Source organism: Trichoderma citrinoviride (assembly GCF_003025115.1).
Source record: "Trichoderma citrinoviride strain TUCIM 6016 unplaced genomic scaffold BBK36scaffold_2, whole genome shotgun sequence".
NCBI lineage: Eukaryota > Fungi > Ascomycota > Sordariomycetes > Hypocreales > Hypocreaceae > Trichoderma > Trichoderma citrinoviride.
The window spans coordinates 2,778,064-2,902,695 of record NW_020194710.1 but is presented as its reverse complement, the minus strand read 5'-3'; the positions used below and the strand labels follow the sequence as shown (position 1 = coordinate 2,902,695).

Here is a 124,632-nt window from a genome sequence, read left to right as displayed (position 1 = left end):
GCTATTATAATTATAACTTACTTTTTATTTATAAAAGGGTATAATATTACTATTATTATTAAGGCTGCTATTAATAATAATAATAATAATAATAATAATAATAATAATAATAATAATAATATTTAAAAAAGAAGAAGGTATTTATAAAGGAATTAAATTAAGCCTTTATAAAGCTTAAGTATAGCTTATAAAGTAAAAGTAAGTTAATAAAGCTATTATTATTAATTTATAGCTATTATCTTTAATAACTATTAATATAATATTTTATATTCTTTTAATAAAAGCATTATAAAAAGGTTATTTAAACTTAAAAAAAGCTTTAAAAAAAGCTTTTTAAAGCTATTAAAGCTATTTTTCTTTTATTCTAAAGTATAATACTAAGTATTTAAGCATTTAGCACTTAATAAAGCTTTTATAATAGCTTTATTAAAGTAAGAGGTATATTATAAAAAGCTTAAAATATAGTATATTATACTATTATAAGTATATTAAGTATTTATATTAAAAAGCACCTTTTTATTATAAAATAGCTAAGAATATATATTAAATTATAATATTAAAAGCTTAGCTAGATAAAAAGGAAAATAACTTCTTAAAGACTTATATATAAGGCTCTTATAGCTATTTTCTTATATAAAATTAAGGCATTTTAAAACCTTCTTTTTAAAGCTTAATTTAAGCTATTTAAGTATTATAATATTTTTATTTTTATTTATTATTATAAAAACTTATAATATAAAAGTCTTTTTTAAAAAAATAACTTTTTTTTTTTTAAATAAAGTAAAAGTTATAATAAAAATATTATAATTATAAAAAGATATTATAAAGTAAAAGTAATAATAATTAAAAAGTAAAGAAAAAAAATATTTTATAAAGTTAAAAAAAATTAAAAACTTTTTATATATATTAAAAAATATTTATAAAAAAGTTAATTAATAAGTAAATTAAATAAAGCTATATTTATTTATAATTTAAAATAAAAAATATAATATTATTACTTAAATAAATATAATATTAATAAATAAAAGTATTAAAATATTATTAAAAAAGAAAAGTAATTTATTATAAATCTTAATATAAAAAGCTTATAAATATTAAATAAGTTTAAGATAATTTTATTATTAAAAACTTATAGCTTTAGCTTAAAAAAATTATAGCTTTATAATATATTTATAAATATAAAAAAGTAAATAACTTATATTTTTATAAAAAGTTTAAAAATAATTATAATTAACTTTTAATTTTTATATTTAAAATTTCTTTTTATATTTAATATAAACTTATAAATTAATTAAGAGTATTACTAAGTAGTATATTTTTACTATTTAGGCAGTATTTAACTTAATATAGCTTAGTATAGGCCTATATACTTAGACTTATAAAAATATTACTTATTTTTAAAGATTTATAAAAAATTCTAGAAAAATATTATAAGTATAAAATTTAAATTTTTAGACTTATTATATAATAGAATTATATATTCTTTCTTAAAATTTTCTTTTAAGTTATTTATAAGCTTTAAAAACCTTAGTAAAGTTAAAAGTAAGTTTATAAGCTTAATAGTGCTTATATAAGCATACACTAATAAGAGTCTTATTATTTAAGTAATAAGCTATATAAATATATAAAAAGTTACTTAAAATTCTTACTAAATTATATAAAAAAACTTATATAAACTTTACTATAGTTTCTTTTCTAGTTTTTAACTAATATAAATAATAATAAAAATATTTAAAAAATAGTTTTTAGTTATTTAACTATTTAAATAGCTAATAATATTTTTTAGTTATTTTTAGCTATTTTTCTTTAAGTAGGTTTCTTAGTTTAAAAGTATAGTGTTTTAAAGGAATTTTTAAAGGTACTTAGAGTACTGCTTAAATAATAAAAACATACTGCCTAAATAGTAATACTCTTAATTAATATAATTAATATTATACTTTATTATAACTTTTTTATAATTTAAATTCTATTTACTTTTTAATATTACTCTTAAATACCTTTAATAAAAATAGCTATAAAAAAGCTTTAAAGCTTTTATATAATATTAAGATTTATAAAGAAAATTACTTATATTATAAAAAGTTATAAAGTATATATTTATAATTATATTAATTATATAAAACTTTTAAATAAATTAATATTTATTTAATTTTTAGCTATTTTATTTTATAATATTATTATAAACTTTATAATAAGACTTTTATAAATAAAAGCTAAAGATATAATATAGCTTAGCTTATTTAAAAAATACTTAAATACTTTTATAATTAATATTAATAAATACTTTAAGTTTTATTATTAATTATTAATAATATTTATTATATTATAAAAGATTATATAAAAGAATTATATTAAAAATTACTTTAAGTAAATTAAAATATTTTATAATATATTATTTTTAATTAAGACTTTAAATTTATATTTAACTTTTAATAAAGTTTATAAATAACTTATAATATAAAGCTATTAATATTAATTACTTAATATTTATAAATAAATAAACTCTTTAAGTAATATAATTAAATAATAAAAATTACTTTATATTTTTTTATATATAAATACTTAAAGAAATAGCTAAATACTTTAATTTTAGCTTAGTTTATATTAAATAAACTTATATATTATATTTATTAAATAGATATTAAATAAACTAGCTTTTAATTAATAAATAAGTAATAAGTATAAGTATTTAAATATTAATATTTTATTTTAAAATATTAATATTTTATAAAAAAAAGCTTAAATAAGTATTACTTTATTTTAAAATATTATAAAAAGCTAATATAATAAAAAGTATTAATTATTAAAGTTTATATTAAATAATTAAATATAATTAAAATTAAATAAAAGCTATTATATTTTAAATTTATAAAATATTAAATATTAAAAATATTAAGCTAAGCTATTTTAAATAATAAAATAAATAAATTATTTAACTTATAAATTAAAGTTAAATAAAACCTTAAATATATATTTAATTATTTTAATAATATACTTATAATTAATTAATATATTAAAAAACTAGCTAAGATTAACTAACTTAAATTTTTAAAAGCTTTTAAATTAAAAAAGTAATTATTTTAAGTTAATATAAATTCTTAATAATTATATTATATATTTTAAATATAATAAAATAAAAAAATAATACTTAATAATATAAAAAAATAGCCTAGCTATTATAATACTTAAATAAAAGTAAATATTATTTATATTTTAAAATTAATAAATAAAATAAATAAAATTAAATTAAATTAAAAAAATTAAATTAAAAAAATTAATTTAATAAAATTAATAAAATAAAAGCTTATTATTTTAATAATATATTTATTTAAAGCTAAAAGAAATTATTAAAATATATTAAAATTAATTTTAAAAAATAAATTTATAATTAGCTATTTATATATTTATAAATAAAATTTTAAAAACTTTTCTTATAAAATATTAAAAAAAGCTTAAAAAAACTTTAAGTAAAAATTAAAAAGTATTTTAATAAAAAAAGCTATTAACTTTTAAAAAAACCTTTAAAAAAAGGCTTTATAAATTACTTAATTTTTTATTAATAATAATTTATAATTACTTTATTATTTAAAATAATAAAATATAAAACTTTAATATAATATATAATTATAAATAAATAATTATTATAAGTAAATAAATTTATTATTATTATTTATTAATAATTAAATAATAATTATAAAAAAGTAAAGTATAAATATTAAAATAAATATATTACTTACTTTTAATATATTACTTAAATTATTCTTTAATTATATAGTTTTTTAATAGTTTTTTATTAATAAAGCTTATACTTAAGTATTTTAAAATAAAGTAATAATATAATAATAATTTTTTTTTAAAAACTTAATCTTTTATTAAACTTTTATAAAGCTATTTTATAAATAGCTATTTTATTTTATAAAAAAAATACCTTTATAATATTAAGATTTATAATTTTAAGAAAATATTATTAAATAATTAAAAAGTATAATAAATAACTTTAATAAGTAAAAGTATAATAATTTAATAAAGTTAAATTACTTTTATTAATATATATAAAAAATAAAGCTAAATTAAATAATTAATAAAATAAATAATAGAAAAACTATATATTATATATAAATAATTAGCTTATAATTTTATTAACTAGCTTTTTTATAACTTAAGTTATAATACTTTTAATATTACTTTTTAATTATATTTAAAATATTATACTTTATATTCTTAATATATTATTTTATAATTTTATTTTTAATAATTTATTATAATATTATTATTTTAAGCTTAAAAAAATAAATAATAAAGCTATTATATTTATTACTTAAAATATATATAGCTATTTTATAAATTAAATTAAAAAAAATTAAATTATTTTATATTATAATTATAAAATAACTTTTATTAATAAAAGTAATAATAATAATTTTTAAATAATTACTTTTTTTTATAATATAACTTAAATAACTTTAAATAAATAAATAAATAATTTATAAAAAATACCTTTAATATTATTAATATTATTTAATTTATTATTACTTTTTTATACTTTTTTATAAATAAACTTAACTTTAAGCTTATTTTTATTATTATAAATATATTAAAACTTATTAAAGTTTTATAATATTTTTTTTAACTTTATAATAAATACTTTTATTATTAAGTTTATAAAGTAGCTTTTAGCTAATAATACTTTAAGTATTTTTTTAATAAATATTTATTATTTTACTATAATAATACTTTTTTTTTTATATTATTTATTTTATTTTATATATTTATATTATAAATTATTAATATATTAACTTAACTTTTTAAAAAAAGTCTTAATATAATCTTAAATAATAATAAAAGTATTATAATAATATTAAGTTAATTAAGTTATAAAGTTTTATATATTATAATAAATATTTAAAAAATTATTAATAATTAATTTAAAATTATATTAGTTTTTTATATTAAATTTTAAGTATTATTTTTTTTTAAAAAAAATAGCTAAAATCTTTATTACTTTTTATAAAAATTATATTAATAATAATATTATTAAGTTTATAATTATTAATATTATAATATATTTAAGACTTTTTTTATAAGTTATTATTTATATTAATTTTTTAATTTTTATTATATATAATAATATTATTAATAAAGTATTTATTATTATTAAACTTTATATTCTAGTTTTTAATTATAAGTTTATTATATAAATAGTTATAAATATAATATAATTTAATATTAACTTAAATATTATTACTTTACTTTTTTATAATCTTAAGTCTTAATTAAATAAATAAGAAAAATATTAATTATTATTTTATTAAAGTTAATAAATTTAACTTTAATAAATTAATTAATTAAGATATTATTTATTATATTTAAATATTATTAATTAATAAAAGTTTAAAAAAAAGCTAATAGCTAATAATAAAAGTATTTATATTTATAATTTATAAGTTATTTTTACTTATATAAAAGTAAATATAAAAAAAAAAAAATATTAAAAAAGCCTTAATACTTATAAAAAGTAATATATAATTAAAAAATTCTTAAAATAATAAAAATATTATTAATTCTTTTTTTAAAAGAAAAGACTTATTATATATAATATTAAGTAATTATTAAGACTTTTTTAAAAAATTTTTTAAAAAAACCTTAAAGAATTTTCTTATTATTTCTTAGCCTTTTTTTTAATAATTTTATTAAGACTTTTTTTTAAATTTATATTTAGTTAAATAAAAGATTTTATTAAAATTTCTTTATATATAAAAAAAAAGTAAAAAAAATAAAAAAAATATTTTTTTTTATAATTACTTTTTATTAAGATTTTTATTAATAACTAGTTTAGCTATTATATAAAATTTTATATAATAACTAGCTTATATAATAACTAGTTTATTTTTTAAGAATTCTTATAGTTTTTATATATTAAAAAAAAATAAAAGCTATATTTTAAAAAAAAATTAAAAAAAATATTTTAATATTTTTTTTTAAAAGAAATAAAAAATATTTAACTTTTAATAAGAAATTAAAAAAAGAAAAGTATTATTTTTAAAAAAAATTAATTTAAAAAAAGAAATAACTTAATAACTTAATATTTAAGAAATATAATAAGTTAATATTAAAAATTAAGTAAAATATTATTATAAAGGTTTTTTTAAATATAAAAAGTTATAATTATATATAATAATTATAAATAAACTTATAACTTATATTAAACTTTTTAAATAAAATATTTTTATTAAGCTTTTTTATTATAAAAAAGCTATTTAAGAAAAAAAATAAAAAATTAAAAAATAATCTTATAGCTAATATAATAATAAGTTAAAATATATATTATATATTAAGATATATATAATAATACTATCCTTAGTATTAGCTTTCTTTTACTACCTCCCTTAATAAACTTTATAATTACTTTAGAATATATAGCATCCTCTAGCTTATTAACTCCCCTATCTCCCTAGCTCGATTTATAATATCCTCTGGTATTCCACTTAGGACAGCACATTGGCTCCCTAAACTTGTCGAGCTATAGCCTTCTACAAGCCTAAATAAGTAAGTGACTTTATCCTCCGGATTAATAGCATCCCAGTCAGTTCTCACGTCCATATGCGCCAATGTGAGGGTAGAATGGTGGTTCAGATAGCCATTGGCGAACACCTCATGGAAATGTGTGGCAGCCAAGATTCTTGGTGTCTGTGCCGCGGAGGAGAGGAAATAGTCCAGCATTGCTGTGAACATCCCAGCACCATCGTTGGCTGTTGTCCCATTCCCAAATTCATCCAACAAGACAAGGCTCCGTGCTGTAGAGTATTTCATGGCATGCGAGACGTCTTTTAGATCGTGTGCAAAGGTGCTTCCCGTACCGGACACACTTTCCCGTAACGAAATGCGTGTTAAGATTTTGTCGACGGTGCCGATCACAGCGGCATCAGCTGGCACAAAGCTCCCGATGTGTGCCAAGTAGACGATAATAGCCACTTGCTTGATGTAAACGCTCTTCCCGGATTGATTCGGCCCAGTCAAAACGAGTGCTTGAACGGTGCGTCCTGGTGTCACATTGCCGTCATCACCTATGTAACAATCATTCGGCACAAAGGACGGAGAGAGCAGCTCCTGTAGCGGATGCCTTCCGCCCTTGATGTGAAGGATGTTGGCAGTGGTCAGCTGCGGTGCTTTCCATCCATACTTTGCAGCCCCAATGGCAAGGGCCAGAAGTGCATCAAATTCCCCGCAGATGGCTGCAGTTGCTAGGAGGGCCTCCTCGTGGACTATAACATCCATAGCCAGCCTCTGCATCACCTCAACTTCCCTGTCTATAGATCGTTAGTATTGAACCCTGGACCCAGACTGTCGACGCCCGTCATACCGCTGATTTGAGAATAGATGTCTCCATACTGTTCATCAAGTTCTGTCATATGGCGATTCTTATAGTAGGCGGTTTCATTATCGGTGAATGATTTCTTCCATAGCCCGTCGCCTGCACATTCTTCGTCAAAACTGCTGCCGCCCTGCTGATAGCCTTGCTCGACAACCGTCAAGAAACCAAGCTGGGGAAGGAAAATGCATGATCGTATAGACTGGCGTGCCCATGCGGGCAAATCCTGGGCGACGTGGTTGGCGACCTCCGTCAAGAAGCTATTCAAACCGTCATACTGTCGCTTCAACCCATCCAGCTCGTCATCTATGCCAGGCCGTACTGAATAGCGCTGTTGGGACTTCGCTTGGTCAAAGTTGACCACCCTTTCAATCAAATCGCCCACCCGAGTTAAGACCAGAGGAGCAATCCCGTCAATAATCTGCAATAAAACATTAGCACGATTGCAGGAGACCTTGGACCTTACTTGCCTTGTTGACGATGCTGCTCTGATTTGCATCGGAGAAGGTCATTGCGAGTTCTCTTAGTTTTAGGGACTGAGAAGCAAATCTTTTCAGTGTACCCTATACACTGATGTTGAATGATCTGTGAGAAGACGGAGAGTTGATACCCTTATGAAGATGAGAGATTGTATGCTCTATGTTCCCCAATTTTCGCAAGACAGAGACGACACGTCTCGACTTCTCCTCGTTGCTGGGTTGAAGAAGCAGGGAGATGGTACGTTGTCGGTCCATGATGATATCGAGGTCTGACGTGGGCTGAAGGAACATGTGTCGTAGATGTGCTCGACCCTGGGGAGTGGAAGCCAATGGGTGAAGTAGGCCATATATAGAGAGATTCTCCTTTTCGGATGAGCTGTTTGAGTCAATACTCCAGGCTTGGCTATTTGGGTGTGACTCATGATTGATGATCTGAAGAGATAGCAGGGACTCCTCGCTAACGAAAACATGGTCCGCTAGGTTGAACATTGTGACGGACCTCACGTCGAAGATGTCCACTCCGCCGGAGCTGCTGGGAGAGGATGCGAGGGACCGACGTCGGTGTAGCTCTGTGAGAAGGGCACCAGCGCAGCTCAACTGCTCGTCTAAGTACTCGTTCAGGGACTCTCAAGGCACAAGTTGGCCACTTACAGAAGCGACGCTCTCCAGGTCGACCAACGAGCCGCAGCGGACAAGTTTCATGCACTGCGGCTCGCTGTGACCTGGCATGTGCAAAGCTTGGCCGTTGCTCCCTATGCATTGCTCCTCGGTGTTTGACGGGGATGCGGTTCGAAACGAGCAATCGCCGTTTGAACCAAGTGACGACAATTCCTCGCACGCAAACGTATGCGAGAAGTCAGAAGACGGCATCAGGCGAAAATGAAGGTCTGATACCCGAGCGGAGGTGAGTCAGAATGGCTAACTATGAGCGATGCGATGCGGACCGGGAAACGCTCACCGTGGGTGCTTCTCTCAACGTGCTTCTCCACGAAAGTTAGAATCGTTTCTGGAACTCGCCTTGACATCAAGATCGTGGTTGGCTGCGCGTAGTTGAGAAACTGTTCGGCCACATTCTCGTTCGCCATCGGTATGTCATTTGCGATTTTGAGCACCCCATCGGCGGTGGAGAAGATGCTGCACCCTATTGCTCTCTTCTCTTTTACGTCGATGGCGACGATGGACTCCACGACATCAGAAGACTCGCTCTCCCGATCACACGGGTCGTCTCCTGTAGCCTCCATCGTGGGGGTTTTCCATCTACAGCGACTGTGTAATGAGTGCAAAGTCACGGAGCGAGAGCAGCACGCAGCAATGACATGATGGACTGGGGAAAGGCAGGCGTGATGCCGCCTCCCTTCCCGTTTCCCACTTATCGATAGAATCAGTCATGCTGCTTTGGCAGGAGACTCGTGGAATGCTTTACCGTAGATGCGTATTAGGTAAGATATGATAATGGAACAAAACAGACGTTGCAGTGATTACCTAGGAACAGATACGTGCTTCAAATCCCTCGCCAGAATTTGCTGTTATCCCTGGCTGCTGAATACAAATAGACACCTAGAACTCCGTGGCAGCAACCGACATTGACGCTTATAGTGATGATACCATCTCATCTTCCTCCACCCGAATCGAGTGCTCGTCAGCCAACGCCTGCACAGAGGCGAGTGCCTGTTCCGGCGCGATTACAGCAAAACCTCTGTCAAAGAGAGTTAACAATTGGACTGCACTGGATCAGCTGGAAATGTACCTAATGATGGTGTAGACATGTGTGACTTTGCCACCGGCCTTGATGATGTTATCCTTAACTTGGTTGACTATTGCGTCGGGCGTAGATGCGTCGTCAAACCAAATGATTGCAGATTTCTTTTGATCAACGGCTGAAGCCAGTTGAAACAGGCTCAGAGCCGAGACGAACCACAGACTGCACCGCATACTGAGTGATTAGGGAGACGTAAAGAGGCAGAGGAGTGCGAGATGGTGGCAACGGTGACAGTTAGGGGCTTGGAGAGTGGTCCGCAACGTATCACTTCACATTCAGCAGTAGTATTAAGGACACGACTTATTACGTTAGGAAAATATATCTCATCCTAAAAGGGTAATATCTTATTATTAGTAGTTCTTAATATAGAAATATATATATATATATTTATATATCTTATAAATATAGTTTAAAACATATATATATATATATATATAATTATAATAATTAAGTTATTATTTTTTAATATATTTATTAATATTAATTAGAATTAAATTAGTTAGCTTCTTTAAATTTCTATACTTTCTTTTTAAAAGGCTTAATATAAATTATATTACTTATTAGATACTAGTCTATTAATGCAGCTAAAGCGATTAATATAGTATCAGTTCTCCATACAGGGAACGTAAACAAATCTATTTATAGGTACTCGCGAGACCCTTACTTCCCGAGTCCGTAACTGGCTTGTGACACTTCAAGCTGATGCTTGACCTTGGATTTGATGCTCCCAACTCCAACTCCATTGCTCCAACCACGTTCAAAGGTCGGCCACAGTGACCGCTCTCGGCCAATGCGTATCCTAACAACGCGATCGGCTGGCAGGCTCTGACCGTGATGTTGAGTCCTTACGGCCAATACGACGTCCATCGCATTGAACGCTACGAAGACTTGCGATAATGTCATCCGAATCGCCAAACGACCGTGCTGCGCACGCGCCGCCACCTCTCGGTTTACACAATGTCAATTCGCCTGATGAACGTCGCGACTCGAACCAAACCCGTGGGCTAGAATCCACAGCGAGGACGACCAGCGATACTGGACTGTCAACCTACTGGCAACCTTCATATATCTCGTCTTCTCATGATCGCATAAGCTTCGACTCACATATAGATCCTACAGCGCTGCAGGCGGCGCTCCCTCCTGATATTCCACCACCACTCGCGCAACCCTCGCACTTTGCTTCAGATTCCTATCTTTCGTTCGATGGAGGCCCACAGTATATTGAAGAGTCGGCGAACCCATATTACTCTGATTCTGATAGAGTTCCACTCACTGCTGGAGTTCAGCCGATATCCGGCTCTCATCCTGGAGATGACCACGGACTCCATGCACGAGACAGCTTCCAGACTGTTCGTGATCTTGACAGTACACCAATACGAGACCACGAAGGAAAGAACCTTGGGCACGGTTCCAATTCGGACTATTTGCCCAGTGGCCACCAGAGTTATGGGATGACGCTAGATCCCGGAGATTATCGCCTACCGCGATCGCCTTCTACGTCTGGAGCATTTCATCGTGCTGGTTCAATTGTGAGGGCTATGTCCCAGAGAGTTGTGAACCTCAGCGGAGAGTCAGACGTCGCGGACCAGAGGTCCTCACGCTATCGCTCCCGATCTCGCGACTCAGCAGATGAAAGATCAGCCAACCCGATAGCCTCGACGTATGGCAATGAGCCGTACTACTCCCAAACAGCCTCGTCTCGTGAGGAGAAGGCAGCTCAGAATGTCTTCCTGACCGCCGAAGTTCCGACTCGAACATCACCCTCCATTCGCTCAAAGCCGCCCAACCCCCTCAAAGGGAAGACGCTGGGTATATTCTCTCCAGAAAGCCGATTCAGGCTATGGATGTGTGACGTCCTGGTGAATCCATATACCGAGCCATTCATTTTGCTCCTGATCATCTCTCAAACTATTCTACTTGCTGTAGAATCCTGGCCAGACGTCTTCAGTCCTGGCAATGAGCGCCCGCAGCGATGGGGTAAGAAGGCGATAGATTGGACCATGCTCGGGCTCTTCATTGTATTTACCTTAGAGATTTTTGCCAGGATCGTGGTGTCTGGCTTCATATTGAATGCAGAGGAGTATAGTACTATTGATCGCAAAAGGGGCATCAGGGCAGCAATTGCAGATCGATACAAGACAATATTTCAGCCTCAACGACAGAGATCCGTGAAGAGAGTTCGTTCTACTCAGCCACAGGCCCCTGCCTTTGCCCGATCTTTCACAACCTTGATGATGCAGGGGCAGCACACTGGCCCAAAGACGGTTGAAGAGCAGCAGCGCTTGCAGTTGGCTCGACGAGCCTTTCTGCGCCATTCATTTAACCGCATGGACTTTGTCGCCGTCTTCTCTTTCTGGATCACCTTCATACTGGGTATCACTGGTTCCGAAACCCGACATCATTTCTATCTCTTCAAAATGCTCAGCTGTCTCCGCATCCTGAGATTGTTAGCCCTTACTCACGGCACTGCTGTAAGTCGTAGCCTCCCTGGCCCCCCCGACCTTCTAGGATGCCATACTTACGCGATATAGATTATTCTGAGGAGTTTAAAAAAGGCAGCGCCTCTCCTTGTCCGTGTAGCGTTTCTCATTGGCTTCTTCTGGCTCCTTTTTGCAATCATTGGCATGCAGAGCTTCAAATCGAGCTTCAGCCGACAGTGCGTATGGTTGGATCCTCTGGATCCCAACAATCTTACAGCCTCGTTCACCAACGATATGCAGTTCTGCGGCGGCTACTTGGATAATTCAACTGGTGCTACGCTACCTTGGGTTAAACTCGGTGCCTCTGGATCACTCGAGGACCTTGTCAAAGGAACTTCCGAAGGCAAGGGATACCTATGCCCCAGGGGATCGATATGTCTCCAGCAAGACAACCCGTACAATGGGACAGTCAACTTCGACAACATTCTGCATTCCCTCGAACTGGTCTTCGTAATCATGAGTGCCAACACATTCTCCGACCTCATGTACTACACTATGGCCTCTGACTACCCCCAAGCGGCTCTCTTTTTCGGTGCTGCAATCATGATTATGATGTTGTGGTTGACCAACCTTCTGATCGCCGTCATTACTTCATCATTCCAGGTCATCCGTGAAGAGAGCAAATCGAGTGCTTTCACGGTTGAGCCCGAGCCTTCCACACAGCCGCACACCGACACGCTGAAACGGAAAGCTTCAACAACACAAAACCTTTATAGGAAGACTTCATTGTTTTGGTTGCTCGTGGTTGCCTTTGCTTTGCTCAGTGAGGCTTGTCGGAGCGCAACCATGTCTTATTCTCGTGAAGAGTTCATCAACGCCGCCGAGATTGCTGCCACCATACTTTTGGATGTTGAAATCATCATTCGAATCGTAGCCTACTGGCATCGGTTTCATCGAAGCTGGCGGAACATCTTTGACTTGGCCCTGGCTATCATTACCTCTGCAATCTTAATACCGCCGATTCGCAATTCTCGAGTTTATGCGTGGCTCACAGTCTTTCAAGTCCTTCGGGCATACCGGGTTGTTTTGGCAATACCCGTGACGAGGAAGCTCATCCTTCTAGTGCTGGGAAGCGCGGCAGGTATCGGGAACCTCATGTTGTTCGTGTTTCTGATGACTTTCCTGGTAGCAATCCTAGCTGCCCAGCTCTTCAGGGGGCAGATACCTGTTTACGACGATGGCGAGCTCAATCGCATCTCATTCAATACAGTGTTCAACTCGTTCCTCGGCATGTATCAGATACTCTCCAGCGAGAACTGGACGAACATTCTGTACTCGGTCACATCGTACACTACGGCGATGAAGACGGCCTGGATTGGTGCCGTGTTTCTCATAGGATGGTTCATTTTGTCCTTTTTTATCCTGATCAACATGTTCATTGCCGTCATTCAGGAGAACTTCGACGTATCGGAGGATGAGAAACGTCTAGAGCAAGTCAAGGCCTTTCTCCAGCGAAAGGAACTTGGGCGTACTGCCAATAATCTTACGTTGTCGACCATCTTCAGCTTTGGGAAATCTCGCCGCCGTAAAGATCCACTGGACTATGGCCCAGGCATGATGGAAATGCTTCTCAAAGACACTGTGGTGCAGGAGTTCTTGGATGATGAAGTGGCCGACCCTCTCCGTCTTCATCCGGACCACAGAAGTCCACCTCACCGGAGTACGACAAACTTGATGGGCGACGGCAAGCCAGGATTCATAAAGAAAATTTGGGCACGGGTGAATAAGAGTGAACCGAACCCATTCTACTCGAATCTTCGCTTCGACGGTCCCAATGGCACGTTGGACCCTCGGCAGATGGCTCGGCAGGCAGTATCAGCAACGTCGGCCCGCCGCAAAGCTCAAAGAGATTACCTCGCCCGGCATCCTCGATACAACACCTCCTTGTATATATTCCCTCCCAGCAGTCGCATTCGGCGCTTTTGCCAAAGGCTTGTGGGCCCAGCCAGAGGCCTCGAGCGCTTCGACGGCGTCGAGCCCAATAAGATAGCCTGGTACTCGATATCAACCTTCATCTACGCATCGGTCTTCGCAATGGTTGTCATCGCCTGCGTCACGACGCCGCTCTACCAGAAAGAATATCGCGACCAGCATCCCTCCACGGTAACGCAATGGTACATTTGGACAGACATGGCCTTTGCCATAATCTTCACAGTTGAAGCAATAATCAAGATCATTGCCGATGGTCTCCTGTGGACGCCCAACGCATTTCTACGGAGCTCGTGGGGTATCATTGATGCTGTCGTGCTGATTACCCTGTGGATCAATGTTGTGACACTGCTCATTGATGACGGTGCCATCTCAAGAGCACTGGGTGCGTTCAAGGCGCTCAGGGCCCTTCGGCTACTGAACGTGAGCGACAGCGCGCGGGACACGTTTCACTCACTGATCATAGTTGGATGGTGGAAACTTCTAGGAGTAAGAAAGACGACAGCATGCTGAGTTGGTCTTTGCTGAACTCTGCTAATGATGTTACAGGCGGCGTTCGTATCCATATCCCTCCTCATCCCGTTCGCTATATACGGGCTTAATCTCTTCAATGGGCTGCTGGTGTCTTGCAACGACTCTGGCGACATTACTCTCCTATCCCAATGCTTCGGCGAATTCAACAGCACACCTTACTCTAGCGACTGGCCAATGTTGGCGCCGCGGGTGGCATCAAACCCATATTTCGGCTTTGATGATTTCGGCGCGTCGCTCTTCACCTTGTTCCAGATTGTCAGCCAAGAAGGATGGGTGGATGTTTCTTTCGCTGCTCAAGCAATTACTGGTCGCGGCATGCAGCCGCAGGATCTGGCAAACCAGGGGAACGCCATGTTTTTCGTTGTTTTCAACCTCTTGGCAACGGTCTTCATCCTTACGCTCTTTATCTCCGTCTTTATGAGAAATTACACAGAGCAAACCGGAGTTGCCTATCTTACAGCAGAGCAACGGTCATGGCTCGAGTTGCGAAAGCTCCTGCGCCATATCTCGCCGTCGAAAAGCTCGTATGATGATTCGGAAAACAAGTGGAAGAAGTGGTGCCATAAACGGGCCATTGAAAAAAGGGGCAAATGGTACCAAGCGGTCACTGTTGTGCTGGTCCTGCATCTTGTATTGCTGGTTGCTGAATTTAGCGATGAGCCGGACTGGTGGACAACGACTCGCGAATACATTTTCCTGCTCTTCACTCTGATATACATCAGCAACATCACGATTCGGATCATAGGCCTGGGCTGGACGCGTTTCCGACGAAGCTCTTGGGATCTGTACTCTCTGGTGGCTGTGTCAGGCGCCTTTACTGCGACCCTGGCGCTGCTCATCGCCGACACGAGAGCGGATACATATGTGCAGCTGCACAAGATATTCCTGGTTTCCATTGTCCTCTTGGTGATCCCGCGGAACGATGCGCTGGATCAGCTGTTCAAGACGGCCGCGGCCAGTCTGCCAGTGATCGGCAACCTCCTGGCCACCTGGTTTGTGTTTTTCCTCGTCTTTGCCATTGCAATGACGCAGACCTTCAGCCTGACCCGCTTTGGAGACAACGAGGGGAGCGACATCAACTTTCGAACAGTCCCCATGGCTCTGATCTTCTTGTTCAGGATGAGCCTGGGAGAAGGCTGGAACCAGATCATGGAAGACTACGCCGGCATCGAACCGCCCCTGTGCGTCGAAGCGGACAGTTTCTTTGACAGCGACTGCGGCAGCAAGCCATGGGCTAGATTCTTATTCATAGCGTGGAACATCGTCAGCATGTACATCTTTGTAAATCTGTTTGTTTCGTTGATCTACGAAAGCTTCAGCTACGTTTACCAACGCTCGTCCGGCATGGCGGTCGTTGACCGGGACGAGATTCGGAGATTCAAAGAGGCCTGGCGCAGCGTGGATCCGGCCGGCACTGGCTACATCAGCAAGGAAGCCTTCCCGCGCCTGCTTGGCGAGCTATCTGGCGTGTTCCAGATGCGGATCTACGAACCGGAGGATTCTGTACGGCAAATCCTGGAGGATGTGCGTGAGGACATCAGGGCTTCTCGCCATACCTCGATCGTCTCGACGGCTGCGCTCAACGATATTGACATCAACCGGTTGAACGAGAGGCTGAGCCACCTGGACATCAAAAAGATTCGCAAACGCCGTCAGCGATTCAACATCTTTTACGAGGAGGTTCTTGTAAGCGCCGATCCGGACAAGGGAATAGCTTTCACCGATGTTTTGATGATTCTGGCTCATTACAACATCATCAACGATAGCAAGAGCCTAAGGTAAAGCCCTCCATTGAGTTGCGACGAGTCGCTTGTGGTCAAGTCCATGTCCGCTAACAGAATACCAGACTGGAAGAATTCTTGCGGCGGCGAGCACGGCTACAACGGGTCGATGAAGGCATACGACGACGAATTGTGCAGGGTTTCTTCGACACACTGTAAGTAGCAGCATAACCCGCACCATTGGGCGAACGTGTCGGCGACGGTGAAACTGACCAGATGAACGTAGCTACTGGTCACGCAAGTTCAAAGCACACATGGAGAGAAAGCGAGCTTCTCGCATGATTACAATCCCACAGCTCAGGATCCCAGACATACTGGTCGAGGATGACGATGACGCTCTGTCCGCGCACGGTGAAGCAAAGACGTCTCCCCTCAGCACGGGTGCTGGCGTGGATGAACACAGAAAGTCAGCGTGGCCGCCAGAGACGATGGCTGATGGCATGGCGCAAAGCCACCCCCTGGGCTTCCCTCGGTCATCTCTCACAGCACAAGAAGAGAGCAGGGGAACCTCAACATTCAGCTTTGAACTCGAGACGCCAGATCTTCGGGAAACTATGGCTGCAGAGCTAGAGCGCCCCACGGACAACAGCAATCTAGACTCGGTTCAGGACATGCTGGACGGCTCAGTGTGGATAGACAGCATCCGCCGGAGCGCGACCTTGCGGGCTACGGATCGAAGCTCATATCGATATGACGACTTGCCCTAGTCTTGACGCGCCCTCTCCCTCATCGTGGGAAAGCGACTGAAGGGCTGGAGAATGTCGTTCAGCGTGAACGTACTAGTATTTACAGTTGTGTTTTGACTTTTGCTTAGCCTTTATATATCTAATATCATGACCCAAGTGTTGCCGAATCTTTTGCTTTTCCTTCTTCTTCCACCCTTTCTACAGCTCCCTCCTGCCAACCTTTAAAATTTTTCTCTTTATCCTCCCCTACGGCCCCCTTTTCTGTGCTATACTGATGAACACAGCTTACTCTCGCGTGTTGTGAATATCCAAGACCAGAATGTCGTGCGCGCCAACTCGGGTCAGTTCATCCATAACTAGGGCGATCTTCTTCTTTTCGACCATTGAGCTCACAGCAACCCAGCCGTCATCCAAGGATGTGATGGTGGGGGCGCGTTTTCCGGGAGTGATCTTTGTGGCCGCCGCGACACCGGATCGCTCGATGTTGTACTGACAGAGGACATATTTCTGGGCTGTGATGACACCACGTATCCGCGAGGCAATGAGATCTACCAGGTCGGGGTTTGACGGCGCCCGAGACTTGATGAGAACGGCCACTGACTCGACCACCGTGTCGATGGCTTTCAGTCCCGCAGCCCTCATGGTCTCTCCTGATTCTAAGAAAGGGGTTAGAAGGAGAAGACGAAAAGGAGAAGGAGGCCGGGGGTCGGTTGGGAGCTAGGTGAGAGGGCAGAGACTTACCAACAAGGTCCACGATGCCGTCGGCAACTCCCAACGCGCAGGCTGCCTCCACGCTACCGCTCAACTCGACAATTTTGGTCTGGAGCTTCTGCGGACGCGAAGAGTCGTTGGCGGCGCCATTGGCCTGCGCCTCCAGCTGGGCGAAAAAGTCGGCAGTCAGGCTCACGAAGCTCGTGCCGACTGTGCGGCCGATGAGGTCTGCGCTGCTGGCGTACTGGCCCTTTTCCGGAACCTGAACCTGGAGCTTACACGCGCCGAACCCGAGCTCCGTGATCATCTCGCAGCCCGAGCCCTGAGCGGGAGCGCCTCCGTCGGCAGCAGCAGCAGCGTTGACGGCTGCATCGTGCTCCTTGACTTGGTCCCAGCCTGTGATTCCGAGATCGACGCGGCCCTGGCCGACGAACGTGGGGATGTCGGCGGCGGGCAGGAAGATGAGGGCGATGGGGAGGTTCTTGACGAGGGCGATGTCGAGGCGGTTCTCTCTCCTAAACTGGATGTCTGCGCCTTCGAGAAGGTTCAAGGTCGCTTGGTTCAATCGGCCCTCTGCAACATGGAGTGAAATGGAACGCTGGTCAGCGACAGGCAAGCTTGACTTTCGGGAAACGCAATCGGGGACTGACTTTTGGGCACTGCAAAGAGCAAGCGTCCTTCGAGGCTAAGACGGAGGAGGGGGAGGAGGAAGTTAGCATAAGGTAGTCTCTTTCAACTTGGAAAGCTTTTTGCGACTCGGCCAACACGATGCCAATGGTTCAATTGGAGTTGATTGCCTTTGCCACTTACCTGTTGACAAGTTCCATTGTTGCGATGACGCCCACGGCAGCGAGCAAGAAACTATGTCGTCAATTGACACTTGTTTTTTTCTTATAGAGACAGCGGAGGGAATAAGGGAAAAGCAAAGAAGCAAGTGAGGCCCGACTATGATTTTCCTACTAAGCAAATGTGACGACGAGTCATAACCAGTGACGGACCCGATAGACAGTATGGACGCATGTACCTTTACACATGCCGGAGCGCTAAGAGATACCTTATGGACACGACCACAAAGCGGCCGGATTTTGATCTTCTGGAGCCCTCCGAAACCGGTTGCGGGCCTGCGATCTGAATGCCTGCCACTCACATCGACAAAGCCGACCACATGCCAATTCCGGGTTCACGGACTAAGATAAGATAACCGCGATAAGCGAGATACTACAGTACTTCGTACTACTACTACTACCTACCATACTACGACCCTACATACGTCAGGGCCTTGGACTGTGGTCTGTCTGCATCTGTCAGGGACCAACACACCCCGGACAATGGACCTGACATGTGCAAGTCCGAGTTGTAGCGCGTGTGACAAGCCGAGTGCTATATGTAGTGGTACATACTAGTAATAGGTGATCCTGGGCTTGCGGTGCTACTGAAAGGCAAAGAGAATCAAATGCGAGAATCAAACTTCAATTATTAAACATGATAATACTAACAAAGGGTTTCAATTATCTTAGTGTGTAACATTTATTACTTGTATAGCAATCAGTACTAAACCTATATACCAGGCAGACATACTTCGATGTATCGGCGCTTATAGCAGTATTTATATCGTGCCCCAAAGAAACATCGTGCCGTCTACTGTACCAGGCCAACGTCTTCGCGCAGGAGACGCCATTGAAGACAAGCAAGCGGGCGATTCCCAGGGCTTGGCCTGGGAATTGGCACACTCAGGTTCCTTTCGACAACAAAGGGCAAACAAAACAATGCCGGTACACCGGCCAACATCTTCTGCTGCTGCGCAGTGGGCTCTTCGCCATAACCATTCTACCATCCAATGCTCGGGAGAGAAAACAATAAGAAAGACATATGCGCTGCGACCAGCTCCGCTCTAGAAGACGAAAATGAACATCTCAATAATGCGCCGCGCTCTTCATGGTGCCATTGTACTCAATGTGAAAAGGGGGGGAAAGATCTTTCAAGTAAAATGTCTGGAGCCATAGCTGAGAGCTGGACAAGACTCTTCTTCTTCCTCTTCTTCTTTTCTTGCTTCTTTTTTTTTCCTGCTTCTTCTTCTAACCACCTCCATTAGCCTCCCCCAAAAGAACTCGATTGGGATTTAAAATGCAGGCCCTAGGCCGTTGCGCGACTGTCGTTTGCTGAAGCGGTTCCTTTTCGCCGGCGTCGGGTCCTCCAAGGGTGCTTGGCCTTTGCTCAAATGGCCACGAGAAGGTCGGTCGTTGGCTGAGAAGCCATCTGCGGTATTCCCTCTGCCGACCAGAGTGCTGGATGGTGTCGACACCGTTGAAGACATCTCGCCAAATGCGGCATCAGACGCCATGTTTTGCGATAATGCCAAATCTCTGGCCCTCTCTAGGCTCTCCACCCACTCTTCGGCAAACGCGAGATCGCCCCCCGAGCTGGACGCAGACTTGGTTTCTTCAAAAGTGAAATGCTGACCGCCCTGTAAAGTTGATGAGATTCAAGGTCAAGAAATCAAGCGATAGCGAAGAACTTACTGTGTCCAGACACCACACATATTGGCCTTTGGCATCCTGATGAGTTTTCCAGGTTGTGTCGGGAGCCAGCAGCGACAGCTCCTGTTTTGCCCTCTTTTCTTCGCCACCCGCTGGAGCCAGCAGGATGCGGCCGCTCGAGGTCACCATGACCAGTCGCTGGCGCTTCTTGGTTGTGCTTCCGCCAAAGAATCGAGCAAGCTTCCTATGGCCCTCATCAGACCCTTTCCCGTTGGATCCATTGGGTATTGGTGCGGAAAGGACCATCAGGTCGCCAAGCTTCAAGATGCGCTCGTTGTTTCTTGTGAGCACCGGAGACCATTCGATGTCCAGTTGTGTGGGAGGAGGCAGTTCGGTGATGAGGCGGGCGGGTCGGCTACCGCCGTTTGTCGGATTGCTGGGCGGGTTGTTTGGCGGCTGCGTTCGGGAATTGGTGCTGGGGCTTGTTGAGAAGTTGTTGAGCTGGATGATGTTTGGCTCTTGGGCCGGCGGGACATATGGTCGCAGCCTTGGAGCCTTTGACCTCCACAGGGGTCTTCCAAATGGCTGGCCGTTGAAGAACTCGTGGTTCTTGATATGCTCTATGGTGAGCCTCCTGGCCGGGTCGAGAACAAGGCATCGCTCCACCAGGTCGCGCGCCGCAGGGGGGAACCCTTGAGGGAATTCGTATTCCAAGTTGACGATTTTCTGAAAGGTCAAATACTCGCTTCCAGCCTTAAAAGGTGGCCGTCCAGCCAGCAGCTGATAGATAATACAGCCAAAAGCCCAAAGGTCACTAGCCTTGCAAGCATTCTTATGCGTGAGTAGCTCGGGGCTTACGTACTCGGCCGTGCCGACAAAGGATGCGGCGCGGCCGTCGTCCCCGTTCCTATTGTCCGCATCCAGCCCATCGGTATTGTCTGAGTTGGCCTCCGGGTTGGTTCGAGGGTCGGGGAGCAGTCTGGCGGTGCCGAAGTCTGTGATCTTGACGTGCATCTGATCATCGAGCAGTACGTTTTCTGGCTTCAGGTCACGGTGAATGACGCCGCGAGAGTGCATGTACTCGATGGCGTCGAGAATCTGTGCCCCGTAGTATCTCGTGCATTCAACATCGAAGGTGCCGGTCCGCTTCAGCACGCCGAGCAGCTCGCCGCCATTGCACAGATCAAGCACGTAGTAGAGGGACGTCTCATCCTGAAACGTATAGTAAAGGCGAACGATGCCAGGGTGCTCGGTCAAGCGATTCAAGGTGTTCTTTTCGATATTGACGTATTTGATCTTCTTCTCCTTGATGATGTGTCTCTTTTCTAATACCTTGATGGCGTACTCCTTTAGGGTCTGGCGGTCGGTCGCCAGGTATACTGTGCTGTACGAGCCCTCCCCGAGCACCCGTCCAAAGGCAAAGTCTCGCACTCCTTTTTTGATCTGTCGAACGACCGGACGGCCGCTTTTGTCGAGCTCGCGGCGTACGCCCACGGCAGCGCCGCGGTCTTTCCACTCCTCGCTCGTTGTCGGGACAGGAGCATCGCCCGCGAACGGCTGCGGTTTGGAAGATGAGGTAGGGTTCCCTTCTCGCTGAGATGCCTGTCGTGAAACCGAGGGCTGGGAGTGCTGGTAGGAGCGTGACGACCCCCTTGTGCTGGGTTCTCGGCCAAGGTATTGGGTCGCTGGGGCAGGTGACGCGAAGTCGGAGGCCGCAGCTGGTGCTTCGGATAGGTTCACCCGCAGGCCATCTGAGGAATGCAGCGTGCGTGGCGGTTGCGAAGCGTCTCTGGGGGCGTATGCTGCTGGGGGTGCCGGGCTTGCGTCGACATCGTCGGGCGGCGCAGAGGGCTTCGGGTCGTCGTGGAGAGCATCGGTGGAATCGTCTGGGTTCGCTATTCGCAGTCCTCCGAGAGCCTGAGAAAGACTCAGGTCCCCATTCATCTTGACGGTCAAGGAGCACGGGATGCTCCTTGGGGATGGGCGGGCGGACTCCCTATGAAACAGGGTGACGATAAACAACCAGAGTGAGCCGCAGCCAGCACGGGCAACCGTGTGCTAAGTCGTTTCTAGCTTGCTGCGTTCGTTAATGCAGTGGGTTCACCTCCCTTCATCTGAAGCAGAGGTACATGCTACCTCTAACTCCTTGTAGGAGAGATGAAGAGTATTAGGTAAGCAAGGCGTAGCGGACTTGGCTTCCGGAATAGTACCTCATATATACTAGTATGAAAGATAAATTATGATTTTTTTAACAAGAAACATTTTCTAATATTAATTTTTATTTTATTCTATTAAGATTATATATATATTTATTTATTTTTTTAATCTATCTATAGTTAAGCTAAATAGTATATAAGGTAGAAAATTTAGAACCTTGTTTTTATAAAAATACTTAGATAATCAAACTTCTTAGATCTTGAAAGAGACCTCAATAATTGCTTATTATCGACAAGTACCTACTCCGTATGTACCTCTACGTAGGCGCGTGGTACCTAAGCCCGGTGCTAGTCTCATGTGAGCGAGCCCCTCCTCAGGCTGGCAGCAGTTATTCCACCCCTAAAGTCCCCCCTGCTCTAATACTACATATTACCTACTACTACGACACCTTGCGCACGCTACGTGAGGAATCTCAACATTTACATGCGTCCCCCGCCATAGAAGCAGCCAACTTGTGCCTTTTGCGACCGAATCTCAAGACACTTGTTAGAATGAAAGATCCCTTCTTCATTCCGCCGATACCATGGCTCTCCGAGCTGGTGCAGCCGTGGTGTGACCGCTACAACCTTCCTACGCTGCCACGGCACATCCACGAAGTCCTCCTGTCCGCGCTCTTCTATTCGGTCATCTTCTGGCCCGTTTCGCCGATACTGTCGAGATTGCTGGCACCTCAGCACTACAATAAGCTATCTCGCAAGAGACGGCTGAACTGGGACGCCCACGTCGTGTCTTTCATCCAAAGCACATTGATCAATGTCATCGCCATCTGGGTCATGTTTGTGGATGAGGAAAGGAAGAATATGGACTGGGAAGAGAGGGTATGGGGCTATACTGGTGCCGCCGGCATGGTCCAGGCCTTGGCTGCTGGGTATTTCGTCTGGGATCTGTTTGTGACCAGCTTCAACCTCGACGTCTTTGGGCTGGGAACTCTGGCGCACGCCATCGCGGCTCTCCTAGTTTATACCCTTGGATTCGTACGTTGCTCCTTCAAGATGGTTGTGTGCTCATTCTTTTCCGAACCTTTTACTGACTTGTGCCCAGCGCCCCCTCGTCAACTATTACGGATGCGTCTTCATACTTTGGGAGCTTTCCACGCCTTTCCTCAACATTCACTGGTTCTTCGACAAGGTGAACATGACTGGGTCCCGCGCTCAGCTGTACAACGGCATCCTTCTGCTCTTCAGCTTCTTCTCTTGCCGGCTCATCTATGGCACCTTCCAGTCGTTTTGCGTGATGAGGGACATGTGGGCTGCCGTCAATGCTCACCCGACGAAAGCCTCAATTGCCCAGTCACCTGTCATGGAATTCGCGACGCAGGAATCCACCGTCCAGGCCTGGCTCGCCATCTCCTATGTCCTTTCGAACCTGACGCTCAACTCGCTCAACTTTTACTGGTTCATCATGATGATACGGGCTGTCCTCAAGCGCTTCACGCCCAACGAGAAGATCGCTCTCACCGAGGTTGAAGTGGACTTGTCGTCGGTTGCCACTGGCGTGTCTCTGGGCTCGGGGGTGGAGCGTCGGAAGCAGGACAAGTCTTGAAGTCGGGACATCTGATTTGGCTCGGTTTGCGCGTGGCTCTTCTGATTTTTGTCACTTGTAACGTTATGAGGGCGCTCTGTGTCATGCGGCGGCGGCGTGGTGCAGCGGTCAGGCGACCTAGTACTGGAAGGGCACGGGCATGATGCGCCATGCTATCAAATGCCGTTGGGCGCATCATGCCGGTGCAGTTTGTGGGGATATATTGTGTCGTCGTTGGATTTTTGTTCAATCATGTTTATGGAAATGTTTCACGACGGTTTTTCTTTCTTTTTTGGCTTGCATCGGGAGTGGCAGGATCAGCAGCATAACACATATATACACTAGACTAATAAACACAATATACTTGCACATCAAGTACATCTTTCTCACAAATACTCGGCGGGTTGACTAATGGCCGGGCCACTAGGCCTCCGCCTCTCTCTACGAGAGAGGCGGGAACCTAACTTGTATCCGTCGTCAATGCGTATCCCACTTTTTACACTTTAATAGACTATTTAGCTAGTTAATAAAATTAATAAAAATATAGAAAAAATATCTTAATAAGCTTTATATACTTAAATAACTATATAGAATTTTTTAGCTATTTTTATCTATTACTTAATTTTAAAATAAATCTTAAATAAAATATATAAAGTTTTTTCTCTTACTTTTACCCTATATATATAAAGAGAAATTATAGTATAAAAATCTAATTCTTTAAATAACTAGCTTAATAAAATTAAAAACTATATAGTATTATATATTTTCTAAAACTAGATTTTATAAAGAATTTAATTATATATATATTATTTTTATATATATCTTATATAATTTAATAATATATTTATAAACTTATTATAATACTAGTATATTATATAAGAAAAGAAATCTTATTAAAAGTAAAAATATTAATAAAATTCTATATAAAATCTAGTTTATAAAAATATATAATTTATATATATATATAAGCTTAATAAGCTTATAAATTAAGGATTTAAAATTTATTAATTTATAAATAATTATATAAGCTATATTATATAAGCTAAAATTTTAAAAATATTTTTTTATTATATAATATTATATAATATATTTAAAATATAATTTATAGCCTTTTATAATAGCTAGTTATTTAAATATAAATAAATAAACTTAAAGTATTCCTTTTTATATATAAAAGTCTGTTAAGGTAAAGGGAGATTATAGTGTAAAATTTAATAAAAAATTCTACCTTATTTTTTAAAAGAATTAATAAAAAAATAGAATAGTAAGATTATTTTTTAAAAATATTTTTAAAAAATAATTTAATAAGTTATCTACTATTAATGTTATTTTTAGGCTGATTACTAATTAGTTAGTAGAGTACTTTATTATTAAAGCTATGATAGTAGGATACGCATTAACGATAGATATGAATTAGGTTCCCGCCTCTCTCGTAGAGAGAGGTGGGGGCCTAGTCAGGGCCGCTTACTAGTCAACCCGCCGAGTATATCTATAAATTTATGATATCTATATATAGGCAAGAACAGATATTAATAGATGGAGTTGTGCAGGAGCGCCAAATCACAATCTAATACCTGATATACTTGATATCCCGCCCTGCTTAATTCGAAACAGCGTCTTACTCCTTCGTCCTCCCGCTGTCTTACCCTCGCCCCTCCGCTACGACTAAGCCGGGATGGTCGTATATAATCCAAGCGACGCGCTTGGGTTCCCACTAAAACACTTCCATCTCCGTCATCCATACTGTACGATACCCGTCGGGAGCAGCGCATCGCTATTCCGGGAATGGCCTAGGCAGGCCGCTAGAGCGCTGCATCCTTACCTGACTTGTCAGTCATGCTCCGTCGTCCGTGTCTTGTCACTTCTTCTGATCCCGATATCCACAGCTGTCTGCTGGAGCCGGTCGCCCATCCGCTCTGAGACGTCGCCGCAACCATGAACTCGGCCTACGGCTCCTCGGAGCTGCCCCGGCAGCTTCCTCTCGGAGGCCACGGAGCCCACGGGAGCCACGGCTCGATGCCGTCCCTCATCCCGCCCATCGTCAGCGCCAGCTCGGCCTCCAACTCGGCCTCGCTCGACCATCTCTACCATCACCAGCAGCCGCCGCCGCGTCTCCCGCTCGGCGCCGTCCCCCAGTCTCCGATCCAGAGCCAGCCTCCTCCACACCTGCATCCTCAGTCGCACCACTTCCAGCTTCACCCGGGCCACGGCCACCACCAGCAGCCGCACCACGAGCGCGAACACCATCTGCCTCCGCCAGTAGCCAGCTACAGCACACATTCACAACATCTCCAGCATGACCCGTTGCCGCTGCGGCTGGACTCGTCCCAGTCCGGCCATCCGGGTGCTGCTGAGCACAGGGAACACTCCCACCACGTGCTAGACGATTCATCTAGATCTCATGAGCCGTATCCGAGCATGGGTTCCGGTGCCTTGGTTCACTCTGAGTCGCAACAGACTGCGTCGGCGAACCTGCTTTTGCCCATCTCCAAGGTCGACGAGGCCACGGGTCGGAGGTACCAGTAAGTTTGCCGTAACGCGTTGGTTGCTCTTTGATGTGGAACGCAGCTGACCCAGCCTCGCAGCCTCGATGTTGTCCAGCAGCCTCGACGCGCCCGCATGTGCGGCTTCGGTGACAAGGTAACCATTGCTCTTCTGCGACGACGTCTTGTAGATCGCTCACATCTACATCTACACAGGATCGACGACCGATAACACCACCACCGTGCGTGCGACTTATCATCACCGACCTCGCTACCGGAAAGGAGATTGACTGCAAGTATGTGTGAATGCATCTGTTCGCTCCTGCATCTCCCCAAGAAGACAGCTAACCCATGTGCTTCAGTGACATTGACCATTCCATGTTTGTGCTCAACGTTGATCTCTGGAACGAGGACGGCACCCGCGAAGTCAATCTCGTCCGCTCCTCCACAAGCAGTAGCCCATCCGTCTCGTCCACAGTGACGTACCCATATGCATCGATTACTGTTGGAGAGAGCTCACATGCGCCGTATGGGCAAAGCGTCCCCCCCACGAGCCGTGACGCACCTTATGGCGTGTCACAGAATGCCAACTATGCTCCGGAATATCAGACTCAGCCTAGCTACTCTCAGTGTGAGTCCATCTCCAACGATGCCTATTGTTTTCTACAGATTGCTAATCATAGAGTCCGACAGCCTCTGCTGCCTACCCTCCGGGCGGCACATACGGTCCGCCACAACAGTATTTCCCACAGCATCAGGCATACCGCACAGAGACAGGCCCTCCTGCCGGAGTACAAACGTCCGTGGGAGGTTTCAGAGGATATATGCAGGACCAAAACGCCCTGACTAAGATGGCCGTCGTGGGCGGGCAGCCCCAGGGGATGTTCACCAGAAACCTCATTGGGAGTCTGGCCGCAAGCGCATTCCGCCTCACCGATACGTCGGAGCATCTGGGCATCTGGTTTGTCTTGCAAGACCTGAGTGTCCGAACCGAGGGACCATTCCGGTAAGCACCCCCCCTTTTTCCCCTCTCTGTCACGTCAGAGATTAGCTCTGCGCAAGTTGGAGGATGCTAATTTTGCCTGCACAGCTTGAGATTCTCCTTTGTCAACGTCGGCCCCGTTGCGGGACAGAATGGCGCCAAGGTCAACACGGGAAGGGCCCCGATATTGGCGTCGTGCTTCAGCGAGGTCTTTAATGTTTATTCAGCCAAGAAGTTCCCCGGAGTCTGCGAGAGCACGCCGCTCAGCAAGACGTTTGCGGCGCAGGGCATCAAGATTCCGATCCGCAAGGACGCGAACCTCAAAGGGGGAGACGGCGAGGACGATTACGGCGATTAGCACTCGCCTCTTGGCGACCAGCAAGGCTGTCGATTCAGTCCCTTTTGACTCCCGACAGTCTCGATAGCAATGCAAAATGCTCAAAAGGTGCTAAGGAGGGGTTTTCTTATACCAAGAAGAGCTTGGGATTTAATGGTGCAAGGCTTCGGATACCAGGATACGGGCATTGGGAATACACGCATGGATATTGACATAGGATTATTCATTACTTTGGCTTTGCTTTTGCTATTCTATTCGTTTTCTCCAGGGCCCGCATGCCGTACCGTGAACTAACCGCCGTCTACAGACCAAAACTATCGAGCAATGAAGCAGCGTCGGGTTCGTGAAACGTTGATGGCGGCGGTGCAGGGCGCTTGTCCTGCTCCCGCTCGTTCATGAATTTGGCGTGGAGCTCGGATGTATGCATATCGTTGACCACAAGCGAGCTTCGCCGTCTTAACAGCGTCAATGGGTTCATGTCGCCTCCAAGCTTAGTCTTCGTTTGCTGTTGGAATTCCCATGTTCGAACTGTCGATTTCATTCCTCTCGTTAGCCTCTCCTACCAAACCTTTATAACGAAACGCAGAATTGAAATCAAGATATGCATACCTAAACTCAGACCTAGGAGGTCACAGCCCATTCGATCGTAGAGCTTTGCGCTATGGAGGACAAACTCCCACTCCGCTTTCGGCGACACCTTGGACGCTCCTCGCAGCGTCTGTAGTGTTTGTTGTCGCAGCTGAGCATAGAGAACAACCAGGGCAGGATCGTCAGTCAAGAAAGACCGCGATTTAAGATCCGGCGAAGAAGGTGTCTCGAGGAGCGTGTATACAGGAGTCTTGATAGCAGCAGTATGTTAGCCCCTGGACCTCCTTTGCGAGCTTGATAGCAATCTTGAGGGATGATACTCACAACAAGCGCTCTTACTGCCATATCTTTTCTTCCCAGCATCCAGAATGCCCAAGAAGCGAGCCAGCGATTCCCCTCACGCGCTGCAACTGACAAGACCTCCTCCTGCAAGAGTTTCCGCAGCACAGGCCCGCCGTTGCCCTCATAGACGCGCGTGATGGCGATGGCCAGCTGAAGGTCCTTCAATTGCCGGAGACAGACCTCGACGGCACTGTCCAGTCGATCAGCTAACAGAAAGAAGGCGGCCGCATACTCTGTTGCTTGTTAGTGATCAACACGTCGTGAAAATCCTCGTGACTAAACTTACTGAACCGCCGCTTGCTCAACAGCGCATATGCATTCTTCAGGGCAGCTGTGCGCCATCTTGGCTCGTCGAAATCGTGAGCCAGGAATTTCTGAGTGTTAGCTTGTTCTTTGTCTCCCGCGGCCATTCGCCAGAGCCCCTGCAGTATCGTCTTCTTGCGAAGTGCTATGTAGAACAGGCTGCATTCCACTGGGCTCCGGTTTCCGTTCTTTGTGTATTCATTTCTTGCGACGGCCTCGAATTGCCGATGCTATACAATGTTAGCCCTTCGGCACTGCAAACGTTTTTCATATCACATACCAAATGATGCGTATCGGTGAGCCACATGAAAATTCCGCTTTCTCGAGCGTGCTCCCAGAGCAAAACGTTGTGGTTCTGGCGGGACACAAAATCCGAAAGGATATCTTGACTGTCCGAGTGGTATGCCCAGTTGATTTCTCGCCATGAGAGCTGTATCTCGTTGGTGCGGCCTTTCCGAAGCGCGTGCTGTCTGAAGAACAGCATAAACCGGGCTCCATTTTCATCGATGGAACGACGCTCTCGCTCTACCAGTGCTACGCACTCGATGATATCTGCCAATTGAATCTGCTCGTGGCCGGAGAGCTGGGGTATCCCCAACCGAGTGAGCTTTTCGTTGATCGAAGTGGCAACCTCCTCGTTGAAAACGTCGTCGTCCTCACTCTTGGAGGGTGCATCTAGATAACTCAGTCCGGTGTTGAATTTGTGACTGCTGTTTTCCTGCACATAGAATTAGTTCATGTATGCAAGAAGATATACCAACAGGATCATACCGCGGCCGGCTCATAGAACTCTTCCAAGTCGATACCAAGATAGTCGTCCACGGACTCTCCTGGGACAAGGAACTTCAAGGTTTTATGAAGTTCTACAAGAATTCTTCGCACGAGCTTGTTCCTTCCTGCGAGAATGCATTGACTGAGGAACTGAGGGTGGAACACGGGGAGAGGTCCGTTAAATCTCTGCACTGCCTCGAAGAGATCCCATGTCCCGTCTTGACGATGAGGCAGTCTGAGATCGGCAGTAGGCGACTCGTCCATGCCGACCCGTCGATCGTAGATGAATAACTGGTTACCCGCCCCAATAAGGAGATGGCCATGAGCGAGCCATGTTGAGTCTCCAATCGGATGGGGCGTCAGATCGCGGGTGATGATCTCACGGATTGGCGCCCAGGCTGCGCCCTTGTTCAAGTAGTCAAACCTCATTTGAGACAGCAGAAGGACGCGGTATTGGAATCCAACAGCAAGTATCGACTGAGCGTCAGGGGTCGAAGTCCAATCAAGGTCCTGGATAGCATCTTGTGACTCGTAGTCCTCGTCAAACTCTAGGCGAGAGCCGCCAACATCCCATATAGCAAGTCTCGACCTATTGGAACTTACTATCGCAGCCTTCTTGAGCATACTGCCGCTAACTAATGCCGGCTCTGAGAAGTTTGTGTCCGCGTGGCACGTCGATAGCCATCCCACGGTCTTGCGTCCCGGGTCGACACGCGCCGTCCAAAGCTCGATTCGACCGGTATGAGTACATGATATAGCGATATCCCGGGCAAAGATGTCGAGAAACTCGGATGATATGGGACCAGAGCCAGCGGGATCAACCGGGAGGACATACTTCAAGTCTTCGGCCAATTTGAGGTCAACCAGACAAAACTGCTCGATGTCCGCACCAAGGGTGCTCGTTGGCTCCTTGATGTAGTTCGGAAGACTGAGCTGCCAGACGATCCCGCGCCCCTTGGAGGTAATCATGGCGATATGCGCGGTTGTGTAGTGCACATGCTGCGGCTTGGGTAAGATGATGAGACAGAGGGGGTCGCCCGAAGCCTTGTAGGTCCTACGGGCAAGTACGGCACCCTTTGAGTGCCGACAATCCCAGAGCGATATGACGTTCTCTCTGAGGAAAACGACGAACCGCCCCTGGCGAAGAACACAAATACGATGGATGTGGCCGTTCTCGGGAATAGTGCTGCGACGATTGAAAGACAGCCAGGAGGATCCCGGCCGGGTCGTCAGCGCGTGATTCCACACGATAGTCTCGCCATCCTTTGTCCTCGACACAACTGCTCGGCCGCTAAAGTTGCGCACTATCTTCCTGATCGAGGCAGAGTGGCCGGTCCATATCGTGCGGAGCAGCAGCCGTTTGTCATTAGCCGTGGGATCGAACAGATCAGCGGCGCTGCATTCGAAAATCGCTATCCTACCATCAAAAACGTGCAGCAGGATCCGCAGCTGTCCGGTTTTCCGATTGCAGTACGTTTCCACTTCCAGATGGGCGAAGTCGTCCGAGGGCAGAAGGCTAGCAAAGTTCTCCAGTTCCGGCGATGTTGTCTGCGCAATGTTGAAAATCTGGCGCTCATCCGACGAGTTACTGCCCACGTTTTCCAGAGCCCAAGCAGTCAAAAACCCCGACCGGTTCATAGCGAGGCATATCTCTGGGCTCCTGTTTGCAATGGCTACCAGATGGTCCAGTGCTACATCGTCAGTGCTACTGTCATCTGCCATTCGCTGTTCTATGGCCCTCTCCACAGAAGCAGTGAAGTCTCGCCCGTCTATGAAGCAGACAAGCCACGGATCTGGCGGACAGACATTGTCTGGCATCGACTTGGCAACATCGATCTTTCCCCAGAGCTGCCACTTCCAACCGCTTGCCGTGTCTGTGGGAATCCACACACGTACGAAGCCATCCACGCAGCTGGTATACAAAACGTTGCCTGTTGCTTGCTCCACGTGAAACGGCTTGCGCCATCTGATGCTCGTAACAACATCTGGATGGCGGAGATACGCCAGATCGAATCGGACGTCATTGGCGCCATAGGTCAAGCGGCGCCAGACTTTTGGAAGGTGGTCGTGATGGGAGAGAGAGGCGATGTAGGCAGAGTCATACGACAGTACTGCTAGTTTGCTGGCGCAAGGGAGCTTCTTCTCCCATAGGTGTTCGAGATGCTCGCCTGTGGAGAATAGGGAGAGGCAACGGCCTGCAACTAGAAGCTCTTCTGAAGCGCCCCAAGACAAGGCTGGTATTATCTCGGTGTCATCGTGCGGTATGTCAAAGGCAAATTGGAGTGCCCACTGCTGATATGTTAGCCCAGTTTGCCATGCAGATATTGGTAGTGAGATGGTGCGACCTTCAAGACATCTTCCTGTGACCCTCCCGACGGCTTGTATATCCGGACCTGCGCTATCGTTGCCACGGCGATCTTGCCCGTCAACTCGTCGATGGCTATGGCCTGCAGCGGGTCCTCATTCTCGTCGTAGATTGTCTGGACGATCGTCTGCAGGCCGTCGAGGATGGTGAACGCATTTCCGGTAACGTATGCCTGGATGGTCCAACGGGGACCATGCGGTAAGCTTGTGCGCTATCAAGCAGCAGCTTCACGGGCGACTGCGGCAGTTGGCTCTCTTACATTGAGGTGCAGGTTATTCCAATAAGCAATAGCCAGACCTTGAAGTCTTGACTGCGGCTTACCCGGCAGGACGATGCTCATGCTACTGGGATGCGAGGATCCAGCAGGCTTGCGGAAAGTTGTCCAGATGTGAGCTCGAGGCGCGAGACAGCGATCAGCATGATAGACGGCGAGCGAATGTTGAGGGAGCGTGGACGAGCGTTGGCGAGTGCTGTGAGTGCCGCGAGTGTCGCGTCTTATATGCGAAGGTCGAGCGAGGGCAGAGGGCGTTGGGACAGGCCAGGCAGAGCATGGCGCATCGCTCGGATGGAAGCTCTGCTGCGTCTGAAGTCTAAGATGCGTCTTAAAAGCACCAGGCAGGTCGATCAGGTCTAGTAGCCGCCAGTAGTGGAAGTATAACCACACGCCTCGATTACGTGTTCAGACATCAGGCAAGCCTTATAGCTTATTTCGAATGAAAAGTTTAAGGCTGGTTTTATAAGCTCGTTCGCGACAAAATTGAACATTTCTTTCCTCTTCAATTTCAGTCTTCCTTTCATTCGTTTCCTTTCTTCCGTTCTCTCCAGTAAGGCTAAAGTACCCGAGGTCTACCTACTTCCTGGCAAGGTACAGCTTGAAGTAGCCGCGCTTCGGATCAAAGTATCGCATACCTCTGTCGACTCCACCAGCTCAGGCACACAACGGCGCACAAGCTTGCTTCCCCGGGTAAAGCTCAGAAGTATCCAGTACCCGTCCCGACCTGCCTGGTTCTCCGCGACTCTAGCTCGAAACGGCCACCGCACTGCGACGACAACTCGGACTTCCCTCATTATTAGTGCAGGTATCACCCGCGGACTTCCAGATAAACCCGGCGATGCCCTCAAGCTTCCGCTGAATGCTTCCATCGGTCCAACTTCCGCAGCAAACATAGAAGGGAAAGAAAATGTCCAGCCCGTCGCAGCTCTTCCTGCTCGCCGACCACATCAAGCTGTCGCTGCTTGAGTGGAAGCGAGCCAAAGCCCTCAATCCCGACGACGACTCTCTCAGCGGTGACATCTCGCGCTCCTTCGACCAGCTCCGGAATGGCATCGCCTCGCTGGACCAGGAAAGCGCCCGCCTTCAGCAGGCCGGCGATCAAGCGTTTGTCTCCCGCCCTTGAGCTTCCAAACACATGCGCAACTACTACTGGCAGGCGGTCGTCATCGGCTTTATGTACTAACTCTTGCATTCCAACCAGGGGCGCGCAAGCCATTGCTGAATCTCTCCCGGCGCTGCACAAGCAGTTTGACGAGTTAATATCTCAGTTTCATTCCCTCTCTGGCACCTCCGCCAACTCGCCCGATGCTGCAGCCGGCGAAGAGACGGACGACCTCGCATCCTCAGCCAACAGATCCGGCCGCAAGCCCAAGACGGTGCGGTTCAGCGAAACGCCCCGGTCGCCGACCCAGGAGCTCTTCGGCCGCTACCACGACGATCCGAATGCCTCGTCGGACTCGCTGGGATACAGCGACAATGCTGCCGGGATGTCAAATCAGCAGATATACGAATACCATAATCAGATTATGCAAGAGCAAGACGAGCATCTCGATCGCCTGGGAGAGTCCATCGGCCGGCAGCGGGAGCTCAGCATGCAGATTGGCGACGAGTTAGAAAGCCACATGGCCATCCTAGACGAAGTCGACCATGTTACGAGTCGCCACCAGAGCCGAGTCGATCGAGCCAAGAGGGCTCTGGGGAAAGTTGCAAAGGGCGCTTCGGAAAACAAGCAGATGTCCATCATCTTCATCCTCATCGTCATTCTGGTGCTATTGATTGCTATTCTAAAGTGACCTCACAGAAGACGTGTCACAGCTGGATTCTTTACATAAAAGCGGCGTTGGCGTTGGCGTTGGCGTTGAGGGATTCCTGAGCGCCGAATCGTTGCCATCTCTCGGGGTGGTTTTCTTTGTTATGGCGCACAAATGATAAGTATATAGATCGCTATGGTCACCAATTCCCCTTGTTTCTATCTAAACTCCTCCGCTTCTCTTTGGGTTATCACTTCAGCACAATTTGGCTTCCATGGGTAGATGCGCTCACTCATAGTACTATATAATTAGGTATGATTGTTGGTCTTGCAATCTAGAATTCTCACAATGACGCTGTTATGTGTTTTATTTGCGCAGTGGCTTGGAAGCCAATCAGCGAATCACATCCCCCTCGTTGTCGATACCCTCAAGGCTGTCGAGGATACCACTACCCCCTAACATGCCCTTCCCCCTTCCCAGGATCTTGCCTTCGTTGCACCAAATCTCGTGGAACTTGACGCTCCTGTCACTCGACGCTACGACAATGCAGCCCTCGCGATTCTTCTGATCGTGGTTCGCTCCCTTTGTCTTTGCCGGGCCACGGGGGAAAGAGATGGCATACAGCGCTCGAAGCTCTCCTTCCTAGGGAATTGCCGCCACTTGCTTGCATTCGGGCCAGCTGAAGATGGCGATCCGGTAAGGATGCTCCGGTTCTGTGTACCCAAAGGTAGCAGCAATCTCACGTCTCGTCGATGACCAGATGAGAGACGTCACCTGAGCTGAGACCGCTATTGTGGCCAAAGCTGCGCCTGAACTTGTATGGTAGAAGTGGATGCATTTGTCGTTGGACCTACCACCAGTTGCAACCAGTCCTTCACGCCACGGGCAGAAGGCGATGGCCTTGACTGCGGCTTTGTGTATCCAACGATGCTTCTCAGCCCCAGGGCCCAGTCTCCGAATCGCTGTGGACGATGGCCTTGCAGGTCGGGCGTCGGTTGCATCTTCCTAGTTGGTAGCGTCACCTTGCCTGGGCAGGCATCCCGGCGGCATCGAGCCTCGCGTTTGGTCGGCCAAGACCTCCTGGGTGCTTGCAGTGGCCAAATGCCATCCCGGCCAGTGCGGTTTGAGTTGGACAGACTCTTGCTTCTCGGCAAGCACGCTGTCTGCATCGAAGAGGCAGCACAAGTTATCATTTCCCCCGGTTGCGAAGAGTTTCCCGTTGGGCGACCATGACAAGCCACATATCTGCTGAGTGTGTAGTGAAACCTTGGCGATGAGATATATACTTCCCGGCCATGTGTCTCGTGTGACCTCCCAGCCCATGGGCCACTCGACCGCATAGTAGTACACCACGCCAGTATCATCGCCAATGATCAAGTCCTCAGTCTGCACGGTGATTCCTGGGTTGAATGGGTTTCTGGAGGGTCTCAGGGTCGTTATCGGGCGCCAACTCACGCAAGACACCGGAAAGGGCTGTTGCACCTGGAAGCGCGGAAGGCCGTCATAAGTAGACTTGAGCACCAACGTTCCGTCTGAACGTCCTATGGCTAGGATGCATTTCCCTCCTTGGACGGACGAGAAAGCAACCGACGTTAGCCACACATGGGACGCAGCAGATCCATGCATAGCCCGAGGCCCTGACCCCTTAGACCAGATGTACAAAACGTTTCCTAGGCCAACTGCAAGCTTCTGGCAGCTGGGCGAATATGCTAGAACAGAGCAGTAGAAATCATCGCGCAGATCGGGGGCATCGAGGACTCTTTTGAATGTCAGTTAGCTTGGTGAGTCATAGTTGTAAGTCAGAGAGAAGATTGAAATACCTGAAAGGAGCTGTAGGGAGAGAGCGCCTTGGCAATGCATTGCCATCGCCTGGAATGCCAAAAGATGAATCAATATTTGCTTCTCGCAGTGGGCATTGTGGATTGGCTTCATACCGAGGGGTGCACGTAGATCGTCGTCATCAGTACTCTGGGCCCATGAACCATGCTCCAGGTCTGCAAGCAAGGGCATTGCCCGAATCGGAGAATCAGGGGTTGTAGATCTGCTACAGGTAAACTCCAGTACGCGGCGAACACGGTCAATCTTGAGGGCAGATGCAACGCGGCCATGGTAGAATTGCAAGTCATCGCGGCGGCTGGGTCTCATCGTACCCACAGACATGGTAAAGAGGCGAGCCGGTGTCACGCCTCGAGGGTTTCGACGATGGTTGCGGTCCATCTCGGGTGTTCCGGGTGCCACACCGCCGACCATCCATACATTTCCCTGGCTGGGTTGTCTGGCGCCCGAGGGACTATTCGATGGTACCACGCTCCTCACTATAAGTACCAAATTAGCAAGTCGACGCTCTCAGCTGTGTGATCCCGTTTTCTGAAGGGGGAACAACCTTGGCTGCGAGCATGGCCAACTCGTGCCATGCGGGCATTGTCCGGCGCACGTGTTGGAGAGCGCTGAGGTGTTGAGTACGGAGCCGAAGAGGCCCCCTTTCTTCTCAATAGCTTCTCAGCAGGCGAGAGATCCTGGAGGGCCTTTGTAGTCTGGTACACCTGCTTGCTCGACTTGTCACTATCCCGTTGAGGCACAAATCTATCCGGGCTGCGTAGGCCCCCCGCATCGCATCTCTGCTGGGCGAGTGCCGTCTTTGCCCCATCTTTGCTGCCGGGCGAGAGGTTCAGCTGCTGCGGGCTCCACGCAACAATTGGTTGATAATCTGCCGGGCCCGGGCACGACTTCCGCTTCAACTTGGAGAGACGTGATGGCGCCTCCGTCTTTGGCCGTCCGGCTGACAACTCTAGGCCATGACGGTATCCATGGCCCCCAACGTGCGAAACAGGACTGGAATGGGCGTGGCGTGGTGAGTCTGTAGAGGAGCCGTCGAGTGAGCCATATCCAGAATCAGATCTAGGGAATAGGCAGGTGACATTTGCCGCGTTCCCGCCCTCATGCCGATCATAGGCGGGATTCTTCGTCGTCACGTACTCGAGGACCGTGGAAGAAGGCATGGCACAAATCAACCACTGTAAGCAGGCCCACTGGCCGCGACCCCCAGTCCTGCCCGGCTAAATCAGGTGAAGCCGACGTTGTATAGATGATACGGCCCAGGGGACGACGCATGGAACGAAAGATTGCGGTTCTGAGGGCCGGCCGAGATCCAGTTCATCGAATAACGGGATGTGTAACAATACAAGGCTGTGAAGTTCGGATCGCCCCAGCCGACCACTGGTCAGTTCAGCATCCTACGCGATACTGCGTAGACGGCACAAGATATCTCTGGTGGAGGTGGCTCATAGGAGAAGAGGAGAGGTTGCGGCCAATGAGGCAGAAACATGATGCCCCCCAAACAGATAGAGTTGACCGGACGGGCGCTCCTCTTGCCTTCCACGCCGGCCAATGTTGCATCACGTCTGCAGCTGCGTCTTCCGTCGTTGATTGCACCAGGGAGCGCTTGCCCATGATACTGGCGGTTCTGGTCACATAGTAGTAGGTAGGATATGAGGGGGAGATAGTAGTGTCCTTCTCGGAGGCTAGCTGGAGACGGAAGGTAAGTGCGTTCTGGTCAACGGTGATAGGGCGAGGAGATTGGTAGTAGATGACAGCCCGATAGAAGACGGGGATCAGGCGACGCGTCTGCTCTCATGGCGACTGCAAGCACTAAATGTCGCATATAGGGCCTACTTTATGTCGTTCATTGCTCTATACATAGGTAGGTAGACAAGCAGATGGCAGGTGGTGAGGTGGTTGCAGAGGTGGTTGCGAGCAAGCTGTCCATGTGGAGTGATAGCGACTTCAGGTTAGGTAAGTTACATAAGGGCAGTACGATATAACGCTCCCAGTTGCTCTACCTGCTTGCCAACGAGATAATCATCTCTCGTTCGACTGTACCTACGCTTTCTATTTGACTCCGATCAGTAATATTTCTGCAAGCTACCAGATAGAGAATGATGCCATGCTTACCTCGTTCCTACCTACCCAGACGGCGAGGATTATACCGCCTCCAAGCAGTAAGGTACTGGTTATCTCGTAGGAACGGTAGTTTCAATAATAAGCGCCGGGTTGGCAACCTCGATTGTAAATTAGATTAGACGTTACAGGGTTGCGCGAAGTGCTATTCGACCCCCCGCTTCACGGCTTGATTCACGGAGCAATGATTTTACCTTAATTACTAGGTTATTACTTGCCTGTAACTCGATGCTGATTCGTGCGGCCAGACTTTCAAGCTTATTCTCCGCCTGACACAGGAGAGGTCCGGCTAGCAAGCGACGACGATTCCCCATCAGGTAGGTCACAGCAGCAGATAGTCAGATCACGTTAGCGAATCTGTCTCTTTCGAGAAGCGCATGCTCCCGGTCCATATCGGCGTGTGACGGGGGAATGCCGGGCACTGGCTAGCGGTGTTTCATCTCATCTCACATACTGGGACCTACTGTATCTTCACGTTGCGGCACCTGTGCCCTATCACGACCATCGGATCTGTCCTGGGCATCGCGCCGTTGGGTCTTCAATCTGGATTTCTCACGATCGCCTCCATAGCAGGATTTCCAACATGATCGTGTTTGTGCGTGGATGTGCTCTCATACCTACCTTACCCATGGGTCGCTGTGTCATTTGATGGAGGTTAGTACTTGGGGCATGGAATGAAGGCACGGTCAGGTAGAGGCGGGTATCCAAGCCACACGCTCGAATGAAGACGTAACATCGGCACATGTTTGAAGAAAGAAACCCAGAGATGGATGTCCAAAGAGAAAACTGCTTTGGGCAGCAAAACGGGATGTCATGCTCCGCAGAGCAACCCCACGATGCGACTCTCCCATGATAGGACATGTATGCGCTTGCGTAGGAAGCGGTATATCCGCTTGTGCGAACCGCCATCGACGGGCACTTGAGCTCCTCGGAGGCCAAATCTACCTACTCCCACCTTCAGTATAAGCTTACCTACCTTATTGAAGCCTGGACCTGCTCGTACGAGTAAAGCTCAGTATGGCGTAGGTTGCGTCAGCTGGAGATGCAGGGGATAGACGTTCGTCTTCCCTTGGCCTCGGAGCCTTATCCAGGCAGGCCCGCAGTACCCCAGAATCTCCTTCCAGAAGCGGCAAAAAGTCCAACTGGCCTCGTCCTCCTCGGCGCGATACCAGTACAGCAGGTAAGGCGAGGGATTATCAGAGACATCGACTCTGGCCAGCTGCGGGCCCCCAAGGCTGATGATGGATCATGTATCACGCCCGCAGGCGCAAATGTCCAGCAGATAGCAGAGCCGCCCGAAATGCCACGTTGTAGGCGCATCACCCATCACGCCAATGACGACGACCTCTATCTCTATGTGTGTCTGCAGATATCGCTCCCGCCTTCGCGAGGCGTCATCAGATGCTGAAGGTGCAGAGGGGAGGGACCCTTCATGCGCCTAACTCGTCCGATCGATGAGACACTACCTTGGTATCTTGGGCACATGGCGGCCTTCCGCAATCTGTCCGTGCTTCTCAGGCCGGCCTCGCGTGCCTGGCAGTTCCACCCCTGATGGCGTTCAGCCCCCCGCGCAAGCCAAGCATCCCCGGTTCCCAGGAACCTATGCATATCAGAGGAACCGGGTTCTCACTACCACCATTCGCAACGTTGCTAGACTTGGCGAAGTATGCCTTCATTAGGTACTCCCTAACGACCCCGAGCCAATCACGGCTGCCCTCCGGCCACCTCGCTCTGGCTCATGCCCCGGATATGCTATGTACTGCTCTGGTCTGGAGAATCTGACGGTTGACGGCTGCTGGAAATTCGACCACGGGGACAGGGGTGGCATGCCTCCAGTGTCACGGGCTTGACGAGACTCCAGGGCATAACGTTGCCACCGATTCTCTCGAGTAATGCCATCTGCAAAGCATGGGTTTGCCAAGAGCATACAGGGGGGGGGGGGGGGGTAATGTGGAAGTGAGCCTCATGCTCTATAGAGAAGCTCAACTTCAAGTCGCTGCTGTCCATGGATATAAGTATGCCTGGCTTCCCTTTGATGCCCCAGACGAAAGATCATCCCGCAGTGGCATCAGTAAAAGACTCAAAGAGCAGCACAATCACCTTTGCATACAGTCTCTTGTACTACACGACAACCCAATTGCTTCGTCATGTTGAGCTTCCTCGGCAAGTCCGTGGCCCTGCTGGCTGCGCTGCAGGCTACTCTCATCTCTGCGAGCCCCCTGGCCACAAACCAACACTCCGTTGAGAAGAGAGCTAGTGGATCTGTGAATGCTGTCTACTTCACAAACTGGTGAGTGCACCACCCAAGCAGACGAAAAACCTCCAAAACAACTTCAGTTGCTGACTATCGGTGGTAAAAGGGGCATCTACGGACGCAACTTCCAGCCTGCGGATTTGGTGGCGTCGGATATCACCCATGTCATCTACTCGTTCATGAACCTCCAAGCGGACGGCACTGTGTAAGTTCAGCATCCTAGACTGAACAAGTCCTCTGCAATGCTCCGCAGTTACTGATGACCTTGCAGTGTCTCCAGTGATACCTACGCTGATGCTGAGAAGCATTATGCTGATGATTGTATGAACGCCCGAGCCCTTCACTGTCTGTTGATCCATGCCACGACTGTATGCTAACAAACTCATTAGCTTGGAATGACGTTGGCACCAACATCTACGGTTGCGCCAAGCAGCTGTTCAAGTTGAAGAAGGCCAACCGAAACCTCAAGGTTATGCTTTCCATCGGTGGCTGGACCTACTCCACCAACTTCGCCTCCGCAGCAAGCACGGATGCGAACCGAAAGAGATTCGCATCAACTGCCATTACATTCATGAAGGACTGGGGCTTCGACGGCATTGACATCGACTGGGAATACCCTGCCGACAGCACCCAAGCCTCCAACATGATTCTTCTGCTGAAGGAAATCCGATCTCAGCTCGACGCCTATGCCGCAGCACACGCCCCTGGCTACCACTTCCTTCTCTCCATCGCTGCCCCAGCCGGCGAGGTGAACTACTCAGTCCTGCGCCTGGCTGATCTCGGCCAAGTCCTCGACTATGTTAACCTCATGGCCTACGACTACGCCGGATCTTGGAGCAACGCCTCCGGGCACGACGCCAACCTGTATGCCAACCCGCAGAACCCCAACGCTACGCCCTTCAACACCGATGATGCTGTCAAGGCCTACATCAAGGGAGGTGTTCCTGCGAACAAGATCGTCCTTGGCATGCCCATCTATGGCCGATCCTTTGAGGCCACCTCTGGCATTGGCCAGCCTTACAGCGGAATCGGATCTGGAAGCTGGGAGAGCGGTGTCTGGGACTATAAGGCCCTCCCCAAGTCCGGCGCTACCGTCCAGTATGATGACGTTGCGAAGGCTTCCTACAGCTACGACCCGAGCACCAAGGAGCTCATCTCCTTCGACACCCCCGACATAATCAACACCAAGGTGTCCTACCTCAAGTCACTTGGCCTGGGCGGCAGCATGTTCTGGGAGGCCTCAGCCGACAAGAAGGGAGCTGACTCGTTGATTGGAACAAGCCACAAGGCTCTTGGATCCTTGGACTCGACTCAGAACCTGCTGAGCTACCCCGACTCCCAGTATGACAACCTCAGGAACGGACTCATCTGAACGATTTCTTTTTGATGGCTATGGCGGCACAGGGGATTTTGCAGGAGGGCGGCTCTGGTAGGAGCAATTCATCATCGTAGATAGTTACACATATATCACTGTACATAGGCACACACGTATATACAGGCGGGTAGGAGAAGACCTACTAACCTAGCTTAGTCGATTTAGTTGAGTTTAGAATAGCAATCACCATCTATATCTTTATTACCTTATGCTACGGTGGAATCTGTGATTGAACCCAAGAGGAGCGGCTTGGATAACTTGGCAGGATCGAGAAACGTAGACGTCGAAAGCTTGATATGTTTCCGACTGTACAGTCGAGGATTGTATGGATGGATTTGACTTGACTGTAATATACTTGAGGCTTCTTGTCTTGCCTGAGTTTGACGTTACTAACGCTGCGCCAGACAGACTGTGATGAAAGGGAATCCTTTGCAGCCCTCACACTGTTCGTTGCTCAATTGCCAATGCTATCAGCTGACTGTTTCCGAAATGAAAAAGCAAGCCTTTGATATCGCTCAGAGACTTCTGAACTATACCCCGGATTTGCTCGCTTCGTGCCTCATGACTTGCATGGCGATGGCTTCAAAATACAGGTACCTTAGGTACTCGTACCACTGCAGCGGCGATCCGGGTGCTGGGCCGGGGTACTTGGTACCTGTCCGTTTCCGTGGATGGCGGCAGTGCAGCTTGATTGGCGCTGGCACGTGATCGTATCGCCGCCCGTGTTTCGCGACGCGATATCGCTTTACATCAGCCAGAGCAAATGGCCATCATCCTGGCTCACGACTGCTAAGCATCGGTCCCATTGTCGCATTCCACCATGATGCAGCCACAGCAATATCGTGCTTATGCCCAGCAGGCGCCGCAACGGTCGCCGCATCCTCCAAACCAGCGGCGCGGAGGAATTGGTATGCTTTTCTCTCTCTAACTGACCATGGCCCGACACGATCGCATTTTGTCTAACTTCGCTCACAGGGCCCATGATGTCCTCTGGACCGCACCCTTCCGTCCCTCTGACACAGGCGCAGATTGCTCACCAGCAGCAAGCGCAAGCGCAGGCTAGCGAGTTGGCGAAGCGGAGGAGTCGCAAGCCGACAGACAAGAACATCCCCGACGGCGTGGAGGACTGCATCGTCGACCCGGAAGCCGTCAAACGATATGCAGACCTGAGGGACGTGGAGAGACTGATTGATGCCACTATAACGCGGAAACGGCTCGACGTGCTTGATGATGCAAAGCGAACTTCCAAGGTTGGCCTCTAACCCCCCTCCATCGTTTGCCCAAGATTATGTGCGGTAACGGCTTACACTTTTCTAGCTGCGCAAGACGCTGCGAATCTGGATCAGCAATACCGTCGAAGATCAAATCTGGCAAGGCAACAGTCTCAACGCCGATTCTTTCGACTTTACGCCGGCAACCGAAGCATCTTACCGCGTGAAAATCGAGGGCCATCTCCTTGATGACGACGATCAAACAAAGAACGAGCACACGACGCCCGAAGCCTCTTCATCAGAGGACAAACAGGAAGAGACCAAGGCCCAGAAGCCTTCTGGCGCCGAGGCGAGCCAAAAGAAATACAGATTCTCGCATTTTTTCCAATCCATAACCGTGGACTTTGACCGCTCTCGATTCCGGAATGGCTCCGAACAAAGTGTGGAATGGAGGCGGCCGGAAGGCTCGCAGGCGCAAGCAGGCGGCCAGCTGCCAGCCGAGGCTGACTTTGACGAATTCACCTTCAAGCGCAACGGGGACGAGAACATGAACATCACCATCAACTTACAGAGACACGAGTCGCCTGAAAGATACCAACTGACTCCCGAGCTTGCGCAAATCGTCGACATGACTGAAGCAACGCAACACGAGGCTGTCATGGCACTGTGGGAATACATACGACTGTCCGGATTGCAGGAAGATGATGAACGGCGTAACTTTCGCTGCGATGCCAACTTGAAAAAGGTCCGTCACATCCCGGCTGCTTCTAGCAAGCTGTTTTATTATCCTGTTTCTATAGTTGCTGACCAGTTCAGGTAATCGGGCGAGAGGCTGGTGTTATACCAATGCTCAGCGAATACGTGATGCCGCATCTTCGTCCTCTGCCCCCCATATCCCTACCATATACGATTCGGGTGGATGAAGAGTTCCACAGAAACCCCCAGCCTACAGTATACGATATCCAAGTGCTGGTGGAGGATCCCATCAAGGCCAACCTGCGCCCGTTATTGAACAACCCTCAATATGCGGCTACGCTGAAGCAAATTGCCGTTCTGGACGAACAGTTGGCCAGGCTTGTTCAAGCAATCTCCATGTCCAAAGCCAAACACTCCTTTTTCCATTCACTGAGCCAAGACCCCGCCAATTTCGTAAAGAGTTGGCTCAGCTCGCAAAAGCGCGACCTTGAAATCATCATGGGTGAAGCAGCAAGCGATGCTGAAAACGTGGCTGGGGATGAGTGGCGACGAGGCGGTAGCAACAGTGTGTGGAACAGCCAGAACGCTCGGGAGAGCGTTAATGTGCTTCTCTCTAGACAAAGGTGAAGCTTTCACACTTGGGCATGCATGAGTCAGTCTGAGAAGCCAGCAGATGTCGCCTGCGATGCAGGTAATGGATTGAAGGGAGTGGGAACGCAACGAGACGAACAAAAAGCTACAGTAGCAAGTCATGATTATTTTTGTTGCCTGGAGAGCTAGTATGTGGTTCAAGACTTGGGTATGAACTTTATCCAGCCAAGCCCTTTTGTCTGCATACTGTATCAGTTTGTAATATTATCTTCTTTATAGCATGTCCCTTGAGCCGCAATTGATCTGGCCAGGCCGTAACTCCCCAGTATCTGATAAACTCCAATACAAAATGAGGATAGAGCGGCCAACAAAAAGAAAAGAAAGCAAAAAACAAGACAAGATCAGAAGGAGGCATAGCAAACCGCTCATCAATATCAGTTCTAACTGCTAGTATGCCCCATCCGAGAGTCGATATACCCTATGATGCGCTGACAGATCGTTGAGAGACGACGGGAGTCGATGGCATATTACGGATTTGCTTAATCAAAAATTCTCGTTCATCAATGAATTGCTCGTCGTCAGTGCGGTCCTCGAGAAAGTGCGCGAGGAAGACGAGGAGCTTCTCGCGGTTCATGAGGAGGATCTTCTGGACGGCGATGGACTTGTGCGGATTCGCCACGAAAACCTTGAACACGTGGAAGCCTTCATACTGGACCATCTTCCTGTCGTCCCGCAGAAGGTTCATGCAGATTTTCAAATGCTCGCCACTATCGACATAGGCCGTCATGACGCTGTAGTTGGAGCGGTCCAGCAGCAGTTCGCCCAGGAGCTTGATGGACTGCCGCTTGGTGACGTAGCTGTTGGACTGGACCAGGGTGTTGTTGTACTTGTCAAAAAACAGGTCGAAGTTGGTGGATAGGTATTTCGGGATCAGGTCTTTATGCCGCGTCAAGAGTTCCTGTTGAAGACGGTTAGAAACGTTTGGTTCAGAGCGCTCGCTTCGGAATAAGTAGCATCGTGTCCCACCCGAAAGGTTGTGAAAGCGTCGGCAGCAACTTCAAAAGAGCTCTTGTTGATCCAGTCGAAGAACTTCCAGAACACTCCTCGGCCGCTCTGGGGTCGGTTGCGGTCAATGGCATTGAGGCCCTTACAGCTAGATCCCGGTTCATCTCCGTCGTCATAGAGGATTATGGCCGCTGCCGCCTCGTTCTTGATGAGCTCCCGGAGGACGGATCCCGCAGGCGTGGCACTTTCTTTGTGGTCATAGGCGCGGCAGAGTTCAACTAGGACTTGTGGTCTGTTACACACCACATAGGACAGGGCGATGGGGTCGCTCTTTGGAGCCGCCGCCGCGGGCCGGAAGCGGAACACATAAGAGAAGATCACTTGGGTATCCTTCCGCGACTCAAAGGGCAGGCGATAGAGGTTGGTAGCTAGGAGGTGGAGCAGGTCTTCGTCTATCAGGGCCGTGACGAGCTGATAGATCTGCTCGGGTGAGCTCTCAGTTTCTTGGGACCAGTGTTAATGCACCCAGACGGCTCGGCCGAGAACAGTGGGACGGGGTACGGAGGAAGCGGAAGCGTGACGGCGTCTGTGTGTGTGTGGAGGGTGGGATGGATATGCATACCTTGAGTGCCTTGGAGGACGACCTTCATCTGATTGAGCACGCGAGCAAGCTCTTCAGCCTGACCGTGTTAGAGGAAACCGCCTGCGACGACACCGAGGGGGGCCTCACGCCGCTCACCTTGGAGACCCCGTTGGGGCTTTCGAGCTTCATAATGTGATCCCGAGCCTGCCTGGGTAGATCGGCAGCAGCCCGCGATCTGCCTCTCCCAAACAAGAACGACATGGTCGAGCGCTATAGGGCTGTGAGCGCGTCAAGGTCCGGTCGTCTCTCGCTCTCGCTCTATGTGCCAGGTGGTTGCCCGTGTACATAACCTCGTCTCACATCAGCCGTCTGTGAAGCCTTTCAGGGGCGGGAATCCGGAGTTGTCTGCTCGGTCTGTTTCCCCGGAGCTCTACGCCTAAGTTGACAGGCTGTTAATAGGGATGTCAATCCAAGATGCGTCAGCGCGCCTGTCCGCGGATTATATCAGCGGTGCTAAGCAACGGCCGCCGCAGGATGCTACCTGTTACGGCTTAGACCAGTCTAGACTGGCTGCCGTTCCTGACCTAGCGTCACAACATTAGAAAGCATTTTCTGAGTGCGCAACCGCTGCCCCCCCACTTGCCCTCTGCGGAATAATGAGGGGCTACTCCGACGCCCCTCCATTCGAAACTTTGACTCACTCCGGGCCGAACGAAATTCAAGCGCTTCAAGCAGTGGGTGGTTGAAATTGTCAGCTTTTCCCTTTGCTTCTGTTGTTCTGGCATATCGCACCACTTCCTCTCCTCTATCCACTGAGCTTCCTCTGAGGAGAGAGATCCGGCAACATGTCTATCGATTTCCCAAAGGAAGAGGAAGCCATCATCCAGAGATGGCGCGAGATCGACGCTTTCCATCGCCAAGTATGTCCAGGCAAATTCAATATCCTTCGTTGCTGTTGCGCATTCTAACAAGGTCTCATAGCTGGAATTGTCCGCTGGTCGACCTCCGTATACGTTCTATGATGGCCCTCCATTTGCTACAGGTCTCCCCCATTACGGGCACCTGCTCGCCTCCACCATCAAGGACATCATTCCCCGATACTGGTCCATGAAGGGTTACCATGTCGAGCGACGATTCGGATGGGATACCCACGGCATCCCGATCGAGCACGAGATTGACAAGAAGCTGGGTATCTCCGGAAAGGCTGCCGTTGAGAAGCTGGGAATTGGAAAGTACAACGAAGAGTGCCGCTCTATCGTGATGCGATACGCTGCCGAATGGCGCACTACCATCGAACGTTTGGGACGATGGATCGACTTTGACAACGACTACAAGGTCAGGCCATTTTCATGAACGACCCTGCGCTTTGTGTAGAGACAGTTATTAATGTGTTGCCACAGACCATGGACCCGACCTTCATGGAGTCGCTGTGGTGGGTTTTCAAGCAGCTGTTCGACAAGGGACAGGTCTACCAGGGCTACCGAGTGATGCCTTACTCGACAGTCTTGACCACTGCCCTTAGCAACTTCGAGGCCAACCAAAACTACCAAGACGTTACCGATCCCGCCGTTGTTGTGTCATTCCCCCTGTTGGATGATCCGGACACTCACCTCTTGGCCTGGACGACTACCCCTTGGACTCTGCCGTCACACACCGGTCTCGCAGCTCACCCAGACTTCGAGTACCTCAAGATCAAGGACGGCAAGTCTGGAAAGAACTACATCATCTTGGAGAATCTGCTGGGCACTCTTTACAAGGACCCCAAAAAGGCTGATTTCAAAAAGATTGGCACAATCAAGGGCTCGGAGATGCTTGGGTGGAAGTACAAGCCTTTGTTTGACTACTTCTATGAAGACTTCAAGGACGTAGGCTTCAGAGTCCTCAACGCCACCTATGTTACGGCGGATAGCGGTGTGGGAGTTGTCCACCAGGCACCGGCTTATGGTGAGGACGATTACAATGTGGCCCTCGAGGCGGGCATCATCAGCGAGAAGCGCCCCCCTCCGGATCCGATCAACGACACTGGTCACTTTACCGACCGCGTTCCCGAATTCGCCGGCATGCACGTCAAGGAAGCCGACAAGCACATCATCAAGTACCTCAAGCAGGCTGGGCGCCTGGTCGTTGAGTCTCAGATTCGACACTCTTACCCCATGTGCCCTCGCTCTGATACCCCGCTCATCTACAGGACTGTGCCTTCATGGCTCATTCGCATTCCCGAGATCATCCCCAGCATGCTCAAGAACATTGAGGACTCTCACTGGGTTCCCTCATTCGTGAAGGAGCGTCGGTTTGCCAGCTGGATCCAGAATGCTCGAGACTGGAATGTTGGAAGAAACCGATACTGGGGCACACCGATCCCGCTTTGGGTGAGCGATGACTTGGAGGAGCGCGTTTGCGTGGGAAGCGTTGAGGAACTTCGAGAGCTCAGCGGCTATACTGGAGAACTCAACGATATCCACCGAGACAAGATTGACCACATCACCATCCCCAGCAAAATGGGCAAGGGCACCCTGAGGCGTGTGGAGGAGGTCTTTGACTGCTGGTTCGAGTCAGGAAGCATGCCCTACGCCAGTCAGCACTATCCGTTTGAGAATGTCGAGAAGTTCAAGAACTCCTTCCCTGGAGATTTCATCGCCGAAGGCCTGGACCAGACTCGAGGCTGGTTCTACACTCTGCTCGTACTGGGCACACACCTGTTCGGCACTGCACCATTCAAGAACTGTGTTGTGAACGGTATCGTCCTCGCGGAAGATGGCAAGAAGATGTCAAAACGATTGAAGAACTACCCCGATCCCAGCATCGTGATGAGCAAGTACGGCTCTGATGCCCTGAGACTCTACCTTATCAACTCCCCCGTCGTGCGAGCGGAGCCACTGCGATTCAAGGAGACTGGAGTAAGAGAAGTCGTTCAAAAGGTGCTGCTTCCGCTCTGGAACAGTTACAAGTTTTTCGAAGGCCAGGTTGCGCTCTTGAAGAAGGTTGAGGGAGTGGACTACATGTGGAACACTGGGTTGGAGACTACCAACACCAACGTCATGGACAAGTGGATTCTGGCCAGCTGCCAGAGTCTGCTGCAGTTCGTCAACGAAGAGATGAAGGGTACGTAATTCTGAGGCTACAGGTCTCAAGACCCCCGTAACTCGCTATTTGAAGTATTGAAACTAACATACATGCCAAGGTTATCGACTGTACACCGTCGTCCCTCGACTCCTGGAACTCATTGACAACACCACCAACTGGTACATCAGATTCAACCGACGACGTCTCAAGGGAGAAAATGGCCTGAACGATACTCTTCACGCGCTCAATGCCCTCTTCGACGTCCTCTTTACTCTCTGCAGAGGATTGGCCCCCTTCACACCTTTCCTGTCAGACACCATCTACCTGAAGCTTCTGAAGCACATTCCCAAGGAGCTGCAAGGAGAGGACTCTCGAAGTGTTCACTTCCTGGCCTTCCCGGAAGTCCGGGAGGAGTTGTTCGATGAGGAGGTTGAGCGTAGAGTATCAAGAATGCAGCGTGTCATTGAGCTGGCACGAGTCTCGCGAGAGCGCAGAGGCATTGGGCTGAAGACACCTCTCCGAACCCTGGTTGTCCTTCATCACGACAAGCAATATCTTGATGATATCAAATCGCTCGAATCCTACATCACCGAGGAACTGAACATCAGGGACTTGGTGCTCACCGATGACGAGGCGAAGTACAACGTCCAGTACAGCGTCACCGCTGATTGGCCGGTGCTCGGTAAGAAGCTCAAGAAGGACATGGCACGAGTCAAGAAGGCCCTGCCGGGCTTGACCAGTGAGCAGGCGCAAAGCTATCTCACGGAGAAGCACATCATCGTCGATGGCATCCGTCTCGAGGAGGGCGATCTCGTTGTCCGCCGAAGTGTGAAGGAGACCGAGGCCTCCAAGAAGCTGGAGATCAACACCGACAGCGAGCTGCTGACCATATTGGACTCGGAGATTTACCCTGAATTGGCCGAGGAGGGGTTGGCCAGAGAGATTATCAACAGGGTTCAGCGCCTGCGCAAGAAGGCTGGCCTGCAGCCTACCGACGACGTCAAGATGGAGTACCAGGTCTTGTCCGATCCCGAGAACATTGGACTGGAGAAGGTGATGGTTTCTCAAACGTCTGCTTTCGAGAGGGTCCTTCGTCGGCCGGTCGAGCAGCGTCAAGAGGGCGCCACCAACGAGCTTATTGCGGAAGAGGAGCAAGAGATCCAGCAGGCCATGCTGCTGCTGCGCCTTGTCAAGATTTGAAGATGAAAGCTTAGAACTCCATGTATTAAGACCAAGAGTTAAATCTAAGTAAAGAAAGAAAAGAAAAGCAAATATTAGAGTAAAGGAAGAAACATTTCTCTCAAACTCGAGAAAGTGTATCATGTGTATGAGTATAAGCTGTGCAATGTGTATTACGCCTTTTTCATTGCCGCCTGTGATGTTTGATGATTGGAATGATTCTCAGTCAGTGTTCGGCTGAGATTATACAGTAATATGTATAGAAGAAGGCACATGTCGACTCACCAAGTAGCAGTCCTTCAACCTCATGAATTCCCGAGCGCACTTGTCCTTGGTGACATCGTTATAATCCGCCACGATGCATTTCCCATACGCAGTAGCCTATTTGCACCTTTCCTTAGCATGCACAAGTTTTGGAATGACAGCTTTCTTCATGGTAAGGTACGGTACCTCTACTGAACATTTGGCGACTGCCTTGGAAAGTTTCTGGATAGGGCGGGTGGTGGACGTTGGAGGGTTCATTGTGTGGGGTGTATATCTCGTCGAGATTGATTTATTGATTATAGACGAGAAGTAGGGTTTGCCGCGAGGTCTGATATAGGTTGATAGTAAAGAATTGGAGGGGGAGGAAGAGACGTCGAGATGCTTAAAGGTTGAAGTTGCGGCGTGGATTTGGCGCTGTTTGATGGGAGCTTTGTTAGCGTTGGTGGGGAAGTGTTGTATCTTTCATGTCATTTATTCTGTTGCAGATGCAGGTGGCAACTACAGATATATTTTGTTTATTTTTTTTCTACTCGAGATTTGTCGGACATGGAATCATATGGCGCATTCTATCAAGGGCGAATAACTTCAAACTTGGGTAGATTCAATTGAAGATTACGTTCTGGTTAAGAATCAAGCCCAAGGCGAGAAGCTCCTGCAAAGAGGGCCGAACAATAGATGGCCGTCACACACTGTGAAGACAAATACTACACTTTCCAAGAATGACATCTTCAACGTCTGCCCACAATACCAAATCAGTGCTTCGCTCAATCACCCGCCCAGTGCCAAGTTCCGCGAACTGCTGTTTCGATGCTCCCGGGCAAGGATGCCTGGGAAGATCATGGGGTCGCTTCCGGTAATGTGGTCCCCTGCCGTGCTGCTGGCAGGCAAAAGAGGCTCTGCTGCATGAGAGTCGATGAAGGATGCATGTCCCCCGGACGCTACATCCTTGGGCTCAGGCATCGTAGCCGCTAGAGAAGAAGGCTTCTTGATTTCTTTTCTCTCCGCTGCCTCGACGCTTCTCGGTGCGCTTGGGACGGCCTCATTGGCAGCACCGTATGCGGAATATCGATTCAAGCTGAGGATTCCAAATCAGTACAGGTACGGCTATATGTGAAAGTGTGACTGTGACAAAGGGGAGGACGCAGGGAGTCCTAATCACTTACATATCTCTCTCTTGGAGGAGCGTGTGGTACCGGTATTCCTCTCTGCGATCCGGCACGTTGGTCTTGGCCATGTTGTTCCCGTCTTTCCCAGGCTTGTCGAAATCTTGACCCAGCCACTGCTGCTTGATAGATTTCTCATAGCCACTCTGCTTCACCGAATTCTTCGCCAACTCGCACATATCTACCGGGCTCAGCTTATATATCTGCGCAGCCACGGCATACTCCTCGATCAGGGGCTCCTTGGTAAAGGCAAACTGCAGCGGATCATCCGTGGACAAGGAGACGTTCAGGCCACGCTTGAAATACTGGTGAAAAGGATTCCGTTCATAGGCCAAGAATAACGCGTTGTTGCTCAGCGGCGACATGGCGATTCCGATTTGCTCGAGATAGAAGACGTACTGGAGCAAAGGAACTTTCCGCAGCAGCAAGCCATGGCTGATGCTATGACAACACAATGCTGCCACAGCCAAGTGTTCGCTATCGCCAGCTTCTCCACAATGAGGCCGTAGAACAAAGGTGCTGAAGCCGCGACTCCGCCGGAAGTGATTCAACGAGGTCATGTTGGCATACAAGAAATAGATCCAGTAGCTATACGGAGGATTCTGCTTCGTATCCCAAGCCCTGGGCACGGGGAATTTCCTAAAGAGCCGTCTTTCGATCTTGCTCTCGTCATCGACGCTGTCGAAGCCAATGACACGTTGGAGGAATACATGTAGCTTTGGATGACGCGAAGGATCCATTGTGGCCTCGAAGAGCGGTTGGAAGATGTTGCGCACGACTTGCTCGAAAGTATCCATCAAACCACTTGCTTTATACACGTCGTAGAGGCGAGGGATCTGGATCAGCCACCGAACATTGTGAGAAAAGAGCTTGTTGTCCACAACCCAGGCCGCAAGCTTATCCCATTCATCAATGGACTTGCCGTAGACGGAGATGCGCCACTCGACCATCTGGTATTTACTGGACTCCAAGTCGGATATCACTTCCTTCGTTATGTCGGCCAGGTAGCGCCCATGCATGAAGTTGTCAGTCTTGAGGAAAATCGTCCTCAGGCGCGACTCGCCGATAGGGTTGTATTTGAGGTTGAATTTATCGAACCGGTGAAAGGAATCAATGTGTGCCTGGCCAGTTAGAAACGCCGTTGCGTCGAGGAACATTCCGGGGTGCCATGGAGGCTGCGACTTACATGCATATCAAGAGTGTCGATGCTCAAGTCATAAGCTGTCAAATTGATGCTGGCAAAGACCTCTGCCAAGGTGAGATACTTGCCATCCCGGAAGAGCACAACTTCATTAGGAGACTTCTTCATTTTACTCTTAATGAATCGTAATAGATGCTTTTGGTTCATGCAAGCCGAATGATGGACGTGCGTATCCACCTTTCTAACGTTGTAGAAATCTCGATGCGGCACTTTTTTGCTATCGGCAGTCTCCTGATATTCATTGAGGAGAGCATAGAGGTCGAATTTCCCCTCTAGATACTTGAGTCGACGAAAAGCAAAGCTTTTGCTCGGACCATCCGATGAAACTCTGATTATTTCCTCCAGATCCACGTAGAATTCCCGGATCGTAGGCACACGTATGGCGGGAGACTTAGTGGCCGGGGAGTCGAAAACCTGATAGACTCCTTCGCTGTCGAGCTCGAAAGTCATGTCACTGGTGTCTGGCAAAGGAAGCAAGTCGTCTAGGCAGAAATCATCCCCGATACGGTGGCCAGACTTTCTTCTTCTGATAGGTCTCCTCCGTTCAGGAGGGTTTGTCGAAGACTCTATGCCTTGTTTACCGGTCTCACTGGAGCCATGGCCGTGGCTTGGGACCCACGCGGGTTCAGGAGGAGGGGGGTATATTTCCCATCCAGGGGCATCTCTAGGGTTGTCGTTTGGGCGTTGATACGAAATAGCAATATACCTGCGTCGTGTATCAACTATTCGCTGAATCTGCTTCGAGATAGCACCGAGCTCAGCCGTTATGTGAGGCTCAGTGTCAAAGAGTGCATGCCCTGCCAATCCAGCAGTGGGGTCATTGGCGGCCTTTGCGTCTTTGAGGATGTAGCTGGTATCAAGGCTGGGCTTGTGAAGATGTGATGGAGTGAGGGGGTTTGTTGATCCAAAGGGCTTGAAAGGGACCTCTACGGCATCTGGCGTATCTGGTAACAGCATAGCATGATCAGCAGTTCGTTTCCTTTTGGCGTGCTTCGCAGATTGATTGGCTTAATCACCATCTGGGTCAAGAACCAATGAATCAGCCCCGTACTCTGTAGCCGGGCGAGATCCTGCGAAAATGAGCGGACTTTCGAATGGGGTTGCCTGCGGCCATGGAGAGTTTCCATTGCGCGACCGCTGGTAGAACAGCTTGGCCTCCGTTTGCGTCGTCTGTAGTTCCGCAACGGCATCATAGAAGGTGGTGCGCTCTTCAAAGTCCCGGAGTAGAAGTCCATCATCAAGATGTCCCTCGGTGTCCACAAGCGGCTCTGAATGCTCTCCATGGTCGACCAAGCCACTGGCGGCGGGTTCTTGCATGGGCTCGTCGTCGCCTTCGTCTCTGGTACGGACCGGGAGAGACACGCCGCCGCTCCCATGTAAGTCGCGGTCTATATCAGATTGGTCAGGAATAGTGGTTGAATTGATGATCACCATATGGAAAGGGAAGAGTTGAAGATGGTCCCCGTTCTGTTGAGATGCCCAAGCACGACCTCACATGATGCTTTGTGCTTTGTGCTTTGTGCTTTGTGCATCGCAGTTGTTGTAGCTGCCAAGGGTACTCAAGCTCAGGAATCGACTCACCAGCCATAGCCCTTATTTACCGAATTCCGGTACAGCAAGACGCCGTCGAGAGCAAAAGGAACAGGGCGACGCCTGCGTTGAAGGAATCAACGAAGCGGTTAGTCCGTGAGGGAGGAATTAAGGTTGCACGGCAAGATCTAGGACTAAAAGCCCGAAGGCGTCTGAAGGCGTTGGTTGGGAAGGCGCCGTGTCCAATAACACTGCTGTCGTGGCTGCCAGGCAAAAGAGAGCTAATCCGTGGCAGGGCTAGGGCACCCTGAACAGGACTAGCGCGTGCTGCTTGGCAGGAGTCCGATCTGGAGTACCTGGTACTTGAGATCGATCTCATGTGCATCACAAGAACTTGCATCACAAGACTTTGCAGGTACATTCCAGATAGAGAGTCATGCTTGCATTCAGCATCTCCAGGAGTCAATGCAGACTTCTACTAAGATTGAGAATAAGCAACTCTCAAATTCGTAGCGGCTGCTTACCGGTTTGATTGACTTCATTACACGAGTCTGTATTCTAAGGTATACATGCTAGGCTCTTCTATCGAATGGTCTATTCTAGAGCTTCGAGTATTGACAAGCCGCCTTCCGTATAGGACTCCGTTGCGGATCTTTCTATGTGTTTAACGGTAAACGACTCGCTCCGAAACGGCCAGTATAATCTCGCGTTGCAAGTTATAACATGAATGCCGAGGTCAAGCCTTCTTCTTCTCCTCTGACACAGCCGGTTTCGGGGCAACGCTGTAGAGGCCTGCGGCTCCAAACACCACTGCTGCGCTGAGAAGAGTAGTGGCTGTGAGAGTGTTTCCAAACAGCCAGATGCTCAGCAAAAGGCTTACGAGCTTCCGGATGCTCAGGATGATCGTGACAGTGAGCGCTGATGCGTTCGCTGCAAGGAGATTCACACCTCTGATGCAGGCATACTGAGTCAGCACATTGGCCGAGAGATAGGCCAGCTGGGACGGGACTCGCACGGGCTGCAGCGGCGCAGCGAACGGTATGTACAATTCAAGAGGCGTGCTCTTGCTTAGCACGAGTAGATTGCGCCACATGGAGGGCGCAAAGGGCAGAAACAACGGCAACGACAGGATATGGGAGTAGAACAGGTTCTCTTTCCACTGCGGCCCGTACTTTCGATACGTTGCCTCGGTATACAGGCCCATGACGGCCGAAAGAACTTGGGCCACAAAGATAATCAAAAGCCCGGGATTGAATACGGGGTCGGCACCATCTTCAGACGTTTTCTGCGTAGCTTGTCAGGACGAGGATTGTGACACCAGTGGCAACGTGGCAAGCTAGCTACCTTGGCTTTGGAATCGGACCAGGCGGCAAGGCTGACGCCAATGCTGAGGACAAAAACTGCGAAGATCTGGGCTCGAGAATACGATTTGCCGCAAAGGTAGCCAGCAGCCATGGTCGTGATGCTACCTCCAGATCGGAGGATGATGTGGACCGGCACGGAGATGTTGTAGCTAAAGGCATGGTTGTTCAACACGTTGATGCTGAAGAACAGCAGGATATTGACGAGCCAGCGGCGAAGAGGGACGACATTGGGAGCCACGAAGAACGGCGGCCGTGTCCTGTCGAATTGCGCAATGTAACCAGTGATGGCGATGAACAGGAACTGAACAAAGGTGACGAGCGTTCCTACGTGGATAAGCGCATGGTTGGAATCGATCTTCTACGGGAGTGGGCGTGCGAGTGCAGGTATACCGTTTGCGGGCTCGAAGCTATGGGGTAGTCAGCAATTGAAGTCTGTATCGGGTCAGAGACATTGCTTACTTACTTGATGATTGCCTCGAGAGCATAGACCTGTAGAAGGATGCCGTTCAGTCACGCCGAGCGCGATCAATTGCGCTGGGAGAGAGCACCTACGTTGGAGCAGCATCCGCCAAATATCAAGACTGTCATAACCGCCGTGGCAAACAGAGTCGAGCCGCTGTCGACGGCGAAGCGGCGCACCGCATTTGCCAAGGCATGCGATGGACGGCCCTTGATGGGTGTCGACTGAGCACCGTTATCCGGTGTCAGTTCGGCGAGAGGAGGCTCCATTGCGTCTCTGCTTGTCGAGGCATCAAGATGGTGCCGTTTGGAGGAACACTTGTATCAACAAGCCGCAATGAACACTCTGGCTGCTATCTAATAAGTAAAGCCATATATAGCATTCGAGCAGCTCTATCGGCATATAAGCATAAAAGCATAATATTCCTTGGAAAATACAAAGCTTAGATAATTAAGATATTTATACCTTTAAAATTATAAGAATTAAAAAAAATTATTTATATAATGTTAAATTTTATTTTATTTTTATTTTATTATAATATATATTAAAGTAAGTAGGTAATATATATCTAGATATTATTTACTTTTAATACTAGTACTCATAAAGTTGTCTTGGCAAATTATCCTTGTATCAGTCAAAACTACTACTCAAACAAGTATAGTACCTTTGTGCTCTAGCTCCCTGGAGGGGTAGGTGCCGCCAGTAGAATGACGGAACGTAGCGACGTAAGTCGGATAGGTACCTAATTGCTTCTTTGGCGATTCCACCGTCAAGCAAACCACCAAACTCCAACCACCAACCACGATCTCTAACTGCCAAACCAATCCGCGTGGTTCCTGGTGCCCTCGCCCGTCAACGAACCGCTGCGAATCGCTCTTCTCCTTCTTCCCACTCTGACCGGAGTATCAACCTCCCCAAGAAACAAGATCCAGTCCTCAGCCAGCCAGCCACGATGCCGACCACCACCGCGGAAACGCTCTCGCTGGTGACCAGAAACGTCTCCGTCGCTCCGCTCGTCCTCCTCTCCGCCGTCGACCACTACAACCGAACAGTCACCAGCAAGACAAAGAGGCGGGTGGTCGGAGTTCTCCTCGGCCAGAATGACGGCAAGAATGTGAGGGTGTCCAACAGCTTCGCAGGTACGTCCAGATTTTGCCAGCAATGGCTGCATCTCGCAACAAGCTAACGACTCTTGCCCAGTTCCTTTCGAGGAGGACGAAAAGGACCCTTCAGTATGGTTCCTGGACCACAACTACGTCGAATCGATGAACGACATGTTCAAGAAGGTGAATGCGCGGGAGAAGTTGGTGGGGTGGTATCATTCGGGACCGAAGCTCCGTGCCTCTGATCTCGAAATCAACGAGCTGTTCAAGCGCTACACGCCCAACCCGCTGCTGGTCATTATCGACGTCCAGCCGAAGGAGTCGGGCGTGCCCACCGATGCGTACTTCGCGGTTGAGGAAATCAAAGATGTGAGTAGCTGTCTGACGCACTGGAACACGGGATAGGGACTGATGACTGATGTTCGCTTTCCCGCTCTCTAGGACGGAACGACGACTTCTCGAACGTTTGTCCACACGCCGTCCATCATCGAGGCCGAGGAAGCAGAGGAAATCGGAGTTGAGCACCTGCTGAGGGACATCCGTGACGTCGCTGTTGGCACCTTGTCCACGCGCGTCACCAACCAGCTCCAGTCGCTCCAAGGACTGCATCTTCGGTTACGAGACATTGGAGCCTATCTCCAGAAAGTCCTCGACGGCCAACTCCCCGTCAACCACGCGATCCTCGGCAACCTACAAGACGTCTTCAACCTTCTCCCCAACCTCTCTACGCCAGAAGACGACAGCAAACACGAACTATCACACGCCATGAGCATCAAGACCAATGACCAGCTGATGGCCATCTACCTCAGCAGCCTGATACGCGCCATCACCGCATTCCACGACTTAATAGAGAACAAGATCCAGAACCGACAGCAGCAGGACGAGAAGGAGCCGAAGAAGGACGAGGCCAAGGACAAGGACGAGAAGAAGGACGCGGCCGCCACCAACGCAAACGGGGAGTCCAAGGAGAGCAGCGATAAGGAAAAGCCCAAAAAGAAGTAATGAGGGGGAAAAGTGAATCTGACGTCTCCTGAACTCGGAGGCCAGGCGGTGCTTTGAGTAATATAAATGAACTACTGCTTTCTATACGTTTGGTGGCGGCAGACCGCTAGACAAAAAATCAAAATCAAATAGACATTGAAGGAATCAGTGAGGCCTCATGTGTTCCATTGTAGGGGCGTATTAAGGGCCTCCAATTATGGCAGCCAACTCTTCCTTTGTTATGTATCTGTCTCGAACATGGCCCGTGGTAGTCTTCCATTTCTCTGCCAGTAAGCAGGCAAGAAGATGTTTACAGCATGGAAAGTCATCATCGGGCGAAGCCAGTTCCAAGCTGGCGGGCCGTAAAGGCAATGCAGAGCTCTGGCAAGGTTGCTGCTCGTCCTTGCTCTTTGCATCGTAATGGGAGTACGCATCGAGAGCGAAGCCTCCGCAGGAGCAATTCCATGCGTCAAGATGCACCGCGTAGGTCTTGGCCCTCAGCGGCGTATGCCGTCTGCGTCTGGACGTTGGCGAGGCGGCAGATTGGACTGTGTACATGCATATCCGACCTGTGACGCCCGGTTCTTGCCCGTTGTTGGCACTCCGGCTCGTCGATTGTTCATCCGTAGATCCAATTTCGGCTTCAACGACGGCATGAGACAGCACTGATGCTGTAGCTGCCTCAGAGGCCCTCTGCTCCTCCCCATCCGCCACAACGAGACGACTGACGAGCCCCCGGTCCAGCATGTCCAAGGCCGGCAAAAGGAGATTCGGGAAGATGACGTGGAGCGTCAGCAGTTGCCGTCGCCAGTTGGAGTGTTGTTCGGCAAAAGGCGAGGGCCGGTCTGTGATGGCCTTGGAAACAGCAGCAGCAGCAGCAGCATCGGCGGTGCCGGCGGCGAACTCGCTTCCTGCCGGGAGAGGCGATGGCGGGATGAGGGCCGCGAAGAGTTGGCGGTGGGATGGGAGATGCTCGTCTCCCATTCTTCCTTGGAGAGCGCGCCTCGATTTATAGGAGCCAGGATCTTGTCTATCTGCCGAGGGGACTTGACTGTAACGAGGCGGCTCTCGTCCTGGAGTCGCTAAGTGTGGCGTTCATTGGCCGTGGTCTGTTGGTATCATGTTGCTGCGAAGACTATAATCCCGAAACTTGGAAAGAGAAGAGGTGTGAGAAAGCCGAAGTGGTTATGTTCTTTGGGCGACTTGGATGAGCCAAGTTTACTAGGTACAAATGAGGTCTGTTCAAAAGACACTTAAAGTCACATAACAGCCGGTGTTCTCCTCTAAACGACCCCCATTAGTCTGATTTAGGTATTACATGATTTAAATTGCCATTTCTTGTCTTTTTTATCTATTCCGCTACAACTACAAAAATATACTGCAAAATGCGCGTGATGTTATACAGAGATCTACCAATTACACCCACTCCTTGGGCTCCTTCAGCACGTCCACCAGCCTCTGCTCCCTGCTCTTGGGCTCCGGCTCGTACATGTACTTCCAGCTCGCCGTCAACGGCAAGCTCATGAGTATGCTCTCGACTCGTGATCCGGGCGTGTTGAGCCCAAAGGCTGTGCCTCGGTCGTGGACCAGGTTGAACTCGACATACTTGCCTCGGCGGATCTGCTGCCATTCCTTCTCCTTTGCATCAAAGGGCATGTCCTTGCGCTTCTCGATGATGGGCACGTACGACGGCAGGAAGGCCTTGAGGCAGTCCTGGACGAATGCAAAGGTGTTCTCCTGGTCGCGCTCGCTCTCGTCGAGATCGTCAAAGAAGATTCCCCCCACGCCGCGGCACTCACCGCGATGCTTGTTGTAAAAGTACTTGTCGCACCACTTCTTGAATCGAGGGTAGTACGTCTTGTCGTGCGAGTCGCAGGCCTCCTTGATCGTCTTATGGAAGTGGATGGCGTCCTCGTCGAAGAGGTACGATGGCGTCAGGTCACAGCCTCCTCCAAACCACCACGCCTGAGAGGTACCGTCGGGATTGGCCGTCTCAAAGTATCGGTAGTTGAGGTGCACCGTTGGGGCCATGGGGTTGGACGGGTGCAGCACCATGCTCAGGCCGGCGGCGAAGAACTCAAGGGACTCGACATTGGGGTCGAGGTTCTTGTGGTTCTCGCGCATCTTCAAGATGGCAGGCTTGGGCAACGACCCGTAGACGACGCTGACGCCAACGCCGGCCTTTTCGAACACATTACCCTCCTGCAGCACGCATGTGATGCCGCCGCCGCCATTGGGCCGTGTCCACTCGTCTTTCCGAAACTTCTTTCCGTCGATGCGCTCGAGTTCCTTGACAATCACCTGCTGCTGCTCCTTGATGAACTTTTCCATCCGCAGGCGCATGGGCGACTCCTCGGTGACAGCCGCCTCTCTCTTCTTCTGCTCGTCCTTCTCGGCGAGAGTACTGACGTCAAGCTTCGCGGATTCCGCCGTTGACTAGTAAAACAAACAAAGGGGGACACGTGTAAGCTGATTTCGGAGCATGAACTGCGTCTCCCCTGGCACGGCGTGCAAGACTCACCAAGCTGTAGGCCAAGGGAGCCGTGACGCCAATTGCGGCGGCTGCGAGCCAGACGACTGCCGAGGACGAGCCTCCGAAGCTGGCGGGAGTTCGACGGCTGCCCGAAGCAGTGGATGCCCATCGATTCAGGGTCAATTGGCCTCTGGGAGCCCTTGTTGCACGCAGGCGAACCTGCGAGGCCACGCGCTGAACATAGCGAGAGGCAGCCGAGGGCGCGGCCATGGCGGGGGGGTTGTTCCGACGGTGATGGGAACAAAGAAACGAAGTGCTGGGGCCTGGACAGAAGCGTAAGACTGGCCCCTACAAAAGACGGGAGACGCTGAGTTTAAGAACGACACGGCCTCGAGCGTCAGCCGGAGATGGAGAAATTTCGAATCTTGGATTCTCGTTGACTTGGGCAATTGGCCCCTCCACCGATCGAGCCACCGGCTTTCTTGGTGGCGTGTTCGGCGGGTTGACATCTTCCCACGCACAAGTCGTGCCGGGCCGGATCATGGTTTGGTTCGTCGGCACAAGCTCGGATCGGGCGATGGAGCGGGAAACCGTCTGACCGGAGCGTCTTCACCTTGACGGCTCGAATGAGTAGTGGAGGGAGAGTACGGACGAAGGAGGAAGACAGGTAGTTTATCCCGGGACCTGAAAGAGAATTTGAAGCGAAGATCAAAGGTTCTTATTCTGGAAACCGAAGAAGAGACAAAACAAGGACGTTTCTAACAAAGACGTTCTTTATGCGCCGAGGCGTAACAACTTTGAAGTGCTGCTCTGAAACCTCTTTCATCTTCCACTGCCGCTTTGGCATCTTGTCAAAGACATTACCGCTCTGTTGCGCTGGTGGGTTCGGTGAATCATCTTACACCAACCCAAACGTTCTGGAAGTGCTTCCAAGAAGTGATCTGATCTTTGTTAGAGCCCACCCTTGCTCGCGATGGAAGCGAATACGGCGCCAAACAAGCACACAAGCGCTGCCCAGCTTCAGCAACCGGCCAGGCAGAGCTAGAGCACTCGAACCTCTTTCGTAATCTTTGTCCCTTGCGCCTCTACTAAGGTAAGGTACTGGAGCAATTAGTAAGATGGCGTGTGGCTGGTGCTCGCTCCGTCCCTCGGGGAGCAGAGGTACCTCTACACGCAGCCGTCGGTACTCCTGTCAAGCCCTGGAGAATGCCAAAGGTGCAAGCCTCGTGACTGGGTGACTCGGCGTTGGGCACAAGGGTCCGGCAGCTGATCATGTGGCCGGCGGTGCCAGGTACCTTGCCAAGTACTCTGTAAAGACGGAGCCCTCGGCGGCGCTGCGGGAGCTGCGACGTGCTTGTGCCATACAGTGACGCTGCAGCGCTGCACTGTGGGACTGGGTGTCAAAGGGTACTGTGCCCGCGCGCAGAGGAGGTACCTTTGCGTGGGGAGCTGCCGGCTCGCGCGAGTACTCGCCCCGTACCGCGTTAGGACTCGGGGCTCCTGGCGCAGCTGGCACCTAGAGTCGTTGTAGGCCTCGTACCCCGGAAGTATCCTACGAGTTGATTCACCGCGTCCCGCATCGCCCTTTGAGCACTAGCGCCACCCTCCGCCCAAGGCATCAGTGCGAGCCTGCGCTGCGTTCAGCAAACAAAAGTGACATCCACGGTGACAAGGTGACAAAGCCCGACGCTCAAAGGGCAGCACCTGGCAGAAGAGGCGTCACTGCCTGCCTGCGCCTCTTGCCTTGCCTTGCCTGCCATACCTTACCTTGTCTGGCCACCGCCTTGTTCAGTCCAGTCATCGGGCCAGAGTCACTGGGTCACTCACCCCTCTCCCACGTCGTCACCAACCGACGCCTACTATTAAACCTAACCCGAGCCTCGACATCATTTCTGCATCCCTACATCCCTCAATCCCTTTTTCCTCATTCATCCAACCCCCCTTTCCATCTCTCCAGACCGCGCCAGCTTCGACAGAGCCGCTTACCGCAGTCGCCCTATCTGTCCGCCTCTAGCTCTAGATATTTATCGCTGAGTCCGCCCTTTAACATCGCCGCCGCCATCGCATCTCGCAGCCGCGCCTCGACTCTAGCTGTCGTCACCGAACAACACTCCCGCCCCTTAACCTCCGAATATCGCCAAGATGCGTAGCAAGTTCAAGGACGAGCACCCCTTCGAGAAGCGCAAGGCCGAGGCCGAGCGCATCCGACAGAAGTATTCCGACCGCATTCCTGTATGTCGTCACCTGCCGTCTTCACGCTTCCTTCCCTTGTCCCATTTGGGTTCCTACCAGAACCCAAGCCAAGCAACATGCACCCATCCGCTTGCTGCGGCGTCCCTTTTTGAATCTTGACAGCTGACCGAGTCCCCCCCTTTCTGTACAGGTCATCTGCGAAAAGGTCGAGAAGAGCGACATCGCTACCATCGACAAGAAGAAGTACCTGGTCCCTGCGGACCTGACAGTAGGCCAGTTCGTCTACGTCATTCGCAAGAGGATCAAGCTCTCTCCCGAGAAGGCCATCTTCATTTTCGTGGATGAGGTCCTCCCCCCCACCGCTGCTCTCATGAGCAGCATCTACGAGGAGCACAAGGATGAGGACGGGTACGAGCACCTTCTATTCCTCCCCCACCCCCCTTTACGTGTCGATCCTGTTCGCTAACATTCCGCTCTCCAGCTTCCTGTACATCACCTACTCCGGCGAGAACACCTTTGGTACCGCATAAACACCGAGGCGATACTGGGGATCATTCCAAGCTGATGAGGCTGATGCTGGCGTTCTGGTCGTTGGGCTTATACTCTTTTTGATTGATGGGGGATACGGGAGCTATATGATATTGCGAATTGATTGCTTTCAGGCAAGACGAACCAGATTGAAGCAGGATGCCGAGGCATCTCCTGTCAACCCCTCTTCGTCGCACGCCTTGCTTGCCAGGAGAATGAAGCGTGTCGCGAGAAAGGAACGATGAGCAACTCACGTGTAGGCAGCCAGGCAGCGTATAAGTCGCTGCGGCCTCTTCTACGTTGGATCGTCTTGCTCTCGCCTTTGCTCGCCGCACCTATGCCTATCACTTTTTTTTTAGTCGATGCAATCACAGAGGATTAATCTTAGCATATCCACCAATAGATGTTCTGTCCTACCCCTATAACCCCTTGCGTGCTCTGACTCTTTGCGCAGTGTGCTGTATCTCTGAGGTGGATCAGACGCACGGAGCATGAAAACAAGACATTATCATTGGTAGATTAAGCCATTATCATTGGTAGATTAAGCCACTATCATAGGCATGAGCATCGTGAAGGGCTCAAAGGGTATATACAACGTCCCAGCAACCCAAGATTGTTCTCCAACGAGAGATACACCCTCCCTTGTCCCAATTTCATTAAAAGTCGTTATAGGGGAAAAAAAAAAGTCATCCAAGAACAAAGAAAACTCAGACCCAAATCAAACAAATGAAACCTTTTCAACATGCGACTTCATGATGCCATCGTACTGGTGCATGACCTTTTCGTCGATGGACTCGTGGAAGACGTCCACCTTTGTGGAAGCAAACTTGCGCGCGCTAATCTTCTTCTCGAACAGCACGTCGAGCTCGGCAAAGGTGCGGCCGCGGGGCTCGGGGATGCGGAAGTAGGTGTAAACGATGCAGCAGAAGCAGATGCCGCCCTGCAGAACGAAGGGGGTTAGTCTCTTTACGAAAAGAACAATAAAAGGGAGAGATTGATAAAGGGGGGGGGGGGGGGGGGGGGGGGGGGGCTTCTTACCCAGAAGAACCCGGTGTAGTTGCTCCAATCCCAGGCCGTGGGGTTCAGCATGTATGGCGTCAGAACGTTGGTGATGATGCCCACAATGTTGCTATACGGAAAGAGGTTAACAAATCTGACAACGATCGGACTGTAGGAACAGAGGGACCATGAGCTTACTAGAGGTTTCGTGCCAGCACAACCGTCTTGATCTGCAGTCTGCGAGACGAAAGCTCGCCGACGAGGGAGTAGCACACGGTGCCGACGGTGAGCTGGTAGAAGAGGGCCCAGACAACCATGATGCTTCCGGTGGCGAGCGAGCCCTCTCTCCTGTGCGACTCGGGGACCAGGCCCAGGAAGCCCAGGACGAAGAGCATGCTGCACAGGCCGCAGAGGCCGTACAGGTACAGGGAGCGACGGCCGATGCCCATGGTCATGAGGCCCCAGGCGCCAAAGACGCCGACCATGTTGATGGCGTACTGGCCCAGGGCGAACGAGTACGAGTCCTTGGTGGAGAGGCCGGCTTGCTGCAAGAAGTAGGTGGAGTAGTTGGAGAAGGCGTTGCCGCTGAGGTTCTGGATGGCCCAGGTCATGCACACAATCTCGGTGCGGCGTAGGTCGACGCCCTTGAAGCAGTCCCAGTACGTGGCGCCGGCCGTCATCTTCTCCTCGAGGGCGGTGGTGTGGACCATCATGGCCACCGTCTCGTCGGCGTCAAAGTCCGTCTCGCGGTTCAGGCTGGTCAGGCGGAGCAGGGCCTCCTTGGCCTCGGGGGCCTTGCCCTGGCGGACGAGCCACCAGGGCGACTCGGGGGCGAAGTAGATGGCGACGAAGAGCGGGAGCGGCCACATCCACTGCAGGCCGTAGGGGATGCGGTACGCCCACTGGTCGTTGCGCTTGAGCATGGCGTAGATGACGCCGATGCCAATCTCCTGCCCGAGGCCCCAGCAGAAGTTGACGTAGGTGGTGAGGTACCCTCGCAGGGCCACGGGGCAGACCTCGGAGGCGTACGTGACGGTGATTGTCTGGAAGATGCCCCACGGGATGCCGCACAGGATCTCGGCAACCAGCAGCGTCTGGACATTGGGCGCGGTGAAGAAGATGGCTGTGAAGGCGGCCACCAGGACGAGACAGCCCATGACCGTTTTTCTGTAACCGAATCTCTCAGAGACAAAACCGTTGATAAAGAGACCAATGATTTCACCAACAGTGGCGCCCTGTTTGTTTTGGCCAAACGGTTAGCTCTCTTCATACTGTCACAGTTTTCGAGATGGTTGCGGCTTTGAAGAAGCTTCTTTATAGCTGCAGTTGGAGAAAAAGGGGGAAAACAACGACATACGTTGCTCAAGCCAGACTGCCATCTAGCTGGCACCTGGTACGTGCCGTCTGGGTACAGCTCGCCGTATTTCTCATTGAATTGAGGGAAAGCATCTGGCAAAGCGAGTCAGAGAAGCGTCAGCTAGAGCGCAAGGCTGAAAAAAAAAAAAAAGGTGAAGATGGCCGAGCGTAGAAGTGCCGAGGAAGTCTCTTACAGAAGTTATTGACCAGACTGACATCGTAGCCTTCCATGACGATGCAGGTAGAGATGATGATGCTCCACGCAATGGCCTTGGGATACAGCTTGATGCCCTGGAGCAGAGTCATTGACTGTTCCTTGGCAGCGGCAGCTCGGGCGCTCTCAATGACCAGGCGTTGGTCCTGGGAGAAGTCGCCTCCATCGCCGTCGACGTCCAGGACGTCGCCGGTGGAGGCATCTTTGGACGTCGGAACGTCGACATGGTCTGGCCGAGGAGAGTCAATCTCCTTCTCATTGGCGGATGAAGCCATGAAGAGAAGCTAGTGGCGCGAAGCCGCAAAAGAAACAGAGGAGCAAAGGGTCAGAAGCAGAAAAAAAGGGTATCACAAGAACATCAGGATGCCCCGGTGTTGTCCACGCTCTTCACAGTCAAGTGGGCTGGAACCAAGAGGAAAAGTAGAGGTGGCCACGAGAGGGGAGGATAAATATATGAAGCACGGAGGAGGAGGAGGAGGTGAAGAGCAAAAGTGCGGAGACGAGCAACGAGAGAGAGAGAGCGAGAGAGATGGAGAGGACGAGGTCGAGATGCCGTGCAAGGCCAGGGTCGGTTCGATGGCCGCGGGTCGAGCTAAGCCGAGCGCTGTGGTGTCGATCCAATGGAGCGAGCCCGTTTCTCTGGAGCCTTGACCGAAGTGGGCTTTGAACGAATCGGTCATTATCGTATGTATTATTATGTATTGCAGCAATCGCACACAGAAGGCGAAACGAATGAACGATTGTGATGGTGACTACTTGTCAATCGCTTCCTTCTCCTCTCTCGACACGCTCGCCGCTGTCCATCCTCACAGGATACGACAAAAAGAAGGCGGGAAAAAAACTTTTTGTCTAGCTCACCACATTCTTCCTTTGGTGACACTAGGAATTAGCAAATTGCAAGGCCGGGAGTGGCTCGTTGGCGGCGGAGGAGCCCGCAGGAGAAGCTGCTTAGGCTCTAGGTTCTAGGAACACGCGACCTGGTCTAGCCTCAGTCCGGCAAAGTAGCAGCATAACGGCGATGGGGCAAAATGTGCTATCGACTGGGTTCAGACGAGGCTTTTTGCTTCTGGTTTCGGTTCTGCTTTCCACGCCATTCTATTTCCCCTGGTCTTGGTCCTGGGGGGTCACCGCTTGTGGGTTTTTTGTCTGACGCTGTTGGTTGTGGTCGTTGGTTGATGTTTCTCGGTATCCATCACTTGCAGGAGCTGTAGAAATTTCTGCAGGGAAAAAGGTGTCCCAGTCCCAACGCCCGCTTGAGCCTTGGTATCCAGGCCGGAGCAAGGTGCCCAGAGGCAGTTGATTCTGACAGGGGCTGCTTGGAGACGGACTGGCCTCAGCATATGTAGATGGATAGCCGTGACTAATCTTTGTCCCGACGAGATATGCAAATGCATACGGTGAAACTGCCGACGAGAATGAGGTCTGTAGAAGTATGTACAGCTATCACAGAGCAACTCATGGACGCCGTGGGAAGTAGACGCCGGATCCGAGCAATCTCTTGTTTCCCCCCACGGCGGATGAGACATGTAGCACCAACAGCATCTGCAAGTCATGGGAGGTCGCACTCGGCAGGATCAGTAGTAGTAGTAGTATTAGAGACAGCAGCTCTGCAGCAAGGCTGACGAACCGTGGCCTCGAAACCGCCGGGCCAATAACAGGCGCCGCGATTCTACAGTACGTACGAGGTACACCAGCAACCCGTCGGCACCAGCTGTCGTCACATCTCCCGCATCCCCACGGGGTAGAATCTGAGATGTCGCGATGCGGGGGAAGCGCTAGATGCGGCCGCTTGACAGCTCTGACCCATCCAAGCCTGCCCTGCCAGGAATCTGCGCAGCTTGCGTCTGTCGGATCGGGGGGCCCTTGGAGGTTGCGGCTGTTCTGGCGATGCCCAGGCGAGCGCCCTTTTGGTGTCGTGGGCCGGCCACAGCAAAAATCGTCGCTGGCCCACCAATTCTTCGGCGGCGCTAGCCGAGAGGGGAGAAAATCGAAGAGGCCAACTCTGCTGGTCTCGCCGGTGATTTTCCTGTTTCGGTAATTTTCCTGGTCTTCCATGGAGACAGGCAGAGGGAATCCATATTTCCATATCGATATGGCTCAAAGGGGTATCTGTGGCCTGCCTGGTGATGCCTTCATCTTGGGGCTTGCGGCTGCTGTTGAAGAAGCACGTTGGCGGCATCCATGAGCTTAAAAAGCTTGTTTCCCCCAACCTTGTCGCTAGTCGGATATAGCTGGCAATGGCTCGAAAACCCCATGATGCGGAATCTGTTTGGCGTTTGGCCGAGGAACCAGAGTTTGAGAGCCGATGATGTGACGGCAGAATTGAGTACAGACTACGGGTTGTAGGACTGATGGCTACGCCAACTTTGTCTCTCTTAAGCTAAGGAAAGAGGGAAGGCAATTACTCAACTGACGAGATCTTCTCGCAATCGCTTCCACGCCAAATTAAGGTACCTCTTATGAACTGGGAGGCAGGTAATACCCAGAGGCCACATCTATAAGCACTCTATTTCCCCTTGAAACAACCAGCGAGATTCAGAACGAGACAGCACCTACATACTGTCTACCGACCCAACCTTATAGGTCTTCAAATCTACAGGTCTAGCAGCCAGTAGCCACAATAACCACTTTGGAGAACAATCACTCATCACTCCCGCATTAGGTAGTCGGTGGTCTATATCTTGCAGCGATATCCCATCACTCGAGTTCACGCCTAAACCCAGCCGGCGATATATTTGCCCGCAGTGCCGGGCATTTGAAGTTGCAGCTCTTCTCGGAGGCATGTCGGAGCGGACTGTAGCTGTGTAGGTCGAGTCTTCTCCGAGTCTTCCCCGCACAATTTTTGCGACAAATGGCGAGCTTTTGGTCAGGGGAATCCTCGATATCAAGCTTGATACATAAAGAAGCTACCATTAGCGATGCTATCCAATGTCTTATAGACCACTGCAGTATCTTAGTAAATCACAGTCTCGAAAGGGCATCCTGACAAGAATGCAGCTATTGTAATAGATACCTGGGTAATAGTACTAGACTACATAGAGAAAAATAAAGCAGTCATTTTATTCCCTCCTTGTCTTTTTCCCCGTTTCCACCTAGCGGTGCCTTTTGCTCCGAGCTCACTAAACCAACACCAGCCAGGCGACCCACCAGAATTTTGCTCAGCAGCCCAGCGACATCGAACCACCTCCGAAGTCTGACTGTACCTGATCTTCCAGTCTGACTACCATCACCTCCTTGGCCTCACCTCGACTGAGCAGCTTGACGAGCCTCAGCACTTTTTGGGACACTCAATTGCCCGCTATAACATCTCTTATCCCGCTTCCTTAGCAGGCCGTTTGCCCTCTCTCCCCCCTCCGTCAAACCCCCGCCTCCGATTCCTCCCGAAACCATGCTGTCCGCTCTTCGAGTTGCCAGCAGGCGAGCCGTCCTGCGCCCTGCGACGCTGAGGCTCACCAGCCGTGCTGCCTTGTCTACTTGGATCAACGTCCCCCAAGGCCCTCCTGTGAGTTGGCAATAGTGCCGGCGTTGCTTGCGTTGAACCGTAACTGACCACCGGATATAGGATGTAAGTTGATCGATTGGCTGAGAAACCCGGCCATAACCGTCGACCGATACAGATGGATATACAAAGACGCCAAATATCCACCCGAGATATCGATGATTCCTCTATACATCAATTGCACCGGATTAGCTAACAAGGTTCTTGTTCGAAATGCTCATAGGCTATTCTTGGTACGGCTGATCTTCTCTGACATCTGCCGCATATGTGGCAAACCCAATCTTGCGTTGCGTTCCTGGCCGGCTGACTCTTCCTCTTTCTTTCAGGCATTACCGAAGCTTTCAAGGCCGACAAGTTCGAGCAGAAGATCAACCTCGGTACGGTGCCCCTTCGCGTCGTCAGCAGCTTTCTAGATCCGACATCACACCCTCCGGGTCCCCTCTGATGTGCAGCAACGTCGACTAAAACATGATACTTGTCCACTTATAGGTGTTGGCGCATACCGTGACGATGCTGGCAAGCCTTACGTCCTGCCCTCGGTTCGCGAGGCCGAGAGGAAGATTGTCGACGCCAAGCTGAACAAGGAGTACGCCGGCATCACCGGTGTCCCCGAGTTCCCGCCTCTGGCTGCCAAGCTGGCGTACGGACCCAACCAGGACGTTCTCGACCGTGTTGCCATTACCCAGACCATCTCCGGCACCGGTGCTCTGCGTCTCGGCGCTGCCTTCTTCCAGCGCTTCTACTCGGGCGACAAGAAGATCTTCATCCCCAACCCGTCATGGGCCAACCACAAGGCCGTCTTCAGCGACGCCGGCCTCAAGGTCGAGACCTACCGCTACTACAACAAGGACACCATCGGCCTCGACTTTGAGGGCCTGATCGCCGACCTCAAGGCGGCCCCCCTGGGCAGTGTCTTCCTGTTCCACGCCTGCGCCCACAACCCTACCGGCGTCGACCCCACCCCCGAGCAGTGGAAGGAGATCTCCAAGGTCGTCAAGGAGCAGAACCACTTTGCCTTCTTCGACATGGCCTACCAGGGATTCGCCTCTGGTGATACTGACAGGGACGCCTTTGCCGTTCGATACTTTGTCGAGCAGGGCCACGACATTGCTCTGTGCCAGTCGTTCGCCAAGAACATGGTAAGCAAAGATAGACTCATCATCACTAAACGGGGCTACTATGATGTCCATCGCACGAATGCTATGAGGAAAATGGAAAGCTAATCGGTTGACCAGGGTCTCTACGGAGAGCGTGTTGGCGCCTTCTCCCTGACGACTGCCGACGCCGATGAGAAGAAGCGTGTCGAGTCCCAGCTCAAGATCCTCATCCGACCCCTGTACTCCAACCCTCCCATCCACGGCGCCCGCATCGCGTCGGAGGTCCTGAGCAACCCCAAGCTGTACAACCAGTGGCTCGGCGAGGTCAAGGAGATGGCCGACCGCATCATCACCATGCGCGCCCTGCTCAAGGAGAACCTCGAGAAGCTCGGCTCCAAGCACGACTGGTCGCACATCACCAGCCAGATCGGCATGTTCGCCTACACCGGCCTCAACGCCGAGGAGATGGAGAAGCTGGCCAAGGAGTACTCCGTCTACGCCACCAAGGACGGCCGCATCTCCGTTGCCGGCATCACCAGCTCCAACGTTGGCCGTCTGGCCGAGGCCATCTACAAGGTCAAGGGCTAAAGAGAGAGCGACCCCGAGATGTACACTAGATGGTGAGGATGGAACAGAAAAAAATAAAACGGAGTTTTATACACTATCGCGAATCGTTTCATCAAAAGCGAGAGGTGCTCTTTCAAAACCCAGGATATAGGGGCCAAGAATACAAAGAAATCCCGGCGTTGTTGATTAGTTTCCAGATCACTGTTTTGTAATAGTCGATGTAACAATATGATGAAGCAACGTCCCTAACGATGTATTGTGCCCTTATGCCTATGCGACGTGTCATGCTCTTGGGCAAAAAGACCAAAAAAAAAAAAGAATGATAATGCGCGCTAAATGTACGAGTCAAACAAACGATGGTCATGCCTTCACATTGCAAATCATGAAAGTCGTAATCGGTCCATATCCCTGTGCGCATCGTCGGCGTACGCCACGCCAGCGTCTCTCGATGCTCTTCTCCCCCTTTCATCATCATCATGCACCGCGTCGTGACCCTGGGTGTAATGCCCATCGTGCGCATCGAGATCAGCCTGCAACTTGCGCGCCCTCGCCTCAATCCGCGCATTCGCATCCCTGAGGTGGGCCACGTAGCGCTGCAGCGCGGCCGTGCTCTCGGGCGTGTACACCTCCTTCCTGAGCCTCCACATGGCCTGCTCGGCCTGCTTCTCGGCGCGCTGCGCCTCGAGCGAGACGTCGGAGGCGCGGAGCTCGAGGCTGCGGGCGATGACGCCGTGCTTGGCCTCGAGGGAGCGCACGAGGCAGGTGAGGCACTCGGACAGGATCCGGAGCAGGTTGGTCAGGGACGCGACGGTGCGTATGCGGGCCGCTTTCAGGTTCTCCTCGGCGGCGGCCAGGCTCGCGTTGAGCGCCGCAAAGTCCTTGGGCAGGGAGGCGACGTGGCGGTGGAGGTAGGACGGGTTCACGGCCGGGTGGGCGAGGCGGGCGAGCCCGAGGGCGGAGGCGTGCAGGCCGGACGCGACCAGGTCGGCGAGGTCGGGCAGGAGGGCTTCGAAGTCGGAGAGCGGCGGGCTGGACAGCAGGAGGGCGAGGGAGTCGGCGGGGAGCGCGTCCACGGCGTCGAGGAAGGGCGGGAGGATGAGGAGGAGGTCGAGGAGGGCTTCTGGCGTGGCCTCGGCCGAGGACTGGGCTTGGCGCTGCTGGAGACGCTCGCTGGCTCGTGAGAGGCGTGTGGATGCCGACGACGACGACGATGACGAGGACTTCGGCTCGGGAGGCGTGGCGGTTGCGATGGCGCGCTCTAGGAGGTAGTGCCTTGCTGCCTTGTGGCGATGCTTGTCCAGGCCCTGGGAAAAAGGGGAATGGCAACTTGTCAATTTTGGACAATCCATAACGGAGGAGGTGTAAGTTGGAACCAAGTTCTCACCTTTTGCACCGCGGCTCGATCCTTGGCCTCGGCATCCTCTCTCGTCGAGCCATCCGGGTTCAGAATGGCCGTGGTGATGACCCGATAGAGCTTGGCAAAGTCCGGGTTGCTCTGCAGCATCTTTTGCTCAACGGGAGGAAACATGGCTCTCTCTCTCTCTCTCCACAGCCCCCGGTTCGGGAGCAGAAGTATTTCAGTTTCGGTCAATCATCAACCTGAAAGCACAATGAACATGGGGGAAAAGAGACGAAAAAGCTCGATTGACAAAGCACCATGCCTTGCGGCTGTTTCAACCCATTCCCCCCAGCGAAAGAAGCCCAACTGCATGAACGTGGGGTAGTAAAACCAAAGGAGTGCCCAAACCAAGGGGTTCATTTTTAGTGCAACTGACAGCTCTGCTTCTCAGCCTTACCACCAGCGCGCGAAAGCACCGCGGGGTCTCGTGACCGTCGACACTCGTACTGTAAGTATTCAGTACGTGCCCGGGTGTCCCGCCATCGGAGCCGGATCATATAGATGATGCGCGCTCTCATCAGATTGTGCGCAACTCCAAACAGGCCATACCAAAATTCTCCAGAAAGCTGGTGGGATCGAGGGGCATCAACCTCAATTGAGCTCATAGCCTTGCTCCAACGCCCCTTCAATGGTCTTGCCATAAGGTCACTGAGCATCTCTCTACTTGTCTCGACATTTTCATCCCGACAGTAACGAGCAAACAGACCGCCATGGCGCCCGCACTGCCCTCGTTCACGGCCCTCGCGGCCTCGGCCTCACGATCGCCCTCGCTCCTCGCCTCAACCCGCCCCTCGCTCCGATCCCTCTCCCAGATCATGCAGCCTTCAATACCATCATCATCATCAACGACAACTGTCGCCCGCACCTTCTCGACCACGAGCCCCCGCCCAACAAAAACCGTCAAGCCGCACCGCCTCCCCAGCGACCTCATCCCCCCCTACCCCTACGGCGAGCGCCGCATCTACAAGCAGTCCAACGCGGGCCTCTACGGCGCCGCCCGCATCCGCTTCGGCAACAACGTCGCCCCCAAGCACAACAACAAGTCGCGCCGCTTCTGGCGCCCCAACGTCCACGTCAAGACGTTCCCCATGCCCTCCCTGGGCGCCCGCGTCAAGACCCGCCTCACCCTGCGCGTCCTCAAGACCATCCGCCGCGAGGGCGGCCTCGAGAGCTACCTGCTCAAGAGCAAGCCCGCGCGCCTCAAGGAGCTGGGGCCCGGCGGCTGGAACCTGCGCTGGCTGCTCATGCAGAGCCGCGCCGTGCAGCAAAAGTTCAACGACGAGAGGGTCGCCCTCGGGCTCGAGCCCCGCGAGGTCGAGGACAGGGACGATGTCATTCAGTATGCGCTCGACTACGCCACGCCCGGCCCGTTGAGCTTGAGGAGCCAGGCGACGCTGGCCGAGATGAGGGCTGCGCTTGATCACACCTTTGTGCTGGGTGATGAGGACTTGGCGGATCTCGAGGGCATCCAGGAGCTATCCGATGAGGATGAGGAGCTTCTGTTGCGAGAGCTGGATAGGGCCGAGGAAGAGGCGAGATCAAGAGAGCCCAAAGTGTAAAAAAAAAATAAAGAAAGGCGCCGCGAAGTAACGACTCTCCAGAACTTTTTCTAGTCATTCTTTTTTTCTGTATATCATTGTACGTATGTAACTCATCATGTAAGAATAAACCCCGCCATCCCGTACACAGCAAGCAGTCACATCAAAGAGGGCGGAGAGTAGAGGCAAGAGAGCGTAGAGAACAAAAATTGCATCGTCAAAACGCCTGATATCCTTATCCTGAGCGCACACCTGCAAAAAGGCTTTTTTACGCCATCACCAACCTCAATGCCAAAGAAATACCCTCTTCGCACAAAGACCCTATATAAACCTAACTTTTTTTTGCATCTAAAATCGAAGGTCCCAGCCAATCATGGGGCCAAGCCTGGGCAACTCCTCCGCCACGCTCTGCACGTCCTTGTCTCCTCTGCCGCTGAGGCAGATGACCAGGTCCTCGTCCTTGCTCATCGTCTTGGCCAGCTCCATGGCTCCGTAGATTCCGTGAGACGACTCCAGCGCAGGGATGATACCCTCCAGCTGGCTGAGCAGCCTAAAGCCAGTCAGCGCCTCGGCGTCAGTGGCGGCGATGAACTTGGCTCGCTCGGCGTCCTTCCACGAGCTCAGCTCGGGTCCGACACCGGGGTAGTCCAGACCGGCGGAGACGGAGTGCGTCTCGATAATCTGGCCGTTCTTGTCCTGGAGAACGTATGTTCGGACTCCGTGGAGGACACCCTTTGATCCGCCCGTCAGGGTAGCGCTATGCCTGGCCGTGTCGACACCGTCACCGCCGGCTTCGACACCCAGAAGCTTGACCGAATGGTCGTTGGCAAAGGGGTAGAACATGCCGACAGCGTTGCTGCCACCACCGACGCAGGCAACGACGGCATCGGGGAGCTTGCCTCGCATCTCCTGCATCTGCTTCTTCGTCTCGTCACCAATGACGGACTGGAAAGTCCTCACAATGGTGGGATAGGGGTGAGGTCCGATGGCGGATCCGATAATGTAGTGAGTGGTGTCGAGGTCAACGACCCAGGCGCGGAGAGCCTCGTTGACAGCATCACGCAGAGTCTTGCTGCCAGCCTCGACAGCCACAACCTTGGCACCGAGCAGCCTCATTCGGAAGACGTTGAGGGCCTGTCGACGGACATCCTCCTGTTCAAGGGTGTCAGTAGCTCATTCTCTTAGGTAAACAAAGGGGCGGTCCATCTTACAGCTCCCATGTAGACTGTGCACTCCATGCCAAACTTGGCACACACAGTCGCAGTGGCCACACCGTGCTGGCCGGCTCCCGTCTCGGCAATGATCTTGGTCTTTCCAAGACGCTTGGCCAAAAGCAGCTGTCCGAGGGCGTTGTTGATCTTGTGGCTACCAGTGTGGTTCAAGTCCTCTCGCTTGAGCCAGATGTTGGCACCGCCACAGTGCTCCGTAAGGCGCTCGGCCAAGTGCAGACGAGAAGGCCGTCCCATGTAGTCGTAGTACGATCGGTACTCCTCCCAGAACGAGGGGTCGTCCTTGATCTTGTTGAAGCCCTCCTCAAGCTCGGACAAGCAGTCCATCAAACTCTCCGGGACGTACTGGCCGCCAAACTCTCCAAATCGCTCAGGGATCTTGCCGTGAAGAGCAGCCAGCTGAGCCACCAAAGCGCTGTCCTGCTCTGCCGTGATGCGATCATCGTCGGTAACGACGGCTTCGACAGAGACGGACTCCGCGGTGGCGCCCTGGTTGCCAGGAGCATCCTGAATCAGACCAACTTCATCCTTGAAAACGGGTCGAGCATCGCGACCGCACAGATATGCGCAGTAGTTCTCGACCTCGGCCTCGTGCTGGCCAGAGGGGGCCTTCTGGATGGTGGTGATGATCTGACTGCCGACGACGACACCGTCGGCGATGGCGGCAACGCTCTGGAAGTGCTCGTGTGTGCTGACACCGAAGCCGACAGCGGCCGGCTTGTTTCCGCTGTACTTCTTGACTCGGGCGAGGAGATCGGGGAGATGGCTGCTGAGGTGGCCCAGAGCGCCGGTGACGCCCTGTCTTGAGACGACGTAGATGAACGAGTCCGCCAGCTGGCAGAGGATTCGCATGCGAGTATCTGAAGTCGCCGGAGCAATCAGGGGGACATATGAGAGACTGCCCTTGGTGCAGAGCTTGCGGAAGGACACGGCTTCCTCCGGGGGCAGGTCGACGACAATGAAGCCATTGACGTTGGCCTCCTTGCAGTCCTTGAGCAGGCGCTCCTCGCCGTAGCTGAGCAGGGGGTTGTAGTAGCCCATGAGCATGACGGGAGCCTTGAGGCCGCGGGACCTGGCCTCCTTGACCATGCCGAGGGTCGACTCGATGCTGACGCCGTTCTTGAGAGCAATCTGTGAGGCATCCCAGTTAGAATCTGCGTCGAGGGTTCAATGTCTTGTGAGGTGTAGGCTTTCTCTCGTACCGTGTTTGCCGTTTGAATGGTCGGTCCGTCAGCAATGGGATCTGTGAAGGGAGCACCGAGTTCGATGACATCTGCGATCGACCACACAAATTAGCTATCAGCAGTCTCCCCAGCGACAATTTCCATCGTCAAGGGAGAACCACTCACCAGCTCCTCCCCTCTCCATGGCCAGCAGGATGCCGGGCGTGTCTTCCGGTCGAGGGTATCCCGCAGTCACATACGTGACCAGCGCCGGCTATACAAGAGCAAACCAACCCAAGGTCAGCAATCGTCATCCCCATCATCGTCTCTTGTCCCTCCAGAATTGCTACCCCGCCATCCCGTGGTTCATACTCACTCTGCCCTGCGCCTTGCAGCGCTGAAAAGTCTGCTTGATAGCCTCCATGATGACGGTCAAAAAGTCCCAATTTACAGAAAAGCCTTGTTCTTGCCCGTTCGTCAAAGGTATATCGCAATTGGCCTTTCAATGGAACAAACAATAAGAAGCTGGTGACGGCGGGGGGGAAGTTCCTCTCTTAACTTATTTATTAGAAGAGACCAAGACAAATCTGACTGTCGTCGCCGCCGCCGCCCCGATCCCGGAAGAAATGCGGTCCGCCCCTCCATTCCATCCACTGCTGCACCTGCCTTGCATTTTGCATTTTCGCCTCTTCAGTGGGCAGTTGCTTCCTGCACCCAGAAAATGCTGCACCTGCATGAAAAGCCCCGCCTCCCGCAGCCTGCAGGCGCATGGTTGGGCCCCGCCATGACGGACTTGCCCAATGCGGTAATACCCTGCAGCAACAGCGGCAGCATCAGCGAGATTCCGTTTCCCATGCGACTTTGGCACTTCTTGACTTCTTACATACTTGCATACCCACTCCGGATATTCTTGTAACTTACATGCAATGTCATGCAATGCAGACGCGTACGTGCGTGCTACTCCGGGGAAGAACAAGATGTAATTACGCCGTGAACGATGCCTGATTTTTGCGTGCGGGACGCCATACTAGCTGCAGTACTGCCGGTACCCCATACACAATGCCTCCCGATCTGACAGCGTCGCCACCAGAAACGCCTCTTTCGCCGTTCCGCATTGTCAATGACTACTAGTTTGAAAGCCATGGATGTTGTGAGTCAAAAAGGGCTGGTGATGCGGCTATTCAAATCACATTCTGGACAAGTTCAATACGGAAGTGCTTGTTTAGGTTTGTTTCGCAACTGTGCTGCTCTCTAGATGGAAGGTGGAATTCCATGAATGCGGTTTTTGATGCAAATAAGACGAAGCAAGTCTTGATCAAGCCAAAAATCAAAACCAAGATGCTTCGAATAGGTACCCTGACGCCGACCTCCCATGGCCCCTGAAACCTTGTGCCATTTTCCCAATATTTGTCCCTTTTTTCACCCCGCCGAGCCAGCTCGAGCATGAGCTATTAACATCACTCCAGGAACCGTGTCCCTGCCTTGCCTCTCTTTGCCAATCCAACGTCCTCCCCCCAAGCCACGTTTCTCTTAGCCTCCCGCCCCTGAACTGAGCCAACTACATCAGAACCCCGTCTTTTCGTCGAAGCGATCATACGGATTGTTGCTCCTCATGTTCGGCTTCGTTGGACTCGCCCCGTAGATGAACTTTTCGCCATTCCCGCTTCCCACCGAGCTCCTGCTCGACGAAACCGACGGCGCCCAAGGAGGCGGCGGCTCTTGTGACCATGAGCGCTCAGCAGGCGACTCAAACTGCGTGCCATCTTGTGTTGTTGGGTAGCGGATGCCGCCTTCAGCACGGCCACGGTCCTGCCCAGACATGCCCACAAGTGTCCTTATCACCCCAATCAAGACAACAATCACGTAGACGAGCAAGAGGCCCGTGGAGATGAGGGCTTCCTGCACCAGGTCGTGGTGAAGCCAGCCCGTAACATGCTCGACAGCTCCGCTTATCTCGTCGCTCGAGGCGGATGAAGGAGAGGCCAGGAAGCTGCCAAGGTCTGAGTCTCCAGCCACAGAGCTGTTGGCTCCCGCGCTGAAGGTATCGTTCGGGAAGAGAGGCAATTCAACGTGGGCGTGGTCGTGCACCCATGTGAGCCCCTTTTGAACGCTCTCAACTTTGAGACCAATGACACAGTGGAGAATCGACTTGACCGGCCCCAAGAGAAAGGTACCATTGAGGGCAGCATTCAGACCGTCTTCCATCGCGTCCATAAAGGTGTTGATTGTGTCGTTGACAGCCCCTGTTGCGTTGCTGACATAGTCGAGGAGATCACCGTTGATCTCGTCGTTGAGTCCTATGATGACATCGTTGGCATCATGTGCCCAGGAATCAGAGACGTTCTGTAGGCTTGCCACCACGTGATCCGCAAATGCGCCGACCTCCTGGCTCAGTGCAGGCGTCTTCTGCTCGACGGCCTTGAGAAGGATGAACTGGCATATGCACGCAAAGAAGCCGGAGAGGGCGAGCGAAAGGACGAACAAGGCAGCCGGCGTAGTGGCGTATGCGATGCACCAGCGGACGAGAATCTGCTTGCTCCCACTCATCTTGCTGGTAAATTGAATGCCCCATCCGGCAGTGAAAGGCCGAGAGACCGTGTAGACGACGTCCATGGGGTCGCGCTGGCTGTCGTTGACAAGCTTGCCGTGCTCCCTCTGTCGCCGCCATCGACGAATCTCCAGCCATGCCATGGGGACCATGGCGCCCACCGCCGCCAGGGTGAAGACGACGATGAAGACCGTGCGAGCCTTGGCCACAAGCTTGAACAGCCCGTCAAAGAAGTTGTTCAGCGAGTCGTTGTCGGAGCAGAACGTCATCACCTGCTTTTCAGCAAGGGGAAAGGTGCTCCTGTTGAATTCGTATTTTCCATACTTTTCGTCCAGAGCTTCGCGTAGCTTGTTGAAGGGGAACGCGATGACGGATTCCGTCACGTTCTGGACCTCTTCGAAGGTGGGTAGATCATCGTTGAGCTTCTGCACGCCGCCGACAAAGTCGGTCGTGTTTATTTGAAAGTCTCTCAGCTCTTCGATGGGTTTCGTGAAGTTGACTTTGGGAATCTTGGAGAGCACGCTGCCAAAGACCGAGTCCTCAATATCCGACGTGAGGTTGGCGATACCCTTCTGCAAGACAGTGGCGATCTTCTTAATATCGTCGACAGTGCCGTTGACCAGCTTGTTGTACGCCTTTGTTGCGTCTTCGGTAACATTGCCAATCGCATCGAGAGTCCCGTGTATCATGGCCGTGATAAGGCAGGTATATGTGGCTGCCAGGAAATTGATGTAGAAGATGATGATGCCCTCGACGCCGCTAATCACAAGGTCGAGAATCTCCACCATGCCGTGAACCGTCTTTTCGACGCCCATGGCAACCAGCTCATTGACCCCGGAAGACAGATAATGGGGCATGGAAGCCATTGCGCTGCCCACGTCTTCGACTTTGGTGCAGGCAGAGAGAGCCTGTGCCTCCGCAGACACGAGGTTGTCGTGTAGCTGGGCCGTCAGGATGATGGTGCGGACAAGGACGAGGACTATGAGGACAGTCCACCGGTTGATCCATACTTGCGAGAGCCGGGAGCGGAGACTGAGGTACGGAGTGATGTAGGGAGCCGTGTCTGCGCGCGGCTCTATGATCCGTTCGGCTATTGATGGAACGAAGGCATCGATTCGGAGAGAGTCCGGAACATGAGGAAATCGTGGCGGATTATCGCCCGTGCGAGGGAAAGACATTATGAATGAATGTATCTTCGGAACAGCAGATGCAGCGAAAGAAGTTATAAGTGACGTCGGAAGATGTAATGAGTGTCGAGATATTCGTGACGGCCGGCCGTTGTAGATGTAAAGAAGCAGATAGTAGAAGGACTGCGGGAATGAAATCTAGAGAAGAAGAGAAAAACCGTAGATGAACCCCTTAGAAAAGCAAAGATGATACCAAAAGGAAAGAGAGACAAAGGAGACTGAACAGAAGGAAAAGAAATATCTATTCATGCATCGTGATTGAAAGACAACTGAGAAGAGAGTGAATGGCGAAGGACAAAGTAGCCATGAACAATAACAGCGCAAGCACGACAATAAGAACAAATCCACTGCCAGGGCCCAAGAAGTGAGTAAATGACACACGCAGTTTGACAAGCAAGGGTATCAAGCCGAGCGCATACCGCACGGTTTTCCGTTGCAAACATGCGCTCTTCCCTTGCCTCTCATTCACGCCTCCAGCAATTCCATAGAGTATGGTTCAGAATAGCGCTCCGGAGGCCGTCGATTCGACAGGAGAAGAGGCTCTAGCAGCCCTTGCTGCCCTGTAGACCCTGTCTAAGCGCCGCGGTCGTCGGGCGCCTCAGCCAGTCAGAGCCAGGCATGGTGCCGCATCAGGCACGACCTCAGACCGCCCGTGAGCAAAAGACAAACCCCGGATCTGCCAGATGCCGTGGCTGCGGATCCGCTTGGTCGCCGTTTGTTGGGCGCGGCAGCTGATGATGCCGGGAAAATCGCTTGGTCGGCAAACGCCGAGTAGGAGCTGGTGAAGCGCCGTCGGGTGAAACGAAACAACGATGGCATCGCTGCATCATGACGTACTCGCTGTACCCGCAGCTACGAGTATGCCATAAAATCTCCGAGCACAGCCTTTCTGTACGGTAGGGAGGGATCTGTCGACTGGTCGTTGCATGATGCTTGGCAACAATCGGTAACCGCTCACCAGTTCACCAAAAGGTCCGACATCGCCTCACGAGATCATCCCGAGCGTTGCCTCTCAAGCAAGCCCGTCACGAGAGGCGCTTCGTATTCGAAACTCACGCTGCAACTCCGGAGACATTTTCCTTCCTGCATATCATCATCACGCGGCGTACAAACCACTCCCTGGACCCTGAACGAAGCTTGTCATAGCCATGTATCATCTCATGATGAATGAACCTCAAGAAACTGTTGTAGACGTCGAGAGCTCTCGTCCAATCAATACCCGCGCACAAACGACGCCCGGGCTTATGTAAGTCACTCAGGCGCCAATGTGAGCAACGTGAGTGAGATTACGAAGGTCAAACCAAGTACCACCCACAGGCTCAACTTCAGGTAAGTTTCATAGGCTTGCAATGTCTCAGTTCGTACAGTTCGGCTTCTTTGGGGCAGCTAGTAGCCACTGCTGCTGTCCTACCAGGTGAGACGGTGAGGTAATCTCGATGAACGTGAGTCTGGAGGCAGCCGATCTTACACACCTAGCCGCTCAAGGCGCGGCGGTTAAGCGCCTGGTTCTCGAGCGGCGTGAAGCCACTGAGAGACATTGCCAAGACGGTTCGTGTTCTGGGTGTGTCTCTGATTTGCTCAAAACATCTATTTACTCGAGACGTACGAAGCATCCCTTCATTTCTGTTATACTATTATCACCATCTTTTGTCATCAATAGTACATACACCACGGCCTCCACGGCGACAATATCTCCACCTCATCAAGTGCTATTCTCATCCCAGTCTCCAGTCACACACAGTAGGTTCACAGAAGCACGACAAAAGCGATTCAGCTGCTCCACAGAAACAACATGTCCTTTGGTATTGAATTTAATATACGGGAATATAGGAGGCTTGCTTGGAGCCTTGCATTAAATCATCTTAATCAGGAGCATCAAACGTTCGGAAACGCTTCACAATCATCAACCAGTCGGGTTCTCCGCCCGACCAAATAGTCATTAAACACCCTTCCTCCACAAGTCTAAACATCGACAGCCTTGTTGGCACCAACGACGACGTCCTCGATTGTCTCGTCACTGAACTTCAGATCCTCCTCAATCGAGACGTGGTCCTTGATCTTGTAGAAAACGACGGGCGCAGCCAGCACCAGGGAGCCGGCAAGGACACCCCAGGTGGCGGCGAACATGGTGTCGTAAGAGGTGCCGAGGGCATCCAGGCGCCAGAAGATGGCAGCACCGGCAGACTGGAAAGCCTTGTAGAAACCTATCGCCGCCGTAGTCAGTACATGTGTCGTGCAAGAACCTCGCAGAGAGTAGAAAACTTACCAGCCATGTTGGCGGCCTTGCGACCAGAGTTGGACAGTGAGCCCATCCACCAGTAGATGTTGGTCTGCCAGATAGCATCGTAGAAGCCGTAGAAGAAGTACAGGAACATGGGGCCAATGAAGAGCTTGCCGCCATCCGTCCAGTCGATCTTCTGGGACTCGTAGTCGGGCGCAGAGACAACGGCACGGCTCGGCTGAATCTTCTGCCAGGCGTATCCACCGCCCCAGATGGCAAAGGTGAGGACGAAGAGGAAGACGAAGGAAGCCTTGGCACGGACGCTGCGGCTAACACCGGAGTAATCCAGAGCATAACCGTTGATGACGGCACCGATGATCTGAGCGAGCCAGTACAGCAGGTTGTTAAGAGCACGAGTGCGAATGTTGAAAGCGGCGGCGTTCATGTCGTTGTTCTGGTAGGTGTAGAAGATGTTCGAGGCGAAGAACATGGGGAAGAGGAGAAGGACGTAGGGGGCGTTGTACATGGTCTCCCAGAGGCCCTTGAACTCGGTAGTCCACGAAGGGTTCTTCATCAGGACGATCTTGGTGCCATCCTCACGAATGACCTTGTTGGCGTCCAGCAGGAAGAATGAGAGGATCAAGCCAAGGAACATGAGAACGATGAAGGCAGCATAGGTGCCATCGCTGACAGTGCCGGAGTGGCTGTGGATGTTCTGGGCCAGAGGGATCTATCATCATACAAGTTAGCACAAGGGACGTTGTAAGTAATAAGGGAGAATCAAAAGGGCCTCAAGAAAAAGCAAACGCACCAGAGATCCAATGACGGCACCAAGGTTGAAAATGATCCAGAAGGTGGAAATGTAGCGACCCTTCTTGTCCTCAGGGGGGTAAGACATCATGACAGCACCCTGAGCGGTCCAGAGCAGACCGGCGCAGACACCGAGGAAGGCACCGGCGAAGATGACGAAGCCAATGTTCTTGTTGTGGTTGTAGCTGAGGAAAGAGGCGCTGTAGATGCAGTAACCGAGACCACCAATGCCAATAGTGAGGCGGAGACCGAGACGGTTGGCGAAGGTACCAGAGAAGAAACCGACAACAGCAAAGGTGCTGTACAGGGCGACGGAGGCGTGGTCCTGAGCCGTGGGGTCGACTTGACCACCACCTCCCAGGCCGGTCAGGGAGTTGTACATGCCGGGGCAGAGGAAGCACACGAGGGCGACCAGCAGCAGCTGGACTCGGGGCGAGGCATAGTAGACTTCCTTGCCAAAGATGCGGTGGCCCTTGTAGATCCAGCCGGCGGGCCGATCAACATACTCGGGGCTGTTCTGAGCGGCCGCGTAGGAGTCGACGGGGGCGACCTCCGGAGCAGGGTCCGCGGCGTGCTTTTCGTCGTCAGCCATGGTGAAGGATTGGCTCTGCTTCCCCAATTGATATCGTGGAAATGGCTATTCGAAGCCTCGCACTGATGATGATCTCAGTCGAGGGAACGCTCACGAGGAGAGACTGAGCGCTCTGTCTGTTGGCGAGCTGCGCACGCGTGTTCCACCTAGAGAGACCCGAGGCCGTGGAACAAAGGCGACAATTGGGAGCGGACAGTGAAGAAGAAAGCTCGGGCAGGAGAGAGAGCCAGAATCGAATCCGGGGGCCCTGATGATATATGAAGGTCGCGCAGATCTGACGGCCACCACTTGGAGGGTAGTATCGGCAGGGCTACCCCATCCCAATTGCTCCAGGGGATGGAACAGGCGCAGTCAAGGTAGCTCAACTAGCCGTCGAGCAAACCACCTTCGATTACTAGCTGCCAAGTGGATGGACGGATAGCCAGCGAGCGCTAGGTTGGTGCGGAGACGAGCTGGGGGGGAGGATCAAGGGCCACAGGTCACACCACAATCGGCAGCATTCAGGTCGTAACGGGCAGAAAGGATTCCTGTACTGGTACCGTACGGACACCAGGCCCTGCATCGAGGTGTGTGTGTTGGCGTGTGTGTGCGCGAGCGAGTACAACCCGTACTCTGTACCCCGTACTCTGGTACGAGATAATAGGAGTCAGAACCACCAACGCCGGATGGCTGCTAAAGTAGCGGCACCGGCAGCGAGAGAGCAACGCGGTACCTCCTTTGCTTGCTTCCGTAACCTATCGAGCCGTATGCACAAGTGCATACAACGTGGATCCCGGGGCGTTGGTAGCAGCCAAGAGAGAGGCGGCCAGATGCGCGAAAGCGTGCGGTGCTTGAGCCTGGTTGGCTAATGCCACCTTGGAGAGCCCCGGGCCGGATGAGCAGGGGTCGCTTGGGTCAGTAACGAGGTGGATAAGAGAAAGGTTGCATCACAAGCTACGTGACAATCGGGAATGTGGGAAGGGCGCTGACTAGTGCTCGTACTTTTTTGTACGCCGGTGGCAGCACTTCGTTATGTATCCAAAGATTGGACCCAGGACGATGTTGACGAGATAGCAAAACGGCGCCTGGAACGGGATGCCTTGGCGAGAGCCGGCAGCAAAACGTTGTCCTAGTAATTGCTAACCCAGACGACGTCGAGCCGTTGCAACAACAAGCTTCCTTTGCTAGAGCAACGGAGCGGCGAGCCAGCCAGATACGAGAGGCGGCGAATTGACTGGCATGTGGTGTGTGGTTTGACCGACACATAACGAGACACTTGCTAAGAATAGACATCTTGTTATTTTCCCCTCCGGCCTCGGAAGGAATTGAGGTGTAACGAGATGCTGTGCTATCAAGATAGGGCATCCGACTTCGTGTGCACTTGTATCGTACACGCTCTTCTGACAGACGGATGGCATGATGCGGAGCGACGGCTAGACAAGGCGAGCAAGGCGGCCATGTCCACTCCATATCTCAGGCGGAAAAATTAAGAGTCGGCCGTCACAAGACGAAAAAGGAATGTATTGATAGAAAATAGAGGGGAAAATAAGAACAGACGACCGGGGTCTTGCCACGCCACGCTTTATTTTTTGATGAGCGAGGATCCGTGAGGTGGAGTAGCGCCACTCGGCTATGCCGCCGCAACAGCACGCGACTTTGATGAATGGCAGTGAGTCGACTCTCGTGAAAAGATGTAAAGAATACCCGTAGATAGGATTCGCATGGCCAAGAGGAGAGACATGCTGATTGCAGGCCAGTAGGCAAATAGGATGCAGTCCTGAAGAGGTGTGTCAGCAAGAGCAGAACTCTCACAGGGAGGCGAACCCGGGAGGCTGATAGCGATGGCATCCTTTCGACACCTCCCTGACTGAGACTGGACACCTGCGTTGGCTCGACAAGGCGTGGGCACCATACATTGGCCAAGCAGTCATGCAACCCCATGTCGTCTCTGATATTGCCTTCCTACAGTGAGGTTGTGATTCCGCGAATGGACGCCCTTGTGACCAATACGCTCTAGCAGCAAAGGCAGGCAGACCTTCACTTCTTGGGGTAGGGCCCGAGCAAGGGAGCGTCGTGAGGCGTCCTCCTTGATTGTCTGTGGGTGTGGTGGCATGGCTATCGGCAGCTCTGGTGGCGTCGCAGTTCAGTTGGAATAATGGTGCTTGTCTTGAACAAAGAGCGTTGTCTCGTGGTTATTGTCCAGGGCTCGGATTGTCTGCACCCAGCTGAGGGTCCAGATACTGACAAGCTACCTACCCGCTCGTCGCCATGTCCATGGCTGCTGCTCCCCAAGAGACCGTGGTCGATAACGAGATGTCATCCCGCCTCTTCGCAGGGCACGCCACGCTCCCGTATCGAATCCTGCATTTCGTATCGCACTTCTTCTACAGTATGTCATGTAAGAGTATCATAAGCGGGCCGGGGGCGCTCAAGTCATCAGACTGACAGACTGACTGACTGATAGCCAAATGTTCTGGGGAAGCGATTGCCCACAGCCAGAGAATCCCCCTCCCCCTGGCCGTGAGCCAAAGCGAAACTTGTCAGCTCGCGGGTGAAGGCCCGAATGGCCCCGGCTGCTGGTTGGCCCTTGTGAAGCCCCGACCCAGATCGAGGCGTCCGCCACCGCCCCCAGAAGCGTGTTGGCGGCTGCATGGCCCGCGACCCCTGTCTGTTCCTCTCAGTGGCCCGTCGTCCAGAATCCTCAAAGATGTGCCGTGGAAGAAGTGCGCCTGAGGAGGGTAAAAGGTCCGCGGCGGGGCGCGCTTCGGCATGGAGATGGGAAAAGGCAAGTACTGCAGTACTCTATAGATAAGGGCCTGTTAGCACATGAGGGAGACGAAGGGCCATTGCAGGGCAATCGCTTCTTCTTCGGTTATCAAGGACTTGCTCCTTGTAAGCGACCGAACCGTGATTCCCAGCACACACAACACCACAATTATTACGGGATTCTCTCTGCCCGGAATATGCGCATACGAGTACGCACTAGACAATCCAAATCCGCGAGAGCCTCTGCCATTCACCGTCTACCCCAAAGCCTCCGGATTTTTCTTCCTCGGGCGCTTCTCGATCGCACCGGCGCCGCCACAAGGACGCTTGCCCAGGCGCTACAGGTCACCCGCCTGCAAGAAGCCGAGCGCCATTGCCAGCAAGCCACACGCACAAGGGCAAACGAGATCCCGTATCTTATTTGATAGCATCTGTTCAGAAATGCTCCGAGTTGGGCCTAGACCGTTCATGTAACGTTCCCTCGTCCCTCGGATGCTAACGACGCTTAAACGTTCGTCGTAGCGGGAGCCAGTCACAGGGATGAGGGGAGCCTTGCTCGGCTCAGCTGACTAACTTGTGTGGGCATCTACTCCAGGACTTTGGTGATCCGTAATTTCAAGACGACGTGGAATCTTTGCCATCTTGCCTGCTATGCATGGGCTCGATCAGAATGGAAACCTCAGCTCGGGCCCGTCAGCGAGCGCTAGAAGTTCCCTGCTCGCCGGCGGCTGCCAATGGCAGTGGAGGACATGCCACTTGTTACAGGTATACAAGCGCAGGCAGGTCTGCAGACAGAGTTCGTCCATCGTCGTGTTGGGCATCGCCGCAGCCAAGCTTGGCCCGTGACAGCGTTCGTCTATGCTACATGTACTAACTACCACCACCAAACCAATGCCTTGGGGCCGCCAACCGTTGATTGCAGGCCTCTCCACTCTCCATGCTTTCGCGGGGCCCCAGCTCTCCCCATGGTGACAGTGTCGATGTATTTCGTACGGAGAAAGCTGGAGCAGTATTAGTTGTTGTCATTGTGTGGTATGGAGCGGGAGCTGTGTGAGAGTCATTCAAGCTTGATGGCGTATCCTCTCCCGCAGAGCGTGAAAGAAGCCCTCCACTCGCCATTGCTACCACATCAATGAGATTGTATTGATGTCTCAACACGCCTCATCATGACTTCCACATCCAATTTAAGGGTCTTTCTGCTTCATTTCGGGCAGCAATCTACGAGTATCATTCCAGCTGTCCCAGAATCCGACCAACCGTCAATACCCACCATCCGGATCCCCAGCGTGCATCTCCGAGAGCCAAGCAAAAACAGATCCTTCCTACATACCTACCTACCCAGGTCTATACACACACGCAGCCGCTTGACACGCTTATCATGTGGTGTGGCCCATGGCTGATCAAGTAGTAATGCTACCTGTCTATGCACTTTATTAGTACGATATCCGGTGTGTGTGTGTGTACAGTACATTTGGTGGCCCAGATCGACGACGAGGCGTTCGGCCGGAGTCCTCGGTAGCCGTCGACTTATCTGAGCACATTGATCTGCTCCGTAGCTCCCTGTTCTTGAAGAAATGTTACATCCGTCTCCAGGCCCAACACGTAAAACGGAGCGACTGCCTAGGTAGCTTCTCTTCTTCAGCTTCCGCGAGCTACTGAGACATCAATGCCACCACTCCCCGTCAGCTGTCAATAGTGGTAAACGTGAACGCCGTCATTATAGCATCAAGCCTTGCAATCAAGACACTTCAATTCGATAGGGCCATTTTACAGCCCTTGTTTATCGTCTTCATCTCATTTCCAGTAGTTCTAATTGTTGGTATCCTCACCTTATCTCCAAATCACCACGCTCGCCTCCCAAGTCCTTATCATACTTCCAACCGCCCTTTCACAACAAAGAAGCAACAATCCCAGGTCCCACCAGCAAGCCAATACGTTACCTAACCTCCTAACCTCCTCCCAATCGGCTCGTCTCACACGTTGGATTCCCTTCTCCCGGCGTCCACCAGTCTAGTACCAGAGTACGTCCTCCGTCCTGTCATCTGCTTCCGAGGCTGGAGCTGATAGTAGGTGCTCCAGAAGCCTGGCAACTCGCGCAAGGCTAAACATGTGGTCAAGCATCCGATGTCTTTTCCTCCATGGCTCTCTATGTTCCATCCCACCATCTCCAAGATGAACTTGCCTGTACATGCCATGCGTCTGCCATGCCCGCCACGTGTACGGGGTTACATCCATGTGCATCGCCATCTCATTGCGATAGTACTTGCCTTGTTTCTCCTGACACATGCATGCTCTAAGCGCCGACGTGTAGCGAGTCGAGGCTACTACGCGCGACAGTAACCCTTTGTTGATCTCTTTGTTTTCAAAGGTGAATTCAAATTTCGTTTCTCTTCACTCTACCATGGTGTATTTTGCCATCCGGTACAAATTTCAACTCCATGTACGCAAAACTGTCCATGCCCGCAGCCCACCTCATCCCATCATGACGCCCTCCCATGACCGCGCAACATGTTTGCGTTTCGCACATCTCCCAATAACTCGCAGAAAAAGGACAGATCATTATCATCTCAATCAGTCGGACTTGTTCCGTTGTAAGCCCTTTTGTGTTCCAACGCCCCGTCCGTCCGATTAAAGAAAATGAAAGCAAAGTCGCCAACTCCAAGACCACCACCACGTCCCGCCCACGAATAGAACAAGAGAAACAGAAAAAGAGTTACATCATGAAGCGAGAGGAACTGAGAGGGGTGAAGCAGGACACCTCCCCGCAACTCTCCCATATTCAACAATCCTCGTCATTGAGGTGAAAGAAAACACACATCCAGAGACGTCATCATCCAGGACAAAGCCCTTAATGGCATTATAAAGGCTTCGTTGACTGAAGCTTCCCACCGCAGAGGAAGTGTAACATTTGCCCAGATAAATAAGCGTTGTAACGCTGATCAGAGCTTCCAAGGATGAGTGCCGCGCTCCAGGATGAAACAGAATATAACCAGAAACAATGACAGGGTATCGAAATCAAATGTAGTTAGCGATGTATATGTGCGTATAGGCCGGTATGTGAGGTTTCGAGATTTCATTTGACAAATCAAGAGGCAGGCGAGAGAGAGTTATGAGACAGCAGCTCTTGATCCCTTCAAGGTTGTGTTGGTGTGGAACTCTGGCCACTTCGCGTCATCCACCCAAAGAGATCTGTTCGGGTAGATGGAGTTGATAACGTCGCAGCTCCAGCCGGCGTTTCAGAGTCCCGTCTCGCTGCCGTTTCGCGAGGCTCAAGCAGGAGACTCTTTCTATAGTATGTCACTTGGACATTGCCGTGGTCTCCTTCGCGGATGAGCTGAAACTGCGCGGACAGCCATTCCTGCATATCAGGCAGCTCAGTCAGCCGGTAAGGGATCTGAAATCGCTGAAGCTCGCCGATAATCTTGGCTGTCCGAGTATGCTTGTCAAAGTTGACAACGGTCAAGCCTCCTCCTCCGTCTTCCTCAGATTCGCTGCCCAACGATACTTGCTTCGTTGACGGATTGCCAATGTCCACAAAAGTCAAGTCAGTCAGATACATGCCGAGGAAGGGCAGGCAAGGGGGGACATGGTCATGCAGCTTGGTGCGAAGAACTTTGTTGTTCTGCGATGGCTCCACGATCTCCTGCAAGCTGCGGAGAGCGTCCTTCCGCCTCTGTGATAACGCATCCCAAGTCTTGCGCAGGCGAGTGATGGTGCTGCTGTTAAGCGTGCAGATAATGGCCATCAGGCCGTCGTAGTTGTGTAGCTCCAGGAATTGCTGTGCAATCTTGATCCACTGTTTAATGACGGCCGCACGCTTTTTGAGCTCAGTATGATGAAGTATCGTCTCGGCAACCATGTTGGACAAGTCTGTGGATAAGGAGGACATGGCCTTGACGTTGGGGGCATCCACTCCGCCCTTCTTCATCCACTGAGAGGCCAAAAGCTCCTCGGGCAGGATGGAGCAGAAAATGTTCATCTGCTTGATGGTTATTTGACGAGCGAGCTCCAGTGGGTCAAAGTCGAGTATGGTTGGTGAGGCGTTGCCGGCCTTGAAGGAGTGCAGCGTGTTCTGCTGGGCCTTTGAGATGACGGGAGAGGGAAGCGGCAGTTCTGCAGGCACATATTGGCCGATGGCTGTGTTGGCCTTGCCCATGGAGGACACAAGCCGGGGCACCAGCGCACCCTCCCCAGATACGCGATTCGCTAATTCCAGCAACCGGGTGCCAGCAGAGGGCAAGACGGCGTTGAGGCGCTCCTCTGCAAAGGGGATGATGAGCTTCAGTGCATCACGGTCGGCCTGGTCACGCCAATGCGACTCAAGCCAGCCCTTGAAGGCATTATATACCCGCAGACGGACAGGGCTTGAGGTCTTGGGTGATTCCGCCGCGTATTCGAAGCGGTCGATGAGCGCCTCCGTCAACTGTACGGGCGTGCAGAAAAGCCTAAAGGTCAGATAGAAAGTCGAGACGAATGTAGCATCAGGGGTGGCCTCATGCGTGGTCAAGCGTTCGACTAATGCCGGCAGTGTGCCGCCCGTCACTTGGCCTTCTTTGTTGAAAACGAGCTCATGCGCATAGGTCTTCATCAATAATTTGGACTCGACATCGTCGGCGTCCTCATCATGGGTTCCTGTAGAGCTCAACTCAGAGATAGAAGGTTGGCTCCGGGGAACTATTGTATGATCAGGGGTAGTGGCGCGTGTTGAGGTCTGGGAGACGAGGCTGACTTCAGAATCCCTGCTCATGTAGGTTGTGCTGCTGCCAGCACTAGAGCCAGCCATGCTGTCAAAGGAAGAATGGGGATCCTGTCCACGGGCTGAACCGCCGTCATCCGCACTCTGGTAGGGCATGGGTGTGGTGGTAAGTCTGGGCAAGGGAGGGAGCGTTCGGCCAACTGATGTAGCAGAGGACGCTGGACTAGATACGGCTCCTTCCGCCACCGAGGAAGGCCGAGAAGTCTTGGGGGTTTGGGCCTGGGGGGTAGTTTCTTCGTCAGGTTGGCTTTCGGGGACACGAGGTAGAGGCTTGTCAAGTGCCACTACACTTGGCCGCCTGGCGGAAGAGCTATTCGACTCTGTGGTGTGGGCGGAGCTGGCAATGCTGGCAACGTCGGATCTCTCTGCAACCGACGGTGTCCTTGACCTTGTCGCCGTGGCGTCCAGAACGCTAAGGTCTAACTGAAGAGCATTGCCATCAGACTCGAGTTCGAAATCTCCTGTTCTCTCGATCACACCCTTTGTCAAGGCAACGCATTCGCCAGCTGCTCTCACACAGCCTGTCGCCGACATGAGCATGATGGTGTTATCCTGTGGCAGGATTATATCGGCTCCCTCTATCTCCGCATTCGCCAGAGTGTCTCGAGCAGCAAACACCAAGTCCCGGATGCGCTCGAGCAAGGCCTCCCGTGACAATCCCAGTGGGCCAACCATGGAGCTGCTTTGCGAGCAAACCGCATCCACGACTGCCAGGAGTTCTCCACCAGAAAGGGCGGATTGCTTGATGGCCGTCGCAAGCTCAGGTCGTGACTGAGACTGCAAATGCAAACGACCAATGAAAGAGCCAAGATGCGAAAGAAACTTGTCATGACTCTTGCTTAGACGCTCAGATACCAGGTGATGAGGGCGAGAAAGCGGAGATGGTCCAGCCAGCGACAACCTGTGGGCCATGTTCGTGGAGAGGCGGTTCACGCTGGCTTGAGAGTGTGGCCGCGAATGAGGACCACCCTGCGCGTTCAGGGACGACAATCGCCTGCTCCAGCGATTGTTTTGCGCCGGTCGAACGAGGGTGTTGGTCTCACCGGACGCACGAGAAGCGGCGTCTCCAGCAGCTGCGCTGGCGGAAGCACGGTCATCCCTAGCGGCTGATGTCGTCTCACCAAATGCTGCCCTATCTGCGGGAGGTGTTGGAGGAACGCACGTCTCCTCAATCACTGGGGGCAAAGTTTCAGTTGTGAGCGAAGAAGAGTGAGCTCGCCTATCATCGTCCAGGACATCGAGAAACCGAACCCCCTTGGTGATGATTTTGAATGCCTTCAAGATCATCGTGTCCACGACGTCGTTGATCTCTTCAGGGAAGTCCAGTGCCACTAATTGGAGATCTTGGAGCTGCTTTGACGTCTTGACGAGCGAAGAAAGCTCTGAAAGGAGCGATTTGCGGCACCTTCGTAGAGCTTCACACCGCTGAATGAGAATGGACTCTCGGTTTAAGCACTGGGTGCGCTCCTACATGGTGCACGTTAGTAACTACATTGGCACAAACAAATAGGTAGCGGGAGGACTTGCCAACAAATATCGCACTCCACCAATGAGGCCCTTCATAAAGTCCTGGCTTTGAAACATGTGTCCCTCGTCAATGGTCGTGATCCGCAGCAGATCCCAAAAGTTGAGCAACGCTTTTAGGAGATTCCGCATTTCCTCGGGCTCGTACGCCTCGCAGTAGTTGGTCGGAAGCCATCCTCTCGCGCCTGATGCCAACAGTGTTCCATCTGCCCAGCCGTTGGTGTGGATCGAGTGCACTAAAACAACGTCTCCCTCATCCAGTGGCAGAGTGACGCTTGAATCGGACATTGCGAGAGTCGGATGAAAGGGATAAAAGGCGCGGAGAAAGTTGTGGAAGACGGGTGGTATATGAGATTCCGGTCGGGGACTGAGATCCTCTTGCGAGCCATGAGGCGTAACGGGCGGTGTCATCTGCGAGCGCAGATGTGAACTGTCCAGGGTTGATTCGCCTTTGGGGGCCCGATCGTGTGAAGAAGAGCCATTGTTTGTCTCTTCAGACCGAGCTTTGGTGAGCTCCAGGGGAGCCACCTGCAGGCTCGCTCGCATGCGGTTGTCGCTCAGCATTGCGATGGCCAAGGACGCTAGTTGCCGTTCCAGGTCATCGGATGACAAGTCTTTGGGTTCGGGTCCGGGCAAACAGTATCAGATACGAATGGGATACCTATGTCGGGCCCAGAGCAAAGCACAGTAGATATCCAACGGTGGGGAGCAGTCGTGGTCGTCTTGTTTTGCGCGATTGGGTGGGCTATGCAAGGCGAGTAAACCAGAGGGATCAAAAGAAAGGGTGCTGCTGGTGCTGGTCTGTGAGTCGCGGTTCTTGGCGTGCCGACTGCGTAAAAGAGGCAAGAATAACAAAGAACCCGAGTAGCACTTGGCGGCTATCTGGATTGGCAGTCGAGCTGTTGCTGTTGTCGTGGCGGAACCCAGGTTGCGACGGCTTGGAAGTATGATGGCGGGAGGATATGGAGAGTGCCTCTACAAGTACCAGGTAAGGTAAGCAAGCACGGAGGGCTGCTCCTGCTGATCCCCAGATCTGGCGTTCCGGCTTGGTATCGTGTCTGATGGATTGATCGCCTGCGTCATCGGTCAATACCACGATGCGTCAGCTATCGTCGATTCGATACAATTGCAGGCACAAGTATGTTGTGGGAAGCAGTGCCGGGCCGTGGCTGGAATGAAAGGAGGTGGTGGGAGGCGGGAGGCGGAGCCGAGGAATGAACAACAGTCATTCGCCCGGCAGCTTCCGTGACAACACACGATGGCGACGGGAATGGCGGAGGCGGGCAGCAGCTCAAGGGCCACTCCGCGATCTTGACGCCGCCTTACGCAGGAATTATCCCGTGCTGGTGCTCGGAGGCTGGCTGACGGGCTGGGGGGGCTGATGGGGGATGAGGGGGAGGCGAACAGCGGCAGGACGGACAGGGCTGACGGCCGGCGCTGGAGCGGACTGGACTTACACGAAGAACAATCAATTGCTTGCGATCGGCTGCGGTTCGAGTCGGCGCGTGCAGCGGGTGCGGCGCGTAAGCCGGAGATGTCGAGCGGTTCGTGGGCAGAGCAGGAGGCTTCTGGTGCTGGCGGCTGGATTCAGTGGATGGATGATGATGGAATCGGAATGCGCTCGACATGCACGGCGGCGATCCGAGTCGCGAACAGGGGAGTCTTGGCTGGTTCAGGAGCTCCCTGGCGCTGGGTTTTGGTGGTTTGGGGGGGCTGACAGCGTGCTTGCTGCCCGGAGAAGGGGGGAAATGGCCTGGAGCGCGAAGCGAGAGCGGTCACTCCGTCCGGACTTGACTCGACTCGACTCGTCCAGTGCTTTTTGTGATCCGCAGCCCTTTTCTGCTCCTCCCACGCCGGATGCCTCGCAGTTGTCGTGCGTCGTTTCTGGCTGTGCTACTGTGCACTCTGCACTGCACTGCACTTCGCTTCGTGATGTGATACTCGTACAGGTATGCAGGCTACTGCTTGGCGCTTGACTGATAGTTCGCAGATGGCGGCGGCTGGCTGACTGGCGCTCGATTGGCGGCTGCTTCTTTTTCTTCGTGGCCCGCCCCTATCGACAGATTTTGGTGTCCAGGTCCAAGCTCACAGAGGCTGCCGTTGCAAAAGTCCCAGGCACAGGCTGGAGTACAGAGAGGAAAGAGAGAGGAGAGGGAGAAAAGGTAGACAGGCGTCTCGCGGCCGGCCGTCTGGGGAGGCTGCTGTTATTGAATTGGGCCACATCTGGCGCCAACCGTCCTGCAGAGATGTTCGAGCAGCTACTGGGACTTGTTCTACCCACCCAACGTGTTCTGTTCCGCCTTGCCACCAATCACTCGCTGCTTGGTCTGTTCCATCACCTCCAAGGCGTGGGCTGTCAACTCGTATCCACGCCCCTAGATGCAGAGAGTACATGTCTGCTGCCGCCTGCATCACCAGATACCCAGGTCCCTCGCCCAGGGTGCCAAAGTGACAGAAGGCCTAGCTGGATGGCTCCGGGGACCAGGGGAACAGCCAAGCGCCTGCGCTAGGAGGCCAATCCGCAGGGGTTCCGGTGGACTGCCAAGGACGTGGGCAGGGATGGACGCAGGGGTTATGCAGACGTCTCCTCCGGCATCACAATGTGGCCCCGGCTGTATGTGGATGTGGATGTGGCCTATGCTCTCAAGCTCTCCGTAGCACCAGCAACTGGATGTCATTGTGTCCCGATGCGACGGGCACAACGGTCAAAACTGAGACCCAAATCAGCCAACTGATTGCGGCGACGCCTACCTGGACGAGCGCAAGTTGCTCTGCTCTCTGCTGTGCGTCGATGCCAGATGAGCATCAGATCGAGTAAGATCCGTCTTACAAGTATTGTCACTAACTTTCTCCCTACAAAAGCTCCGCGGGCGCCCAGGGCGCGTTCAGCAACCCTGATGACCACACCACCACACAGAGAACCCTGCGCCACACTTATACGAATATCAGAATGATGCTGCAGGGAGGCGATGGCCCAAAGTATGAAAAATGGATGCCATTGTCAACCTCCTGGAAGTACTACCACATCGTACTCCTTGTGCAATATGTGAGGTGGTCCTTGGCGGACATTCTTTCCCTGCGGCTATTGTCTCATTGTCGTCGCCATTCGCAAGTTCGAACGCCATGGTCTGGCACTTCGTCCGAAGTACGTACAAGGCACTCCTTCAGCTGGGAGTGAAGACCACGGACTGCCTCAATATCATATTCCAAATACTGAGGAACTTGCCTACTTCATCACTGCTAGTCGAGAGATAAGAGCCTTTTCCAAAGACCTTTTTTTCTTGCTTCGAAATGCGAACAGAGCATGGTTGTTCCGCCCGTGGTTTCAGTTATTTCACCCAGACCAGCCTTGTCCATACACGGACGTCCCGTTCATGTGGTTCACCCCCAGCCACAGACATGCTCCGAGACAGCTGCTAGTAGTACCATACTACTGAGCCGCATACAAGATGACTGTATGTCTCATATTCTACGTGTAAGGAAAGCTACTACGGAGTAGTAATACTGAATCGATTTACGGATCAAGGAGCTAATCCAGCATTTACCAACCTCCGAGTACTATTACATGTACAAGCAGTGTGCAGATTTCAAGGCACCTGATCATCATGTCACTTCATATGTCTGAATGTGATTCATCGCAGTGAGATTCTGACCAAGCGTTCACATCCCCAGTCTTCTAGGTTCAGTCGTCAACAGCGGCCTCGTGCTCTGACACGCATATCGCACTAGACCTGGAGGTCTCTACTTCGTACGAGTAAGGGGCGGCTCTCCAACAGCATGCATGCATGCATGCCAACGCGGGGAGAAGCTCATCCCGGTGCTCCAGCATGATGTCCTGCCTGGCTGCTTTGCCTGCCCGCGAAGTTCGATATCCACGGAGGCCCTCTGGACCGACAACCCGAGCTCCCCTCTCGTCCGACAGTCTCCGTATCACCGGCATACTACACTGAGTGGGAACTTTCGAAGATGCTCCTGGGCCGACCTCAATATGGCATTTGTCATGCATCATTTATCAATTATACATACGAGTACATAGAGAGGCCCTGCATGTGTCTACATACATGGCAGATCCCTCCTCTCCCGGGATAGTGACGACATCGCCTCAGCTCTTCCACAGATGATAAACTTGGTGACCAAACCGCCGCCCCGCCCCGCTTCGATTCTTCTCATTTCCTGTTCTGAATCCCCCGTCAAGCCTAATTCCGGCTTTGAGGTTTCATTAACCCATTGTGGCTGTCAAGACTCTGAGGCCCAGCCTAGAATTCATGATCCCCTGCTTCCCAGCGGGGCAACTCCCTGGCTGTGCAGAAGCGAACTGCTTCAGGGTCGAGTCAGAGGCACTAACGTCTCATTCTTCTCCTGGCATATGTCCCTTGCCAAATCCACGTGCAAGGCTCGTGGACGCATCGAGTGTGGAGGTCGGATTGCGTCGACAGGCATTTTCGTACGGAGTGATACCGAGTCACAGACCTGATCAATACTTACGCCTCGGTGTGTTGAGTTCTTTCTCCGCTCGTTCTGGCGGCAATGAATTGGCGTTTGTTTATATCTCTCACCTCGTTACTCAAGAGTTTGGGAGTCACTACAGCTGACGGTGTGACCGATGCTAGGATTGACCTCCCCATCACCAACAGTGTCTGGTCCTTGTTCTCCACGCTCCGCATCACCCGCGAGGTTTTTCATGGGGCATGATTTCCTACTCCAGACCTTGGCGGATGCTTCCTGTACTCGTACGCACGCAAATACCTACCCGCTCCACCAGTCGTACCGTTGACTAAGGTACTTACGACTCCCATGCGAGTGCCGTAATACTACGTCTACTTGTTGGCGTAGGCCATCGGCACTGCTAGTAGAGCTGTGTCTGGTTCTTGTTGGTATGTATGTACATGACGATTGGGACTTGGGCGTACAGGCCGTTCAAGCTGTCAATCAAGCCGCGCCAGATCGACGAACGCAGGCCCGCCGCTGCTTGAGCCGGACCCCTGGTGCGGAGCATGGCAAGTTGAGAACGCTACCGGTACTTCGTACTTTTCGCTGTACGGCATAGCGTCAGCGGGCGGCATCGGGCATAACGAAGCCGCATTACCGCACAGTTCAGCAGTTCATCCTTCCAGTTTCTCCTGTGGCGGCGAGGTTGAACCCTGTGGTGCAATGCTCAGAGCGTAAGCTGCTGCTGATGGGAGTGCTTTGATGGCCAAGAGGTCTGGGGAAGTGTCATACCCTGTACCGGTGTGAGAAAGCAATGGAGCATTCTTTGGGCAATAACTATAACCGCCAAAGTGCTACAGCTGCATTTCTTGCCCAACTCATGTGCGAAAAGCACCTTTCTAACCAGCGGGTTTGCCAGCTTTCACAACGCAAGAATCTTATCGCTGAATTCGGCCTGCCCCTGAAGCAGCGCCAGCAACGTGCCACACAATACTTCGTACGGCTCATTCGGACTGCGTGCCGTCGCCAGGAACCCTAGGCGAAGAGCTTGGGCACTTTAGGTGGCGTTGTTTAGTGCTGTCGAAGTTTGGGGCCAGGGCGTTGTGGTCCCGGTTCTTCTGGCGTACCGCAGCGCTGCGCGAGACGAGCCTGAGTCAACGCCGCAGTGACGAAATGCTTCTCGACGGTGGATGATGCACATATATCAGTTACTCGAGTATCATCGAGTCTTGTTGAACACACCTTGATTCTCGATATGGAGGAAAAGCTGGCGGATGAGAGTCCTCACCTAGGGGAGCAAAAAGCACTTCGTACGAACGAATCTAACAACGGCGGGGAGCCGGCATCATGCCGAGACATCCCTTATGAGACGTCTGCCCGACGAGACCTCTGTCGCTCCGTCTGATTTTAGGGGTCTTCATCTCTGGCTCCTCCGCAGATGTCTAATCAGACATAGGAGATTTGGCTCAAAACGAAGCTAGGACCGGCTTGACATCGCCTACTGAAACAGGTGAGAGGACAAGAGTCTGACTGGCGTTGCCCCTTTCCATCAGCCGCATCGTCGGATCGGCTGAAGCCGAAACTGAGATATCAATAGTACGGAGGATCCTTGCCGGTGACGAGATTGTGGCTTCCAATCCTGCCCTTCGCTTTGGATGAAGTCAACCACTTACACGGCTGCAAATCAACACCACCCTGTGTTGCGATATTTCCCCAGTGCAGCCAGAAACGACTGTTTGCTGTGCTTGAGTCTACGCAAGACTAGCCAGTCAGCTCAGCCGGGCCCGGTAGACGAAGCTGGCTCCGGTCGTCGTTGATTTCTTCAGTCACTTTGTTTATGCGACTTCATTTCCCTTGACAGGCGGGTTTTTTAGTGAAACCGGAAACGTTCACACCGAGAGCAATGACAGGTCCGTCGCACAGACCGGAAGAAGCCGGTTAGCGTCAGCAGTTGGTGAGCCCCAAACTGTTATTGCCTGACCGGTCAACGGTTCCTCATCACTCCATCGCATGCTTGATAGCTGTTGGACTGTCTAAAAGTTGAGCAGGTTCCCTTGCCCTGAAGTTAGGAGTTTGACAAAGGTTCATACATGCAACAGCATTTCGATGCCTCGGACGACACGGTAGGCCGAAGCCATGGCCACCAACACAGCGAACTAACGGCCGTATACGAAGCAATGGCACACATACGAGTATATACGATAACGGGGGCGGATGCACGATACTATTTCCCCGACGCACTCCGCGCAGCTAGCTGTTGCATCGTTGCATCGTCGATGCTTGTCGACGCGGCATTCGATGGCTTCACATGTGAGCGGGTCATCGAGTGCATGTATTTCACGGCACTTGCAGACATGGACACACTGTTGTGTCTGCATGATATGGACAGGGCGGTGCGAAGCGGTTGGCGACAAACAGAATCTTCGCCACCCTCGCCACAACACCTCGTTATCGGCTTGTTGACAAGTGCTTTTGTCAAGACTGGCTTGACTGGTTCATGCTGGATGCATGATGCCGTAGCTGACTCAGTCATGATAGTATTACTACAAGCTCCTCATACTGGCTGCAATCGCCTCACCGGTTCGCAGCCACCGTCTGTGCGCCATGTCGTGAACGAGGACCGCGTCCTCTGTCCGAGACCGCAGTACTCATTGATTCGCGGCTCGCACCGAGCTGGACTCAGCTGAGGGAAAATTCTTGTTTCAGTCCCAGCCCGCTGTCCCGTCCTCCAGCCGTCCAATCTGTCACTTGTCATGTTGGCAAAAGATCCCCCTTGCTTCTCTGCGTGAATAGCACAACGCTGGTCAATGGGGACCGGAGACTTTGTTAGGTTTCACCAAGGCAGTGGTCCGTACGCTGTTGGACTCGGGATAATTTTCATGCGCACTGACTTCATCGTGCTTGAATCGTACGACCAGCAGACGCCGACGATTCTGGACCGCAATCTGATTTTCTTGGATATCCTGTAACTTGTAAGTGAAGGGAGAAAACTTGTGTCTCGCCGAGATCAGACAGACTAGACTGTGGAGTGACGTTTCCATTATCACAATTCATGCTATTATTGACACCGGCTTGCACACCCGAACGTCTCTGGACACTCCCTACCTACCCGGCGGGATCCCTTATTGCACAGGGAGGCCAATATTACGTGTCCAACGGCCATTATATCAGCTACATGTGCCGGGAGACTGGTTTCATGTGGGCACTATTGACCCATGTCTTGAGGTTTTGGAGCTTCGGGGAGCAAGGGAGAAACAGCCGATTACGACTGTATGAATCATTCTCTCGTGTGATACTTGCGATGTGACTTGACTTGAGGAGTGACCGGGACGTGTAAGACTGTTGATGCATCGCGGAGCAACATGTCCAAGAAGAATGGCGTTTGAAGAGCGTTTCTCATGTTGTTCTCGACTCATCCATCACATTGACTATTCACAAGCCGAGATTGCCAGTCACGATCTGGTAGGTTTGACTTTTTCCCTCGTTCCGATCCCGGTTATCTGCAAAAGCAAGCGAGTAATTTGTAATATGTCGTCTGTCACATATTACACAGATTCACGACCCTGGTGCTCATCTGCCGCCGTGTTGGCCCAACATTAAGCGACGTTGTTGTAAATTGTCAGGCTCTTTGCACGAAATAACGACAGATTTCTCTGACGCTGTCTCCAACAGCGAAGTGTATCTCGAGTATATGAGGTTTACTGTAGGTTGAGGAAACGGCATGAAATGTCATGTTTGAATTGATCACGGAAGATAGGAAATTGGGGCCATATGCTGTTGGGAACCATTTGACTTCTTTGGTGCTTGGACATCGAATTATATGCAAGGTAGACGATTGTATGGATACGGCTTTGCAGTGTAAGCATATCTTTTGAAAATGGAATGAGTAGAAACGTGTATGAAATTGAACCATTTTATATGTCATAATCGAGCTGATAAAGGCCGAAAGGCTCCATTGGGGTGAATATTCAAAGCCTTTTATGGATTCGCAGTTGGCAAATGTGTGGAGGACTTGCCATACCGACATGCCGGAAGACAATCCAGAGAATAAGTAATGAGATATATTGGCTAGACTCGCCAAGTTGCCTTGCCCAGGTATGTCTGCCATTCAGAAACAGGATTGGAAGCTCCCCATGCCATTAGGCTCAAGTACGTGCTCTTCCGGGGCTGCAAATCGGCATAAACCTCGACGGTTGAGCTCAGGAGCACAGGCAACAATCTTATCTTGCGTCGGCAACTGATGCTGGGGCATCGCAATTGCCCAAGAAGCTGTGTTTTGGTTCATAGTACTGGTATTTTTCATCAGCCATGCTCCGCTCTCGGGTGGTTGAGTTAGGAGACGTACTTCCAAGGCCTTTGTGGCGTCGCTCCAACGCTGTCGAAATGATCAGCCTCCCAGCCCAAATGGGGCAGATGCCAAACTCGGCGTAGAGCCAAAAGCATAACATTCTGACCAGCGAGTGAAGGTGTACATGGTCTTGGTTGAAGACCCTTCATTCGGAGACAAGAATCGACGTAGGAAAAGAAAGGGGCTCATGTTCCGCATCTCCGGGCTCTCAGTAGCAAAGACCGGCTCACCGTCTTCCCGAAATCGTTCAACTGCCTTATATATGGAAGTTGAGGGCTTCTCAGCAACATAGTTCGAACCATCTATGAAAAGTCAAAAGTTGTTTGCCGGAAGTATGCCGCTGATGTATGCTTTTCCTCTTACTTTCAGATGGAGGGACTTGGGATTTCACAATCGTCTAAGAAATGGAAACTATATCGGCACATTAGACCACTGGTAGCGACAAAGTCTTCACCTTGCTTTGCCTTGCTTATTTGAATCCTTCAAATCCCAAGGCAGTAGTCTCACGAGTTGTTTTCTCAAGGCCTATTGCAACTACCCAGTTCCTGCCCAGTGACCCCATTATCCTCCACCAGATTTCAGTGGCTCAAAGCCAAAGAAAGGTAAGAGTTCTTGAGGCACTTGAGGTATTGCTCCCATTACCGGATGCTACGGTAGTGCAGCTTCTAACAGGTACAAGTTCCTTTAGCCAGCCCCAGGACAGTTTGGCTCATGGTCCTTCTAAACTAAATGATGCGACACTCGAATCAGCTTCCAGATCTGCCTCTCTTATCTCTCCAAACAAAGGGCCGAATGCAGACCCGATGACAGGAGAGAAGAGTTAGCCTTTTCGCTTTCGTTTTTGTCCCCCCTCCTTCATTCATCCGTGAGCACGTGAGCAACCTCTCCATATATATTTCCTTCAAACCCCCCTTCAAATAAAACTCAGACGTACACTTTAAACAGGAGGCATTGTTCACATCTCCAAATGGCAGACAGGGGGCATGGTTGCATATGGCGATGCAAGCCAGCGTCAAGCCATCCCAACAGCTGGAATTTCATCTGGCCCCGACTGGGTACGTTTTTCGGGGCCAACCTGGAGACAATGATGACCATCATGTTACGGGCAGGTGTCACCTCCCGAAGGCCCCAAAAGGGACCTTGTTGACTGCTGAGTCTCCAGGAAAGACATTCCCCCAGGCGAACCGGACTTCACTGAAACGGGCGGAGTGGCTGATGGCCAAAGAAGAATAAGATGACTGTATTTGATTTGGTTGAATGGATGGGAGGAAAACGAGGAGAAAGGGAGAAGAGGGGTGTTGAAGAGGTTGGAGATGCGGTCTACAGGCATCTACAGAGCACCGATAGTAAGTCAATTTGAAAGCATTAATCACTCTACAGGCACTTTCATTGCGGGGACTCGCGGATATCCAACAGCAGCCTCACCTCTTCGGCTCCTAGCTGGCAGATCGTGCTGACCAGACACGAATCAGATAACCTTCCAAGCGGCATGGTTCAAGTCACCAGAAAGAGGACGGAAGGCTCTGTATTGATTCTCATTTCAAAGCCTCCATACTCGCAGTGTATTGACTCACCATTTGATTACTAGGTCTGCGAACAGGGAAGCGAGCGACAAGGCATGTCGCCGGCTACAGAAACCTTCCCGCCCGAAACCCAGCCTGGCTTTTGGACAGCCCTAGTCTCCTTCATGCTCCTCCTAGAGCTGGAGGACAAGCTGGCAAGTCACGATGAGACAAGTCACGATGTGACAAGTCTCCTTGAAATTTGCCATGGACGGGAGCGTCTGGAATGTCTTCTCTTCGTGGCACTACTGAGTGCGCAGGCCATATCAACATCATCGCACTTGCTGTATATGCAAAGCCTGTGTCTCTCGTAGCCTACAGTATACGCCATTGGAGCGAGTATTGGCGCTCTACCACTGCCTGGGACCGGAACTGTCACTCAGATGCCAGAGTTGAGCCTCGTTCAAGCAAAGGTTGAGCGGAGCACGGTTTCAACCACCTCTTGCTCCAAAGTCCTATTGTATATTACCAACTTGCCACGTTGAATATGTGAACAACAACGGCTCATAGCTTCCGTTGACACTGGGGTACAAGTCGGCTATGTGCCTTGGGTATGGTCAAGTCTGCTTGACAGAGACGGCTGCTGGCAGGACGTTGCAACGTGCAGAAATATCATTGGCACATGAATACTATTCACAACAGCATCCATCGACTCGGTGAATTGTTCAGCTCAACAATTCCACATAAGGTTCCGTTTCAGATGCCCTACTTATACCGATCATATGTATATTTATGGGCGAGTCGGCTCGCGAAACACTCACCTACCTACTCTAGTCTCTGGACACATCTCAGCGAGCAACAATTGGGAATTCAGTGCCTCCACAGGTAAGTATACCATTTCCCTACCCGTCTTCTGAAACCATGTTCTGATTGATGTAGTCGGCAACCATGAATACCGCCATTCGCGAGTTGGCCAAGAGAACGCTCGAACTACGTACTAATGTCGCAGCTCTGCAAAACGACATCTCAGCAGTGCAGCAGCAAGTCAACCAGCTGAGCAATAGCCTCGCTCCAGCAGCCCCTTCTGAGCCTGAGGTGCAGCCGTCGTCGCCGCCAGACGTTCTGCCCCTATACGCAAGAAGAATCGGTTTCGCAAATCATACCGAAGTGGAGGCAGCCTATAACAGGAACCCGGCAGATTTCATCGTCCAGGTGAAAGCCGCTCTAAGCGATAGCCTTGTGCCTTACCTCTGGGACAATGCGGAGTCCGTCAGCAGGATGAAGCGGTTCTTCACAGACGCTGGCATTACGCTTGATTTACTGGAACTGGGCGAAGTTCAGAACAAGAACTTTCGCAGCGTGGCCGAATACGACTTAGTGGTGAGGGGTGACATGGTCGTAAGGCATCTTCGGGCGCATAATTGGGTCAGAGAGGAGTTTGTGCTATTCTGGACATTATTGGAGATTTGTCGTCAGTATGGGATTGTACGTGAGTGATGGAGAAGAGCTGGGAGTTTGTTGTCTCACATGCTGCGTATAGGGTAGCTCATCCTAGACGAGGCTGTCGGTTGATGGCTCTCGAGACTTCTCGTCGACGGGAACAGTTGAATAAGGAGTCTCTAGTCAGGAAAAGAGTTGCTAAGATGCAAATAGTGTGACTTTACAGTCACATAACAGCTGCTGTTACGGATGCTACAGGGCAAGCAAGATTGCACACGGCCAAATTGAGACAAACGGATGCTCTACAACACGGGGAGACGTCTTCACTTCTTTCCAACCCAGCCTATTACAACCCTGAAGTAACCCTTTCTTACAGATTCTAATGCGAAACAGTCATCCGATCCAGAAGCTACCTTGTTTTAATTCTCTATCCTGAACTCACTATACAAAGTAAACTTCAAAAGTACACAGATGAACACGGCAAATGTCTCCTTCTACCATCTCCCTCCCTCACCCTCACCCCCTAAACAACCCAGATACACAAGCCAGACCAAAACACCCAACAAACTCAAACTGAATCCAATGCCACCAAGTCAACGCTCCTATTTGTACTATCCATTCACGACCAAGCTGCAGAAAAAAAGACAAAGCCGCGCGAACCCATTTCCTCACTCGCCACCAACCCGCGCGGAAACTTGCCAACCTCTTTCAACCTCTTCAAAACATCTATTTCCAACATTTACCTCTCCGAAGGGGCAGCGCCAGAAAGAAAGAAAGGCAAAAGCCTCCCTCTCAAGCCACTCAACGCACGTATTTCCCTAATTGGCAATTCTGAGAAATCTGGAGAGACTTTTAGAAACTCTCCTACCCCCTCTTCTCATTGTCCGCTGTTCAAGGAGGGTGCGCCATTGCTGGCTCTACCCGCAAGTTTTTCCCTCTTAGCCAGACCACCATGTGCGTAGTATCAACACTCCGGGGTAAAGACAGAGAAGAGAAGAAGTAACAAAGTCGATTATCGAAACCTAGAAGGTTCGGAGCATCCTTCTATCGACCAAGGTTCTTACATGGCTTTTCCTTCTGTAGGTCGTGTTCCGCGAACCACTCAAGCCACGTCGTCAACTCAAGTTTTCAACCATTCAGAGATTTGCAAATTCGCTTGAAAACGGCCGCTCCTGATAGATGGAACCGTCTCGTTGGGTCTGCCCTCCAACTACCCTCAACGCCCTCTCTAAATCGTGATTTCGCCTGACACCTCGCAGGCCGCTTGCATCAATCGAAATTTCTCGTCGCAGCTCCCCAGCCACTCTCATTTCCTCTTCCACGGCCGTGGCTTCAAGCCACCGTAGCACAGGCAATGTCACGCCGAGCATCATGGCTTGGTCACCTGAATCAGTGGCAAAAGCCACAGCCAGACGCGAACAAGAAAAACAAGGTCAGGGGAACTTGCATAGAGGACAACGAATAAGAAATCAATGGAAATCTGCATCAATGGGCCTGGCGGCGGAGCAAAAGACAAAGACTCACCAAACAACGCGTCCAATCAACGGGCAGACATGCGGTCTCCTGCAAATGCGCACCATCATAGGCGCAAAGCAGAATCAAAAGCGCGCCTCTGCATGATGCGCGCCTGAGCCGCGAATTGCCGAGCCCCAAGCATGTAAACCCAGAGAATGCCAATGCCATATTCCGCCCCAAAGACGGATTCGACGATCTCTCGTCTAATTGAGTTCAAGCCTTCTCCGGAGGAGAATCATGAAAACCTGGGGAAATAGAGTTCAATCCTCATGGCGATGGCTTCGTCCCGACAAGTTCCCACAGACGTCCGGCAAAGCCCCACGGCCGCTCGCCACAAGCTTTCTGTCAACCCACCCAAAACCTGGGGCCCCGGATTCTCGTCTTCTGTCGCCATCACGGACCCTTTTTTCCAAATCTTGCTTCCCAAATCTTGGAGTATCTAGTTCGATGGGGCGAAAACTGGAGATGCCCAGACTCCAGGATCTCGCCTTTCGTCGTGAACGCGGTCGTAATTTGTACGTAATTGAAACTCCACCATGGGGAAGGGGAGGAGGGTGAACCGAGAGAAGAGCTGGCTGAGCGAGTCCATCACGAGATCTGTCCTGTCAATCGTGACGAGATGCCTCCGCAGCAACCGAAGTCGTCAATGCCGGTGGACCTGGGGTTAGTTTCGCTGATGAAGGGAGGCCGCTATCGAAAGATGTCGTCGAGGCCAGCTAAAGAGCGGCTCAGCCTGGAGAGATGAGAGCTGCAAAGCTACCTTGAGGTAGAGTAGTACCACTGTGTAGTAATATGTGATTGTAAACCCAGACTGTCAAATGAACGCAGAGCCGCGTGAAATAAGCTTGAATTCAAACTGCTTCATCCGGCGTGGATACAATCCTACAGCATATGGTAGTATTCTGTGTTGCAAAGAGGTCAAGATTGTCGCAGTGACCGTCGGTCCCGAGGGCCGCTTGGCTCCTTGGCAGCTCCTGTGTCAATGAGTGCTTACGCCATGCATGAAGCCTCATGGTATCAAAGGGATGTCAAGAGTCTGACAGGCGGAAACCTGCCGCTATCTTGGGAGACATGATCAGTCTCGATTCTTTGAGGGGTTTTCCCCTCTCAAGTTGTCAACCATTGCTGCTGGTGGAGCTGCTGCCCACGACACTGCTCCATAAGGTATGGAATTGACAAGCCCACATGCGTATGCACAAAACGCGCCATGTTCCTTCAGCTTTCCCACTCTGCACCTGCAAGCGCCTGTTATTATAAGCTTGGACACGAAAGCGGAGCAAGGGAGCATGGGGAGGTTGATAGACGCTGGTCGATACTGACTCATGCCGCTGAGATTCTCTCTTGCAAAGAGATGAGATGACCAACAATCAACGCGTCATTTGCTTCCCTTGCTTAGCCTTCGATATCAACGCGGTCGGATACCCAAAAAGAGAAGAGCGACCGCGACGAACCACGTCTAAACTGGAGATATGGAGCGACGCATTGCCGGCAGCATTCTCGACACCGGAACGACTTGTGGGATACATACTAAGCGCGGCCGGCGTCTGCCTTTTCCGTTTTGCTAAAATGATTGTTACTGTCCCATTGGCACCCATCATTTCAGTCTAGGGCATCTGCTTGACTTGCCTTGCTTAGTCTTATCGAGCTGAGACAAGGCGCGGCAGCTCCGCCGCAGACTGCCAACGTGGAATCGGTCCAGGCTGCTTCGTAGCAGTCTCACCACTAGCCAGCTGATGTGCTTATCAGCTCGGTCTCTCTTCGCTCATGGCATCGGTATTATTCTCTGCATGCCGAATCACATCTCTGGCCGAGGAGACGGCGTCGCCGATCCCTGGGGAGAGTGTCATTCGCTCATCTGCTGCACCAGCCGTGCAACCTTGCCACATGCGGCTAACGGGGGCCGGGACAAACAAGTTGAAGCAGGCATCAAGCATTAGCACCCGATTTCCCCAATAGCGTTGTGCGAAGAGGTGGCATGAGATTGCAAGGGCCACTGCTGAGAGCTACAAGCAGTTAGCCGTGCTCTGTATCAAGCCAAAAGCGATGAAGCCATCGCATCATGCTCTTGGAAGCACAGAAGCAGTAGAGACATGTACCACCCCGAGGTCCGTAAGGTGCTCAAAGCTAGTCCGCAAGGTGTAATATGAGACAGCAGCAGTGCTCCGTCGTCACTGTCTCGTGTTAGTGGCGCGAGATTCGTGCTGTTCCGGCCTCGAGCAACTCCTCACCTGCAACATGCGTGTGCTACTCGTAGTGCTTCTAGCGATTCTAGAACATTGCACCCGTCTCACTCTCCGTTTGCAAGTTGCATTACGGCCTATGCTAGAGGCGCCCTCCGCGCCGCCTTGCCGTACCGGAGAATTTGGTGCTTTGCGGGGTGAAGAGAAGCCTTCGAGAGCCTCGGGATAGAGCGGAAGAGACGGGCTAGGCTTGGTAGACCAAGGCTCTCCTGCAGCCACCTTGACACCAGATAAGGCCTGCCTTGTCTGTTCCTGCGGGCGGTGCTGGACTAGGCCGGGAGGGTTCAAGGACCAAGGCGCCGTACTTGATGCTTCTGCGTTAAAGCGATCGGCGCCATCGTCCAGTAGCCCAAATCGCGTGGTGTAGCATCAGGGACGCTGCTTATGCATGTCACCAAGGCGTCCAGCTTTTGCCAGAGAACGAAGGTCTGAATGGTGTCACTGCAGACGGATAGAGTGCACGTGCATCAATGCTGCTGCGTGTTGTCGATACTCTCTCTCTCTCTCCACCTGGCATGTGCTTATCGTCAGGTCTGACTCGTTTCCTTTCCCCTCGTGCTAACGATACATACCCCGTACTGTTGCTAGTGATTCATGAGCCTGCTTGTGGTCCGTGTGTACCGCCAGTCTCGCATCTGGCGTCCTAATGGGCAGCGCAGTGGTTAGATTGATATCTGGAGAGGAGGCAAAAGCGACGCTAATGACATAGGTACAAAGCCCCTAGTATGTATCGAGTAGTATAATAGTGCTTGTCGGCGCCAAAAGTATGGGGCAATTGCTCGTCTCATCGCTTGGCTTGTGAGGAGAAGAGATAGAAGCAGAGGAGGCCATCACCGCGCAACAAACTCTCCACCGGACGCCGTCGCTTTCCCTTGCTTGGTTCGCGGTGCCTGTACGAACCAACGGGTGGTGGCACCAGGGAAGTCATGCTTATAACGCCCTCGGGCTGATTGAGCGGCTTCTAGAAGAAAATATCGCATTCTAGTGTTGAGGCTCGGTCTTGTGGTGGGCAGTTTCTGGCCTCCATGGCGTTGGGGTGTGCAACTGCTGCCGCCTATCACGAAGAGGGGACGACATTAGCCGAAGGAGGCACCAGGCGTAGCACAAGCATGGCGCCACGATGTAGGCTAGGGTGAAGCTAGAAGCATGGAGCGTTTTCTCGAGAGAATAGCAGACGAGTGTGATTGAGCTGGATTGACTACTATGGCGGGGGGGGCAACGGACAATAACGACGATATCACAGGGCTAGCCAGATAGCCCAGTTCGCCAATATCTGGTGGGCTAGCGAAGCGTATCGTACACGATCTCAGTGCGTATGTAATAGATTCGTTAGTATCAGCACGCTGTGCCGTATCTCGTCTGCATATGGCACGGCGAGCGAAACAGTCCTTGTATTTCCCCAGCAGCCTTGCTGAGGCCTTGGCCGGGCTTCGCGTCTCTGGCGCTTGAGCGGTGATCATGCAACCAGCCGTCTGCGTACTTGGCAGCTCTACACCGTCGTCTGTGCGGGATCCGGGAACGCAAGGAACCAGGCCGGTGACACTCACCCAACCATGACCAGGGTGCTCGTATTATGGTGCCCGATTCAGCACACTCACAAGTGCAGGGTCCAGTACAAGGCACTCCGGAGGACAGCAGTTCCAGTACAACAGGAGAGAACATCAAGGGACGCCAAAGACGTTGTGAGGCGGTCACTTACATGACATGAAGCAGTTAGTAGCGTCTGGAAACACGCACGTCTCATACAAGCATCCATTTCGTGCTTCATCCTTGGCGATATATTCCCTCTTGGATAGATACGAGTAGGAAGCGGCGCTTGCGGTGTTTGGGGATAGACGGTTGCCAGAAGTAAAATGACCGCCTTTTCTTGTCCTCCCAGAAACGATCGTCTGTTGGCTCACGACTCGTGTTCGCCCCGCGACCTGTGAAATTGGGCAGTCGGCGATGATACCAGAAGCTGATGGATGCAGTAGATGCGACCCGCCGGCGCATCGGGCCAAGACGACAGCTTTGGGCCAGGAAGGGCAGGTCAGCAGGGCCCGAAGCTTCCTAGAATGCTTCATGGAAGACGCACGTCGCCACCGGAGGCCCCAGATCTAATGGGTGTGTGGCCTCTAATAGTGCTAGGCTTGGAAGAGATACACCGGCTGCGGCGATGCAGCCACCAACCACATGTGATCGTGCTATCGCTCGTGGTGGAGGTCTTCACTCTACTGGAGGCGTTGTTTGCACCCGTATGTATGAAGAAATCTAGTACGAGATCCTCAGCTTCTGCCAACTGGCGCGTGCTGAGGGAGCGAACGATGAAGAGAAGGCAGCCTTGCCCGAGTTGGCTCGGCCGTCGACGAGCTGATAGTCCCGGTGGATCACAGATTGCCTCGTCGTTTGTTCAAAAGGCTATCGGAGGCAAGCGGCCGGTGTGATCGAGGCGAACTTGAGCCATGTGGCGTGCGATGGACAAGCGCAGGAGGGAGTGCAGCAAGATGGCGACCAAGCTCAAGAGAATGGAACGATTGCGGAGTCGAGTCTGGTGATGCTTGGGCAGACCCGCAAGAGACCTGAGTGCGACGGAGTGCTTTGGACAACCGGGCGAGCTGAATGACAACTGATTTTCTCTCAAGCGGTACGAGTAATGGGTATTCAGTGGCAGGAGTTTGATCGGGCATCTGCTACATCGCGGGTAGTGAATGCGACCAAGTTGTGTGAATCTCCTTTCCTTCTCCTGGGGTCGGAGTTCAAGGCTTGAGAATATTCCCGTAAAGCCTTCTGCAAGGGACAAGCAATGCTAGCAGCGAGCATCATGATGCAACTCCATCACCGAGCAGCAGCTGTCGACATGCCGGTGGGTGAGCGTGGATCGACCATCAGCTGGGAGGCGAGATAGTTGACCAGGCGAGGCGAGGCGGACCAGTGCCAGGAGCCCCTTGTTAGCAATTGGGATCCTTCGATTGGGCAGCATATTGAAGCGGTACCTGGTCGTTACCCAGGTTGCCGGGCACTTGCTCTGCTGTCCGTTTCGTTGGCCTTTGACCAAGTGCCCATAACATGGCAAGAGGGCGAGTGCGATCTCTCAAGCGGTGTGCTGGCGCTGACACGAATGAGGCAGTACTAACATCTCAAGGCTCCAGCTGGTCTCGCCGCTGCTTTTTCCAAAGAGACAAGAGTACCTTATCGAGTAGGCACTTTGCACATACATACTCTATGTACATCCGTACCGGCTTGACAGGGAGGAGGAGCGAGATCCATGGTAACCAAGGGCCGGGTGATGCCGCCTTGATGCGAATGCAAATGCAACCAACTGGACTGGCTGATGTACAGGATACGGGCAGCCGTCATGCCGTGATACCTGTCCATCTGTCCAAGGAACCTGCGACCTTGGGTAGCAGCGATCAGCGTTACCGAGTCCATGTGCGCTGCGACGCGGAATGTGCAGGTCAATGCTAACACTCAGCAGCGGCAGCCCGTGTCGTCGGTGCATCGCCAGCCGTCGCTGCAACCTTGTATCCAAGAACCCTGAAGTACGAGGCTCGGAGCACCTGTGGCAGGTTCCGGCCAATTGGCGGACTCGCCTAGGGAACCGCAGCGCCACGGCCCCCGTACTGCACAGTAGCGCCAACATCTCCACGCATCCATGAATTGCCCTTAGGCCGCAAGCGTGCTGCGTGCCCACTGAACAGCCAGCAGCCGGTGCCAGGAGCAAACCCCCAACTTCCCCGTAGGGGCAGTGGGCCTCTCTATCTGGCTCGCTGCGGGCATCACGCGGCATCCACTGATAGCGGCAGCGAAACGATTTGATAATCAGCAAGCGATACAGCGATGCGGGGACTCTTGATAACCACTGCACCCTTGGCTCCTAATATTGCTCACTCGTGCCAGAGCATGGGCAGTGGTCGCCGTAATTCTTCCGGCCGGTGGTCTGTGTGTCTTGTCTCTGATACGGCATCAGCACATGGTAAAAGCGCCTTGTCGTGGGCGATCTGGCAGCGGCAAGGTACCTCCAGTCGTCCAGTGCAGGTACAGGCAAGGCACGACCACGAGCACAAGCACAAGCACAGCGACGCAGAGAGAACGGCCAGCCAGTTTGCTTCGGGCAAACCAATAGGCCGCCAAGATCTGCACGACCAGAGACGTCTATCCATGAGTGGGATTGGGGAAGCAGGGGGGTGAGGGGCGCTCCCTCGACATGGACCGGGATCCAGCACGCGCGTAATGTGGGATGGGTTATCATCGCCTTTGTGGAGACCAAGAGGTTAGTACGAGTTACAAGGCAGAGGCCGGGGATTTGGAGCGTTTGGGAGATACGCCATACTGGATGGTGTAGCGCTCGTACCTGTATCGTACTGCAAACAGGCCGGTGTCACCAGCTCTTTGCTTGCCTGGCTGCTTGCACCAGGATCAATCGCACTTGTCTGGGCTTGTACCAGGCCAAGTACACATAGCGCAGTTAGTAAGGTATCGTACTGGGTTACCAGGATGCAGATGCAGCAGGTGAGAAGCAAGAGGCGGCAGGGATCGATGTCGCATCGAGCAGATTGCTGCTGGGCCAGCTGCGTGCTTCTGCTGTCGTCGTGGTTGGTGACGGTTCAGGTACAGGAGAGTGAAAGAGAGTACAGTAGAAGAAGAAGAGGGTTGATAGAATCATGAAGAGGCTGGACGCGTCGAGAATCGGAGTCGCCTTCAGTTCGTCTGGTGCTTCGTGCCTGCCCAATCTTCTCCGGATTGCATGTGAGGCAGGTACCTCTCCTCGAACCTGAATGTACCTCTTCGCAGTCGTCAAAGTACTGGAACAGCACCGCCAGAAGTCCCGAGTCGCAAAGGCTCCCACACACAACCGGAGCTGCCTCGTACATGACCGGTAACCTGATCAGGGACTCAAGCCGGGCAGAGTCAAGGCGATCCAGGCCTTTTTGCTCTTGGCTTGCATCAACGTGCTGCGGTCTGCTCTGCGGTGTCTCACGCTTCCCTCCCACCCCCTCCAACAGCTCACCCAACTTCGACAACGCCGACTGGCCCGTCGGACTGCATGGCAATTTGATGTGCGGGTGCCAGAGACCACCAGCAACGGCTCGAGGTACTTGCCTCGTGGCTCCAAGGTACCTTTTCCGCCTCGGTTGAAATCTTGGCTCTTTTCCTCCCCTCCTCCTTCCCACTTTCTCTTTCTCGCCTCACACCCCCCGGCGCCTCGTTTTATTCTTTTTTTTTAATCCAAAAAATAAAACAAAACGGGCTGCGAAGCTAAAAGCCTCGAACCTCGTTAGCCTCACACCAAAGACAAGCCTCCCCAAATCGCCCCTCTCCAAGCCTCCAGCCCTCCAACCCCAGACAAGCCTCTGGTGCAACGTCCTTTGGGGCCTTTTGCCATCTGGTTCCTGCGAAGGCTTCCATGCATAAATCGTCCTAGTCGACACCGCCCTCACCCGGAATCCCTGCTGCCAGCCAAAGGGTCTCTGGTCCCCCAACCGCATCGGAATTGATAAAGGTCGACCGTCCCTCGTCCTCGTCCTCACTTCTCTCCCCTCTTTCTTCTTCACCCTCCTTCTTCCTCCCCACGTGTAACGTCTCCAGCCTTGCACAGGGCAGCAGAAGACAGGCACAGCAAGACAGGACAACAGACCGACCCTCCATCATGTCCACCAAGGAGAGCGGCCTCGTCACGCCCCCCGAGAAGGGGGACAATGTCGTCGACTACCAGGCCAGCACCGCCGTCATCCCCGGCGAGGGCGTGGAGCGCGATGGCAACTGGTTCACGCGCAACGGCCTCAATGCCGATTCCTTCAAGAAGAAGCACTATGGCCCCGGCCTCGTGGAGCTCGAGCGCCCCATGAAGGCGCGCCATCTGCACATGATCGCCATTGGAGGCTCTATCGGTGCCGGTTTCTTCGTCGGCTCGGGTGGTGCTCTGAGCAAAGGTGTAAGTTTCGGCTTCTCCCCCCTGTCTCCATCCAGCTTGAAAGACGTCGTGTGTTTGCTGACAGCGCTTTGGACAACAGGGCCCTGGTTCTCTCTTCGTCGACTTCCTCATCGTCGGTATCATGATGTTCAACGTCGGTGAGTAGCTTTGCATCTTCCCCTTTCCGTGCCCATGATGGTCTTGTGGCGCTGACAATGATGCCGATAGTGTATGCCCTCGGTGAACTCGCCATCATGTACCCCGTCTCTGGTTCTTTCTACACGTACTCTGCTCGATTCATCGACCCCGCGTGGGGTTTTGCCATGGGTTGGAACTATGTCCTTCAGTGGGCTGCCGTGCTTCCGCTCGAGTTGACCGTCTGTGGTATCACGATTGGGTACTGGAATAGCGACATCTCCGTGGCCGTCTGGATCTCCATCTTCCTCGTTGCCATCATCATCATCAACGTGTTTGGCGCCCTGGGCTATGCTGAAGAGGAGTTTTGGGCGTCGTGCTTCAAGCTCGGAGCGACCGTCGTCTTCATGATCATTGCCCTCGTCCTCGTCCTTGGTGGTGGCCCCTCGGATGGCCGTTACAACGAGTACTGGGGTGCCCGGTACTGGTACGACCCCGGCGCCTTCAAGAACGGCTTCAAGGGATTCTGCTCCGTCTTCGTCACCGCCGCCTTTTCCTTCTCTGGCACTGAGCTGGTCGGTCTCGCCGCTGCCGAGTCGTCCAACCCCACCCGCAACATGCCCGGTGCCATCAAGCAGGTCTTCTGGCGTATCACCGTCTTCTACATCCTCGGCCTCTTCTTTGTCGGACTGCTGGTCGACAGCAACGACCCTGCTCTGCTCTCCGAGTCCAGCTACTCGGATTCCAAGGCCTCCCCCTTTGTCCTCGTCGGCAAGTATGCTGGCCTCAAGGGATTCGACCACTTCATGAACCTCGTCATTCTTGTTTCCGTCCTGTCCATTGGCGTCTCTGGTGTGTATGGTGGATCCCGAACCCTGACTGCGCTTGCTCAGCAGGGCTATGCTCCCAAGCTCTTCACCTACATTGACCGATCTGGCCGTCCCCTGCCCTCGGTCATTGCCCTCATCCTGTGCGGCTTCATCGCCTACGTCAGCTTGAGCGCCACCGGCCCTGTTGTCTTTGACTGGCTCCTCGCCATTTCTGGTCTTGCCGCTCTCTTCACTTGGGGCTCCGTCTGCCTTGCCCACATTCGATTCCGCAAGGCCTGGAAGTATCACGGCCACACTCTCGACGAGATCCCCTTCAAGGCTGTCGGTGGTGTCTATGGTTCTTGGCTCGGCCTCATCCTCTGCATCATTGTCCTCATCGCCCAGGTAAGAACAAGAATCCGCTCCTTGCTCAATCCCTTGTTTTATTCCAAAGATGTCGTACTGACTTGCTTGACTCCAGTTCTACACTGCCATCATTGCCGGCCCTGATGTCAAGGGCATGGGTACTGCGGAGAGCTTCTTCAAGCAGTTCCTCGCCGCCCCCGTCGTTCTGGCATTCTGGATCATTGGCTGGGTCTGGAAGCGTGAGCCTTTCCTGCGAACCAAGGATATTGACGTCGACACGGGCCTCCGTGAGCTCGACTGGGATGAGATCCGTCGCCACCGCGAGGAGGTTGCTGCCTTGCCTGCCTGGAGACGTATTCTCCACACCCTGTTCTAAAGAACTCGGGCTGAATCCTCTTTTCCCTTTTTCTTTTCTGTTTGAATGATGCATGCATGTGGTTCTTCCGTTGGGTTAGACGGCATGAAGACATGAAGGATGCAGGCTGGAGTAGGGCGACTGGGCCCGGACGACGATGATGTAACGCTGCGCATGCGACCATACCCCTGATGTCGTGGCATGATTTTTCCTGTAAACAATTAGCTTCTCTTTCTATTATACTACAAGATACCACGGGGGCCTTGAAGCCTCCAACGGGATGGGAATTGAACCAATATACCTGTTCATACATGCCAACATTGCTTTCGAATCGGTGGATCTCGTGCTTGAAGATTGGTAGATGATTTGACCGGCCCGTCTGGGCTCTGTGTTTAGCTCAAATCTCGATCGAGCTTGAGATTAATGAGTTGAGAACGGCCACCGAGACTGCTCCAATGTTGTGTGACGTCGTTTGATGGTGTAGGAGCCGATGGATATGACGTCCGACTAACATGGAATTTATTGAAGGCGGCATTGGTGGATTCGTGAAGATGCCCGTTTCGAGTGTTGCTGTAAGTAGTCAAGAAGTTTGGAAGCCGTGCATGACAAGGTTGGCCGAGGAGGTGAAGTGACGGAGACGCTGACATGATCAGGTTGTATCGGAGTCGAGCTGCCGTAAAGGGCGCGACCTAACGTCGGATCCGATGCCGAGCGCTCTCTTATGCCGACGGAGTGGAATCCTAGGAAAGGAGCCGAAAATGAGGGAATGCATTCTGAAGAGAGGGAAGAACTGAGTCGAGTAAAATCGATATGAAAATGAAAATGGGAATGAGGCGAGGAGAGTTGATGAGATTATCTGTCTTGTAGGTTGCTTTTGTCGTCCCTTGTCGGCTTTCGGTACGAGTTAGGTGAGAGAGGTGACGACATGCGGCGGTGTACTCGTACATGTAAGTAAGCTGGAGCTTATTTCTTGTAAGCTTTACAGGAGGTTTGTAAAGAAAACCGGGGAAAGAATCAAAATAGAAAAGAGGAAAAAGTAAAAGTAGAAAAAAGAAGGAGAAAGGAAGAGAAAGGAAGAAAACAAGGAGGAGAGAGAGTGAGAGAGAGAGAGAGAGAGAGAGTAGGAAGAGAATCGACAGAACGGAGGAAGCAAACGGAGGTTACTAACTTGGGGAGGACCCGCCACGCGCCATAACATGTCGTTTGCTCGTCACCTGGACTTTGTCTGGCGCGCGCCCTTGTGAGAAAAAAAATGAAGAACGGTCACCGGCCAGTCAGTGCTGATGAGTTATCCAATAGTTTAGGTGTTGCGGTGGTTGTGGTTGTGGTGGTGGTGGTGGATTTTAAAATTTCTGATAGTGTAAGGTATATATTCCCCGATTGACATGGCCGGACTTCGGCCTGCGCGCCCTACGGCGGACTTGCACTTGACATGTGCAGGGGAGGGGGCGGTTGGTGGAGAGTGGGGGGGGGACTTGGAGTATGTATGTAGTAGTAGTAGTAGATAGATTTGGGCTGAGGATCGAGCTGAGATCTATGAGATGAGATACGAACTACGGTAGACTACGGGGAGATGGGTTTGACGTTTAACATAGTGTAGTAATGTAGATGTATTTTTAGATTAGTGAGAGGGCAAGGAGGTACATACTTATTACGGCTGGGATGTGATCAAGTACGTATAAGCAAGACAGGACGCGGTGTTGTTGCGATAAGAAATGGATGTGCAATGTCCGTTTATTGCTCGATTGGGAGGCATGTCAGAGAACGAGGATGACAAGGAACAGAGGTGTTTATTATGTAAACTCCCCTGCTGCGGCATATCGACAGCAACACATCGAATCAGGAAGTCCAGGACGAAGAAAGTGTGCATATGGAACCCAACGTCAGGTGACGAACCCACCATGTTCCGTACATGTGCTTACTACCTATCACTACATGTTGCTTCCTTTTCTCTCTCTCCTTCTCTCCCTTCCCTCTGGTGGCCGGAGAGTTGAACCTGCTTCCGGAGCGGCTTCTCCAGGACAATGACTTGATATAGCATAGCCGACTCCCCCCAAACCAGTTCAAAGGGCTGTAAGTGGAGCTGACCTCGAGGTATACGCGCTTGTTTACTTCTGTTTAAAAACTTCCCTCTCAATGTATTCTCAATGGAAGCTTCTGAGTCTGATTAGAGGCATACTTTGCGCGGAGTATGCATTGGGGATATTGGGGAGTGATATGATAGAAGGTGTCAGAGGTCTAGTGCAGGTGGTGTGATATGGAGAACATGGACATATGATGTCTGTTGCGCTGCAGATGGGCGATTGCTGAGAAGGAAATTGGGAGACGAAGATGACTCACGAGTGTATATGGTTCCACGATAGAAAGATTATGGTGTTTCACTATCAAACTGATGAAAGTCAAATGGAGAGCTCTCTTCTCGACTTTTGTAAGCAGCAGTGTGGGCAGTTTACGTAGAGATGTGCAAAGCTGATCATCATTCGACTTGATATGAGAACACGAGGGCAAGCTGGCAAGACGGTAACATAGTGGTGACACGTATGATGCATGCCAGGAGTCATACCTCAACACACAACTTCTTTTGCGGACAATCCCGGTATGCCACCAGCTCTATAGGCTTATCGACCACAAGACCAACACATTAAGACACGACTAACCCAAATTTACGAACGAAAGTGAAAACGAGAAAGAAAAAGGAAAGAAGAAGGAGAAGAAATAGGAAGAGAGGCAACACGCAAAGTTCCACTATATTCAACTCAGTAATTCTGCCTCTCCACCATGGCCATGACGTCCCCCACCGCCGTCCTCGCCAACTTCTTGAGCAGGATCTTGTCGTCCGCCTCCCGGTACCGCTCCCACCCGTCCAGCCCCTCCCGCGCCTGGATGCTCAGCGTCTCGTAGCCCTGCTTGATCACCTCGGCCACCTGCTGCGTCGTCAGGTTCGCCGGCAGCTTCTTCTCCGAGCTGCCCCGCGCCGTCAGCATCTGCTTGTAGTGCGCGCCGACGCTGATGAGCGTGTCGATGGAGTTGCTGTTGCGGTTGCCCAGCCGGTAGTTCTCCTTGAAGGAGGCGAGCACCTCGCCCGACTCAAAGACTTTGTAGAAGAGGTCGTCGTAGGCGGCCGGCGTGGGCAAAAAGGCCTCGCCCGCCGACAGAGACAGTGCCACCAGGTTGACGACGTGGTCGAGTACCGTTTCGATGTGCTGCAAGTCTTTCAAGTCCGAAGCGTACGTGTTGAGGAACCGGATGAGCGAGAGCAGAGACCGGAAGAACTCGGACCAGTGGTACGTCAGCCGCGTCCGCGAGCGCGATAGATAGGAAATGATTCGCAGCATGATGCCCAGGCAGAGGACATAGAGGCTGACGTCCAGCCGCCGCTTCAGGTTGTGATTGATGCCGTCGAGCATCGTGTCGAGGACGCACGCCGCAAGCACGCGCTCCCCCTTGACCAGCGGCAGGTAAGGCTGCCGTTGTCGACAGAGCCGCACAGAGGTCTTGGACTCGTCGCTGCAAATCTTCTTGCAGATGGCCGGATCCTCAATCAGCAGACGGAACACCATCAGGTTCAGATGCGCATAATATGTCGCTCGAGACGACAGGTGTGAGTGCTGTAGGAGATACGACGTGAGCGACAGATAGCTCGCCATCGGACGCTCTCTTCCCTTTTCGGCGGGTAGGGTCACGAGATGGAAGCAAAACAGTTTGTTCGCGTGAGAGAAGTCGTACGTCGCCAACAAAACGGCGGCGTTCTGGCCGGGTCTGATGGTGTCAGTCTTCAACATCACCCATCAACGATGGTCGATAGGGCTTGGGCATAGCTTACAGCTTGGTAAACAGCTGCTTAGCTGTTGCAGCGTCATACACAGGCTTCTTCTCCGGCTTCGGGCCCGGCGTGATGGCCCCCAGCCCGATCATGTTCAGGGTGCTGCTCAACGTCCAGCCCTCGGGAAGATCATCCTGAATGTTGATGTAGTCATTCCGCAATGCCTGAGATACACCTCCGATGCAACGCACGACCTTCTGAATGACCGCCTCGTTGACAAAGTCATTCAGGCGCAGCTGATATGGGTTCTGGAATTCAAACTTGTTGTAATTGGCGAGTATCCCTAGCAGGGTAAACGGCTCCAAGCCCTGCTCAGGCTGATCCGAGCTTTGGATGAACTAACACATGATGTGGTTGGTGAGCCTGCCGTCTGGGTCCATGCTTGTGCACTCTGCCCGCTGCAACATACCTTCATAATGGATGGGAACAAGTCCCTCTGTATCATGTACGTGAGGAGCGTCGTCTGATAGGCACCCGCCGAGACGGCCAGCAGCACCTCGATGGCCTTGTGGCGCAGATCCACTGCATCGTCCCTCCGTCAGCCAAAGTTGCACAGCACCCAGCACGGTATCGAGGGGGTACACACAGTCTGTCCCATTGCGAATGATTCCATCGAGAGTGCTCACAAAGTCTGTAAACACAGTATCAACATGATCGAGGCCGGCCAGGATAGTGATGATGTCGGAGCTCGGGTGCGAGTGCTTCTTTGTCAGCACGCAGGAGAGAAAGACACTCAAGGTCTATCGAAGTGTCAGCAAGGGAAACCCGCCGGTCCCCATCCACGGGGGCTCAACCCAATGATCGTAGCACTGCGCACGCACATCAAGAGCGTATAACGGGGCCAAGCCCTTGCCATTCTTAACCGCCGCAATCGCCTGGCTGAAGAGCTCTCTCGTCCGCTCCTCGAGGAGCAGCAAATCGGCCGGGTGGATGTCGTTCAGGATCCTCCTCAACGTCGGCCGGTCGGGTCGCAAGAGGAAGAACTCCCTCCAGAAGCCCTCGGACTTGTCGCCGTCGTCGTCCTCCTAGCACGCCGCCTTCGATCAGCATGAGCGCATGCCAGAGAAAAAGTAGAAGAAACGGATATACAGCATGTAGCGAATGCGAATACCTTGAAGCAGAGCGAGTTTAGCTAGAGTATCCTGTGCAGGGAGAGAGTGAGAGAGGCGGCTGTGGGCAAACCTTGAAAAGGGCCGAGTAGAGCTCGATGATCTTGGGAACGAAGACCTCAGGCTGAGGCTGGCGAGTCAGTGGTGACGCCTCCATGGGATGCGACGTTGGCGGAACGGGGAGCTACGAGCTCCTGTCATGACAGACGGAGGTTCGAGAGACGACGTGGATGTCATTATCGCGACCCTGGACGGTGGGGTGCGATATGAATAACGGGAGATTGCACGCCAAGCACTGTATAAGAGCACGAACAATGGGATACGTGTACAGTGTTTACAATCAGAAGTACACTGTAACATTCTATTCAGCTGTCAAGCCAATCATGTTCTTCAATTGACTTCCCAGACAAGTTTGTGCTGCCTTGCTTGACAGCCATCCAAGGCTTGCGCTGCCAGAGCTGCTCTGGAGGTGTTCCTCCATCATCTTGGAGTGATAGTCAAACTCGCTTCTCGCTATACCGATGAAAGCTGAGGTAGACATCGAATAGCAGGACGACGTTGATACCGACGAAGTAGAGCTTCAAGCTTCGGCATTAAGCGACACTTTACACGAATCGGACTTGACACCGCCCGGAATATCAAGGTAATGATTGATTGAAATGATATTGTATTTTTGGTGCAAGATTTTAAACTTTTTCTGGGGAATTTGTGTGTAGTCAATGCTTGTGCCTTGTGGCACTTTTCCACCTCTCTACTGCAGCAACTCGAGCAACGCCAGTTTTGAGGGCTTAAAGAGATAACCATGCGCCTTGCCCATGAAACCCGCCATGGGCGACGCGATGCCCCCCGGACACGATATCGCTCGTATCTCCTGCCGAGTTGCCGCCCATTGTCGAATCTCGGGCCTTTCCCGGGATCAGCGATTGAAGAAACAGTCAGCTGCAGAGATGCAGCTCGGCTTGCCCCTATGTGCAGAGCAGCCAACAGCTTTTGTCGTCTTGGCCCAATCTTGACGACCTTTTGCAATACCAGGCGTCCCGTTCGGCCCCTTCCGACAGCACTCCCCATTCATCCAATATCGTAGTCGTACACAACACCTGGCCTCTGATGTAGTGTCAGTGCCGAGGCACGCCGTTTTGTGGTAAAAGTGAGATCGCTGGTAAAGAGATCATGGTCCGGACTCCCTCCTCTTAATCTCATCGTGCTTGTTGAAAATTCATATTCCTCATCTGCCATCCGCAGCCGTATTGCGTTTAAATCAAGGCTGCGCCACCGGACTCGATGGCCTCGATCTCGCTCAGGTCGATGGGGCGGCGGCGGAAGCGGGCAGGCAGCTCGGAAACGTCAAAGGCGACGCCCTTGGGAGGCAGAATGGAGCCGAGCTGGTGGCCAGAGGAGCCGCCAATGCCGGCATCAGCACCGCCGATGGTCTTCTGGAGGGGGCCGTGCTGCTGGGCGTGGTCACGGTAGGCGCCGAAGGAGTTGTGCCGGGCAGCCGCATCGCCGTTGCCGTAGTACGCAGTGAAACCCTCGGGAAGCTTGCCGGAGGGAGAAGCGGGGTGAGGCTGAGGAGTGTGGTCGATGGAAGCTGAGCGAGGGGGAGAAAAAAGCTCATGTCAGCACACACAACGTCCTTGATCGTCCTGGGAGGGATGAGGGCGATTGGTCTTACAGGGAATGGTCCGGGGGCCGAGGAATCGGATCATGGGAGTCCGCTCGGCGTGGACAGCGGCCTGTCGAAGGGCTCTCGTGGCGAACATGGTGATGTGAGTGAGGAGATTTGAGTGGTGGAGGAGAGGTTGGAAAGCTGGCGGCGGGGTTGTCGTGATCTGATATCAGATTGTTGGAGGCGTATGTAGGTCTCAGACGGAAAGCGGAATCGAGATCCAAACTCTGGGGAGCAGCGAGATACAACGAGTATAGAGAGAAGCTGGGGAGAGACAATGAAGAAGCAAAGTAGTGGACGGGAGGAGTCGCGCGAGAGTGGAGGTATCGCGGATTAATAAAACAGAGCACCAGGCCGGAGGGCCGGAGAGCGATAGCAGGAGCGAAAAAAATTAGAAAAGTTGGTGCGTAATGGCATCTTCTGCACGGCGCTCCAATTGGGAAATGCCGCCCACAGCCCACTGCACTGGCCTGCACATGCTTTAGGCTGCAAGGACGGCCCTAGCGCGCCCTTTGACACCTAAAGCACCTACAGGGCCTAGGCGAGACAGCGCCTACAGCACCTGCGGCCGCTGTAATTGGTGCCGGCCCAGCGTCCTCGTCCGAATTCGGGATCTCGGAGACGGGCGACCAAGCTCTTCGATTCGTCTTTTCCCCCATCCCCCACAGTTCGAAGCAGAGTCCACCCACACCAACAAACTCCGGTCTTATCAATCATGCCACGCATCTCCTGATTCAGTCGCCGGAACCTGCTCGCGTGCAATGTCCGACATGTTTCCATCAGATGCCGGTCCTCCCCCATACAAACTGGAGATTCCGGAGCTGCTGCAAATGTCAGATAATACAACGACAGCCGCCGACCCGACGAGACCTGACCGGCTCGATGCTCGACACCCCCGCTCACTCGACTCTCAAAACAAGGGCCTACGGTAGGGTCTCGCGGAGAGAATCGGAGCAGCAGCGGCCTCATCCCGCGTCGTTAAACGCCAAAACAAGGACTCGAGTCGTGTCTTGAACAAAATAGTAGTTGTGCGGTATCAACGCCATGAGCCCACCAGCGAATAAGCTTACCAGACTGACCCGGTCGTGTCTCCGGATTCATATGACCAAGAGGCGCTGCCTGTCTTACTTCTCTGTCCTCACCACACAAGTACTGCCGCATCCTCTCTTGGTGGCATGTCTCAGAGCTCCGGATACTCACGAGAGCCAACTCGTTCGCTCCCGTTCCGTCGCCCTGCATGCATGCCTTCTCCACCTCCACACATTGCGAACCCGGTCAGCCCTGGCCGGGCCGGCCATGCGCTCGAACCCCGCGAATTTCTACAGTGCAGCACTCCGTACGATTGCCCTCTTTTCTTCTCTCCTCTTCCACGTTGGTTCGCGCTTACGACGCGTTGCTGCAGCAAGTGTGAGTGGGCTATTCCGAGACCCGGACAAGGGCGTTTGCTGCAGATGTTTGCATGTGGTTGTTTGCTTGCTGCATCTTTCTCTCATGTCGCTGGGAGCTACCCAAACGGGTTATTCGGCGTGAGGACTTGCAATGTCGGCATCGGATTTCCAATTTCGTTGTAGCAGTATTTCCATATTACTTGTCCACCATCAGCAGCCTCTATTTCTGGATTCCGGAGCCGCCAACGCCGTGGAATGCTGCTGAACAAACCCATCAACGGCATTATCGGCCTGTAGCTCTGCTGCTTGATGCTTCAATTTCATCGGCTGCTTACAAGAAACGTCGACGTAAAGAAGCAGTATCTCTGCGCATCCACCGAGAGCCGATCTCCTCCCCAGTTTTTCTCTGGTCCAAAGGGAATAGACAAGACAGAAGTCATATGGCGCAATCTAGACTGCATGGCACGGCACAGCTTCCTCCCCCGCCCTCCTCCCCTGCTAATTCGAACTTCGGCATCTACTTTTGTGTCGAGGACGAGATTGCTTACCATTGCCCGAATACGTACTCCGTAATACGCAAGTAACATTCATGAGCCATGTAGTATTCTGCTCTGCTCTGCTCTGCTATTCTGCTTTGACCACCGCCAGCCGTAGAAAGTAGTCAACAAGTTTCATCTCTAAGAGAGAGAGCTCGCACTGGTGGGATGCCGAGGAACATGGGGATTACTTGAAAATTGTGAAATGCAGCTTCTCGACACTTGACAATCAACAGGCCCAACTTCCGAACACGTCCACAGCACGCGTTGTCGATTCCCATGCGCTTTTACAAGTACCACCACTTTTTTTTTTTTTCTTTTTTTT

At 51.2% G+C, this 124,632-nt stretch overlaps 33 protein-coding genes across 33 annotated transcripts; 14 read left to right on the top strand and 19 right to left on the bottom strand.

The window, feature by feature from the left end:
• Nucleotides 1-6,426: 6,426 nt before the first annotated feature.
• Nucleotides 6,427-9,089, bottom strand: BBK36DRAFT_1189598 (hypothetical protein; the record flags this gene model as incomplete). The annotated part of the gene is made up of 5 exons (XM_024896630.1): nucleotides 6,427-7,307; nucleotides 7,361-7,790; nucleotides 8,032-8,445; nucleotides 8,500-8,735; nucleotides 8,807-9,089. The coding sequence occupies 5 exons, from the start codon at nucleotides 9,087-9,089 to the stop codon at nucleotides 6,427-6,429; spliced, it is 2,244 nt and encodes a 747-aa protein (XP_024753433.1).
• Nucleotides 9,090-9,446: 357 nt separating this feature from the next.
• Nucleotides 9,447-17,038, top strand: BBK36DRAFT_1166308 (hypothetical protein; the record flags this gene model as incomplete). Its single annotated transcript, XM_024894892.1, has 6 exons — nucleotides 9,447-9,546; nucleotides 10,793-12,078; nucleotides 12,139-14,505; nucleotides 14,566-16,328; nucleotides 16,397-16,486; nucleotides 16,558-17,038. The coding sequence occupies 6 exons, from the start codon at nucleotides 9,447-9,449 to the stop codon at nucleotides 17,036-17,038; spliced, it is 6,087 nt and encodes a 2,028-aa protein (XP_024753432.1).
• Nucleotides 17,039-17,302: 264 nt separating this feature from the next.
• BBK36DRAFT_1189582 (HisG-domain-containing protein) lies at nucleotides 17,303-18,555 on the bottom strand (the record flags this gene model as incomplete). Its single annotated transcript, XM_024896629.1, has 4 exons — nucleotides 17,303-17,673; nucleotides 17,759-18,301; nucleotides 18,379-18,413; nucleotides 18,539-18,555. The coding sequence occupies 4 exons, from the start codon at nucleotides 18,553-18,555 to the stop codon at nucleotides 17,303-17,305; spliced, it is 966 nt and encodes a 321-aa protein (XP_024753431.1).
• A 1,287-nt stretch (nucleotides 18,556-19,842) lies between these two features.
• Nucleotides 19,843-22,278, bottom strand: BBK36DRAFT_1134452 (kinase-like protein). The gene is made up of 2 exons (XM_024892313.1): nucleotides 20,248-22,278; nucleotides 19,843-20,192 (listed from the first exon to the last, which is right to left on the bottom strand). Exons 1-2 carry the CDS (start codon nucleotides 22,147-22,149, stop codon nucleotides 19,848-19,850), a joined length of 2,247 nt encoding a protein of 748 aa, XP_024753430.1. The 5' UTR covers nucleotides 22,150-22,278; the 3' UTR covers nucleotides 19,843-19,847.
• A 634-nt stretch (nucleotides 22,279-22,912) lies between these two features.
• On the top strand, nucleotides 22,913-24,247 carry BBK36DRAFT_1134451 (DUF887-domain-containing protein; the record flags this gene model as incomplete). Its single annotated transcript, XM_024892312.1, has 3 exons — nucleotides 22,913-23,396; nucleotides 23,464-24,083; nucleotides 24,165-24,247. Coding segments are annotated over 2 exons (985 nt in total), but the record flags the coding sequence as incomplete, so codon positions are not given.
• A 1,712-nt stretch (nucleotides 24,248-25,959) lies between these two features.
• Nucleotides 25,960-27,766, top strand: BBK36DRAFT_1166304 (hypothetical protein; the record flags this gene model as incomplete). The annotated part of the gene is made up of 6 exons (XM_024894891.1): nucleotides 25,960-26,465; nucleotides 26,529-26,583; nucleotides 26,643-26,722; nucleotides 26,789-27,057; nucleotides 27,120-27,432; nucleotides 27,517-27,766. The coding sequence occupies 6 exons, from the start codon at nucleotides 25,960-25,962 to the stop codon at nucleotides 27,764-27,766; spliced, it is 1,473 nt and encodes a 490-aa protein (XP_024753428.1).
• A 280-nt stretch (nucleotides 27,767-28,046) lies between these two features.
• On the bottom strand, nucleotides 28,047-32,454 carry BBK36DRAFT_1111054 (hypothetical protein; the record flags this gene model as incomplete). Its single annotated transcript, XM_024889658.1, has 8 exons — nucleotides 28,047-28,228; nucleotides 28,355-28,583; nucleotides 28,658-28,908; nucleotides 28,962-29,208; nucleotides 29,259-29,696; nucleotides 29,750-32,038; nucleotides 32,095-32,286; nucleotides 32,374-32,454. 8 exons carry the CDS (start codon nucleotides 32,452-32,454, stop codon nucleotides 28,047-28,049), a joined length of 3,909 nt encoding a protein of 1,302 aa, XP_024753427.1.
• Nucleotides 32,455-33,295: 841 nt separating this feature from the next.
• Nucleotides 33,296-34,181, top strand: BBK36DRAFT_1166302 (hypothetical protein; the record flags this gene model as incomplete). Its single annotated transcript, XM_024894890.1, has 2 exons — nucleotides 33,296-33,492; nucleotides 33,590-34,181. The coding sequence occupies 2 exons, from the start codon at nucleotides 33,296-33,298 to the stop codon at nucleotides 34,179-34,181; spliced, it is 789 nt and encodes a 262-aa protein (XP_024753426.1).
• Nucleotides 34,182-34,532: 351 nt separating this feature from the next.
• On the bottom strand, nucleotides 34,533-36,786 carry BBK36DRAFT_1166301 (WD40 repeat-like protein; the record flags this gene model as incomplete). Its single annotated transcript, XM_024894889.1, has 7 exons — nucleotides 34,533-34,727; nucleotides 34,800-35,144; nucleotides 35,217-35,898; nucleotides 35,960-36,008; nucleotides 36,074-36,454; nucleotides 36,523-36,731; nucleotides 36,782-36,786. The coding sequence occupies 7 exons, from the start codon at nucleotides 36,784-36,786 to the stop codon at nucleotides 34,533-34,535; spliced, it is 1,866 nt and encodes a 621-aa protein (XP_024753425.1).
• Nucleotides 36,787-39,855: 3,069 nt separating this feature from the next.
• BBK36DRAFT_1134449 (glycoside hydrolase family 18 protein) lies at nucleotides 39,856-41,722 on the top strand (the record flags this gene model as incomplete). The annotated part of the gene is made up of 5 exons (XM_024892311.1): nucleotides 39,856-40,011; nucleotides 40,047-40,386; nucleotides 40,457-40,555; nucleotides 40,622-40,682; nucleotides 40,742-41,722. The coding sequence occupies exons 2-5, from the start codon at nucleotides 40,244-40,246 to the stop codon at nucleotides 41,720-41,722; spliced, it is 1,284 nt and encodes a 427-aa protein (XP_024753424.1). The 5' UTR covers nucleotides 39,856-40,011; nucleotides 40,047-40,243.
• Nucleotides 41,723-42,548: 826 nt separating this feature from the next.
• Nucleotides 42,549-44,259, top strand: BBK36DRAFT_1110392 (hypothetical protein; the record flags this gene model as incomplete). The annotated part of the gene is made up of 4 exons (XM_024889584.1): nucleotides 42,549-42,633; nucleotides 42,701-42,975; nucleotides 43,043-43,681; nucleotides 43,753-44,259. The coding sequence occupies 4 exons, from the start codon at nucleotides 42,549-42,551 to the stop codon at nucleotides 44,257-44,259; spliced, it is 1,506 nt and encodes a 501-aa protein (XP_024753423.1).
• Nucleotides 44,260-44,701: 442 nt separating this feature from the next.
• Nucleotides 44,702-46,228, bottom strand: BBK36DRAFT_1164279 (Mo25-like protein; the record flags this gene model as incomplete). Its single annotated transcript, XM_024894630.1, has 4 exons — nucleotides 45,968-46,228; nucleotides 45,851-45,908; nucleotides 45,250-45,731; nucleotides 44,702-45,181 (listed from the first exon to the last, which is right to left on the bottom strand). Exons 1-4 carry the CDS (start codon nucleotides 46,070-46,072, stop codon nucleotides 44,702-44,704), a joined length of 1,125 nt encoding a protein of 374 aa, XP_024753422.1. The 5' UTR covers nucleotides 46,073-46,228.
• A 428-nt stretch (nucleotides 46,229-46,656) lies between these two features.
• BBK36DRAFT_1109960 (hypothetical protein) lies at nucleotides 46,657-50,074 on the top strand (the record flags this gene model as incomplete). Its single annotated transcript, XM_024889532.1, has 4 exons — nucleotides 46,657-46,731; nucleotides 46,793-47,146; nucleotides 47,212-48,913; nucleotides 48,993-50,074. The coding sequence occupies 4 exons, from the start codon at nucleotides 46,657-46,659 to the stop codon at nucleotides 50,072-50,074; spliced, it is 3,213 nt and encodes a 1,070-aa protein (XP_024753421.1).
• A 222-nt stretch (nucleotides 50,075-50,296) lies between these two features.
• BBK36DRAFT_1189542 (hypothetical protein) lies at nucleotides 50,297-50,575 on the bottom strand (the record flags this gene model as incomplete). Its single annotated transcript, XM_024896628.1, has 2 exons — nucleotides 50,297-50,434; nucleotides 50,504-50,575. The coding sequence occupies 2 exons, from the start codon at nucleotides 50,573-50,575 to the stop codon at nucleotides 50,297-50,299; spliced, it is 210 nt and encodes a 69-aa protein (XP_024753420.1).
• Nucleotides 50,576-51,085: 510 nt separating this feature from the next.
• On the bottom strand, nucleotides 51,086-53,998 carry BBK36DRAFT_1111572 (AMP deaminase; the record flags this gene model as incomplete). The annotated part of the gene is made up of 4 exons (XM_024889716.1): nucleotides 51,086-51,392; nucleotides 51,481-52,601; nucleotides 52,667-53,616; nucleotides 53,698-53,998. The coding sequence occupies 4 exons, from the start codon at nucleotides 53,996-53,998 to the stop codon at nucleotides 51,086-51,088; spliced, it is 2,679 nt and encodes an 892-aa protein (XP_024753419.1).
• Nucleotides 53,999-54,944: 946 nt separating this feature from the next.
• BBK36DRAFT_1189525 (UAA transporter) lies at nucleotides 54,945-56,304 on the bottom strand (the record flags this gene model as incomplete). The annotated part of the gene is made up of 3 exons (XM_024896627.1): nucleotides 54,945-55,496; nucleotides 55,556-55,930; nucleotides 56,128-56,304. The coding sequence occupies 3 exons, from the start codon at nucleotides 56,302-56,304 to the stop codon at nucleotides 54,948-54,950; spliced, it is 1,101 nt and encodes a 366-aa protein (XP_024753418.1).
• A 381-nt stretch (nucleotides 56,305-56,685) lies between these two features.
• BBK36DRAFT_1134445 (proteasome regulatory subunit 12) lies at nucleotides 56,686-58,170 on the top strand. Its single transcript, XM_024892310.1, is given in 5 exon segments — nucleotides 56,686-56,818; nucleotides 56,910-57,167; nucleotides 57,187-57,193; nucleotides 57,236-57,507; nucleotides 57,580-58,170. The coding sequence occupies 4 exon segments, from the start codon at nucleotides 56,988-56,990 to the stop codon at nucleotides 58,138-58,140; spliced, it is 1,020 nt and encodes a 339-aa protein (XP_024753417.1). The 5' UTR covers nucleotides 56,686-56,818; nucleotides 56,910-56,987; the 3' UTR covers nucleotides 58,141-58,170.
• Nucleotides 58,171-58,320: 150 nt separating this feature from the next.
• BBK36DRAFT_1189514 (hypothetical protein) lies at nucleotides 58,321-59,103 on the bottom strand (the record flags this gene model as incomplete). The annotated part of the gene is made up of 1 exon (XM_024896626.1): nucleotides 58,321-59,103. The coding sequence occupies one exon, from the start codon at nucleotides 59,101-59,103 to the stop codon at nucleotides 58,321-58,323; it is 783 nt and encodes a 260-aa protein (XP_024753416.1).
• A 432-nt stretch (nucleotides 59,104-59,535) lies between these two features.
• On the bottom strand, nucleotides 59,536-60,862 carry BBK36DRAFT_1156644 (hypothetical protein; the record flags this gene model as incomplete). The annotated part of the gene is made up of 2 exons (XM_024893945.1): nucleotides 59,536-60,555; nucleotides 60,641-60,862. 2 exons carry the CDS (start codon nucleotides 60,860-60,862, stop codon nucleotides 59,536-59,538), a joined length of 1,242 nt encoding a protein of 413 aa, XP_024753415.1.
• A 1,872-nt stretch (nucleotides 60,863-62,734) lies between these two features.
• Nucleotides 62,735-63,315, top strand: BBK36DRAFT_1166291 (light chain 3; the record flags this gene model as incomplete). The annotated part of the gene is made up of 3 exons (XM_024894888.1): nucleotides 62,735-62,824; nucleotides 62,976-63,193; nucleotides 63,267-63,315. 3 exons carry the CDS (start codon nucleotides 62,735-62,737, stop codon nucleotides 63,313-63,315), a joined length of 357 nt encoding a protein of 118 aa, XP_024753414.1.
• A 716-nt stretch (nucleotides 63,316-64,031) lies between these two features.
• Nucleotides 64,032-66,157, bottom strand: BBK36DRAFT_1189506 (maltose permease; the record flags this gene model as incomplete). The annotated part of the gene is made up of 5 exons (XM_024896625.1): nucleotides 64,032-64,253; nucleotides 64,352-64,442; nucleotides 64,511-65,547; nucleotides 65,670-65,761; nucleotides 65,863-66,157. The coding sequence occupies 5 exons, from the start codon at nucleotides 66,155-66,157 to the stop codon at nucleotides 64,032-64,034; spliced, it is 1,737 nt and encodes a 578-aa protein (XP_024753413.1).
• A 3,105-nt stretch (nucleotides 66,158-69,262) lies between these two features.
• BBK36DRAFT_1134443 (hypothetical protein) lies at nucleotides 69,263-71,282 on the top strand. Its single transcript, XM_024892309.1, has 5 exons — nucleotides 69,263-69,366; nucleotides 69,400-69,415; nucleotides 69,871-70,520; nucleotides 70,617-71,066; nucleotides 71,146-71,282. The coding sequence occupies exons 1-4, from the start codon at nucleotides 69,271-69,273 to the stop codon at nucleotides 71,064-71,066; spliced, it is 1,212 nt and encodes a 403-aa protein (XP_024753412.1). The 5' UTR covers nucleotides 69,263-69,270; the 3' UTR covers nucleotides 71,146-71,282.
• Nucleotides 71,283-71,437: 155 nt separating this feature from the next.
• Nucleotides 71,438-72,576, bottom strand: BBK36DRAFT_1084108 (hypothetical protein; the record flags this gene model as incomplete). Its single annotated transcript, XM_024888941.1, has 2 exons — nucleotides 71,438-72,349; nucleotides 72,430-72,576. Coding segments are annotated over 2 exons (1,059 nt in total), but the record flags the coding sequence as incomplete, so codon positions are not given.
• Nucleotides 72,577-73,259: 683 nt separating this feature from the next.
• Nucleotides 73,260-74,003, top strand: BBK36DRAFT_63998 (hypothetical protein; the record flags this gene model as incomplete). The annotated part of the gene is made up of 1 exon (XM_024898412.1): nucleotides 73,260-74,003. One exon carries the CDS (start codon nucleotides 73,260-73,262, stop codon nucleotides 74,001-74,003), a length of 744 nt encoding a protein of 247 aa, XP_024753410.1.
• Nucleotides 74,004-74,330: 327 nt separating this feature from the next.
• On the bottom strand, nucleotides 74,331-76,798 carry BBK36DRAFT_1156638 (tryptophan synthase; the record flags this gene model as incomplete). Its single annotated transcript, XM_024893944.1, has 5 exons — nucleotides 74,331-75,134; nucleotides 75,194-76,342; nucleotides 76,414-76,484; nucleotides 76,561-76,648; nucleotides 76,751-76,798. 5 exons carry the CDS (start codon nucleotides 76,796-76,798, stop codon nucleotides 74,331-74,333), a joined length of 2,160 nt encoding a protein of 719 aa, XP_024753409.1.
• A 1,139-nt stretch (nucleotides 76,799-77,937) lies between these two features.
• On the bottom strand, nucleotides 77,938-80,100 carry BBK36DRAFT_1166284 (hypothetical protein; the record flags this gene model as incomplete). The annotated part of the gene is made up of 1 exon (XM_024894887.1): nucleotides 77,938-80,100. The coding sequence occupies one exon, from the start codon at nucleotides 80,098-80,100 to the stop codon at nucleotides 77,938-77,940; it is 2,163 nt and encodes a 720-aa protein (XP_024753408.1).
• A 1,971-nt stretch (nucleotides 80,101-82,071) lies between these two features.
• Nucleotides 82,072-83,732, bottom strand: BBK36DRAFT_1111348 (MFS general substrate transporter; the record flags this gene model as incomplete). Its single annotated transcript, XM_024889697.1, has 3 exons — nucleotides 82,072-82,313; nucleotides 82,376-83,060; nucleotides 83,142-83,732. The coding sequence occupies 3 exons, from the start codon at nucleotides 83,730-83,732 to the stop codon at nucleotides 82,072-82,074; spliced, it is 1,518 nt and encodes a 505-aa protein (XP_024753407.1).
• A 2,247-nt stretch (nucleotides 83,733-85,979) lies between these two features.
• On the top strand, nucleotides 85,980-86,444 carry BBK36DRAFT_1164278 (hypothetical protein; the record flags this gene model as incomplete). The annotated part of the gene is made up of 2 exons (XM_024894629.1): nucleotides 85,980-86,100; nucleotides 86,176-86,444. The coding sequence occupies 2 exons, from the start codon at nucleotides 85,980-85,982 to the stop codon at nucleotides 86,442-86,444; spliced, it is 390 nt and encodes a 129-aa protein (XP_024753406.1).
• Nucleotides 86,445-89,610: 3,166 nt separating this feature from the next.
• BBK36DRAFT_152179 (guanine nucleotide exchange factor) lies at nucleotides 89,611-93,390 on the bottom strand (the record flags this gene model as incomplete). The annotated part of the gene is made up of 2 exons (XM_024897599.1): nucleotides 92,734-93,390; nucleotides 89,611-92,697 (listed from the first exon to the last, which is right to left on the bottom strand). The coding sequence occupies exons 1-2, from the start codon at nucleotides 93,319-93,321 to the stop codon at nucleotides 89,611-89,613; spliced, it is 3,675 nt and encodes a 1,224-aa protein (XP_024753405.1). The 5' UTR covers nucleotides 93,322-93,390.
• Nucleotides 93,391-103,983: 10,593 nt separating this feature from the next.
• Nucleotides 103,984-104,858, top strand: BBK36DRAFT_17417 (hypothetical protein; the record flags this gene model as incomplete). The annotated part of the gene is made up of 2 exons (XM_024897840.1): nucleotides 103,984-104,524; nucleotides 104,734-104,858. 2 exons carry the CDS (start codon nucleotides 103,984-103,986, stop codon nucleotides 104,856-104,858), a joined length of 666 nt encoding a protein of 221 aa, XP_024753404.1.
• Nucleotides 104,859-113,856: 8,998 nt separating this feature from the next.
• On the top strand, nucleotides 113,857-115,806 carry BBK36DRAFT_1110490 (hypothetical protein; the record flags this gene model as incomplete). The annotated part of the gene is made up of 4 exons (XM_024889593.1): nucleotides 113,857-114,141; nucleotides 114,221-114,278; nucleotides 114,349-115,469; nucleotides 115,546-115,806. The coding sequence occupies 4 exons, from the start codon at nucleotides 113,857-113,859 to the stop codon at nucleotides 115,804-115,806; spliced, it is 1,725 nt and encodes a 574-aa protein (XP_024753403.1).
• A 2,735-nt stretch (nucleotides 115,807-118,541) lies between these two features.
• On the bottom strand, nucleotides 118,542-120,922 carry BBK36DRAFT_1134436 (DUF1741-domain-containing protein; the record flags this gene model as incomplete). The annotated part of the gene is made up of 6 exons (XM_024892308.1): nucleotides 120,790-120,922; nucleotides 120,430-120,635; nucleotides 120,195-120,348; nucleotides 120,018-120,130; nucleotides 119,609-119,946; nucleotides 118,542-119,544 (listed from the first exon to the last, which is right to left on the bottom strand). Exons 1-6 carry the CDS (start codon nucleotides 120,872-120,874, stop codon nucleotides 118,542-118,544), a joined length of 1,899 nt encoding a protein of 632 aa, XP_024753402.1. The 5' UTR covers nucleotides 120,875-120,922.
• A 1,048-nt stretch (nucleotides 120,923-121,970) lies between these two features.
• On the bottom strand, nucleotides 121,971-122,477 carry BBK36DRAFT_1109766 (hypothetical protein; the record flags this gene model as incomplete). The annotated part of the gene is made up of 2 exons (XM_024889509.1): nucleotides 121,971-122,305; nucleotides 122,390-122,477. 2 exons carry the CDS (start codon nucleotides 122,475-122,477, stop codon nucleotides 121,971-121,973), a joined length of 423 nt encoding a protein of 140 aa, XP_024753401.1.
• Nucleotides 122,478-124,632: the final 2,155 nt, after the last annotated feature.

Coding starts and splice junctions, on each gene's coding strand:
- BBK36DRAFT_1134452 (XM_024892313.1), bottom strand. CDS start 22,149: ATGAATGGGGACCTGAGTCTTTCTCAGGCTCTCGGAGGACTGCGAATA. Junction 20,193..20,247: donor ATGTGTGGTGTCTGGACACA/GTAAGTTCTTCG, acceptor TCAACTTTACAG/GGCGGTCAGCATTTCACTTT.
- BBK36DRAFT_1134445 (XM_024892310.1), top strand. CDS start 56,988: ATGCCGACCACCACCGCGGAAACGCTCTCGCTGGTGACCAGAAACGTC. Junction 57,508..57,579: donor CGGTTGAGGAAATCAAAGAT/GTGAGTAGCTGT, acceptor CCCGCTCTCTAG/GACGGAACGACGACTTCTCG.
- BBK36DRAFT_1134443 (XM_024892309.1), top strand. CDS start 69,271: ATGCTGTCCGCTCTTCGAGTTGCCAGCAGGCGAGCCGTCCTGCGCCCT. Junction 70,521..70,616: donor AGTCGTTCGCCAAGAACATG/GTAAGCAAAGAT, acceptor TCGGTTGACCAG/GGTCTCTACGGAGAGCGTGT.